Here is a 142,449-nt window from a genome sequence, read left to right as displayed (position 1 = left end):
CATTGGCTAACATACACCTAGAAAGAGATTAACTCCAAATATTTCTTATCAATTTCTCATGAAAACAGTATTTAGCAGAGCCTTAAAGTATTAGGTGTCCCAATATCTGAAACTCGGGACATACAGCCTCCATACAAGTGTGGGGTAACGACTGTCCCTTGAATTTGGGGACTTTGCCAAGTTTCCCCTCCATACATTTACCTTTAGCTGTTGGCCAAACTTTTCTTCAGTTTCCCTTTGATGCCTACATTGGTATGTAATTACACCAAGCGCCATGCACTTCGGGCTTACTACATGCCTGATACCGCAGGAGGTGCAATACCTTGTATTCTCTTTCACTTCCACAGCGCTGACAAGTGGGCATTATCCTCATTTTACAGGTGAGGACCCAAGCTCTGAGACATTAACATGTCCAAGGGTCAGAATTGGGATGGGAATGCATTTACACAACCCGGAGCAAATGGCAGTCTGTCTCAGCTGAAACGTAACTTCCTCAAAGACACTTTGCCTGAATCTCCAGACAGCTGAATTCTCCCCATGACACACTCTTACAGCATCCTGAACTTGCTAGAACTTACCACATTTGTTAGTATTGTATTGTTCCACGTTGGCCTCACCTCCTGGATTATAAACTCTGTGAAAGCAGAGATGGGGTTTGTCTTGTCTCGAAGCTCACAGCACCGTGCTTGGCACTTAGTAGGCATCCAGTCAATATTGAGTAAGCAAATGACACCAAAACCCTTAGATTTTTCTGCTTAGATTGTACCACCAATAAAGTAATAAATAAAAATGGATTGTTTTGAGATTTATGTCTAATTTTCATAGATCTGTCTATTCTTAAGCAATTTAAAAGATTTTCTCCCATGCTGCGTGGCTCGTGTGATCTTAGGTCCCCCAAAGTCCCCCAAAGTCCCTGACTAGAGATCGAACCCGGGTCCCGGCAGTGAAAGTGCTGAGTCCTAACCACTGCAGAATTCCAGAGAATTCCCATTAAAAGTTAAATGTATAGTTAATTGAGAAGGTTACAGTTTGGAGATTTTGTGTGTATGTATCCATTACTTAGCAACTGTGCAATCTGAATCAGGTTTCTAGCCTACAATTACACATAAGAAAAAAATTCATATATAAACACCAAGCTACCAGGGGATCATATGGCCACAGACATGAAGATGGAAAAGCAGGTGCCTGGGCTCCTTTTCTGCCTTTGTTCATACAACCTACCCCACTCCACCCATGCCCCTGTTGTCATGGGGCAAATCACACCAATTTCTTTGGAATATTTGGGCGATTTTGAAAACTGATATGGCAAGTTTTCTAAATAGTAAATCCTTGTGACATGGTGAGATGTGGGTCAGTGCGGTCCCCATGTGAGTTACTAATATGGAAACTGAGAAAACATAAATGAGGAAGTGAAGAAAAGCGACTTGCATAAATGATGGCTGAGATCAGATGAGTTCCCAGCTCCTGGATCTAAGCTGGTTTGATTCACTGCGCCAGATAAGAATATACAGGCACATAGAAGGGAGGCTATGTGGTAATATTAAAAGAACTTGTCATTTCAGAGAGACTTTATAATTAGATACCTTATATTTTTATGGCAAGTCCAGCTTACACACATCCTAGCTAGAGCCCTTTTACATGCATCTGAGGCCTGCAGCTTGGAAGGGTGTGGAAGCTTGGGCCAGTTTTTCAACTTCCCAGAGCCTCAGCTTCCTCATTTGGAAACTGGGTGTAATAATACATATTTCACAGTGCTTCTTTTAAGACTCATTTAACCTAATATATGTAACACATCTAGCTCCATATGCAGTATGAAGTACGTGTTCAACAGATGAGTTATTATTATTACTCATTTAATCTTCATAATAATCTTGTAAAGTAGATTTGGACCCAGCTTTCTGATTCTAGGTCCAGAGGTTTTCCACTATTATCTCCCAGATTTAGTGACTCACAAATTATGTGACGATAATGATTTAGAAGTAAAAACCTTTAAATGAACTATGACCAGTGCATGCGAATCATTTAATAGTTATGATGTAGCATCATTTCCATGTGGCCTTGGATTGACTTTCAGTAGTGGCATTGAACTAAAAGCCTAAAAGGGACTCACAGAAAGTTTACCAGGTCAACGACTACAAACACTTGTAAGACAACAGCTGACTGCAGGGCATCTTCAGAAAATAATAATCTTTTCACTTGTCTGTCTAGAAAATTAAGATTTTCCTAATGTAGAAATCCCTTAGTGATGGCAATCTCTCAGGCATTTGTGGCTCCCTTCAGACTGTGTAAATAGTACACAGATAATATGTTGTTTTCAGTTATTGGGTTAAGACTTACTAAAGTTTTACTTTTAATTTTTCGACGATCAAACTATACTCTAAAACAAGGGGAAACTAAAAGCAAATATATGCTAGAGACTGGAAAGAAGGAAGTTAACATGCACTGAGCATATGTTACTCTTCAAGGTGCTTTCACATATTTGTTTATTCATCTAATCATTCAAAAATGTATTGGGTGCCTATCATGTGTCAAGCAGTGGGCTGGGCAGCAGGAAGTAGCAAGCAGGAGGGGTCCCTGTACTTTGCAGCTCTCAGTCTCCCTGGGGAGGCAGATGGTATTAAAACATAAAAATCACACAGAAGTGAAATTGCAAGTGTGACAGATGTTTCAAAGATGATCATGGTGGTTTACACGGGTATGTTGGAAGATTTGAATTTGTGTGGGTGGGAGAGTTCCAATGGAGATAAAACAAGTCGAGAGCTGAAAGATGAGTAAACAACTTGGCAAAGTTGGGGGCTGGGAAGCATTCAAGGCCAAGGGGATGGCATGTGCAAGGATGAGGGAGCCAGGAAGGAAGAGGTTAAGAGAAGTCTAGGGAAGCTGGACAGAGAGAGCGAGGGGACTGGCATTGCAGGGTCTTGCAATATCCTTGCAGTGATGGGGTTGAAGCTCTGGAAGGGCTTCAAGCTTTCAGCAGGCAGAGAGGGGATGTGATATGATCAGATTTATATTTCATTTTATTTTTTTATTAAAAAATTTGTTTGGCCACGTTGGGTCTTCGTTGCTGCGTGTGGGCTTTCTCTAGTTGCAGCGAGTGGGGGCCACTCTTCGTTGTGGTGTGCGGGCTTATCATTGCGGTAGTTTCTCTTGTTGTGGAGCACGGGCTCTAGGCGCACGGGTTCAGTAGTTGTGGCTCGCGGGCTCTAGAGCGCAGGCTCAGTAGTTGTGGTGCACAGGCTTAGTTGCTCCATAGCATGTGAGATCTTCCCGGACCAGGGCTTGAACCCATGTCCCCTGCATTGGCAGGTGGATTCCCAACCACTGCACCACCAGGGAAGTCCCAGATTTATATTTTAAAAAGTAAACTATAGATGTTCTGTTTCCTCTCTTGTGTGTATGTCTGTTCATAGAACATGGATGTACATTTCTCTATAGCTCTAGACTGGGTTCCCAGTTTTTTTCTATTAAGTTTATGTCTATGTATACCTTATAAATATGTATTTCACTCTGTTTCTGTAGGAAAGTAGGTACTTGGGGCCAGGAAGTGAGCCTAGGGGTGTCAGAGAAAGCAGGAAGTGTCCCTAGAATAAGGATTTATAAGTCCCAATGGTCACACACAGTAACCAGGTAGGTTACTGTGGTGTAGGCTGAAGGATTATTCAAAGATCCCCAGAGGAAAGCTGACAGCCCAATTTTGGTCACCTGTCTCTGGGATGGTGAAGGCCCTGGAAGACCCTGTTAATTATACTTATGCCAAAAAAAGCACAATGAAGTGAGTGAAGTGGACATTATTTATTATTATCTCCAGGTTCTATAAACAGTATAAACAATACAAATATGGGCAAAGAAGGAAATTTCCAGCAAATGCATTGGAAATAAGTAAATGGTTGGGAGATAGGGAGGAAGTGTCCTACCCCCATACTATATGTAAGACAGACTCTCTACTATGTTCTTGACTTGGGTCCAGGCTTCAGGTAGTTTGGGGCCCTCTCAAGAAATAAGTGCTATGAAGTGGGGTGAAAGTATTTCCTGCTTTGTTGACTCCAGATAAACAGTTAATAAGGAAGGTGGCCTGTGTAGGAAACTGTCCTTGTGATGGAACTGATTTAGTGCTGGTGACTTAGGCATTGTAATGGCTACTGTTTGCGTCCAGATTGTGGCCAAAGTGCATGTTGGAATGCTCCATGAGCTGGGCGGGCAATGGCTTCTACAACTTCCATTGAATAGTTGGTTCGGGCATGATTGTGCAATTATTTGAATATTGCATTAGATTTTGTCATTATTTCATAAAAAGAATAGAAAATGGAAAATACTATTGCTGAGAAGCATGCATCTCATTAACTTACTTCATTTGCAACCAGGTGGGAAATCGTTAGGTGTGCTGATAGAGAAAAATCTTTTTTTTTTTTGCATTTTTTAAATTGAAGTATAGTTGATTTACAATGTTGTGTTAATTACTGATGTACAACAAAGTGATTCAGTAATGCATATATATTTATATAGTTTCTTTTTTTTAATATATTCTTTTCCATTATGGTTTATCATAGGATATTGGATATAGTTCTCTGTGCTATAGAGTAGGACCTTGTTATTTATCCATTCTGTATATAAAAGCTTACATCTGCTAACCCCACCCTCCTACTCCATCCCTCCCCCAACCCCCTCCCCTTTGGCAAGTACCAGTCTGTTCCCTATGTCCACAATTCTGTTTCTGTTTCTGTTTCTGTTTCATTTCTGTCATATTTTAGATTCCACATATGAGTGATATTATATGGTATTTGTCTTTCTCTTTCTGACTTACTTCACTTAGTATGATAATCTCTAGTTGTATCCATGTTGCTACAAATGGTATTACTTTGTTCTTTTTTATGGCTGAGTAGTGTTCCATTGTGTATATGTACCACATCTTCTTTATCCATGCATCTGTTGATGGACATTTAAGTTGTTTCCATGTTTTGGCTATTGTGAATAGTGCTGCTATGAACATAGGGGTGCATGTATCTTTTTGAATTATAGTTTTGTCTGGATATATGCCCAGGAGTGGGATTGCTGGATCATATGGTAATTCTATTTCTAGTTTTCTGAGGAATCCCCACACTGTGTCCCACAGGGGCTGCACCTAGATACAAATTTTTATCCTCAATCTGAAGCTCTTCAGACATCCTCAGGCCAAATGTGCATTCAGTTCTGAAGGAAAAATTTATCTTAAAGACTCTATTCAAAAAATGCTAGAAATAACCTGATTCCAATCCCAACTCAAACAAACAAACTTTGTTTTAAAAAATTTATGAGGCAACTAGGGAAACACAGACTGAATATTTAATGATACAAGACAAGTTATTGTTAATTTTTTTAAGGTGGGATAATGGCATTGTGGCTGTTTTTCAAGAATCTTTATGTTTTAGAGATATACACTGAAGGTGTTTATGGGTACAGTGATATGATGTTTGGGATTTGCTTCAAAATAAACTCAGCAGGAGGAGGGAAGTGGGTTTGGGTATGGATGAAACAAGAGTGATGGGACTTCCCTGGTGGTTCAGTGGGTAAGACTCTGCACTCCCAATGCAGGGGACCCAGGGTCAGGGATCTAGATCCCGCATGCATGCCACAACTAAGAGTTCGCATGTTGCAACTATGAACCTGCGTGCCACAATTAAGACCCAGCACAGGCAAAATAAATAAATAAATATTTTAAAAAATAAGATAAAATCAAGGACAAAGAATAATAAAAAAAAAAAAAGATTGACTGTGAGTGAATGATTATTGATGCTGGGTGATGGGTATGTGATTTTATTTTCTAAATATGGAAACAGTATTTCCCAAACCACATATCCTTCTGTAATTTGACCTATCCAACCTCCCATAGAAAGGTGGGGATCTATGTTTCTTCTCTTTGAAAATTAGGCAGGCTTATAATGACTTTGATCAATATGGCATAAGAGGAATGACACAAGGTGACTTCAAAGGCTAGGTCATAAAAGCCACATGGCTCCCACCTGATTCCCTTGGTACACTTGCTCTCCAGACACTCCCTCTCAGGATGTTCCATCTGGAAACCCAGTTGCCATATTATGAGGAGCCCAAGTCAAATGGAGAGGCCATGTACAGATGCTCCAGTCGACAACCTCACCTAAATTCAGCCTCGAAGTCACCCCAGCACCTGGACGGATCTGTGAGTGAAGAAACCTCCAGATGATTCCATCCTTGGTGATTCAAATCACACCAACCATTCTGTTCTTTTCACTTGAGGCACCAGACATTGTGAAGCAGAAATAAGCCATCTCTGCTCTGTGCTGTCCAAATTCCTGACCTTTAGAATCCATGAACATGGTAAAATGGTTCTTGATTTCTATCATAAAATTTGGGGTTATGCAGCAACAGAGAAATGAAATAGAGGGGCATTTTGTTCTTTATCTTTTGTATATATTTGAAATTGTCCATAATAAAAAGCTTTGAAAAGGTTTGTATGGACATTTAAAAAAAGAATGCTAGAAATACACCATCAGGTTGTCTAAAAGGTGAGGTGCAATGAAGGATTTTACAATGGTTTTAGCTCTCTGGGGACAGCATCCCCCTTATGGTACGGTAAACTCTCAGACCCCTTGATCATATACGTGCAGCCTGTGAGAAAGTCAGAGATGGTCTAGATGAGATTTCTTGTATTAAATTGGAGAGGAGAGAGTGTGGGGGAGATAGTGGGAAAGGTAGACTCCTGTATTCAGAGTGAAAGGTCAAATTAGAGTAAATTGCAGGTTCTAGGTAGATTTCTTTTTTTTTAAGATTTTCTTTTTTTGATGTGGACTATTTTTAAAGTCTTTATTGAATTTGTTACAATATTGTTTTTATGTTTTGGCTTTTTGGCAGCGAGGCATGTGGGATCTTAGTTCCTCGACCAGGGATCAAACCCACACCCCCTGCACTGGAAGGCGAAGTCTTAACCACTGGACAGCCTGGGAAATCCTAAGCTTCTAGGTAGATTTCTATATTTTATGTGTCAAGAAGCTGTCTAAGCCCTTATTTCTTCTTCATGAATATTGAGATTGTGAAGTAAAGTTCATATTTTATGGCAAGACAAGAAAAATTTAAATATAAAAAATGTTCTCTGCCCTTTGCCCTCTTCTCTCCCCGCACTGTGCACTGTGTATCTGCATTATGCAGTGAGCAAACCTCTCCCATAGGCAGAAATACCTGCTCAACCATAAAAGAGCAACATCCTCCCAGCACCAATAAGACAACACCTTAAAAGACAACATTCCTTCTTGATCATGTAAGGGGTCACGATGACGCTTAGATCTGGACTGTGTGAACTGTCAATAATATGTCATTTGATGTACAGCCCTTGGTCTCAAAAAATTAATGTAACTCTGCCTTGACTTCTAAAGTTCTCAGAGCTTTCTGAGATGTTTTTCCTGAGTTATAATCCTCAAATTTGGCTCAAATAAAATATTCCATTTCTTGCTTAGATCGACTGCTTAATTTTTCATTGACAAGATTATGGACAATCTTTTCTTTTCCTTCATAGTTGACTAAATTCCCAGGAGTCTTGCACAATAGGCTGATCAGCTAAGTTAAAGACCTTTATACCTCCCTTTCCTTCTCTTTGTTACCTGTGCTTTTTGAGGGAGAATGTGTTGTCTTTTTCCAAAATGGATATAGCCTTATTTTATTTCTATTTATAAAGTGAATTCATGTTCTTTAAAAAATTAGTATGTTTAGAAGCAACTCAAATGTCTATTAGTGAATAAATATGTAAACAAATGTGGTATATACATACAATAAAATGTTATTGTCTTAAAAAGGAAGGAAATCCTGTCACATGCTATAACATAGATGAACCTAAGTGATATTATGCTATGTAAAATAAGCCAATCACGCACACAAAAACCAAATATTCTATAATTCCACTTTTATGAGGTTCCTAAATTAGTCAGATTCATAGGAACAGGAAGTAGAATGGTGGTTGCCAGTGTCTGGGGGCTGGGGGGAACAGGGAGTTTTTGTTTATTGAGTATAGAGTTTCAGATTTGCAAGGTGTAAAATATCTAGAGGTCTGGTTCACAGCAATGTGAATATACTTAGCACCACTGGACTGTACACTTGAAGAGGTTGAAATGGTGAATTGTATGTTATGTGTTTTTTACCACAGTAAAATGTTTCAAATTAGTATATAAAGAAAAGGAATAAAGAAAATAAATATCTTCATAATCTTATAACCTAGAAATAATTAGCATTAATAGACATGTATCCTTCCATACATTTTTCCCTATGGGTATACACACACACACACACATTTATTTTAATTAAATATGGGATCACACCATACCCATTTAACAATAAAGAAGATATCTTTTCATTCAATAGATATGTTTCCATGCTCCATTTCAGTGGTTGCAGAGTTTTCTGCCATACTAGATGTGTGGCAGAATGAAACTTTGGAAGTGGTACTCAAAGTTTTTGCTCGTAGGAACCCTTTACACAATTATAAATTATTGGGGCCTCCCCGCCACGTCTGCCTCCCTCTCCCTCCTACGTGGGCATTGCTGTATCTCCCGTAGAACAATGAAGGGCTACCAAGTTTGCTAAGACTCCCAGGCACATTCTTTGGACTTCTGTGATAGTCTTCAAAATGTTTTGCCACTGACTTTTACAAGAAGCTGTTTTTTTAAAAGCCCTTCCCTTCATGGATTGCTTTGTCTGAAGATTACTCAGGGTGACCATGGCTCAGCACTTTATCCTCAGAAGGCAGCTAATCAGGAGTGTTTTTGTGTGTGTCTATCTGTTGAGACATAGGAAACTAGCCACAAATGTTGGTCTCAACAAATTCTCTTTGGGCAAAATTGAAAATCTGACTGAGGCTATTCAGTATCTAGTGCCCAAAATGCAGCATCTGGGAGCAAAATTTCACACTCGGAACTCTGGTCTGAAGTACCAGGTGGAGGCCTCTGCATACAGCACCCTATGAGCAAGTGAAACTAGATGAAGCACAAAGGAAAACAAACAAACAAACAAAAGATCTAAGGAAACCAGAGGCTGGAGATATGGAGTAATTGTCCCAGCTCTTAAGGTGATAGAGTGAACATAAGTGTTTGTATTTCCTGACTCATGCTCTTCTGGGTATTGTCAGAGCCTAAGAGCTGGACTTAGAAGAGGCAGCAGTTCAAACCCTAGTAACACCACTTCCAAGCTGGGAGACTGGTCTTTGTGCTCTGGCCCAGTGGCAGGCCTGAGCCTCTGAGGTGGGAAAGCCAAGTTCAGCACATTGGTCCACCAGAGATCTCCCAGCCCCTCATAATATCAATCAGTAAGAGCTCTCCCAGAGACCTCCATCTCAATGCTAACACCCAGCTCACTCAACGACCAGCGAGCACCAGTGGTGGACTCCCCATGCCGAACAACTACCAAGACAGGAACACAAACCCACCCACTAGCAGAGGCTGTCTAAAATCATAATAAGTTCACAGACACCCCAAAACACACCACCAGATGCGGTCCTGCCCACCAGAAAGACAAGATCCAGCCTCATCCACCAGAACACAGGCACCAGTCCCCTCCACCAGGAAGCCTACACAACACATGAACCAAACTTGTGCACTAGGGGCAGACACCAAAGAAAAAAAAGGAAACTATGAACCTGCAGCCTGTGAAAAGGAGACCCCAAACACAGTAAGTTAAGAAAAGTAAGAAGACAGAGAAATACACAGCAGATGAAGGAGCAAGGTAAAAACCCACCAGACCAAACAAATGAAGAGGAAATACGCAGTCTACCTGAAAAAGCATCCAGAGTAATGATAGTAAACATGATCCAAAATCTTGGAAATAGAATGGAGAAAATGCAAGAAATGTTTAACAAGGACCTAGAAGAATTAAAGAGCAAACAATGATGAAAAACGAAATAAATGAAATTAAAAATTCTCTGGAGGGGGGCTTCCCTTGTGGCGCAGTGGTTGAGAGTCTGCCTGCCGATGCAGGGAACATGGGTTCGTGCCCCAGTCTGGGAGGATCCCACATGCCGCGGAGCAGCTAGACCCGTGAGCCATGGCTGCTGAGCCTGCACATCCGGAGCCTGTGCTCTGCAATGGGAGAGGCCACAACAGTGAGAGGCCCGCAAACCACCACCAAAAAAAAAAAATTCTCTAGAGGGAATCAATAGTAGAATAACTGAGGCAGAAGAACGGATAAGTGACCTGGAAGACAAAATGGTGGAAATAACTACTGCAGAGCAGAATAAAGAAAACAGAATGAAAAGAATTGAGGACAGTCTCAGAGACCTCTGGGACAACATTAAATGCGCCAACATTCAAATTATAGGGGTCCCAGAAGAAGAGAAAAAGAAAGGAACTGAGAAAATATTTGAAGAGATTATAGTTGAAAAATTCCCTAACGTGGAAAAAGAAATAGTCAGTCAAGTCCAGGAAGTGCAGAGAGTCTCATACAGGATAAATCCAAGGAGAAACACACCAAGACATATATTAATCAAACTATCAAAAATTAAATTCAAAGAAAAAATATTAAAAGCAGCAAGGGAAAAGCAACAAATAATATACAACGGAATCCACATAAGGTAAACAGCTGACCTTTCAGCAGAAACTCTGCAAGCCAGAAGGGAGTGGCAGGATATATTTAAAGTGATGAAAGGGAAAAACCTAAAATCAAGATTACTCTACCCAGCAAGGATCTCATTCAGATTCAACAGAGAAATTAAAACTTTTACAGACAAGCAAAAGCTAAGAGAATTCAGCACCACCAAACCAGTTTTACAACAAATGCTAAAGGAAATTCTCTAGACAGAAAACACAAGAAAAGGAAAAGACCTATAATAACAAACCCTAATGATTAAGAAAATGGTAATAGGAACATACATATTGATAATTACCTTAAATGTAAATGGATTAAATGCTCCAACCAAAAGACATAGACTGGCTGAATAGATACAAAAACAAGACCCATATATATGCTGTCTAAAGAGATCCACTTCAGACCTAGGGACACATACAGATTGAAAGTGGGGGGATGAAAAAAGATATTCCATGCAAATGGAAATCTAAAGAAAGCTGGAGTAGCTATACTCATATCAGATAAAATAGACTTTAAAATAAAGACTATTACAAGAGACAAAGAAGGACACTACATAATGATCAAGGGATCAATCCAAGAAGAAGATATAACAATTATAAATATATATGCACCCAAATTAGGAGCACCTCAATACATAAGGCAAATGCTAACAGCCATAAAAGGGGAAATCAACAGTAACACAATCATAGTAGGGGACTTTTAACATCCCACTTTCACCAATGGACAGATCATCTAAAATGAAAATAAATAAGGAAACACAAGCTTTAAATGATACATTAAACAAGATGGACTTAATTGATATTTATAGGACATTCCACCCAAAAACAACAGAATACACTTTCTTCTTAAGTACTCATGGAACATTTTCCAGGATAGATCATATCTTGGGTCACAAATCAAGCCTTGGTAAATATAAGAAAACTGAAATTGTATCAAGTATCTTTTCTGACCACAACGCTATGAGACTAGATATCAATTACAGGAAAAAAACTGTAATAAATACAAACACATGGAGGCTAAACAATACGCTACTAAACAACCAAGAGATCACTGAAGAAATCAAAGAGAAAACCAAAAAATACCTAGAAACAAATGACAATGAAAACACGACCACCCAAAATCTATGGGATGCAGCAAAAGCAGTTCTAAGAAGAAAGTTTATAGCAATACAATCCTACCTCAAGAAACAAGAAACAGGGCTTCCCTGGTGGTGCAGTGGTTGAGAGTCCACCTGCCAATGCAGGGGACACGGGTTCGTGCCCTGGTCCAGGAGGTTCCCACACACCGCGGAGCGGCTGGGCCCGTGAGCCATGGCCGCTGAACCTGCGTATCAGGAGCCTGTGCTCTGCAACGGGAGAGGCCACAACAGTGAGAGGCCCATGTACCGCAAAAAAAAAAAAAAAAGAAAAAAGAAAAAAAGAAACAAGAAACATCTCAAATAAACAACCTAATCTTACACATAGAGCAATTCCAAATAAGAAAAGAAGTAAAACTGTCACTGTTTGCAGATGACATGATACTATACAAAGATAATCCTAAAGATTCTACCAGAAAACTACTAGAGCTAATCAATGAATTTGGTAAAGTAGCAGGATACAAACTTAATGCACAGAAATCTCTTGCATTCTTCTACACTAATGATGAAAAATCTGAAAGAGAAATTAAGGAAACACTCCCATTTACCACTGCAACAAAAAGAATAAAATACCTAGAAATAAACCTACCTTAGGAGACAAAAGTCCTGCATGCAGAAAACTGTAAGACACTGATGAAAGAAATTAAAGATGATAAAAACAGATGGAGAGATATACTATGTTCTTGGATTGGAAGAATAAACATTGTGAAAAGAACTATATTACCCAAAGCAATCTACAGATTTGGTGCAATCTCTATCAAACTACCAATGGCATTTTTCACAGAACTAGAACAAAATATTTCATAATTTGTATGGAAACACAAAAGATCCCGAATAGCCAAAGCAATCTTGAGAACGAAAAACAGAGCTGGAGGAATCAGGCTCCCTGACTTCAGACTATACTACAAGTCTACAGTAATCAAAACAGTATGGTATGGGCACAAAAACAGAAATAGAGATCAATAGAAGAGAATAGAAAGCCCAGGGATAAACCCACGCACCTATGGTCAACTAATCTATGACAAAGGAGGCAAGAATATATAATGGAGAAAAGACAGCCTCTTCAGTAAGTGGTGCCGGGAAAACTGAACAGCTACATGTAAAAGAATGAATTTAGAACACTCCTTAACACTGTACACAAAAATAAACTCAAAATAGATAAAAGACCTAAATATAAGGCCAGACATTATAAAACTCTTAGAGAAAAAAAAAGACAGAACATTCTATGACATAAATCACAGCAAGATCCTTTTTGACCCACCTCCTAGAGAAATGGAAATAAAAACAAAAATAAACAAATGGGACCTAATTAAACTTCAAAGCTTTTGCACAACAAAGGAAACCATAAACAAGACCAAAAGACAACCATCAGAATGGGAAAAAATATTTGCAAATGAAGCAACTGACAAAGGATTAATCTCCAAAATATACAAGCAGCTCATGCAGCTCAATATCAAAAAACAAACAACCCAATCCAAAAATGGGCAGAAGACCTAAATAGACATTTCTCCAAAGAAGATATACAGATTGCCAGCAAACACATGAAAAGATGCTCAACATCACTAATCATTAGAGAAATGCAAATCAAAACTACAATGAGGTATCACCTCACACTGATCAGAATGGCCATCATCAAAAAATCTATAAACAATAAATGCTGGAGAGGGTGTGGAGAAAAGGGAACCCTCTTGCACTGTTGGTGGGAATGTAAATTGATACAGCCACTATGGAGAACAGTATGGAGTTTCCTTAAAAAACTAAAAATAGAACTACCATATGACCCAGCAATCCCACTACTGGGCTCATACCCTGAGAAAACCATAATTCAAAAAGAGTCATGTACCACAATGTTCATTGCAGCACTATTTACAACAGCCAGGACATGGAAGCAACCTAAGTTTCCATTGACAGATGAATGGATAAAGAAGATGTGGCACATATATACAATGGAATATTACTCAGCCATAAAAAGAAACAAAATTGAGTTATTTGTAGTGAGGTGGATGGGCATGGAGTCCGTCATACAGAGTGAAATAAGTCAGAAGGAGAAAAACAAATACCGTATGGTAACACATATATATGGAATCTAAAAGAAAAAAATGTTTCTGAAGAACCTAGGGCTAGGACAGGAATAAAGACGCAGACGTAGAGAATGGGCTTGAGGATATGGGGAGGGGGAAGGGTAAGCTGGGACGAAGTGAGGGAGTGGCATGGACATATATACACTACCAAATGTAAAATATATAGCTAGTGGGAAGCAGCCACATAGCACAGAGAGATCAGCTCGGTGCTTTGTGTCCACATAGAGGGGTGGGATAGGGAGGGTGGGAGGAAGACACGAGAGGGAGGGGATATGGGGATATATGTATACATATAGGTGATTCACTTTGTTATGCAGCAGAAACTAATGCAACAGTGTAACGCAATTATACTCCAATAAAGATGTCAAAAAAAATTATTAGGATCCCAAATAATTTTTTTGTAGTTATATCTGTGATATATGATGTACTAGATATTAAAACTGAAGAAGTTAAAATATCTATTCATTTAAAAATAACTATAATAAACACATTTTAAATTAATATAAATAACATTATTGTGAAAAATAACTATATTTTCTAAAACAACAATTAGTGAAAAAGGTGGCATTGTTTTACATTTCTGCAAATCCCTTTCATGTCTGGCTTAATAGAAGATGCTGGATTCTCATATCAACTTCTGCAGTCAATCTGTTAGCATATCACATATGTAGCTTCTGGAAAACTGCACTGTTCTCTCATGAGAGAATGAAAATGAAAAGAGCAAATAACATTTTAGTATTGTTATGAAAAGTGCTTTGATCTCACAGACCCTCTGCATGGGTGCCTGAGACCCTTTATGGACTGTGGACTACATTTCAAGAACAGTCTTTTTATACAATAGATATTACCATATGTCCAGTTCAAAAATGTTTTGAAAATTTCAGCTTTATTGAAGTACTATTGCCAAAATTTTAAGACATTTAACGTGTACATGGGGACTTCCCTGGTGGCACAGTGGTAAAGAATCCACCTGCCAATGCAGGGGACACGGGTTCAAGCCCTGGTCGGGAAGATCCCACATGCCGCGGAGCAACTAAGCCCGTGTGCCACAACTACTGATCCTGTGCTCTAGAGCTCGCGAGCCACAACTACTGAGTCCCTGAGTGCCACAGCTATTGAGGCCTGCGTGCCTAGAGCCTGTGCTCTGCAACAAAAACAAGCCTCCACTATGAGAAGCCCGCGCACCGCAATGAAGAGTAACCTCCGGCTCACCGCAACTAGAGAAAGCCCATGCACAACAACAAAGACCCAACACAGCCAAAACAATAAATAAATAAATAAATAAATAAATAAATAAATAATATTAAAAAAAATAAAGTGTATGTCATGGGAATTCCTTGGTTGTCCAGTGGTTAGGATTCCGCGCTTTCACTGCCGAGGGTGTGGGTTCAATCCCTGGTTGGGGAACTAAGATCCCGCAAGTTGCGCAGCGTGGCCAGAAGTAAAGTGTACATCATAGTGATTTGATACATGTTTGCACTGTGAAAGGATTTCCCACTCTAGTTAATTAATACCTCTATCACCTCAGGTATTTATTTTGTGTGTGTGAGAGAGAAAACATTTAATTTCCACTCTCTAAGCAAATTTCAAGTATACCCTACAGTGTTATCAACTATAATCACCACTATAGATCCTCAGACTTTATTCATCTTATAGTTGAAAGTTTGTACCCTTTTACCACCCTCTATATGTTTTGTTTTGTTTTTTCTTTCTAGTCTTCCCTTTCGAACAAGTAACCAGGCAGGCTCTTTGTCCCATGGTAGGGATGTGACAAGGCAAAAAAAAAAAAAAAAGAAGAAAGAAAAAAAGCTTTCATTTCTAAAAGCATATGCCTAAATCCTCTAAGGAGCTTATATGATGTGCATCAGAGGTAACATGTCACCGTAGTGCAGCTGCCCAACCTCGTACTTGTTTTGACATACACAGGAAACTACAGCATTTGTAGGGCACTCTAGGGAAAGCTAGTGCTTTGGAGGGAGTCTATATATACTTGGTGAAAAATCATTCCATTTTGTATATTATATAATTATGATAAGAAAAGTAAAATACAGAGCATATGCTTCTTAAATATTTGATTTGTACACAACTTCCAAATACTGTCTCTTCCATTTTCTTAACAAAAGACTTGAGCTTGATTCCATGAACAGAAATTTTTAACATCCAATGTTGTGCTTGAAATGGCTGACCACCATCTTGGTCAAAAGCTTTAAATGATGATCTCTTCAAATTCTTGAGAAAAACTTTACTCACACAGTATATAATAAAAAAAAAATTTTTTTTACTAGTTGTAATTCTATTACGAGAATCTTACAGCAATTCCTTTTCTTTCATGACAAAGATAATGTTGAAATTTCCTGTGATAAAGTGAATAGATTTTTAGATATAATTTAACTTTTCATAGTAAGTATTTCAAAATACTGATGAACCTGTAATTGTCAGAAAGGGCTTGCTGATGACCAAGAGGCAGATGGGCCAGTAGACGTTCCAGCTGACACCAGAGTGGACGGATGCCCAGAACCTCAGTCCCATCCATCACTTGCCTGCTCCCTCCAAATACCACACCTTGGCACTGTGCAAGCATCCCCAAACTCAGAATAATCCTACAGAAGAGGGAAAATTCTTTTTTTATTTTTCTTTTCCATTATGGTTTATTACAAGATTTTGAATATAGTTCCCTCTGCTATACAATAGGACCTTGCTGTTTATCCATTCTCTATATAATAGTCTGCATCTGCTCACCCCAAACTCCCTCCCCCTCACCCCACCCCACCCTACCAACCTCAAGTCTGTTTCCTGTGTCTGTGAGTCTGTTTCTGTTTCATAGATATGTTCATTCATGTCATATTTTAGATTCCATGGATAAGTGATATCATATCGTATTTGTCTTCCTCTTTCTGACTTGCTTTGCTTAGTATGATGATCTCTAGGTCCATCCATGTAGCTGCAAATGGCATTATTTCATTCTTTTTATGGCTGAGTAATATTCCACTGTACCACATCTTTTTTAAAAAATGCCATTTATTCTATGAGTATTATTTTTTTGTTTTGTTTTTTGGCCGCGTGGCATGTGGGATATTAGTTCCCTACCAGGGATCAAACCTGCACTCCCTGCATTGGAAGCACGAGTCTTAACCACTGGACCACTTGGGATGTCCCACCACATCTTTATCCATTCATCTGTCAGTGGACATTTAGGTTGCTTCCACATCTTGGCTGTTGTAAATAGTGCTGCTATGAACATAGGGGTGCATGTATTTTTTGAATTATAGTTTTGTTTGGATATATGCACAGGAGTGGGATTGCTGGATCATATGGTAACTCTATTTTTAGTTTTTCGAGGAATCTCCATACTGTTCTCCATAGCTGCTGCACCAATTTACATTCCCACCAACAGTGTAGGAGGATTCTCTTTTCTCCACACCTGAAGAGGGAAAGTTCTTAATTGACTGAGATTGTGTCTACCCTTCCTATGGAATGGGCTCAAAACAAAAATTAAGTTGTCATAGAAAATGTGTTTAAAGTTTTTTGTGTTTTTTTTAAGGTGGAACTCTATTCTCCCATGTTCTTTTTTTTAAATCTTTATTGGGGTATAATTGCTTTACAATGTTGTGTTATTTTCTGATGTATAACAAAGTGAATCAACTATATGTATGCATATATCCCCATATCCCTCCCTCTTGAGCCTCCCTCCCACCCTCCCTATCCCACCCCTCTAGGTCATCACAAAGCATCGAGCTGATCTCCCTGTGCTATGCAGCAGCTTCCCACTAGCCATCCAGTTTACATTTGGTAGTGTATGTATGTCAGTACTATGTTTAAAGTTTTATACTTAAGGCACACCTCAGTTTGTGCTCTGAGATTCATTTGTCACAGTATTTGTTTAGTATATTTCCAAGTGTTTTGCTATGATAAACAACACTTTGGGAAACTTCTTTCCACATACATTTTTTTCAGTTAAGATATGATTATTTCCTTAGATTAAGTTGCTGAACAGACTTGCTGGGTCTAAGGTTTGTGGTATCTATCTATCACCTATCATCTATTTATACTCTGTTTTTTTATTTTTTAAAATGTCCTTGATATATGTTGGTAAAATCATCTTAAAAGTTGAATAAATTGATCATTCGGGGTTTTTTTCATCATTTTGTTATAAAAGCTGCAAATATAAAGAAAAGTTGAAAGAATCATACAGTGAACACTCATAGCCACCACCTAAATTCTACTATTAACATTTTGCTATGTTTGTTCTATCGCGTGTCTATCCATCTAACCATCCCTCTATCCCATCCATCAATCCATTTTATTTTTCTCACTGAGGTACAATTCTCATATTATAAATTCACCCTTTTAAAGTGTACAATTCAGTGGTTTTTAATATATTCACAATGTTGTGCAACCATCATCACTATCTAATTCCAAAACATTTTCATCACCCCTAAAAGAAATCTTATACCCATGACGCAGTCACTCTATGTTGCTATCTACTTCCTGTCTCTATGGATTTGCCTATTCTGGACATTTCATACAAAAGGAATCACAATCTGTGGCCTTTTGAGACTGGCTCCTTTCACTTAGCACGGTGTTTCCAAGGTTCTTCATTGTTGTTGCATGACTCAGTATGTTGTTCTTTTTATGGCTGAATGATATTCCATTGTATGGATATATACCACCTGTATTTATCCATTTATTGGTTGACAGACATTTATGTTTTTTCCATTTTTTAGCTATTATGTATAGTGCTCCTGTGAACATTCATGTACAAGTTTTTGTATGGACATATGTTTTCAATTTTCTTAAGTATATACCTTAGGAGTGGAATTGCTGAGTCGTATGATAACTCTGTGTTTAATATTTTGAAGAATGTTTTTCCATGGTGACTGTACCACATTACATTTCCAACAGCAATACATGAGGGTTCTAATTTTTCCACATACTTGCAAATACTTGTTATTGTCTGTCTTTTTTTTTTCATTATACTTATCCTAGGAGGTGTGAAGTGATATTTTATCGTGGTTTTCATTTGCATTTCCCTATTGAAAAATGATGCTGAACATCTTTTCATGTTCTTATTAGGCACTTGTATATTTTCTTTGAAGAAAAGTCTACTTAAATTCTTTGTCCGTCATCTTATTTTTTTGATATTGCAATGTAAGCTGCAGATAGTATACTTTAAAGACTTCAATATGCATATTATTACCTATAGTTCAATATTTGTTTATGGCTTTTTCATTTTTAGGAAAAATTTACATACAATATGTTAAAAACAACAGTCCTCAAATGGAGTCATTTAGGCTAAAACCCATGTCACTAAACCGAGATAGATATAGTTTCAGCATCTCCCAGAAATGGAATCTTCAACCAGTCAATCAGGAATCACTTGATAGCACTAGTTAGGTAATCGGCCTGCTAGACCCCTGCCATCCCCTAAAGAAAAGTGATCTTGCAGTAACCAACCTGCTTTTTTGCCTAGTATAACTTCCTTGTTCCCACTCCCTTCTGCCTATAAAAGTCTTTCATTTTGTACAGCTCCTCGGAGCTCCTTTCTGTCTGCTAGATTGGATGCTGCCTGATTCATGAATCATTGAATAAAGCCAATAAGATCTTTAAAATTTACTCAGTTGAATTTTGTTTTTTAACAGGTGAAATGCACTAATTCTAAGTGTAACATTTGATGAGTTTTGACAATGCATGAACCCAAATCTCTATCACTCCAGAAAGTTCCTTCAAACTCTTCCCCCGTAAATCCCTTCTCCCATCCCCAAAGGCAATCACTGCTCTGACTATATTCATCAAATATTAGTTTAGCCTGCTCTAGAACTAAAAAAAGAATCACTAGAATCATACATTATGTACTCTTGTGTAATACTCCTTTCACTCAGCATAATGTTTTTTAAATTAATTCAGGTTGTTGCATGTATCAGAATTTATTCATTTTTTTTTCTAAGCAGTTTCTTTTTTTTTTCTTCTTTTCTGTATGCGGGCATCTCAGTGTTGTGGCCTCTCCCATTGCGGAGCACAGGCTCCGGACGCGCAGGCTCAGCGGCCATGGCTCACGGGCCTAGCCGCTCCGCGGCATGAGGGATCCTCCCGGACCGGGGCACGAACCCACGTCCCCTGCATCGGCAGGCGAACTCTCAATTACTGCGCCACCAGGGAAGCCCTAAGCAGTTTCTACTGTGTGAATATACCACAGCTTGTTTATCCATTTTTCTATTGATGGGCATTTTAGGTTGTTGCCTATTTGGGGCTATTATGAGTAAAGCTGCTTAGGACATTATCTTAGTCTTTTTGTGGACATATATTTGCATTTCTCTAGGGTACATAGCCAGGAGTGAAATTGTTGGGTCATAGGGTCATTATGAAACTGCCAAAACTTTTTTCCCAAGAGACTGTACCATTTCACACTCCCTTAAACAATGTTTGGGAGTCCTGGTTGTTCCATGCCCTCACCAACATTTAGTGTTGTCAATTTAAAAAATTGTACCCATTATATGCCCATACAGGGCGTATAATCCTATCTCACTGTGGTTTCAATTTTCATTTCTCTGATGACTAATTATGTTATTTATGTGCTTATTTGCCATTTGAATAGCTTCCTTTATGAAATGATTGCCCAAAAGTTTGTTAACTGTATAGCGTTTTAATATATGTAAGGGTTGTATGCCCTTCAAGGTAGTAAAATTTTAAAAAGAACACAGAATTCTGAGAATTCAGACACATATATCTGAAGAGCCAAGGAAATGCAAAATGCATTTGGCATGAGGGGCCCATCTAGGTGGGATGTCAGAGTTCTGCAGATTGATTTAAGAATTAGGTCCTGATAGAACTCACACACAGGGAAGTGTGCTAAGTGACTAGAGTGCCATTATGACTTCATAGACTCTGGGCACTTTTGCCTTTATGGAAAAAAGGTATTAAAATTTGTATTTTACTACTGCATTGGAATAAAGATGAATATAATCCACGCTTGATTTGATATAGATTCATTACTGTTATACTAATATTTTTCTTCTGATTTTAAAAGATATTAAAATTAGAATATATTTGTGGGCACCTAAAAGTATTGTAGGTCCTAGACACTGTGCCACTCAGCTTAATGGATAATTCAGCCCTGTTGTTCATCGCCCCTTCCTTAAATTATGGCATAAAACACCACAGTGATTACAGATGGGAACTCAGCCTAGGCTGGGATTGTAAGAAAAGCTGGCCAGGTTGCAACTTCTGGTTGTTCTGCAACCTCTCAAGCATCTGAGAAGATAATTCCCTAAGAGTGTGGAATGACATCTTCTTTTCCTTGGTGGGTAAGCACCTCTCAAGCTCAGAAAGCATTAAGTATAGGAGTTTAGGAAAATCACACCTATACATGAATATCTTTGGGTTAAAGAAATTGTACATATTTGATATTTAAGTGTTTAAGGGAATTTGGCCTCTTTTCTTAGTATTTTAGCTTTGTAACTCCCAGTTAAATGTATAACTGAGCAACTGATTTAGCTCCTGATTTTAAGTTGAGGTGTTATATAAATTTAATTTATTAGATTTTAACTCACCTAAGAACATAGGAAGGTTTTGTTTGTTTAAACAGTACGTGAAAGGTAAATCCAATATGTTAAAAGTATAAATATAGTTGGAAATATTTAAGGGAATCTACTCCCTTTAAAAATCCATCTTTAAGGTGAGTGTTAAAATTGTCTAGAAATATAAAGAGAATTATATGTTTTAAAAAAACTGTGACTTCTTGTGTGGTGAATCGGGAGATTGGGATTGACATATATACGCTAATATGTATAAAATGGATAACTAATAAGAACCTGCTGTATAAATAAATAAATAAATAAAATTCAAAAACAAACTGTGACTTCTTAAAAGCTTAGGAAATAATCAGGTTTTAAATAAATGAGATACTAATTTTTTAAATGAAAATACCTTTCTGTGCACAGAAACTACCCGTGAGGACATTAAAAAAAAAAAACGTGTTGACAATATATATTGCCACAGTGGAGGAAACTTGCTTTAGATGAGTGGTGAGGAGAACAGGTTGTATAAAGCGGGGGATGCCGGGAACACAGTGAGAATAAGAGCCTGCTCCTTTTACCCAGATCTCAGACTTGCCATTCTGGGGGCTTAGTCCTAAGCTCAAATATGTATCTATGAAGGCATATGTGCTAGATAATGACACCCTAATATCAAAGCCTCGTATCAATCAATTTGTATGGTCACCCTCCCACAAAACACACTTTAAATCTTTCCATCATTACCCGATGTCTCAAATATGACTTCCACCTTGGCCCAGACTGTCTGCTTTTGCTTATTTTTCTGCTTATTAATCTAGCTATTTATTCTACCCAGATTCTTCTTTGTACTCCCTGGGTGCAAATTAGAGCTTTTGGAAGCAGCCTCAAATTTTTCAGTCACTAGGGTCCTATTTACCCTCACTTCTCAGAATAATAATTCCTCAGATGGTGCCCTGGTGGCCTGAATAAATGGAGGTCCCTTCCACATGGCCTAATTTGCATCCTGAGCATGATTTAGCCACCCAGCAACATCTAGGATTCTGTTTCTATTTATCTCATTAGTTAACTTTCTACTTACTTTGATAACTATTCTCAGAGTAGCCATACCACACTGCTTGGATAAGAGAAATATTAAAGCCACAGAGCTAATCTGGGTCATTTTAAGTTGCTGTATGTGAATACACATTCATATGCAAAGAGTATCATTTTTTAAAAGTGAAGCATGATATTCCTATATGCGGGCAGTTTAAGAGTTACATCAATTCCACATTAAAGCTACAAAGTCCTTGTTCCCTGGGACATTGTCATGTACATACGACAGTGTGTTTACCTGCTCTCCATCCTCCAAGAGCTTCTCCTCCCACCCATCCACAGCGTTGATTCTGTGCAGTAAATTTGTCCTGTGTGATGGCCACTGTTTCCCGCCACAGTTGATTGACCAAGGATGGGAATGTAAACTAAACGTGGTCATTCTGGGAAATTAAGACTTAGAGAGCCAGGAAAGTGTCTACTGGTCTGCAGACGAGAGGTCCTAGGAACGAGGTTCTGAAGCTATGGCTGTGGGGCAACCATCCTGCACCACACATCTGTAGAGACCAAGGACTCTGTCTGCAGAGTGAGAGAGAGAGAGAGATGCAGAAGTGCTGAGCAAAGCAAAGGTAGATATGCGCTAGGCAGCATGGGAGAGACACAGAGCAGCTGTCTGATAGCTTTCTAGCCCCTGGTTCCATCCCTTATGAACCTGAGGGCACATCCCGTCCTTGGAGTCTGTAAAGTGACCCTGCATTTTATAACAAATCCCCCCCCATTCACCCTACATTACTCTGCTTGGGTTTCTCTTACTTGTAACACAAAGAACTTTGACTAAGAAATAAAGGCCACTTACTGGGACTTCCTTGGTGGCACAGTGGTTAAGAGTCCATCTGCCAATGCAGGGGACACGGGTTCGAGCCCTAGTGCCAGAAGATCACACATGCCGCGGAGCAACTAAACCCGTGCACCACAGCTACTGAGCCTATGCTCTAGAGCCCATGAGCCACAACTACTGAGCCCATGAGCCACAACTACTGAGCCTGCGCTCTAGAGCCTGTGCTCCGGAACAAGAGAAGCCACCACAATGAGAAGCCCGTGCACCGCAATGAAGAGTAGTCCCCGCTTGCCGCAACCAAGACCCAACGCAGCCAAAAATAAATAAATAAATAAATAAATAAGTAAATAAATAAATAAAAAAGAAAGAAAGAAAAGTCACTTACTAAATAGTAGTCACAGAATCTGAATATCATTGTAAAATTAACTTATTTGGTTAATTCAATCTTAAATGAAAGAGGTGTCACGGTTTCACCAGTTTAATTAGGTTCTACTGTGTAAGGATTTCCATTCTTAGCTTAAAGTAAATATGTGTGAATTCTGTAATACACCCTGTTCAACAGCTCAGTTCAGACCTTTAACAGACATTTGATGAGCATATAATAGATTGTGCCAATATTAGGGATACAAGATGAATAAGAATGGTCTTTTGCTTCTAGAGGAGTGTCCAACACAGAGGGACTGTCAATAAACATAAGTTCCCTTCCTTCCCCTTCTCTGCTGTCGGCTCCATGGGGAGGTGGGGCGTGATCAGCAACCCACCTTGGATCAGCTCCAACCATCCTTGGAGTCTGATCCAGCAGAAAAGCATTGAGCAGGACACCGGGTTTCAGGCTGGGCTTTACCCAAACTAACACAGCTCTGTGACACCTTCTCCTAAGCCAGTTTTCCTGTTCATTTTCACAACTGTAAATGAGAAAAGGGAGACTGAGAAAGGGGCTCCCGTGGGTAGATCACTCAAGATTCAGTTGTGGGAAACAGATGCCACTCCATGTACACTACGCTGGGCCTCTGCAATGAATCTCAAAAGCATGTTGCAGAATTGGCCCACCAGGGAATCAGAGGCTGAAGCAGGACCCATTGACTTCAAGGACACACTTCCCCTGCCTTGATCCATGACCAACTGCCTCAGGACACCTAGGAAGCTAATGATGGACACCAGACCCAGGCTGTAGAAAACTCAGGGCAGTACTTGGCAGAGAAAGTCAGTTACATAGCAGGAAGGTGGCCTGCACTGCACTTCCACCTTCAAAATAACCACCACAACAAAGATGATAATAGAGCTAACATTTATTGATACTATGTGCCAGACTAAGCAGTTTATAGGATTTAATTCACTAGTTCTCATAACAAACCTAGAGGTAGATGCTGTTATTTCTATTTTACAGACAAGGAAGCTGAGGTAGAGAGAGTAAGCATCTCCTGGTCACGCAGGTAGTAGTAACAGTAGAGGTGCGCATGCATTTTATGGTGTAACCTCTTTCATGTCTAGGACCCTAGTTGCAAAGAAGTCTAGGAAGCAAAGCATGGTTTTTGTTTTCCCACCTCTGGAGCTTTCACGATCACACTACAAGGCAGTCAGGCTATGCTGCGTCGATGTCCACGACATCCATGCCTCTGAGACAGCTGCAGACCCAGGGCTGAACTTGGTAAAAATGCTGCAGCAACAGTAATTCAGTGCAAATTGATTCAATACACCTAATCTCTTTGTCATCTGTTACCCTAAAATTATCTCACCACAAAACCCTAGCAAAGCAATACAGACAGCTTCTAGATTGTATCTGACCTGCATTCCTGTTTGAATAAGGCTTAAATTAGTGTGTTGCTTGTGTTTATTTCACTGATACAAAATTACAGCCTTAAGTTTGGTGCTTCAGATTTACACATTTTTTTGGCAAAATATGAAGTGTTTTTCTTTAAAAACAAGCAGACCAACTCTGAATAATGATTACAAGCTCATTGGGTGTCAACAATTCCCCTTTATTTTTCAGAACCAAAGTCAAAAGTCATCTCTTTTGTGAGGATTTCCATTCTGGCTTTGCATACTTTTATTAATTGTATTATTTTCTGTAAAATACCTGTACGTGTATGCGTTAGTTTGCTAGGGCTGTTGTAAAAAAGTACAACAGACTGGGTGGCTTAAACAACAGAAGTATATTTTCTCACTATTCTGGAGGCTAGAAGCCCAAGATCAAGGTGTTGACAGTGATGGTTTCTATTGAGGCCTCTCTCCTTGGCTTGTAGACCGCTGGCTGTCTTCTCCCTGTGCCTTCAGGTGTCCTTCCCTTTGTATGTCTGTGTCCTAATCTCCTCTTCTTATAAAAACATCACTCATGTTGGATGAAGGTCCATCCTAATGGCCTCATTTTACCTTAATTACCTTTTCAAAGACTCTATCTCCAAATACAGTCATATTCTGAGGAGGAGTTAGGGCTTCAACATTTGAGTTTAGCCGGACACAATTCAGTCCATAACAAATCCTTTGCCAACTAAACTATTTTGCTCTCAGCATTTTTCATACCAAATACATTTTTTTCCAAATCTAATTTTATTCTTCCATGTAAGGGATAAAACATTTTATGTAGTCAAATATGCCCATCTTTCCTCCAATTCTTCAATTACAGTTTATTTTTTGTTCCGTTTATTTATATAACTTTAAAGTATCTTGAGCTTATTCAAGTGAGAACCTAGTTGTTATTCCTCTAAATTTTTAACTAATTATCCCACCATCACCTTCTGAATATGCCTTCCTTTACTCAGTTGAGTAATAATAACTAAATAAATAATAATAACAAATGAATAGTAAAATAAATAATAAATAAAGTTGTATTTTTATGTAACTCTGTTGTTTTGCACCCAAGACCTGTATATAGGTTCAAACCTTCACCAGAATGAATGGCAGAATGCTTCTTTATGTTTTCAGTCGGCACATCCCTCTGTCTGTCTGGAGGCAGCTGAGGATGGTCATTTGCAAGTGGCCCTACTTCCCTCCTTGCTCTGGTCTCCTCTGCTGCCCCCCTGGGGTCCAGACTCCACCTCACTTCACTGCTAGCTGCTGGGGTTGGTGAAACCATTTGCTCTTGGCATCTGAGACAGGTAGGATGGATTTTTTTCCCCATTGTCCTGGAGGGCGATGCATCCTTACAACCTTCAGAGATCTGATGGGTACGGAGGCTTGAAATAGCCGTTCTGTTGAGTGCAAGAGGGAGTTGATCAGAGAAATGCAGTGTGATTTCTGGGCAGGGCTGAGACCATTTGAGGTTGGTGATCATGAATTTAGAGTGGAAACCAGCAACTCCATCCTGTGCATCTCTTCAGTGGGGACTGGAGAGCTTTGAATTCTTTTGTGTGGGGATTGAAAACAAGCGGAGTGGAGAGGTTGAAATCAGAGGAGAGATGGAGACAGTGGACAAGAGAGAAAATACTTCACCCTCTTTGAGGAGGGAGGAGAGGAAAGGGAGTGTGCATGTACATGTGTGTACGTTTGTGTGTGTGTGTGTGTGTGTGTGTGTGTGTGTGTGTGTGTGTCGGGCAGGGGGCATGTGCAGAAACTGAGGGAGTCCCTGCCTGACATGTCACAGTGCCCTCCTTCTGACAGGGGCAGCTGAAATGGGAGGATACCTCTCTCCCATCCCTTTGCAACCAGGACCAGGTCATATGTTCCAGGCTCCCTCCATCTGATGCTGACCTGGGACTTTGAATCTGGAACAAGCAGCTGTTCTTTGCAACTGCAGTGATGTTCTGCTGAGGTGGCAACAGTGTCTGGTGTCACAGTGTCTCTCCCAATTGTTGCGGCTAAAAGATGACTTTATATACTTTCTTTTTTGTTCCCCAGAGCTGCCTTGGTTCCAGCTAATTTTCCAAGTCTGGTCCTCAGGCCTGAAGCCAATATCGTAACCCCCCACTATCCTTCTGTTATAATAGTCAGTGTCAGTTTCTGTTACCTGCAACCAAGAACCCTGACTGTTGCTTGGGGGTGGGCTTTGGAACTAAGCACAAGTTTTCATCTCAGCCCTGGTACTAGCTTTGCAGCCTTGAGCAAGACACTTAAGCATTCTAAGCCCCAATTTCTCTCATTTTGTAAAATAAGAATATGTATCTTACAGAGTTGTTGTTAGATCAAATGAAACAGTAAGTGTAAAATAGCCTCAAAAATACCTACATTTCGGTAAGGCCTTGATGAAGAACAGTTGTTTTTTCACAACGTGCTTTTATGTGTGTAATCTCACATGACCTTCATACAAGGCACGGTAGAAATCCCCATTTCACAGATTTGGAAACTGAGTTTCAGAGGGGCAAGGTGACACCCTCGAGCTCACACAAGGAGTGAGTGAATCTGAGGTTTGAGTCCAGGTTTTCTGATTTGTGGACCAGCTGTCTAAGAGCCCTGGCTGCAGGCTTGTAGATGGATAGGAGAGTTTCATTGGGTGTTCATGGAGACCTTTGGGCAAAGGTAATTTGGGGCTAGGAATTTGGAACTTAGGACCAGCAAGAGGCATTGTAATCCTACGATTATAGTGAAGAGGGGGAGAGTGAGTTCTATCTGGTGTGCACCAGCTCAGAGGGTAAAAAGTCACAAATAGAAGGTATGGAGTAGCGCACAGAGAAAAGAATCGGCATCTTTACAAAGCCTGAGAATAAATAAATAAGACAATGGGACTGCTTGACAGAATCAGGCATTTCAAAGAGGTCAAACAGAATGAGGACTGAGAACAGGCCATTTAACGCAGCTACCGAGACGTCACTGGTGTCCAAAGACTCCTCAATGTTCCCTAGTTTACTCACCAGACTTATCTATACCATCAGATCAACAAACGTTTTTTTAAATTGAAGTATAGGTGATTTACAATGTTTCCAGTGTACAGCAAAGTGATTCAGTCATACATGTATATTTACATATTCTTTTTAAACGGACATTTTAAAACATTTGTTTCATTCACAAAAGTAGACAGAAATAAATAGAATAACATCAGTGACATCTTTCATTAAATATACTGTATTATGGTTTTCATTAATTACCATTAATCTTCTAAATATTAATGTTCCCAGAAATGGAAGAATATAATAATAATAATTTCTAAAATCACTCCATTTGCTGATTTTCAGTACATTTTTCTATTGGTCCCTGGAAAAAAATGAATAGCTTTTCTGATACATGTAAGTGCACAATGAAAACATTTTAAAAAGCCAGCTATACAGGTAATGTAAATCTATCTCCTAGTATCTAGAAATAGGAAGTATGTAATACCAATGAGCAGTTTGGATTTTTTTTGCAAGGTTCAGGAATACAAATGAGCGCCGAGACTGACAGGTTCACTCAGCTCTAAAGTCATAAGTTAAAGACTGAGTGCAGTATTTGCAATTGAGTTTGGAGGTCAATCAACACAGACAAGCAAGAGGATGTTAAAAAAAAAACCCTTCTCTGGTGCTTCGCATTGTCTCCTCTATATCTTCTGGGGATAATAATGACACTGGTTTCTCTTTATCACTATGAAAAAGACATTATTTGGAGAATATAGTGTTATTCTATTTTCTTTTGCTAGTTTTTGAAAATCTATTTTCAAATATATTTTAATATAAAATATAAATATATTTTTACGAGAATGTATTACTCCCATGTTTGCATCATCAAAATTTACTATGTTTGGGCTTTGTTTAAGGCCAAAAGAGACATTGGCTACTTTGACAGCCTTAGACTCCAGGAAAGCCATCAACATCGCGGCCTTTGAGACCAAACACAGCAACCTAACTTCTTCGTTTTCTTCAATACAGTTCAAGCAGCCATCACTGTTAGGTCTGGTAGAATTTGGCTGTTTGGCTTCAACCCTACTTTTCCCAGCACCTCCAAAGGGCCTGGCTTTCAGGGCTGTGCCAGACGGTTTTCTTGTACTGTTTACCGTGCCACTTCTGCTCCTGTGGGTGGCTCAGAGCTTCCTAGCAGTGGGAAGACTGCAACACTGGCCCATCCTGCCAGCACTGCAGGCCTGAGCAAAAAGGCGAGGTAACGCAGGCTCTTTTGTGAATTTGAGGGTAAATATTATAAACACTCAGAAAGAACAGAGAGGGCTTCCCTAGTGGCGCAGTGGTTAAGAATCCGCCTGCCAATGCAGGGGGCACGGGTTCGAGCCCTGGTCTGGGAAGATCCCACATGCCACAAAGCAACTAAGCCCGTGTGTCATAATTACTGAGGCTGTGCTCTAGAGCCCGTGCACCACAACGAAGAGTAGCCCCCGCTCACCTCAACTAGAGAAAGCCCGCGTGCAGCAACAAAGACGCAATGCAGCCAAAAATAAATAAATAAATAAATAAATTTTAAAAGAAAAGGGATGGAGAAAAAGAAGAAAAGCCCAGGAAGGTTTAGTGTCCAAATGTGATCTTAGTGTGTGTGTGAGTTATCAATTTACTGCCCATCAGCTCGAAAGCTACAGTTATCTGTTCTGTGATAATGGGCTCGACCCTTGCATCACTTCTCGTTTGCAGAGTGCGCATTGTTAGGCTTTGTCAAGAAAAGACACACGGGAGGGATGCGCAGGAGGAAGGGGCTGCTCCTGGTTCTGGTTCTTCCATTTTATTTCCCCCAGTTACACATATTTGCTCACTCAGGCAGAAGCTGCCCGGACTGCAAAAGGCTTCCTGTGGTGGAGATGGCTGTGGGACCCAGATCCGCTTTGCCATCAGGTGCGCCCGCCCCCTGCTTGCTGGCAGTGGTGGCCGATAACACCCCACACTTGCTGCCTTCACCAGAGCATTGCCCTCGGCCACATAGGGCTGCCTCAGCCTGCCCAGGAGGCTCTGCTATCCTCTCACCTGCCCCTGAGCTGTCCAGTGACTGGCTGATGAAGGAGGGTACAAACGGCCTCAAAACGACGAATCCTGTGTTGCCATCTGTGCTCCCGAGCTGCTCTGTGGGATTAGACTGAGCTAGGCTCCAGTGGAGACCACATGCTTGCCTCGCTTTATTCCCCTTTCCTGCCCGGCTCCCCTCACTCTGCCTCTCCTGAGAGCGTTGCCCCCATACAGCAATTGTACGTGAATTCGCAACTGAGGTTCTGCTTCTGGAGAACCCTACAAAAGACCCACCTCCAAAGGGAGGTCAGCCCGATACCATTCACAGCCTGCAAGAGCTGAACAGGATGGAGGCTCCCTGAGGGCAGGATCATGCCAAAGAGGAAACTGAGAGAAGACAGATGTGGGATCCCAGCCCTGTTCCTTATGCCAAACTCAGCAAGGGGAAGAGTGAGTAAGGGATGGAGAAGGCAGGAGTATTCAGGAATGTTAGAATTTCAGTGCTCCCTCCTTCCACGGGAAGAGGAGACCAGGTGTGAGGAAGAAGCATCAACACCAACGTCATCAAACTATTATTTATTATTATTATTATTATTATTATTGGCCTCGCCAGGCGGTTTGTGAGATTTTAATTCCCTGACCAGGGATTGAACCGCAGCGTGGCATTGAAAGCGCCGAGCCCTAACTGCTGGACCGCCAGGGAATCCCCAAACTATTATTTTTTAAATGTTACACTGTTGTATTCGTTTCCTAGGGCTGCTGTAACTGAGTACCCCAGACTGCATGGCTTAAACCACCATAAATTTATTCTCACAATTCTGGAGGCTAGAAGTCAGAACTCAAGGTGTAGCAGGGCAATCCTTGGATTTCAGACGCATCACTCCAACGCCTCTGTCACAGCGTTCTCCCCCTGTGTCGTCACATCATCTTCTTATGAGGACATCAGTGATACTGGACTTAGGGCCCAGCCTTCTCCACTATGACCTCGTCTTAACTAGTTACTTCTGCAATAACCTATTTCCAGATGAGGTCACATTCTGAGGTACTGCAGTTAGGACTTTAGCATATCTTTTTGGAGGACACAGTTCAACCCGTAACAACTGTATAGATGCACATGAAGGCCAGATTCAGCCAGAAGGCTGATGCACATGAAGGCCAGATTCAGCCAGAAGGCTGTCAGCCAGCTGACAGGTACAGGTGTTCCTCCTCCGTGTTACTACAGCACCTGCCTGTGTGTGCAGGGTACCCGTCTCTAGCACAGCACCTGGTACACTGTACAATAATCTTCACTCTGCTTTGATTTCCTCTTACACTGCAATGCCTTGAAGGCAGGAATAATTTATTATTTGCATCCTCAGCACCAGTATGAAACCTGCCACATAGGATTCACTCACCAAATGTTTGTTGAATAGAAGAAGAATGGTTCTAAGACCCTCTAATATTACACTTTGGCTCAGATCATTGGGTCCATTACTTAACTTCTCTTAGTCTCTAGTTTGCTATTTTGTAAAATGGGATTAATCAAATCCAACTGGGTAGAACTTCTGTGAGTAAAGAACCAAGCCCAGTGCCATGATTCAGAAAGGGTTGGCGTACATCCTTTTGCTGCTTTTCCATTTCTGAAGGTGTGGGGACCCACTCAGAATGCTCAGAGTCGTTCTAAAGATTATTTTAGGCTGAAGACATTTGAGATTTAACAGATGTAGAAAGAAGCCTTCTCCAAGCTTCCCCTTATCTGACTAAAAGAAGAAACTTCTGAGAAATGAGGCTGCCCTAAAATCTTTCTTTGGCTGCATAAACAAACAGCACAAACTTTCTTATCTCCCATTTGATTTTTCTCCTAAAAATCCATTTGTCTGTCCTAAAGAAATATATTTGTTCTTCCCATAGAATCTGTTAGATATACAAGCCTCTAACTTTAACCACTTAACTAGCCAGCTGCTTCTTTTATTGGCTTCTGTGTGTATACCAATAAACCTTTTTTCTCCTGTTAATTGTCTGTCAGTTTAATTCACAAGCCCCAGGCACTAAACATAAGAGGGTAGTGAAAAAAACTTTTTCCTTCCCTATAAAGGCTTTGGAAAAGAGCTATTTTTTCATTTGTGGCTGTGTGGCTTGACTATGTATAAATGCAAACATCCCAGCATATTATCTTAACAAGGATGGACGATTCTGCCAAAATAAGTGTGATCATTATTACTCTCATCAGCTTCTAGCAACTGCTAGATAATGTCTTTTTTTTAACATCTTTATTGGAGTATAATTGCTTTAAAATGGTGCGTTCGTTTCTACTTTATAACAAAGTGAATCAGCTATACATATATGTATATCCCCATATCTCCTCCCTCTTGCATCTCCCTCCCACCCTCCCTATCCCACCCCTCTAAGTGGTCGCAAAGCACGGAACTGATCTCCCTGTGCTATGCGGCTGCTTCCCACTAGCTATCTGTTTTACATTTGGTAGTGTATATATGTCCATGCCACTCTCTCACTTCGTCCCAGCTTACCCTTCCCCCTCACCATGTCCTCAAGTCCATTCTCTACGTCTGCGTCTTTATTCCTGTCCTGCCCCTAGGTTCTTCAGAACCATTTTTTTTTTCTTTTTCTTTTAGATTCCATATATATGTGTTAGCATACGGCATTTGTTTTTCCCTTTCTGACTTACTTCACTCTGTATGACAGACACTAGGTCCATCCACCTCACTACAAATAACTCAATTTTGTTTCTTTTTATGGCTGAGTAATATTGCATTGTATATATGTGCCACATCTTCTTTATCCATTCATCTGTCGATGGACACTTAGGTTGCTTCCATGTCCTGGCCATTGTAAATAGAGCTGCAATGAACATTGTGGTACATGACTCTTTTTGCATTATGGTTTTTCTCAGGGTATATGCCCAGTAGTGGGATTGCTGGGTCGTATGGTAGTTCTATTTTTAGTTTTTTAAGGAAACTCCATACTGTTCTCCATAGTGGCTGTATCAATTTACATTCCCACCAACAGTGCAAAAGGGTTCCCTTTTCTCTACACCCTCTCCAGCATTTATTGTTTCTAGATTTTTTGATGATGGGCTGGACCATGTCTGAACAACAGATGTCCACAGTGACACCTCTCTCCTTTACACAGGACTAATAGGCAGCACATTCACTAACAGTGTTAAAATGTAGATGCTTGCAAGGGAAAAAGAAAAGAATACATACCAGCATGAGTTATTTCTGGATGAGACCATTTTTAAATTTCCTTTTTTGGGCTTTATTTTCTAAATTTTCAGCAATGAATATTAGTATTATAATTTTGAAAAGCTATTTTCTCCACAATAAATATTTAAAAAACAAAAGTAAGTGATCGGGACTTCCCTGGTGGGCCAGTGGTTAAGACTCCGTGATTCCACTGTAGGGGGCACGGGTTCGATCCCTGGTCAGGGAAATAAGATCCCACATGCTTCGTGATGCAGCCGGAAAAAAAAAAATGATAGTAAAATTTTATAAATAAATAAAAACAAAAATAAATGATTAAACATGTAAGATAGGCAATGTCCTCTAGATCACTCTTGTTTGCTGGTTTTTTGTTGTTGTTTTGTTTTGTTTTTGTTTTACCTTCTACCCAGATTTGACATTGTTTTTTAAGCATTTACTGCATATTCAGCACTCCTCACTCTTTGGATAGTTACATTAGTAGTAGAAGGTAAAGTCATTTCCTCTGGGATTTTGCAGTCTATGCAGAGGTTCAACATTTACCTCCCAAATCTGAAACTAGAGCTCATTTAACTTTATTTTATTTTTTTTTTGCAAAAAAATACGCCAGCTAATCACTACTTCTTTCTAGAGCTCAGCTATGGGAATTATCTTTATTAAGTATAGTTCCTATTAATAAAGAAAAGGAGAAATTTTAAAAAGAAATGAATAGAATGATTTCTTGGAAAGGAATATGAAACAGTAAAACTTCCTTTTGAAACAAAGGTGATTGTAAGACCACATATAAGTTATTTGAAAATAATACTAACATTATAATTCGGTTAAGGAAAGCTTATAAGAACATTTAAACAACAGAGAACTTAATCTTGAATTGAATCAAGATGAAAAGAAAATCACAATGAATTGGTGTGAAATATCCTTATTAGAAAACCACGGAGAAATGTGTACGTCCACATGTCTGAGTTTTAAATAGTTTGCCCTTTAATCTCACTAATCAATTGGCATTTATTGGGGAAATATAATTAAAAACAAAATATCTTCACAGCCCAGAAAATCCGTCTACAAAGAAAAGGAAGAAAACAATTGTCATTATTGAATAAGCATCAACCAGAATGCGATTCACATGTCGGGCCATCCGCTAAGAGATGGAGACCGAAAGTCACCTCACATTCACAGCAGAGAGGGTGCAGCCCAGGGTGTTAGGTTGGGTTTGCAATTTGCAGTCGGGGACAGCTGACGTTAGGCCCACCTCCTCCTGGGAAAGTGGGAGATGGGGTGATATCTTCCTTGATGCAACTTTCTTAGATATGGCTCCCAGGTTCTTGGGAAATACTCCCGAGTTGTGAGACCAAGAAGAGGTTTATCTTAGCCATTAAAAGGATTTACATACAAAGTGTAGTGGAAAAACTGAGGACATGGAAAGGAAACGTGACCAACAGACCAGAACCCCTCTGCAAGGCAAGGGGCTGGCACCCCTTGGCAAACCGAGGGCGGGCGAATAAGCCAGGACTGCAGGCAGTCCTGGATACTTTGGGCACTGATGCATGAAATGACCTCAGTATAATCAGAACACAAGGAAACGTCCGTGTGCTACTTTAGTATAATCAGAATGATGGGAACACAAGGAGATGTCCTTGTGCTGCTTATGAGCTCAAGGACGAAGCACGGCATGTCTTCAAGAAAGCCCATTGTTGCTTGTATAATAAATAAAAGCATATGTTGCTGCTTTGGCATTTCTGGAATGTTAAGAAAACTAAGTCTTAAGATGTAAACATAGATAATGCTTAAATAAAAGCTACCACTGCAGGACAGACGGCGCTGTTTTGCCTGAGCGAGCGGCAGCCCTCTACTGCTGTGCTTTGGCACAGTTCATCTCGAGTGATGAGCTTGCTTTCGGAAACCCTGTCATAAGATAAACTGCAACAACAAAGCAAGAAATTTTTAAAGAAAAGGGAAAAGTAGGGGGGTCTTTCCAGCAAGAATTAAGCCTCTTATTTGCCTTCACACATACTATGGGGTAATTTACCAACTCAATTTACATCCAGTAATGAGCAAAATTAAATAAATAAATAATTCAGTAATTCTGGTTTATAGTTTTTCCTTTCTTGGCGAAACAGAAGAAATACACTCTTTTCTGATTGCCCGGACCAGGGTTTTTAAAGTGTGGCACTATTAACATTTGGGGGGCCAGATAATTTTTTGTGGTAGGAACTGTCCTGTGCACTCTAGAATGTTTAGCAGCATCCATCCGTGGCCTCTACCCACTAGATGCCAGTAGGACATCCCCTCCCCCCAACCTATGACAACTAAAAATGTCTCCAGACAGTGGCAAATGTCCCAGGTGGCGTGGGGATGAAAACCATCCTCCATTGAAAAGTCCTGGCCTAGACAAATTATCAAGACACACAGCCCAGATAGTTGAGCCCAGACTGGGCTGGGATGCCAATTGAAGCCTTCTGCTCTCACTCCATGAGCCACACCTGTCTGATTCATGTTGCAGTAACGTTTGCTGTGGGCTGAGCACTGCAATTCTTAGAGGAACTTAGAGTCAGTCCTCTTAGTGGAAGACATCTCTGACCAGCCCAGAGTCAACCTCTTTTTTTTTTTTAATTAAAGTAAAAACAACACCTTAATTGTCTTTCTCAGTTAGTCCAGGGAGGGGGGTTATGACCCAAACCATTGTAGCTTTAGGGGTTGTCTCGTATCCAAGGCCTAGTCAATTGCTTATCCTTCTAGCCACCATGAAAAAGTGTGAAAGAGGAATTCTTTTTCTTAGCTGTGAGGATGAGCCTGACTGAGAATGGAAGCAATTCAGGGGAAAGCAGAATTAAGATAAAAGGAGACAGTATCCTGGGGAGAAATTTTGAGTCCTGGATCTAGCCATGCCTGAAGGCATCTTCTGAATTGTTTGTTTATGTGAGCCATCAAAGACATGGATTCAGTAAGCAGGTGGCACACAGCACTCACAGACTCTCCATGCTTTCCTCTTTTCCCAAATGAATCAGGGAGGTGGAGGTGGAAGAGCTTGGGTTCTTAACATCCTCTTCTAATCTAGCTCAGAATTGTGCTTCTATCTCTGCTCTGAAGTTCCTCTCCTAATCACTTTTGTAATAGTTATTTACACGGATGGCTTCTCTCTGCTACTGAGCTACATGTTTCTTAAGGACAAGATCCTATCAGATTCACCTTTACATCCCCTGCAGCACACAGCTGCCCCTCAGTAGAAAGTACAGATTGTGTAAAGCAACTTCAGCAGGTACCAAACTCTGTGATCGACATGTCTCTTAAATTGATGGCCTTCTGGTTTCCACAGTAAGATTAGAGGGAAATTTTCAGCAGTGTTCAGATTCCGGAAGCTGGGCCTGTTTATTCCCCCTTAGCCCTCTGGACTCCATCTTTCCTTTCTGTCTGTCTTCCTTACTCATAGTTATGGACAGACACAATGGCCAAACAGCTCAGTTGTCACTTTCTTTGCCAGCCAGTCCATGTTTCTTTGCATTTGAGAGACCTCCACCATGCATGAAAACTATCAATATAATTTTATGTTGGTTTATAAGTAACATCAAATTGACGTGCTTAAATAAAATACCCAAATAACACTTGGAAGCCTCTTAACTCACAGTATGGATGTGACAAGTGGCCCCAGAAAAAAGGAATAGAGCTCATTCTTTTCCAAACAATTTGAGTTACCTATGGCACTGTTACCAACCAGGGTTCTTGGCCTTCCCCAATCAATAGAAATTGATAAGAGGCTGGACAAGACATTCAGGCGAGGCTTTAGTGGGGCCCCTGCTGCAGCAGTGGGGAGCGAGAACAAACAACAGTTTCCCTTGCTTGCTAGCTCCCTGGGGGAGGGATGAGGCAAGCTTGTTTCTTATATGGGGTGTGAGTAGGGGTGTGTCCAGGGGTCAGGCCAGAGGGGTGGCTTAGGTGTTTTACCCACCCCTTAGGTGGTGTTGTGTGCAGGGGGCATGAGAAGTACCTTACTTTTGCTCCCAACACCCTGTTTTTGCTCCAGGCTCTTCAAAAGCGGCAGTTGGGTTTTTTGGTCTCTTTGCATTTTTTGGGTCCAGAATTTGGCATGCATGCAGTTGCTTTTAGTCCCATAGAGTTTCTTTGTATTTTGTTGCTCAAGGAGAGGTGTGTCCAGGTCCAAGCACTGCAGCACTGCAGCAAAGGGTCCCAGGTCCCAGGCTGTCTCAGAACAATTTCCCTACAGTTCCAGCAGAGGCCAGTCAGGGCACCTGTTTCCAGGAGTAGAATTCAAGCTTCTCATTCAACAGAGATAACTGAAGTTCACTGTGGAGGAGCAGAAATCTGGGATGGGATGCCTTGATCTTAGCCTGCTTGGTGGCCTGCCTCAGACACAGGAACCCAATTGACCACTGTGTATGAATGAAACCACTAGCCATTATGAATCAGGAACATGCCAAGTATGCATTTGGAATAAATAATGGGAAAGATGCTTTCTCTTTGCTGAATTGACAAGAAAGAGGTTTCAGCAGCATCTGCTAGAATCTGCTCATTTCGCAGGAAAAGATAACAAAAAGGTCACCACAAGTCAGCCTCCACCGGAAGTACGCAGTGCCCTTGGTAACAGAAGGGCAGACGCAGCCACAGCCGAGCTTGTTCTTCTGCATGTGGGACCATTTGGTGAGGCAGCACATCATGCTCACCTTTTTCTATGTGTGGATTCATGTCCTCCTTATGTGCTTCTCTCAAGAACTTTCAGCTTCTCCTGCAAGAACACGTGTTCCTCCAGTGAACATCTTGGCAAAGGTGAGTCTTTTTGGCAGCGGGGCCATTAACGATAGTAGGTGCTGGCGTAAATCTAGGAAGCCAGGGCACAGGGGAAGGCTATGACCCAATTACTGACAGCTGTTAGAGCCTTGTTTCTCTGCATTTTAGTTTCCCCAGCAGAGTGGCACAGACACCACCATCATTAACATTTAATTTTGATTTAGTACATCTGCACAGGCTGGAACAACTAAAGTGCAGCCTGTTGCCTATAAAAGTTCAAGCCCCCTTGAGGTCATTCTGGACCGCACCTGCTCAAACCCAAGTGGTTGGCAGACAAAGCTTTTCAAGGTCGCTCCAGTTTCTGAAGGCTTCCTTCTGCTGCAGGAGTTCTGAAAGGTGAACTTAAGAGCTATGTGAAGAGCTGGAATAACTCATGCAAAACCCCCTTCCTACTCCTCTGTGATCACGCTGAGAAAAAGAACCAAGAACTAATATTAAAGACCAAGGTCTAGGTTTCATAACGTAGATTGAAGGAAACCAAATATCAATCTTAGTGATGGCATGTTTTAAAGTGAGCTAAGTGGTGCATGTGGAACAAACCTTGGAAAGTGACAAAGATTCTCCTCTTGACCAAACTTTAAACAGGCTCATCTGAGCCCTCTTTTCGACCAGGCCTTAACTCTGGCCTAGAAAAACTGAAGCCTCTCAGCACAAATGATTCCGTCCCCCCACTCCCCGCCCAGTCCCAAGCCCCCACTAAAAGATTTGAACAAACACTAACATAGCTCCTAACAGCTCAAGGCTGCACCCCTAGGATGACTCTACTCCCCCCTTAAACTGTCTGCCTGAGAAAACTGCCAGGAGGATTACTGTTTGTTCCAGCCCAAACCTGGTAATAGACAGGCCTCTGCACAGCCCCCATTCCCGTTTAGTAGGCTCTGGGGGGCTTGCTCTGACTTACACCACTACCTCCTGTCATACAGATACTAGAAGCTTGCTTCTCCTCTGGATAAGCACCAATCAATAAACCCAGTCTCTGCTGGAGGGCCCGCTCTTTCCCCTCCTGTCCCCCATTCTTCCTTGAAAACGCCCATCACCTCTGCACTTAGTACTGAATAAAGTCTATCCTTAACGCTTTACCTAGTGTCCAGCTTATGTTTGACAAAGCTCAGATCTACATTTTCTATCTGTCCTCGGCAGCGAGGACTAGACAGACAGATCACAGTGCTAACAAGGCCAAGCTTATGAACTTGATCTCCATATGGCTCTGTCCATATTGTGGTCACACGTGTCCACCCGCCAGGTGTTTCACCAGGGCCTTTCATTGATCACAAGGTGAACCAGATGAGCACATAGAGATGGCTCAGCACAAATCATTTGCTGCTGCTTTTTTGGTTCCTCATTACTGCTTTAAGAGTGCAAATATACAGATGGTGCTTGCAGCCTTCACTCTGTATAGCTCAGCTAGAAGAGAACCTTCCTGTTGTCGATCATGTTCTCCCCTCTCCCACCCACCCTTCTCCCTCTGTCTCAGACATTCCCATCACCTCCCACTTCTGTCTCTAGTGCCTATAAGCATTTATCTTTTGTACACTGTGCTTCATGATGTAACCATCAGTGGCTCATGGTTCATGTATTTATGCTTTACTGCTCCTAAAAGCAACAAGAACCAAATATTCCCTCTTGTTTTCCACCAGCGTCTAGCATCAGGCTAAGCACATCAAAACTATTCACTAAAATGCATGTAAATATTTTCATTGAGCTTTCAGATGACTTTGACAAATTTCAGCAAAATGATATTGAATTCCTTCATCATTTCTAGGATGGGCAGTAGACTCTCAAAGTGCTTACACATTTATAAAGTAAACTAGTGTTATTGTACTTCATGTAGAGTGAGTAGGCTTGTCTGTAGATTTTTTTCCAATTTTCTGTGTGATCATACAGTAATACTATATTTAACTACAAAGAAGGATCGTTTAGCATGCAGCATTACAATAGCTAGTTCTTTATACTCACATTGCAGTTAGCCTACATTTTCCTAGTTTTATACATATCTCTTTATCATGATAACATACTTTTAGGCCCCTTTGAAGACAGAAAACAAGGTCTGGGGAAATATCATAGACTAGATGGCTCATAAAACTCCTCAGAAGTTAGGGATTCAAACTTCCAATCTCTGTGGTAATTGGATCTTTTTTGTTGTCATTTTGTTTTAGTCAACTAGGGATAGGACTTTTTTACTTAAGTTGTTGAAGGGAAAAATAAAAAGAAATCTTTTTACTGGAGAAAATGCAATGAATAAAAATGGTAGGGGTACTTCCCTGGTGGTGTAGTAGTTAAGAATCCACCTGCCAATGCAGGGGACACAGGTTCGAGCCCTGGTCCGGGAAGATCCCACATGCTGCGGAGCAGCTAAGCCCGTGCGCCACAACTACTGAGCCTGCACTCTAGAGCCCACGAGCCACAACTACTGAGCCTGAGCTCTAGAGCCTTCGTGCCACAACTACTGAAGCCTGCACACCTAGAGCCCGTGCTCTGCAACAAGAGAAGTCACCACAACGAGAAGCCCGTGCACCGCAACAAAGAGTAGCCCCTGCTCGCCGCAGCTAGAGAAAGCCTGCACACAGCACAGAAGACCCAACACAGCCAAAAATATACAACTAATATATTTATTAAAAAAAAATGTAGGCATTCACCACAGTTAATTTCTATAGTTTTCAGGAACACAAAATAATCCTGTCAATGGGCCTAACACATTTAACTGAGATTGCTCATATGCTAAGATCCAGAAGGGGTCCTGCAGAATGGTAGCTCCCCAATTGTGTTCCAGGCTATTTTCAGATGTGTTTGTTTCCTATTGCTGCTGTGACAAAGTACCACACATTCAGTGTTAAAAGCAACACAAATTTATGTTACAGTTCTGGAGATCAGAAGTCTCAAAGGGTCTCAACGCGCTAACAGCTGGTGTCAGCAGAGCTGAGTTCCTTTCTGGAGGCTCTAGGAGAGAATCTGTTCCCTTGCCTTTCTCAGGTTCTAGAGGCTGCCTGCATGCCTTGGCTTGAGGCCCCTTCCATCAGTGTATTAACTTGTGCCGCCAGGTTCACATGTTTTAGCGCAGCCCTTAGACTAAAGCTTCTACTGCCCTCTCTGTGCATATGGATCATTTTGGGGAGGTTTAATCATCTAATACGTTTGGTTCAGCTGGAGCAAAATCACTCATTTCCTCTAAAGTGGTAGTTTTAATTCTAATAGCAAATTTTTTATACATTACAAAAATCCTGAAAGAGATGTATGTAATTCTCCTGAAAGAGAATTATCACATCTTAAGTTTTACTCCAAGTGACCACATATCACTTGGGAAACCACTTACTGAAGAAAAGGATCAAAAGACTATTTTAAAAATGAAAAATGAAGCATGCTAATTCATCACAGCAAATTTGTATTTTTAATCACTTCACAGGATTTTAGGCAGGACGAGGGGCTATTATATTGATACATGCTGTCTGCCATCTTGATCAACTCCTTTCCAAACACACATAGGGTAGCTTATAATGCAAATAAACACAATCAGAGAAAGAATTATCAGCATGACCTAGGTGTGACCTAGGCTCTGTCTCTTATTAATGGAGTCATCCTGGGCAAGCCACACTTTCTTCATTTGTAACATAGGGTAAAAAACATGTATCTCAGATGGCTGTAAGGAAAACAGTGTGGAATTAAAAAGCTGTAGTGATTCTTGTGTGGGAAGGTTCTTACAAATGGAAGCAGAAAGCCCAGGAGAGTCTTACATTAGCCCTTCCTGAAAGGACTGAAGAAATATCAGTTTTGATATTTGTTGAGAGGATAGCTGGGTTTGAAACACTTAAACTTGACCCAAAATTTGATGTACCCAATAGAAAAAAAAAATCCTTTTTTCTTTTTTGGTGGTGGTTATTTAAGCTTATAATGCAAATCCAAAGAAGCCAGGACATTATAAAGATGTTGGTGAAATTAAACATTCTAGAAATGGGCAAGCTTGAAAAAAATACAAAAAGGAAAATTTTTTTCCTTTTTCCTGGACTTGCTGAAATTTTAATGTCTTGAAGCTTGATACAAAGGAACTGTGGGTACACTCCTTGATGCTTCATGCAGTCAGATGATACCATCAAAAAGTCCACATTCAAATCTTTTCATTTACCTAGAATTTAACTTGGTTTAGGAACATAGGTAGAGATTCAGCTTAATATTTTCCTAAAACATGAGATAGCCACTGTTTGAATTCCATTCACTGAGTTATCCATCTTCTCCACTGTGACTCAAGTGTCACCTGTAGTAGCTACTGATTTCTCTGCCTATCATCCCTCCCCTCCAGCTTCTGAAAAAACTAACACAAAACAAAAACTCTACACCCTGGCCACAGAGGTGGGCAAAGGACCAATTAGACCAATGAGAATCCCTCCCAGCAGCTTCTCTACCTGGAATGGCAGCAGAGAGCTCATTTTGCTTTGATCTTGAAGCTCTTGAGTCAGTCTAGAGTTGCCTGACAAAGAAGAGGTGGCAAGTCCTGAGGTGCTGAGTCTCTGGCTCCAGTTGCTCCAAGGCCAGTTCTATGACTGCTATGGTTTGAGAATGTGGCTACTAAATTTTCTTTTTTGTTTAAGCTAGATATACCTGAGTTTCTATCAATCAAAACTGAAAAACCATGTTTATTATATATTATATATAAGTTCTTAAATGTTTTTGAATCTATTTTTACTCTCCACTCTGTTCCCACTAATCTACTTTTCTCTTCTTCTCTACAGCTGAACTGTTTCAATTTCTTTACGTTTTAATATCTTTCAGGGCTAATCGCCCATCATTACCCTTGGTTACAGCCTTTCAGTTGGATTGACCTAGAGAGACACTGATTGGGGGAGGGGGAGATGGTCCCAGACTGCAGGTACAGGTTTTCTAGTTTCCGTAAAGGTACCCCTCCAACTTGCCATCTCGAATCTTAAACTAATAAGTTGGGATTATTGATCAGTCTCTTATAAACTGGTTAGCAAGAATCAGGGCTCACTTAGAGACTTGCTCACTTGAGCAAACTAACCATACTGGGGTTTCTAGATTTTAAAACACCGAAGGCTTAACTATGGACCTCTGGGGCACACCTCAGTGGCTGTACCCAAGCAGCCAGTAGGTGGGCCAGCTGCTCTTTTACAATCTTTTTAGTTGCAATAAATGGAATATGTGCAGTACAGCCCAGGATTCTACCAGGACATTAGGATGCCATACTGTGCCTCATATGGAGGGGTGAGGTGTGACAATGTGATGTAATGCTAGGGACAAAATCAAGCAAGGTGAAAGGGACATTCAGGAAGGACAAAATGGGAAAAATTATACGAAAACAATACTGTATATTGGTTAAGTAAAGAGACTTTAGATTGGGATTGGCTGGGTCTGAATCCCTGCTCTGCCACTAACAGTACGTGACCTTGGGCAAGTTACTCTAATTTTATCGGCACCACTTTTCCAACAGCATTTGCTCACTTTGTGTCTTTATGTCACATTTTGGTAATTCTAACAATATTTCAAACTTTTTCATTATTATTATATTTGTTATGATGATCTGTGATCAGTGATCTTTGATGTTACTACTGCAAAAAGATTACAACTCACTAAAGGCTCAGATGACGGTTAGCAGTTTTTAGCAATAAAGTATTTTTTATTAAGATATATACATTGTTTTATTTTAGACATAATGCTACTGCAGACCTAACAGACTACAGTAGAGTGTAAACATAACTTTATATGCATGGGAAAACCAAAAAATTCATGTGACTTGCTTTACTGCAATAATTGCTTTTTTGTGGTGGTCTGGAACCGAACCCACAGTATTTCTGAGGTGTGCCCATATCATAATGGTCTATAATGGTAAGGCACAAAGAACTTAGACTGTGGATCTATTTGCAAAGTTTCCAATGGATGTCTCTCAGATAGGTGAGGAAAACTTTAAACCAGTTCAGTACTTATAAATATTGCTAGTTATTACTTTTTTTCTAGTTTAACCAGTCATCTACATTTGAACTATTAATCTGAAAAGGGAGGGGGGAGAGCCAATATTTAAGTTGTGTTTAAAGAGAATCTTTAAATTATTAATTTGAGTAGAATTCCGTTTTCACAGAGGTTCTTACTTTGTGCGATAAACTGGGGTAGGTGCTGTGTGGATACAAAGATGGTAACAAAGGTCTTGGCCCTCCAGGAGATTTCAAACTAGTCACATTAAAAAAGACATGGGGAAGGAGGAACCAAGACGGTGGAGAAGGACGTGCTCTCACTCCCTCTTGCGAGAACACCAGAATCACAACTAGCTGCTGAACAATCATTGACAGGAAGACACTGGAACTCACCAGAAAAGATACCCCACATCCAAAGACAAAAGAGAAGCCACAATGAGACGGTAGGAGGGGTGCAATCACAGTAAAATCAAATCCCATAACTGGTGGGTGGGTGACCACAGACTGGAGAACACTTATACCACAGAAGTCCACACGCTGGAGTGAAGGTTCTGAGCCCCACGTCAGGCTTCCCAACCTGGGGGTCTGGCAATAGGAGGAGGAATTCCTAGAGAATCAGACTTTGAAGCCTAGTGGGAATTGATTGCAGGACTTCGACAGGACTGGGGGAAACAGAGACTCCACTCTTGGAGGGCACACACAAAGTAGTGTGCACATCAGGACCCGGGGGGAGGAGCAGTGACCCCAGGCGAGACTGAACCAGACCTACCTGCTAGTGTTGGAGGGTCTCTTGCAGAGGCAGGGGGTGGCTCTGTTTCACCGTGGGGACAAGGACACTGGCAGCAGAAGTTCTGGGAAGTACTCCTTGGTGTGAGCCCTCCCAGGGTCTGTCATTAGCCCCACCAAAGAGCCTAGGTAGGCTCCAGTGTTGGGTTGCCTCAGGCCAAACAACCAACAGGGAGAGAACCCAGCCCCACCCATCAACAGTAAAGTGGATTAAAGTTTTACTGAGCTCTGCCCACCAGAGCAACAGTCAACTCCACCCACCACCAGTCCCTCCCATCAGGAAACTTGCACAAGCCTCACAGATAGCCTCATCCCCCAGAGGGCACACAGCAGAAGCAAGAACTACAATCCTGCAGCCTGTGGAACAAAAACCACATTCACAGAAAGACAGACAAGATGAAAAGGCAGAGCTATGTACCAGATGAAGGAACAAGATAAAACCCCAGAGAAACAACTAAATGAAGTGGAGATAGGCAACCTTCCAGAAAAAGAATTCAGAATAATGAGGGTGAAGATGATCCAGGACCTTGGAAAAAGAATGGAGGCAAAGATCGAGAAGATGCAAGAAATGTTTAACAAAGACCTAGAAGAATTAAAGAATAAACAAACAGAGATGAGCAATACAATAACTGAAATAAAAACTACACTAGAAGGAATCAATAGCAGAATAACTGAGGCAGAAGAAAGGATAAGTGACCGGGAAGACAGAATGGTGGAATTCACTGCTGCAGAACAGACTAAAGAAAAAAGAATGAAAAGAAATGAAGACAGCCTAAGAGACCTCTGGGAAAACATTAAACACAACAACATTCGCATTACAGGGGTCCCAGAGTTGAAGAGAGAGAGAAAGGACCAGAGAAAATATTTGAAGAGATTATAGTTGAAAACTTAACTTAATGAAAACATGGGAAAGGAAATAGCCACCTAAGTCCAGGAAGAACAGCGAATCCCATACAGGATAAACCCAAGGAGAAACATGCCGAGACACACAGTAATCAAATTGGCAAAAATTAAAGACAAAGAAAAATTATTGAAAGCAGCAAGGGAAAAATGACAAATAACATACAAGGGAACTCCCATAAGGTTAACAGCTGATTTCTCAGCAGAAACTCTACAAGACAGAAGGGAGTGGCATGATATACTTAAAGTGATGAAATGGCAGAAACTACCACCAAGATTACTCTACCCAGCAAAGATCTCATTCAGATTTGATGGAGAAATCAAAAGCTTTACAGACAAGCAAAAGCTAAGAGAATTCAGCACCACCAAACCAGCTCTACAACAAATGCTAAAGGAACTTCTCTAAGTGGGAAACATAAGAGAAGAAAAGAACCTACAAAAACAACTCCAAGACAATTAAGAAAATGGTCACAGGAACATACATATCGATAATTACCTTAAATGTGAATGGATTAAATGCTCCAACCAAAAGATACAGGCTTGCTGAATGGACACAAAAACAAGACCCATATATATGCTGTCTACAAGAGACCCACTTCAGCCTTGGGGACACATACAGACTGAAAGTGAGGGGATGCAAAACGATATTCCATGCAAATGGAAATCAAAAGAAAGCTGGAGTAGCTATACTCATATCAGATAAAATAGACTTTTAAAAAAAAGAATGTTACAAGAAAAAAGGAAGGACACTACATAATGATCAAGGGATCATTCCAAGAAGATATAACAATTATAAATATATATGCACCCAACATAGGAGCACCTCAATACATAAGGCAACTGTTAACAGCTATAAAAGAGGAAATCTATAGTAACACAATAATAGTGGGGGACTTTAACACCTCACTTACACCAATGGACAGATCATCCAAAATGAAAATAAATAAGGAAACAGAAGCTTTAAATGACACAACAGACCAGATGGATTTAACTGATATTTATAGGACATTCCATCCCCAAACAGCAGATTACACTCCCTTCTCAAGTGCACACGGAACATTCTCCAGGATAGATTACATCTTGGGTCACAAATCAAGCCTCAGTAAATTTAAGAAAATTGAAATCATATCAAGCATCTTTTGTGACCACAACACTATGAGATTAGAAATGAATTACAGGGGAAAAAAACATAAAAAACACAAACATATGGCGGCTAAACCATATGTTACTAAATAACCAAGAGATCACTGAAGAAATCAAAGAGGAAATCAGAAAATACCTAGAGACAAATGAAAATGAAAACATGACAACACAAAACCTATGGGATGCAGCAAAAGCAGTTCTAAGAAGGAAGTTTATAGCTATACAAGCCTACCTCAAGAAACAAGAAGAATGTCAAATAAACCACCTAACCTTACACCTAAAGGAACTAGAGAAAGAAGAACAAACAAAACCCAAAGTTAGCAGAAGGAAAGAAATCATCAAGATCGGAGCAGAAATAAATGAAATAGAAACAAAGAAAACAATAGCAAAGAGCAATAAAACTAAAATCTGGTTCTTTGAGAAGATAAACAAAATTGATAAACCATTAGCCAGACTCATCAAGAAAAAGAGAGGACTCAAATCAATAAAATTAGAAATGAAAAAGAAGTTACAACAGACACAGAATACAAAATAGAAATACAAAGAAATACAAAGAAATACACAGAAATACAAAGCATCCTAAGAGACTACTACAAGCAGCTCTATGCCAATAAAATGGACAACCTGGAAGAAACGGACACATTCTTAGAAAGGTATAACCTTCTAAGACTGAACCAGGAAGAAATAGAAAATATGAACAGACCAATCACAAGTCATGAAATTGAAACTGTGATTAAAAATCTTCCAAGAAACAAGAGTCCAGGACCAGATGACTTCACAGGTGAATTCTATCAAACATTTAGAGAAGAGCTAACACCCATCCTTCTCAAACTCTTCCAAAAAATTGTAGAGGAAGGAACACTCCCAAACTCATTCTATGAGGCCACCATCACCCTGATACCAAAAGCAGACAAAGATACTACAAAAAAAGAAAATTACAGACCAATATCACTGATGAATATAAATGCAAAAATCCTCTACAAAATACTAGCAAACAGAATCCAATAACACATTAAAAGGATCATACACCACGATCAAGTGGGATTTATCCCAGGGATGCAAGAATTCTTCAATATATGCAAATCAATCAATGTGATACACCATATTAACAAACTGAAGAATAAAAACCATATGATGATCTCAATAGATGCAGAAAAAGCTTTTGACAAAATTAAACACCCATTTATGATAAAAACTCTCCAGAAAGTGGGCATAGAGGGAACCTACCTCAACAAAACAAAGGCCATATATGACAAACCCACAGCAAACATCATTCTCAATGCTGAAAAACTGAAAGTATTTCCTCTAAGATCAGGAACGAGACAAGGCTGTCCACTCTCACCACTATTATTCAACATAGTTTTGGAAGTCCTAGCCATGGCAATCAGAGAAGAAAAAGAAATACAAATTGGAAAAGAAGAAGTAAAACTGTCACTGTTTGCAGATGACATGATACTGTACACAGAGAATCCTAAAAATGCCACCAGAAAACTACTAGAGCTAATCAATGAATCTGGTAAAGTTGCAGGATACAAAATTAATGCACAGAAATCTCTTGCATTCCTATACATTAATGATGAAAAATATGAAAGAGAAATTATGGAAACACTCCCATTTACCATTACAACACAAGGAATAAAATACCTAGGAATAAATCTACCTAGGGAGACAAAAGACCTATATGCAGAAAACTATAAGATACTGATGAAAGAAATTAAAGATGATACCAACAGATGGAGAGATATACCATGTCCTTGGATTGGAAGAATCAATACTGTGAAAATGACTATACTACCCAAAGCAATCTACAGATTCAATGCAATCCATATCAAATTATCAATGGCATTTTTTACGGAACTAGAACAAAAAATCTTAAAATCTGTATGGAGACACAAAAGACCCCGATTAGCCAAAGCAGTCTTGAGGGAAAAAAAATGGAGCTGGAGGAATCAGATTCCCTGACTTCAGACTATAGTACAAAGGTACAATAATCAAGACAATATGGTACTGGCACAAAAACAGAAACATAGATCAGTGGAACAAGATAGAAAGCCCAGAGATAAACCCACGCACCTATGGTCAACTAATCTATGACAAAGGAGGCAAAGATATACAATGGAGAAAAGACAGTCTCTTCAATAAGTGGTGCTGGGAAAACTGTACAGCTACAGTTTTGTAAAAGAATGAAATTAGAACACTCCCTGTCACCATACACAAAAATAAACTCAGAATGGATTCGAGACCTAAATGTAAGACCAGACACCATAAAACTCTTAGAGGAAAACATAGGAAGAACACTCTTTGACATAAATCACAGCAAGATCTTTTTTGATCCACCTCCTAGAGTAATGGAAATAAAAACAAAAATAAACAAATGGGACCTAATGAAACTTCAAAGCTTTTGCACAGCAAAGGAAACCATAAACAAGACAAAAAGACAACCCTCAGAATGGGAGAAAATATTTGCAAATGAATCAACGGACAAAGAATTAATCTTCAAAATATATAAACAGCTCATGCAGCTCAATATTAAAGATACAAACAACCCAATCCAAAAATGGGCAGAAGACCTAAATAGACATTTCTCCAAAGAAGATATACAGATGGCCAAGAAGCACATGAAAAGCTGCTCAACGTCACTAATTATTAGAGAAATGCAAATTAAAACTACAATAAGGTATCACCTCACACCAGTTAGAATGGGCATCATCAGAAAATCTACAAACAACAAATGCTGGAGAGGGTGTGGAGAAAAGGGAACCCTCTGGTACTGTTGGTGGGAATGTAAATGGATACAGCCACTATGGAGAACAGTATGGAGTTCCTTAAAAATCTAAAAATAGAATTACCATATGATCCAGCAATCCCACTACTGGGCATATACCCAGGGAAAACCATAATTCAAAAAGACACATGCACCCCAATATTCACTGCAGCACTATTTACAATAGCCAGGTCACGGAAGCAACCTAAATGCCCATCGACAGATGAATGGATAAAGAAGTTGTGGTACATATATACAATGGAGTATTACTCAGCCATAAAAAGGAATGAAATTGAGTCATTTGTTGAGATGTGGATGGATCTAGAGACTGTCATACCTAGTGAAGTAAGTCAGAAAGAGAAAAATATCGTATATTAACGCATGTATGTGGAACCTAAAAAATGGTACAGATGAACTGATTTGCAGGGCAGAAGTTGATACACAGATGTAGAGAACAAACGTATGGACGCCAAGGGGGGAAAACCGCGGTGGGGTGGGGATGGTGGTGTGCTGAATTGGGCGATTGGGATTGACATGTATACACTGATGTGTATAAAACTGATGACTAATAAGAACCTGCACTATAAACAAACAAACAAAAAAACAACTAATACTAAACTTTTTTTGGGTTATTTGTATGGAAATATGTTAATATAAATGTTTCAGACAGTACATGAAATTTCTAAAAATCTTATATGTTCTGGTATCATAAGTCATAATTCTAGTTATTACTTTAAAATGTACATCTCAGAAATAACTAAATTTCCTTGTCAATTGCATTATCATGAACTTTCATCAAATCTTTAACCGTGGTCATTTTTAAGTCTTTTGTCATTTGCAGACAGTTCTGGGTGTACTCTGATGCTTTTGCAAATATATTCCTATAAAAGGGTTTCATGTTCAAGGAATTCATGGAAAAGACTCTAACAAGTACAGGTTTCTGGTAACTGACTATACTGCTGAGCTGAATGAATAAGCATTTTCAGAACTCTAATGGAAAGCTGATGAATTCATAAAAGTGCTAACAAAATATCAAGATGAAAAAAAATTAATTACATGGGACTGAGTGAACTGATGAGGATGATTATAATTTTTGTGACTTTCTGTTTGAATAAAAAAAATGGGGATTAAAAGAAAATAAAAATAAAAAAGACATGGGCATAAATGAGGGACTCACAATACTTATAGGAGGGTAAGAACCCATGATGTATGGGGTGGGGAGGAGGTTGAACTTGGACAATTTCTTAGAGGAGATAGTATTCTAGCATTCTTAGTTGAAACTTGAAGTATTTAGTACATTTTAAAGATAATTTCCCATGCATGGGGAATAGCATAAAGCAGTTAGGAAAGAGAGAGTTTGGAAATCCCAGGGAAAATTCTGGGATTTTAAATAGTCCAGTTTGATGAAAGAAATGGGTAAGAGGATAATGAAAGATCTGGCTACAAGGGTAGGCTGGGGATATGTTGAGAAAGTTGGATTTCATTTTGTGGTAAACCCCAGATTTTTGAGCAAAGAAATAATGCATAATTATGTATGCAATTATGGGTGACAGGAATATTCAAACATCATCCACAGTTCTTAATATATAATTAAAATATATTTTTTCACTCATAAATTACAGGGAATCTTTAATAAAACATATGTACAATAAATAATTCACACTTAAAAATGTTCATGTGACAGTTTCATGCCTTTTCAACAGAAGAGGCCACAATACCAGGGAAATCAGAAGGCAGTCTCAATAACTCTTCTACTTCTTCTTGCAAAGCCTCTGCTTTCTCATGCAACAGCAACTACAATAAAAAATCAAGACATGAGGCAAAAACACCGATTTCTAGAGAACTGCTAACATTTTACCACCATCTGTTTGACACCTGAATCCTTACATACCACCAAACTAGACATTAAAACTAATAATGAGATTGAAAAATGGCCACTTAAGAACAAGTGATTACAATTAATGAAGCTAAGACATTTAGTTAAAGCCATTTTAGCTGATCACTGCATTTGGTATACCAAAAATAAGGGAGCTTTAATACTCTCAAAGATTTGTTTTATTGAAGACTCAGCCACTTAAAAATTAACTTTTAATCTATAAAATTTAAGACAATTTTGCAAAAATTTAATTAGTTCTTGAAAATGTTATCCTTTATATATGGATTTTACTATTCCTCAAAGTTTAGTATGCTATCTTTTAAAAGCTTATCAGTGTTTCAAGGAAAAGTTTTATTCAAGCTCCTAAAATTAATATGGCTAATTTCAAAAGAAGCATAATGAGCAAAGAAAGTATTTCTAAACCCAGCGCATAGTGGATGTCAATGAATATTTGCTGAATAACGATTTCTCCCCTTTCTTTAAAAAAGCCAGAAATAAAATATTCGTATTTGTTGCATCTGGGTTTTGAGTATATTGGTGTGAAATATTTGCACTATTTCTCTTATAACATTTTTATGATAAAAAGGTCAGCAAAATCACACAGAGGAAGAAAACCACTCTCTACCAATTTGATATAAAGCATAGCATTATTTAGCACTATATAAAGGAGTCTAAAATGTAATTAGGATGTATATGTATAACTGACACTTTGCTGTACAGCAGAAATGAATACATTGTAAATCAACTATACTCCAATAAAAATTAATTAAAAAAAGGAAATTTCAAATATAAAAAAAAATAAAGCAATGAAGTCAAGGAAAAAAAAATGTAATTAGGTAAGCTTTCCAGTAACTGAGGTAATGGTGACCCTGCAAAATGAATCTGCCAACACATCCTGTAAGCACTCTACAGATCACAAAGGACAATAAGTAAACCATACAAAACTCACATGTCAACATTACTAGAATACAGAGAACACCACCAACATCAAATGACTTGAAGTGTTCTGTTTACCCCTCAGAGGCCAACTAGTAACCTCTGTTACTAATTCTTTTTTTTTTTAATTTATTTTATTTTTATTTTTGGCTGTGTTGAGTCTTCATTGCTGACTAATTCTTTATATTAAGCTTTCCTGTTCAAATTACTGTGTGGTTTCTGTTCCTAATGATTAGACCCTGACAGATACAACCAGAAAGTAAGAAAGTACACCAATAATGATGGGGACACGCCAAAAAGACACAGGAGCCAGTCTGCAGGGGCTCTTCCTGGCCAACTCTGAGACCATTTGAGTATCAAAATAAGTATGAACCCATCATTCACTCTGATATAAATAAATGAATTAAAAGATAAATGAGGAAGGAATAGCTTTTCCTCATAGTAAAATGCCAATAAAAAATATAGAGGGAACAATGGAGCTAGAAAATCACCACTTGACAAACATCATAGAAATAACTGAGGCAAAAATCATCAATGAATGCTAAAACAAGTGTGTGAAAGTTTAATGAAGAATAGGATATCTACATAGTCTCAAAGTATCCACTCCAAAAATACTAATAAAAAGGGAAAAATAATAATTTTACAGTGGAAAAGCTTGCCAGATGACACCTCCTTAACCAAATGATCAAAGTCATTATCAGTAATGTGATAAAGTGACATCCTGTGGCTCCTGATCTGATGTACTAAGGACACACAACTTTTTTGTGGCATTCCTGCAAAAACCTGTTTAACCTCAGTATAATCCTAACTGTTTTCCTTACTTCCATCCCCTATTTGCAACCTCTAACCCACCCTTCTACTCAAAATCCTGCAAGGAATATCCATTTTACTCTTTCAAGCTTACTGGAAAAGCAGAAGGGATGGTGGAAAGGAGAGCGTGTACCTCAGTCCATAAGATGGAAGCTATATATTAAGACTGGCTGAGCAATGAGACAGGGGCAGTATGGGTCCTTGGACACACAACTGATTCCTCATATCAGCTGTGAACACTAATAAACCTTTAACATTTAAAGTCACTTATTTTGGCCATCGTTACCGCAGCTCCATTTGTATCCTTAATAACATATAGTGTAACTCTATAGTCCTGCTCTACTACTTACTGACTAGCTGTGTTTCCTTGGGTAAATCAATTTCTTTAAATCTTATTTATTTATTAATAGATTTAATTAATTAATTTATTTATTTATTTTTGGTTGTGCTGGGTCTTCGTTGCTATGCACGGGCTTTCTCTAGTTGCTGAGAGCGGGCGCTACTCTTTGATGTGGTGCGAAGCCTTCTCATTGCGGTGGTTTCTCTTGTTGCCAAGCATGGGCACTAGGTATGCAGGCTTCAGTAGCTGTGGCTTGCAGGCTCAGTAGCTGTGGCTCGTGGGCTCTAGAGTGTAGGCTCAGTAGTTGTGGCGCACAGGCTTAGATGCTCTGCGGCATGCGGGATCTTCCCGGACCAGGGCTCAAACCCGTGTCCCCTGCATTGGCAGGCAGATTCTTAATGACTGCGCCACCAGGGAAGCCCCAATTTTATTTATTTATTTATTCAAATATTTGCTAAATATCTACTATAGGCTGAATACTGTGCTAGGTGCTACAGAAATGGAAATAACTATAACTTCATCCCTATCAACCCAAAGAACTCCTAATCTAATGGAACAAGTTTTAGTGTCTTCATTTGTAAATTGAATGTAACACCAACTCTGCCCACCTCAGAGGATTGTTGTAAAGATCAATCAAAGCAATACAAACAATGTGAGCACTATTCACAAAGTAAGATGGAAATTTACTTTTCAGCCATTTCTGATCTATATATGACAATAGTATAACGATGAAGTTAAAAAAACAAAAACAAAAAACTATGAGATTTCAGACCACAAGGACAGAATTATAGTTGAGATCAAGAAGGAAATAATCCCAAACTGTTGTGTAATGGATTTACCCACATGGAGCAGGAGGGTAATGACAAACTGGATTGCATCTAGCAAAGGGTAACCAGTATAGTGAATAGCCTAAAACTAGGTTATTTACTACAGGTGAAAGAAACAGAAAAGAGAAGCCCTTGGAGGCAAGAAGAGCCATTTTCAAGTATGTGAAAAGCTACCAAATGAACAAAGCAACAGTCTAGTTCCACAGGGTAGTACTCTATGATGCCATGGTAGACATTTTAACACAGCCTCATTATATTGGGATGCTCTTTGTAACACTAGGGGTCCAAAAATAGAACTACTTAATTTTTGAGGTTGTAGGCTCCTTGTCAGTGAAGGTGTTGGGGATGCTGAGGAAAGGACTTCTGTGTCAAGAGTAGCGGGAGGCAGAGTTCAGCGAGTTCCAGAGTTCCTCGTACTTCAATGAACTCTTGAAAGCGTCTTTATTTTTTAGGAGATCCTTTTCCTCCTTTTAGCAAATCTTGTATCATAACACGTGTATTATTTTTATCCAAATATTGTGAGTATAAACTTTTGCATATATAGTTAAACGTTTTTCCTTTTATATCTAAAGTATAAGGAGATTACACTACAAAATATCATAAAGATTGGGCTTCCCTGATGGCACAGTCGTTAAGAATCCGCCTGCCAATGCAGGCGACGCGGGTTTGAGCCCTGGTCCGTGAAGATCCCACATGCTGTGGGGCAACTAAGCCTGTGCGCCACAACTACTGAGCCTGCGCTCTAGAGCCCGCGAGCCACAACTACTGAAGCCCAGCGCCTAGACCCCGTGCTCCACAACAAGAGAAGCCACCGCAATGAGAAGCCCGCGCACCGCAAAGAAGAGTAGCTCCCACTCGCCACAACTAGAGAAAGCCTGCGCACAGCAACAAAGACCCAACACAGCCAAAAATTAATTAATTACTTTAAAAAATATATATATATCATAAAGATTAAAAAATAGTTTGCTTACCTTGGCTGATGAAACAATTTGCTTGGCCTGGCGTCTTGATAAATGATCAATTGTTTTTATCAGCACTTCAGGATTTGCATTAGCTAAGTGCATTAGACTTTTATAACCTGCATTGTATAACTGTCTTGCTCGACCCTGAAAAGTATTACAAAAATCATTAGGATCAGAATTTGGGATTAGGAAAAAGTAATTAAGTGTCTTACTGAAGGGAAAAAATTCACTTGCAGAGACAGGAATAAACTAAGATAATAAATATGAAGAGATAACACATCAGAATCCCAAGGAATTTTAAAAGACGCATTTGGGTCGTTCCAATCTGACTGCAAGATAGCTAGTTTTCTGTGTAGCTTAAGTGAGCTGATGTATGCTGCAATCAGAAATAAGAAACCCATTAGGGCACTTAGGCTAGGGGCATCCCCAATCAAATGTTTTAGTCCAGTACCCCTAAAATGTTCTTACCATCTACTCAGGGGACCTGAGGTAGGGGTGTGTGTCTGCATTCCCAAACAGAACTCCTCTGATTTAAGAACTGAATAACAGAGGATAAACTGAAATCAAGGGTTGGTGAAAAATAGAAAGCTAAGAAACCAGCTGAGGATACTTTCTCCTCACTCCCTTAGAAAACGTAAATGACCCTCACTGCCACCAAGTCACCACCACCTTCAACAAGCACTGTTTAAACTGACAGAAGGTGATTCTTCACTGGAGTAGAGTAAGGAAGGGATGTTAAGAATGACACATATACTTGGGAAGAGTCACCCCATCCCTACTGTTATTTTTTCCCATGAATGTGATTTTTCATCAGAACTTTTTCCAGATTAACAGGGATTTCTGGGAGACCATGGCAGCAATTAATTAAAAAAAAAAGATTCCCATGATAAATGAACAATAAGGCTATTGTCACTTACCCTGTGACATGACAGTAAAACCTGATTTTTCTGTTAGTTGAAATCATCTCAGGTGGGAAACTGGGAGGCTACTAACCTCTAAAACTCCAGTCACTTCCATGAGAGGGATTAGCTCTGCCTTTACACAGTAAGTCAACTTCTTGGTAAGTTCTACCAAAAGGGCTCTATAAACCCAGAACTCCTCAAGTTCCTGCAGAACACAAAGAAATATGCAGAATTTAAATCTGGTAAGTTATTTCAAAATCTAGTTTGCATGGTAGAGGGCTCAGAGAGGATGCTCCCTTCTGTAAATTCTGGAAGTTGGGTTAAGCCAGAGATGAACAATGACTCCAAGCAAAATTGTTACAAGGAAACATGGCAGAGACTGAGGAATTTGATGGAATGGTTTTAGGATGAGGAAAAAGATTGAAAATTGAAAAATAAACAACTATACCCCAATTAAAAAAGAAAAAGAAGTCAATAAGGAGAGTTCTATTCATTTTTATCAAAACATCAGCAAGTGATTGCATAGTTTTTCTTTCCCAAATGATTGAAAACAATTCCTACCTCTGGAAATTTATCCTGAAGACAAAATACTGAATATGGAAGGATTCAAATACAAGATGATGCTCAGTGCAGCAATATTTAAAATAGTATTAGAAACCATGAGGTGGTAATTCTTAAAGCTGGGTGGGTAAATGGGTATTCATTACATTACCTTGTCTTTTTAAATATAGGGTTGAAATTTTCTGTAATAGTAGTTTGGTTTTTTCTTTTTCTTTTTTTTTAAGTTTCCTTTCTAACCTTTGGGTATCACTGTGAGCATTTGTGACGCATGGAACAACATTAGCTAGCTACTTTGTGACCTACTACTTTCCTACTAGTAGGAAAGTAGTCAATGCACTAGTATGGCAGCAAAAAAAGAAGAAAAGAAAACCTTGAATAGAACTACTGAATCAATCAATCCTAAACCGCCTTAGCTCTGGCTTTACTGCTACATAAGATATTCATTTTTCCTTATTGTTTAAATTTCTATGGAATTTTTCTGTTACTTGCAGTTAAAAGTATCTTAACTAATACGATCGGTGTACTATTTTATTCCACTTACATAACTTTTTTTGTTTTTATTTATTTATTTAATTAATTTATTTTTGGCTATGTTGGGTCTTTGTTGCTACACATGGGTTTTCTCTAGTTGCAGCGAGCAGGGGCTACTCTTCACTACAGTGCATGGGCTTCTCAGTGTGGTGGCTTCTACTGTTGCACAGCACAGGCTCTAGGCGCACGGGCTTCAGTATTTGCAGCACGCAGGCTCAGGAGTTGTGGCTTGTGGGCTCTAGAGCACAGGCTCAGTAGTTGTGGTACACAGGCTTAGTTGCTCCATGGCATGTGGGATCTTCCCAGACCAGGGATTGAACCCATGTCCCCTGCATTGGCAGGCAGATTCTCAACCACTGAGCCACCAGGGAAGTCCTACATAACTTTTTATAAAGAAAAAAATGCTTTAAAATATTGAAAATACATTCATGAGAGTTGTCGGGTAGACTGACCCTAGGATCAACCATCAAATTATAGTTGCTTTTGAAGTTCAACCTATAGATTCTTTCACTTGAACAATTGTGTAAGGCTCACATCCTTATAGTTCTAAGTAAAACAAAGGGATAGAATTATCATGGAACACCTTTTTAAATATGAAGAACAAACACAGTAAACTTAAGAAAATACATTTTAAAGGCCAGCTTCTCCTTATTATCCATAATGTTTGTGTACTGATTAGCTACCATGTAATTAGGGAATATACGCTAAAATTTAAAAATCAGCATAAATAAAAGGTATTTAAAAGGTAAATTTGCTAAAATAATTATCATTCAATCCAAAGCCAAGTAGTTTTGGATTATTTACTCCATTAGCATATATGATAGAACTAATTGCCCTATACACACACAGAATATGGAGGCTTAAGATAGGGCAAATGAAGTAGATTTTAAGTTTAAAAGTAGAATTCATTGTGGAAAAAATTAAAAAAAAATAAGTACAGAAAAAAAAAGTACAGAAACAAATATTACTATGCCACCCCAAAACAATAAATTTCAATGCAACAAAAATGGCTTATCTTATAAACTCATCAAAAACTGGGTAGAAAACTCTGGTAAGCTTTGTTGTGTTATTTAAGGAAATTCTGAAAGCTTCTTTTAGTAAAGTCTTAAATAAATCGATCTCAAATGCATATGGCCAAAATTAAGTTTTCTTCTTTATTTTATAAAACACACATTTGATGTAGAAACTGACGTAGCTGCTTGACACTGGAAGCAAAAATGGGAAATTACTGTGGTAATCAAAAGAACATGGTACTGAGTAGTCAGGTATCTGCTGGATATTGGTAACATACCAATCAAACACTTTACATAGTTACCACTCAGGAGAAAGACACTCACACAGAATCTACATCAATGGAGAAAAGTTATTTTAAGAGTTGATTCCAGGGACTTCCCTGGTGGTCCAGTGGTTGGGAATCCACCTTTCAATGCAGGCAACGCGGGTTTGATCCCTGATTGAAGAACTAAGATCTCACATGCCACAGGGCAACTAAGCCCTCATGCCGCAACTACTGAGTCCTCATGCCACAACTAGAGAGAAGCCTGTGTGCCACAACAAAGAGCCCACGTACTGAAATGAAAGATCCCTCATGGTGCAACTAAGACCCAATGCAACCAAAAATAAAGAAAGAAAGAAAAGAAAAAACAACAACAACAAAAAGGAAGAGTAGAAAAAAAAAGAGTTGATTCCAAATACTTGAAACTATTAATGATAGCTCTAAAAGTAGGGATAACTAAGGACTTCCTACTTGTTCATTATGTTTTAGTTGATTCTGTCATTCTGTAATACCTTTATTACATGCATGTATATAGTATTTTTGTAAGTGGATAAAAACAAAGATATATTTTAAACAAATTTTGAGTGCTTTGTAATAACAGAAGAAACAAGAGAACATATTGACTAACTGGCTTTTGAGTTCAGTAACGGTTAAAACAGAAGATGCACACAGCATATATCATCTATTTAATGGAATTACCTCACAGAAGTGTAACACACAAGAGGAGAATGCGGCAGCTCCAGAGAGAAGGTTTTGTATATATCCTCGAGGCATATTGAATTTTTCAGACACACTCCAAATGTTGGTCTCTTTGAGCAAGGTATAAAGAACGAAAGACAGGTATAGTCTGTTGACAATATTCTTGTCCACCTTCTAGAAAGACACAAATAAGTTTATGTACTGGACCTGCTAAAAAATGTACATTACATTCAAAATGGACAAAAGGTAAAGAGCATGAAGTTGTACCACAGGAGAGCAAGGATAGAATGGTTCCACAGAAATAAATCTAAGTTCTAACAAACGTACTTTAGATGAGTTCAAATTACCGTTTTTCTGAGTGTAAAAAGAGATATGCCAAATTGTTCCCAATTTAAAGTTCCTTCTATAGGGAGTGTAGTGAGTTGAATTGTTCCCCAAAAAAGATATGCTCAAGTCTTAACCCCTGGTACCTTTGAATGTGACCTTGTTTGGAAATAGGATCTCTGCAGATGTAATTAGTTAAGGATCTTGAGATGAAATCATCCTGGATATACAGGGGGCCCTTAAGGGCCCATTATTCAATGACTGTCATCCCTTACAAGAGAGACGACACAGAATGACACAGAGTAGGCAATGTGAAAATGGAGGCAGACTTTGGAGGGATACATCTACAAGGATTGCCTGCAACCACCAAAAGCTAGGAGAGAGGCAAGATGGTTTCTTCCTCAGAGTCTCCAGAAGGAACAGCCCTGCCAGCATCTTGATTTCAGATCTCTGGCCTCCTGAACTGTGCCAGAATACATTTCTGTTGTTTTAAGACACCTGGTTTGTGCTAATTTGTTATGGTAGCCTTAGGAAAGAATACAGGAAGGAAAGGAATTGGGGAAACCTTTACATTTACTGTAGTATTTATAGGTGGTATATATATGTGTGACTGTGATTATAAATTAGACAAACGCATTTGTTTAGATAAATATGTTAATAAGTCTAAAAAGTAAACACTAGATTCTATGATTTCCACATGGTCATGGTAAATAATTAATGTTTCCAAAGTTAAAACACTGAAAGAAAAATGCTTCCTGTAGTTGACTATTTCTATTCTGTTATGTGCTTTTGCCTGTGCTGCCTAGTGATTATTTTTTGGGTAAAGCATTTCATAGCTAATATTAAGCTAACTCAGAAACTGAGTAACTCATGCTTAAAATCAGAGGAAAAAAAGATGAATTTTAAAGAGAAAAAGTAGGTTTAAAATATAAAATTATATCCTTTACTACAGTAAAAGAATGTTTAAGATGAGAACTTAGGGTGGCACATTGAAGGATATAAGAATTACAGATTCTGCATGTTGTACTGGATCACCCTTTTAAAAAGCATTAAGCTGAAAAGCATGATAGCTGAAAAACAAGTAGGAAAAGTTTACCTTTTAATTTCCCAATTTTAGTGCATCTTCATTATTAACTATAAATTGAGTCAATGTAGATTTTGCTTAGAATGTATTTTCTAAGCCAAGAAAAACGATGTGATTATATTACATGGCAAGATAAGCCACATCATGCCAATTTCAAGATTTTTACAAAAAATGTTTAAAGGTCTTTTTCAATGTGAAGACATCAATTAGATTCTAAGTAAACATCATGTTCTGCAGAAGTTTTTTAAAAAGATACTTCTAAAGCACTGAACTAGTAACTAACCCATTTGTAATTAAGATAAATCCATGCCCATACTATTTTAAATATTTAATTATCAATTGAACAAACATTTATTGACTATATTTCATAAAGTGTAACAAAAATAAATTTTGATTCGTTTTAAAAGATACATTATTCTAATAAGGTTTTATAAATGTTTATTATTTGGTAATGAGTTGCAAACTAATATGATTTTGTTTTTATTTTATATTTTAGAGTTTGATACAAAAGGCTTGTTTTAAGAAATATCTTTAGTCAACATTTTGAAGGCCTAAACAACATAGCCATTTCTGAGGTAAAAGACCCAATTTAAATATTGACAACATGAATACTGAAGTGATATATATTTATAATTTTATGATACATCAATACAGGGGACAGCTGCACAATTCAATTCAAATATAAGTAAACACCACCTTCCATTTTTCAAAATGAAATCAGTAAAATCTATATAAATTTTAAAGATATAGGGGAAATGGTAGGTAAGATAATTACGTTTCAAGGAAGATTAGATTACCAAAGAAAATGAAAAATGAAAAAAAGTGTATTATGAGGTGGAAGATTATATGAACTTAAGGATTCTGAATGCATGTTTGCCACAGAATTATTTCCACTTCTCTTAAGGTTAGTGTGTACATTCAACACTTGCTTCATGTTTGTTGACTAAACTTTAAAACACAAAAATATAAGATATCACACAAGAGTATTGGCTTTTCCACTTCAACCTTCTAAAATGCTTTATGTACTTCAAGTACATTGGGAGTTCTTTGGGACAACAGCAACAACAAAAACAAAAATCCCAAACTCGTCCTATCTTAGAATCCCTGATACCAAGTAGAATGCTTAATAAAAGGTTTCTAGAAGATTTTTTTCTCCCTTTAACTGCACTTATTTCAGGATTCCATAATACTGTGAAAACATTTTACAAATATTTTACAATTTATATAATTTAAGCCATAATAAGTAGCCTAAGAAAAACAGATAAAATAAGGTTTACCTTTTCCTATGATACTTACATGTGCATGACTATTTTAGAAATACAAAGGTACACAAAAAAAGGGCCATCACACCACCCAGAAATAAATACTGTTTAAAAAAAATACCTAAATTTCTGGTCCTCAGATGTTTTAAATAGTAAAATGGGAATTATATTAAAGAGAAAAAAAGTGAACCAAAAGGATCAAGTCAACAAAGGAGATGATACAACAGCATTAATTTTGTTTTATGAACTTAAGTTATTTAGGAAGGAAAAAAAGACTATGGTACCTTCCTGATAGCTTGACCTGATGCTTTCTTCCCAATAAAGTTCTCAGAGACTCCAACCAGAACAGCCACATTTTGTTCTGCTGGGCTGAGCTGGCTGAACTACAGAGAAAAAGAGCATAAATATATTGAAAAATTAAATTGTAACTTTAAAAAGTCTGCCATTAATCAAATCCAGTATTTAGTCATATCACACTTTCATTATTATAAAAGATATGAAAAAACCCACATATTTTGTTTACAAATATTACAAGCTTAAAAGATACAGTATTAAAATATTTGGGTTGGCCAAAAAGTTCGTTCGGGTTTTCCCATAAGCTGTTACAGAAAAACCCGAACGAACTTTTGGGCCAACCCAATATAACAAACTTTAGTAGAATGACTTAAAGACATGGCCACAAATACTGTGACCATGGACTATGATTTCCATGGACTATGGGCTCATGTTTAATATGGGAGATGTCTGTGGGAAGAGAGAAGAGGGAAAGCTTTTGAAAGTAACTGCATTGTATAATACCACTTAGAAAAACTTAGAGTAACAATTTTAAAAAACGACATTAAAAAGACAGTTAATTTCCTGCAATTAAAAGCTGCATATTGCTTCTGCCTAATATGTGTTCATGCATCTAGCCTGTTCACAGTAAAATCATAACAGACTGTACTCTACCACTTGGTTTTGTAACAAGTATGGCCAGTTCCACCTTGCTACTGTTGATAAAGATGATATTCCTTCTCAGGTATTAACATCACCGGGTTTGGTGTGACATGATGTGACATCACGTGTGACTGTAATAGAGCTTTCATGTAATTAAACTATCAATCATCAGGGATGGCTTTCATGGTTTTCTTTATATTCCAGGCATTATAAAATGTAGTGGTCACCAAATCATACGAGTAAACTACCTTTGGGGAAATGGGACCAGGGATGACCTTTTTTTCTTTTCTGCACCTTTCTTTATTTTTTTGATAATGAACATGTTTATATTTAACAGAAAATATTTAAGTGAAACAAACAAAAAATGTTATTGCCATATTACTACTTTAAAAACTCAAAAACAAAGGGCCCAATTTCAAATATATTTTAATAAAGAAAAAATGTGAATAATCACTTGACAAAAATCAAATCCTGATCCATTATTGTAGCCTGTATTGCAGAATCTTATTGTCTCACCTGCCTGAAGTATATCATCCAATCAGGGTGACACTGAGAAGCCATATCATAGGGAGTTGTTAAGTAAATTAGATGAAGAAGGCTTTCAAGCACAAGTCCTTCAAGACCTTTCTTCAAGTCTCTGTAGAGACTGTCACAATAAGCCAAATCTATAGCTCCTAAAAGAAAGACACAAATAGTTCATCTTTCATCATCACCAAAGGGGGAAAGAGGTGACTTTAAAGTAAGTCTAGTTTAGGAGTTAACTACAAAAGTCTTTAAAATCTCTTACTATGTAACTTAACACAACTATTTTGGAGGTCATTTTGATAGTATCCATCAGCATTTAATAAGTACATACCTTCTGACCCAACCCCTCTAATCTTGGGAATCTAACCCAGAGAAACATTTCCACACAATTCCAAAAATACATGAGCAGAGATGCCCAAGCAGCCTTGTTTATAATGGAGAAAAATCAGGAACACAGTAAATGTCCATCAATAGGGGAGTGGTGAAATAAATTATGGTATCCATACTATGGATGACTATTGTAGTAAAAGAAAAATGAGGTAGATTTAAAGGGATTAACATGTGAAGATGCTCATGGTATTTTATAAGTGAGAAAAGCAAGCTCTGTGTGTGTGTGTGTGTGTGTGTGTGTGTGTATATACATATATATGTATATGTATATATATATACACATATACACGTACACATAAAAATGTTTGGAAGGATATATGTATCAAATTGTTATGAAATTTACAGATAATGTCTGCAAAAATATATACCAAATTGTTATTCTTGGTAAGATATTATGATTTTATCACTGCTGAGGGAGGGGAGCATGAAGGAGGGATGACCACCCTTTTCTCCATATACCTCTACAGTACTCTAAATTACTTGTTTCAAAACACTTTTCAACTTTTTAAAGTTGAAGTAGTCCAACAGTTTGTAAGATAAGATTAATATTATTAATATGAAATTACAAATCCAACTTAACATTACATAATAATTTCTATTTTTTCCAATGCATTTTCTCAGATTAGTAATGAGATTTAGGTAAACTCTTACCCTTAAAAGAAGCTCGTCCCAACTTTGTAATGTGAAAACTATATTGGAACTCTTCTTCCGACCCATGAATAGTGTCTTTTTGTAGAAGTCCTTTTTCTGTCAAAATAGTATCGTTTTGTAGGAGTCCTTTTTCTGTCAAGTATCTAAGTGATTCGACAGTTATTTCCCAGAGACTTCTTTCTTTCAACAAAATCTTCTGCTGAACACCAAAAAATGTACCACTCATAAAGTGATATATGTCACCGAGATTTGTTGCAATCTGAAACAATTCAGGACATCATTAGAGCATCTTCCCTAATTCAAGGTAACATTTTGAATGAATAATTAATCAAGATGATGACTCATTTCCATACCGCAAAGCTATTTAAATAAAAAACTATTATAAAATCTACATAGTTGCATAAAGGTAATTTTATAACAACATTTTAAAATCAAAAGAAGAAAACAATTTAAGGGAAAAGATAGTTATCATATTCCTACTTTTTTTTTTTTTTTTTTTTTAATTTGCGGTACGCGGGCCTCTCACTGCTGTGGCCTCTCCCGTTGCGGAGCACAGGCTCCGGACGCGCAGGCGCAGCGGCCATGGCTCACGGGCCCAGCCGCTCCGCGGCATGTGGGATCTTCCCGGACCGGGGCACAAACCCGTGTCCCCTGCATCGGCAGGTGGACTCTCAACCACTGCGCCACCAGGGAAGCCCCATATTCATACTTTTAATGAAAACATCTACACATTTCTCATTCAAAAACCCCTTAGGTTTTTGAATAATTTTTCACAATACCTCCAAAGCTGTGCTCTCTGTTTACTCCTCAATTATCACTAATTCCCACTTAGCCTCCTTCAGAAATCCTTCCTCCACCCCTTTCCAGCCACATGTGAAAACATTCTTTAGCTTTAAAAATTGTATTAAAAAAACAAACAAACATGGAAAACACAACTGAAAGCCTCCACTAAAACAGGATCAGGCAATACTTTCCCTGACATATTACTTAAAAATAGACAGCAGTTTTTTACTGCTTTTTGTCTCTCTCATTCCCATCTCCTTTTCCTGTTCTTTTGCTGCCTTTTTTTCTCCCCACTTACTCACTATTTAAAACTTATAATGGCAATCGTAAGTAATACTTAACTCACCACTTGGTATTCAGATGTAGAGCTGTCTCTGAATTAGAATAATTTATATTAGCCAATTTCAATGAAATCAACAAGTTATACTAAAATATAGTCAATCAATAAGCATATTTTTCTCTCTCACAACTCTGACGATATTTCAACTGGAAAACTTAACTAGTAATTTCATATTAAACCATTATAAGCGATAACAGAAAATAAAATGGAGCACAGACATTTCCTATTGTTTCTCCTTTTAATAAAAATCATTCTTAATATAGTATTCATTCAGGCCAAATTGTACTTTTAAGATACTCAGTTTGTAGATTATCAGCATACTTAGTTTCTATATTGTTTTTTGGTTGGCCGATTACAGTTAACCGTGGGAGTAAACAAACAAACAAAATCCTTTACTTGATCCTTCTGGCGACCAACAGGTTACCTTTCTAGCCCTCTGAAAACTTATAGACATAGTGGTTTAAACCCACTGGTAGAGACTCTGCTTCTGGCTTCTCAAAGCTGGGTTCTTCACTGTTGCCCCAACCTGCAAGTTCAGCCATGACCAACTCCAAAGTCAACCCATTCATTAATTCAAGTGTTTACCAAGTGCCAACCACATGCCAGGCACTGTGCTAGTCACTGGGATTCAGTGATAAATGACAATACATGTGGATCCTGCTGTCACAGGGCTTACATTCCACTGGGGTAAAGTTATTAGCCAAATAATGGCACTAACAAGAATACGACTACAAACTGATAGGTGCTATTAAAGGAAAGAATGTGTTTCTACAAAGCATACAATAGACTGACTGGACTCAGTGGCAAAGAAAGGCTTCCCTGAGGAAGTGGTGGTGAAGTGAAAGTCTGACCGTTAAGTGGGAGTGGGTGAGGGTGAAACTGGAGACGGGGAGGTAAGAAGGGCGAGTCCCAGGCTTACAGAACACTGCAGTAGGAGCAAGTATAGAATGTTTGAGAAATGTAATAGAAGGCCAGTATGTCTGGAGTACAGAGTATACGAAGGCTGGTGGGAGATGAGGATGAAAAGACAGGCAGAGGCCAAATCTACCACAGTAGACCATGATAAGGAATTTGGGCTCAATCCTAACAGCAACAGGAAACAACCAGTGACAAATTTTAAGCAGAAGGGGGTGATACATTCGGATTTTATATTTTGTGAAGATCAGTCTATTGAAGAATTACTTGGAGGGGATGTGGGAAGGCAGGGCAGACAGAGTGAATGCAAAGAGACCAACTGGGAGACCATTACAGTGATCCAGGCAAGACCGCAGTAGTATGCACCAGCGTGTGCAAGCAGCCTACGTAACCTACCTTTTTGCCTTGGATTCTTTTTTTGTGAAAGCACAGTTATATTACTTTATTCAAAGGTATGCAAAGATCAGAGATAAAACATATAAAGTGTCTAGCAGAGCATCTGAAACATAGTTGTGAGAAACAATAATTGGAGGCTCCCTGTATCCCATGGCCCAACAACTGTTATGATCTCTTATTAATGCCTGGAGTTTCCATCTCTTCCACCAAACCCTGGACCTAGTCTCTCCAGGGATGCCCACCTCTACCTTCTGCCTCCTGACCTCACACTGCCCTTCTTGCCTCTCACCCCTATCCCACCTGGTTGTTCCTGTCCAGAGGACTTGACTTCTGCTTCAGTTCTAACTCTAAAGATTTTCCCACTTCTCCACCCGGTCTGTAATTCCGGCCTCTTTCCACAACTAGAGCCCTGTTGTGAAGCCTTACCCCAAGGAGTAGGAGGAACCCTGATGGCCTGTCCTCCTCAGGACGGGGCCCCGTAGTCTCCTATGGGCAGGCTTGAAACAACAGCTGCCTATAGGCTAATCTCCTGAGCTGACTCTGCCTGGACTTCTTGCTGCTGTACTTCAATTGTTAAAACAGAAAACAACGGTTGCATTGCCAGGCCCATAAAACCAGACTTTTGTGGCCAAGTCAGTTCCCCCAGGAGTCCTGTACCTGAGAGCACTGGTCTCAGTGCACAGGGAGTGCACTGAAGTCCCAACTCCCTCCTAATTCCACTGCCTTTTGTGGAGTCCTCACTCATGACATACTCATATTTGTCAGATGTATAAACATTTTCCTCCGCCTTTTCATTTGTTAAGCAGGGTCCTTTGAAGAGAATTTTAAAATAATGATGAAGCCTATTAAATTGATTTTTTTCTTTCATGGTTTATGGTTTTTGTTTCCCACGTAAGAACTCTTTGCCTACCCCAAGGTAACAAAAATTTTTTCCTAGATTTTCTTCTAGAAGTTTTATTTTAGCTTTTAGGTCTAGGTCTATGATCCATTTTGAGTTAATTTTTTTGGACAGTGGGAGGTAAGAGTTGGGGTTAATTTGTCTGTGGTTGTTCCATATTGGTATCTACTTGTTTCAGCACCATTTATTGAAAAAAAAATCCTTTCTCCATTTAAATACCTTGGCACCTTTGTTGAAAATGAATTGATCATATATGGGCCTAATTCTGGACTTACTGATCTATTGGTCTATATGTCAATCTTTGCACCAATATCACACTGTTTTTAATTATTGAAGCTTTGCAGTAAGTCTTGAAGTCAAGTTCTTTTACAAAACTATTTTTGGCTATTCTATTCCTTTGCATTACCAAATAAATTCTAGTATCAGTGTGAAATTTCTACAAAAAAACCTGTTGAGATTTTGATTGGGATTGCACTGAATTTATAGGCCAATTTGGGAAGAAGTAACATCTGAACAAAAGTGAGTGTCCCAATTCATGAACATGCTATCTCTCTCCATTTATGTAGGCCTTCTTTAATTTCTCTAAGCAGTGTTTCATAGTTTTCAGTGTATAGGTCTGACACATATTAGTTAAATTTACCCCTAAGTATTTCATGTTTTTTTTGAATTTACTGTAAATGGAATTGTTTTTCCAATTATTTGCAGTAAGTATATAAAAATATAATTGAGTTTTGTACATTGACCTTGTATCCTGTGACACCACTAATTACACTCTGGTTTTTTGGACATTCCTTTGGATTTTTCTTGAATTCAATGCCATCAGCAAATAAGACAGTTTTACTCTTCCTTTCTAAACTGTTTGCTTTATTTTTTCTTCCTGTCTTATTGTATTGGGTACAAGTTCTGATATATGTTGATTAGTAGAGTGAGAGCAGATTTCTTTTCCTGATCTTAGGGGAAAAAACATTTAGTTTTTCACCATTAAGTGTGATGTTACCTGTAGTTTCTTTTTTTTTTAAATAAACAACCTTTATCAGATTGAAGAAGTTCTTTTCTACTCCTAGTATGTTGAGCTTTTATCATGAATGTTGAGTTCTGTCAAATGGATAATTATCAATATACTGATGAACTTTGAATGTTAAACCAACTTTGCATTATTGGAGTAAATTCTGATTGATCATGGTATATTGTTCTAATAATGTATTGTTGTATTACTAGTACTTTGATATGGTTTTTTTTTTTTTTTTTTTTTGCAGCACGTGGGCCTCTCACTGCTGTGGCCTCTCCTGCCGTGGAGCACAGGCTCCGGATGCGCAGGCCCAGCGGCCACGGCCCACGGGCCCAGCCACTCCGCGGCATGTGGGATCCTCCCGGACCGAGGCACGAACCCGCGCCCCCTGCATCGGCAGGCGGACTCTCAACCACTGCGCCACTAGGTAAGCCCTGATATGGGTTTTTATATGTATGTTTACCAGAGACATTGGCTTGTAGTTTTCTCTTCTTGTAATATCTTCGTCTGGTTTTGGTATCAGCATAATGCTGGTCTCATAAGATAAGATGAGCAGTGTTCCATCTTCCTCTACTTTCTGAAAGAATGTGTGTATGACTGATATTATTTCTCCTTTAAATGTTTGTTAGAACTCACCAGTGAAGTCAGTTGGGCCTAGGGTTTTCTTTGTGGGAAAGTTCTAAATTATAAATTCAATTTCTTTAATAAATATAGGACTATTCAGATTTTTTATTTCTTCAGTCAATTTCGGGAATTGTGTCTTTCAAGAATTTTCCCCATTGGACTTCCCTGGTGTTGCAGTGGTTAAGAATCTGCCTGCCAATGCAGGGGACGTGGGTTCAAGCCCTGGTTCTGGGAAGATCCCACATGCTGTAGAGCAACTAAGCCCGTGCACCACAACTACTGAGCCTGTGCTCTAGAGCCCGCCAGACACAACTACTGAACCCACATGCCACAAATACTGAAGCACGCATGCCTAGAGCCCGTGCTCCACAAGAGAAGCCACAGCAATTAGAAGCCTGAGCACCTCAATGAAGAGTAGCCTCTGCTCGCCGCAACTAGAGAAAGCCCACGCACAGGAACGAAGACCCAACACAGCCAAAATTAAATAAATAAAATAAGTAAATTAAAAAAAAAAGAATTTCCCCCATTTCATCCAAGTTGTTGAATTCATTTTTCAGTATTCAAGGATACAGCTATTCAAGGGTAATTCCTTACTACCTTTACTATCTCTGGGATATCCAGTGATGACCTTCCTTTCATTCCTGATATTGGTAATTTATGCGACTCTCTTTTCCTTCTGATCAATTCAATCAATAATCTTACTGATCTTTTCAAAGAACTAGCTTATGGTTTCATTAATATTTTCTCTTGTCTATTTTTTGTCATTGATTTCTGCTTTTATCTGTTATCATTTCCTTCCTTCTACTTACTTTGGGGCTTTTTGTTTTGTTTTGTTTTAGCTTCCTAAGGTGAAACTTAGATCACTGACTTTGGATCTTCCTTGAATTTTAATAAGCATTTAAAGCTATAAATGTCCCCTTAAGCACTTCTTTAGCTGCCTGCCACTAATTCTGATATATGTTTTCATCTTCATTCCATTCAAGATATTTTCTAATTTCCCTTGTGATTTCTACTTTGACCATAAAAGTATGCTGTTTAATTTCCAAATATTTGGGTATTTTCCTGATACCTTTCTATTATTTATTCATTTTTAAATACTTATTTATTTATTTGGCTGCATTGGGTCTCAGTTGCAGCGTGAGGGCTTAGCTGCCCCGAGGCATGTGGGATCTTAGTTTCCCGACCAGGGATCGAACCTGTGTCCCTTGCACTGGAAGGTGGATTCTTAACCACTGGACCACCAGAGAAATCCCTACCTTTCTATTATTGATGTATACTATAATTTTGTTGTCATTAGATACCATTCTTTATATGATTTCAATCCTTTAACTTTACTGATACTTATTTTATGGCCCAGAATATGGCCTATTTTGGTGAGTTTTCAAGTGCACTTAGTGAATGTTCCACATTCACAACGGCATACTGGAAAGAGTACAGGCCAGCAAGGCAGGAACCTGAATTATAATCTCATCTAAACAGAACACATTGAATGACCTTAAACCAATCACGAATTCTCTGTTACCTTATTCAATATATAAATGTAATAAGACTCAATGATCTTCATGATCTCTTTCCCTTCTTTATTAATTCCTTGGCAACCCTCCAATTGCAGGTCTTTATTACATTATACATGGATTACTACAGTTGCTTCCAAACTAGCCTTGCAATACTTCTGCATACTATTATTCCCATTTTACAGATAAGACAACTGAGTGAGGTTTAAGAGAGCGTTAGTAATTTACACAGGATAACAAGAGACAGAGCTGTGACCCAGACACAGATATGTGTGATATCAGAGCCCCTGCTCGAAACGACCACAGAACACTTTGACTATTACTCCACTGATAAGTGACTGTGTCACAACTCTTGAGTCTATATTTAAGCACTCTCTCCTGTCTTCCCCAATCTACAGCACACACTCTGCCCCAACTTTTTCCACCCAACCTTCTACTCTTTGGTATCTTCAGCCCTACTCTACAGCTATAATATCTATTGACTGTTACCCCACATCATCTTAAAGTTTCTCATCTTTCATTCTATTTTAAGTACCTGGAATGGCTCATTCCTTCCCTCTGCTTATCTAAAACCTCTATCTCCTTCAATACCCAGCATTAATTCCTTTTCTTTCTTGTAGCCTTTCACTCTTGTAAATGGCCAGGGGATACTGCAACGTTACACCATTCATCCGCAAGGTAATCAAAACCTGTCTCATATCTTTTATTTATCAATTAAATTTTGGATTTTCCCTTAAACCATTCAGGTTGATGAAGAGAGACTACATGATAGGTTAAGAACATTGGTTTTATCATTAAAGAAAGCTGAATTCAAACCCTGGCTTTGCCACTTTCGGGCTGAGTGATTTGGGCACAAAGTTAAAATTTACTTAAGGATAACCCTAAAAAAAAGGTTTAGCTCAAGAGATATCCTAAAAAAGAGCGCCAATTTCTAATCTTAGGAAAAAAAGAGTGTTTTCCCATTATGCCCCACCCAACTATTTTTTTTATTTTAATTTTCTGCCTGATAAAGGCTATACTGATCTGACAAATGTTTATGGTCACAGGACTACAATGAACCTTATTCTTAACAGTGGCAGAGATGCAGGATTATCCCACATCAGGACCCATGTCTTTAGAGCTCCTTCTATCCCCCATAGTATACACCAAAGTTTCTTACTTGTAATGGATGCCCAGTTATGATTTGTTGATTTTTCACATTCTTTATAATTCAAAGGATTAAAAATGCACATATAAATCCAGACTCAGATTTATCATGTCACAGACTGTTCTTTTCCACATTAGATTAGAAGTTAACATTTTTTTTATACCTTGTAGTTTTCAAAACTTTTTAACTTCCATTATCTCAGGTAACAGCAATAAGATATAAAAATATTAAAAAATACCTTCAAACCAATCAAAGAGAGAAACAAAGTATGGATTCCCTTGGTGAATTCTTGAACAAGTTGGCTATAACAGTTTTCCAATGGTCTGCTTATTAACTCCAATACCTACAAGAGTTAAAGCATTATTATAAAAAATAAATTTATGTTTTGCATTACTATAAAAAATAAATGGTGTTCCATATAAATTTTATATTTTGCATAGATTGTGTGAAGGCTGGGGGAGATAAAAAACATAAAGACAAAAAGATAAGAATTTAGCAGGTGTTCTCATGAAAATGGAAGAAGATAAATAAGGAAAATACTTTTCATTGTTTGCCTGAAATAGAAAAGTATTTGAACTACTCTTTCTAATTCTTAATCATGGGAGAGAAGGAAACATTAGTTAAAGGAATATTAATAATTAATTTTTAAAAGACAATCTCATAAAAAGGCTAGACCAAAGTCCAAGAAAAGACAACAAAATGACCAACCATCCACCAGATTATTACCTGTTGCTTGTCTTTTTCTTGCAATATAAGAATACTCTCCCCAGTAGAATCTATTCCAGCACGGCCAGCCCTGCCAATCATCTGTTTATATTGATTCTTCTTTAAAAATTCTTTAGCAACATAGGGGGCTCTTAAAATAACTCTATGGAATTGATAAAATTAATTAAAAGTGGTATTCCATCTATAGCAATAGCTTCTATTTTTTAAAGTTTTCATTATATTTATGTGATATTAAATTTAGTAACATATTAACTCAAAATAATAGGCAACTACTGTTTACCAAGAATCTATGATGTCCTAGGCTCTTTATGTACATTATTTATAATCTTACAAAACTCTTGGTGATAACATTCTTTCTTACTTATTTATAAAGGAGTTAACTAAAGCATATATATACGTTAAGTCATTTAGCAAAACTCACAAAATTAGTAATTACCAGAACCATAACTTGAACTTAAGTCTGCTTAGCTGTAAAACATATGGTCAATCCACTAGAGCAATAATCTCAAAATAGTTTTGATTTGATACTCCATAAATGAAAAATCTGACCATGGACCACCAACATATGCATATTCATTTATGAGCTTACAATACTGTCAACATAAAATTGTAGATTTCATCTGATTTTGACCTACAAATATGGTGATTTCAATCCTGTTCACATATACAGAAGTTTGTAGCCAGCTTTCCTATTCAAAGGTGAGAGAAAACCTGTCATTTACCTAAAACAATCAGCCTACCTCTTTATTTATAAATCTCAATGGACAGCCAAGATTACCAAATACATGAAGAAAACCAATGACATAAAAGAAAAACAATGAGAGCATACAGAAAAAATGTCTGACAGAAGCAGATAATATGCAGAACAGAAAAGAACTTTAAAAAATTCTAATTAGTATCCACAGAAAATTCTAAAGGGTACTGTATTCACACTATGAGAGCAGACTCTTATAAAGAAAGGACAATAAAAGAGAGTTCTTAGAAATTAAAAAGAATTAATTAATTTAAACAATTTAATAGAACAACTGAATAATGAATGAAACACAGTTAACGGAATACAATTAAAAACTTATTTTGTTATATAGAAAGTAAAGATGGGCTTCCCTGGTGACGCAGTGGTTGGGAGTCCACCTGCCGATGCAGGGGACGCGGGTTTGTGTCCCGGTCCGGGAGGATCCCACATGCCGCGGAGCGGCTCGGCCCGTGGGCCATGGCCACTGGGCCTGTGCGTCCAGAGCCTGTGCTCTGCAGCGGGAGGGGCCGCAGCGGTGAGGGGCCCGCATACCGCAAAAAAAAAAAAAAAAAGAAAGTAAAGGTGAAGAAATCACATAGCTCATATAGATTGAAAAATGTGTAAGAACAATTAAGAGATGCAAGCTCAATTTAAGAGGTTTCAACTGTCTAACTGAAGTTACAAAAGCAGACAACAGAGAAAACAGAAGAAAAGAAATAATAAAATAACTGAAAAAAATTACTCTAAGATGAATAAAGGCATAAAACTTTAGACTGAAAGCATGTACCAAAGGGCTAAGCCCTATGAATAAGAAGTAGCTAAACTGGGAGAGTTAGGATTGCAGAATTAGATTTCTCAGTTTCTTCAGTTTCAAACCTTGGCTTTGAAACTCATTTGTTGGCCGTGAAGTTGGGTAAGTTACTTCATTATTCAGTGCCTCAGTTTTCCCTTCTATAAAATGTGGATAATAAAATACGACCTTTCTCACAGAGCTGTTGTAAGGATCTATTAAGTCAACGCATGTAAAGCTGTTATGACATGAGTGAGGGCATGTAATAACTGTAATTATTATTATACACTAGGACAAAATGTTAAGGTTAAAGAGAAAAGTCTAAAAGCTTCTGGAAAGGGAAAAACAGCACGCCTATGCAAAAACAAAAATGACCAACACTAGCACCTAAAAGACATGGAAGAATACTACAAGGGCCCCAAAGAAAAAAAACTGAACCTAGAATTCTGCTCCTAGCAAGGTGTTCAAGTGTGAGGCTAAAATAAAGACATCTTCAGCTACGCAAAGATTCAAAAATTTTTACTCCCAATGCAGCATTTAAAAAATAATTACCCAAGGATGGCAAAATAAAAAATGGATCATAGAAGGAAGATGTGAGACACAAGAGGCAGTGGTAGGCACACACACACAAAAAGTATAATTTACAGGTAAGTTTAAAGAACTATTGATTATAAGATGAAAGAAAATTTAAAATCTAGAACTAAAATTCCAGGTAAATGCAACAATACATGAGGCAGTGTAGAAAAACACACAAATGCTAAGACTCTTGTTATGTTCAAGCAGAGGATATAGTTATTGATTAATTCTAAAATGACAGAAAAACACAGTTGCGTTTTTTAACAGTTTTACAACTGTTAAAAAATTTAAGAGTAACCATTGAAACAAGAGAAATAGAATACATAACTTCCTTTTTTATTTCAACAATTGTCTGAAAAAATAGAAAACTTAACCAGTGACAGAGTTTGAAAATAAAAGAATAGAAAAAAATATACTTGGCAAAAAATGTAGTCCCAGCATTCAAAATAAAATCACTAAATGAGGAAAACAAGGATGTATTCTATTCATAAAAGGTATAATTCAGCAATAAGATATTTGCAGTAAACCTTTATATACCTAGTTTTGAAATACAAAGCAAGAACTTTTAAAAATGTAAAAAGGAGAAGTTGACAACTCCATCATTACAGTGGGAGACTCTGAAACTGACAAATCAAAGAATCACAAAGAAAAGGGAGGAGCTGATAACTAATAACTGTTATACATTGAGCTATATGAAACTACATACTCAACAGAAAATACATATTTTTTTAAATCTCATGGATGATTTATAAAAACTGACCATTTATTTGAAAAAATGTCACAAATGACAAAGAGTAGAAATCAATTATACTGGTAATAACCAAAAAGATAATCAAGGATCTACTCTTTAAAAAAAGATACTAGACTCAAAAGTCTTTCTGGATGAGTTCTCTAAAGTTTCAAGGAAATCTGTTAAATAAACTCTTTCAGATCATAAAACATGGTCAAAAGCTTGCCAACTGTTTCTACACAACCAGGATAATAAACCATAACATCAAAACCAGATAGGGAGAGTAACAAAGAAAGAAGGAATTCTAACAGCAAGAAATCTACTAGTGTTATTTTTCATTAAAATATTAAAGTAAATAAACCGAACAATCAACTAAGCAAATGCTGAAAAAAACATTTGATAAATTCTCACCCACTACTGAGAAAGAATAAAACAACAAAAAAAACTGTTGGCAAGCTAGGAACTGGAAAGTTTTGAGACCGGCCAACAATGACTTATATCTTACCTTCGAGCTGGTAGGTTAACACCTGCTGCTAGGGTGGATGTGCAGGTAAAAAGGCAGAGAACTCCTGCGGAGTAGGCCTCTTCCAAGAGCTTCCTTTCATCACTCGTTAAACCACCATGGTGATAAGCAACTCCAAATGGGATGGTGTGCTTTAAAACAGGACACAGGTTGCCATTGCTGATATTCTTCAAGTTCTTAATCACCTCATGTTTTTCTTTCTCTTTGTGTTTCAGATATTCCCTGGGAAAAAGACGTTAGACGTGAACCCTTGATCTTATAGTGACAAAGTACCTAAAATTTTAATTTCAGTAGGTGCATGTAAACATTCTTTTTTTAAAAGAACTTATTACTTTTATTGATATAAATACATAGAATGTTCTTAGAATTTTGATTTGACTTCATTAGCTATTAGGCAGTTTCTCTGAACCTTTTTGTGGATCACAGAGCCCTGTGAAAATCTGCTTAAAACTAAGGAAAAAAATATTCACATAAACACAACACTTTGCATATAATTTCAAGGATTCATGGACTTCCTGAAGTTCAATCCTGTACCTCCTATGAATACATGAACTCCAGGTGTAGACCCCTGCTCTAGATGTTACAATTATTTTTTCACAAGAACATATATCTTTAGTGAAGATGATTTGTTTTAAGTCATAAATTTTCTTCTCTGAAGATGAAAACATATATTATTAAATCATATGAATTATATGTAAAACTGTCTAAACTCTAGCATTTTAGAAGCCTCAGTAATATCCTACAATGTCTTCTTACCTAGAAGCACCTATTATTTTAAATTACCTTCTAGAAAAGAAAAAAAGGAAAGAAAGACTAAGTACAACTAACTACTAACTGACTACAAAGCAACAACTTCTGAATACCAGTAGCAAACAAATATAGTCCAAGATATAAATATAATACACACAGCCCTATGTTGTTTTAGCATGCTTCATGGAAAGCATAGAGAGCTCTGGCTGGTGCTAACTGCACAAGGACAGTCATTTCACACGAAGTTGAGAAATGGGAGGCCAGGAGACAGTGAAGAATTGGGAAGAAAGTGGTCAAGATTCATCAGTGCAAGAACTAGAAGTGGCCGCTGAGTAGGGAGCAGCAGACTTTATGTTACTACTTTCCGGCCAGTGTTTGAGGTCCTGAAAGGGACAAATCCTTCTCAAGGAATTAAGACTTATGGATAATCACCTTATAATTTTAGAGAAGGGAGACATTATTTGTAACTGACCAGATAAGACATAATTATATGGAGAAGGGTTTTGTGGGAGAAGTTGAGATGTGAGCTGGGCCTTGAAGACCAGGTGTTAGAGAGGCAGCAATGAGGGGGCAGGAAAGTGCAGTGTTGGCAGAAGGTAAAGCAGGATTGTAGGCATGGAAATGGGAAGTTCAAGAATAAACAAAGAAGACAAGTAGTTCAGTCTGGATGAAGTGCAGGGTGGATAAAGAAAGGAAGAAATAAGGATGGAAAAGTAAGTTGAGTCATTATCTTAGCATGAATTCTAGGCTAAGAAGCACTGTGGTATCATTTTCAGGGACATTTTTAGGGAAAGTGATATGACCAGAGCTCTGGCAGTTGTCAGCAAATAGTGTTTAAAAGACATCCTTAACTTAGAAGTCAAAGGTGGTAATAGCTATAAAAAAGATAATTTTCCTTGAGATTGAGACAATCACTTGGGAAAAAATCTGCTTCAGTCTTTGCACTTAGACATACAAGCATATTCTAGGTGATTTTACTATACCTGCTTCACATGAAATGTCTGATTAGGAGGCAAATCATTAAGACATAGGCTGATATTCCAGGACTCTCATGAAATTACGTTCTAAGGACAATACTGAGATCAGAAACCATTTAGCCCCAGATTTTACTTCATCTACATGTAAACTATAGAATAATATGAAAAAGTATGCTCTAAACATGACATTTTAGCCAACAGCCACCAAAAAAGGGGGCTAAGCTATACTCAGAACATTCACCTTATGAAAGCAGCAAGTAATATGGAAAATGTATTTTAGAGGAAGTTTTCCTTCAGAAAGAGTTTAAGAAAGTATCAAGTGTCCATAATAATTCATTAACTAAGGGTTCTGGAGAACCAAATTTTTAAGTAATTCAATATTAAACATCAACATTTATGACCCAAATAAACTGTTATCACCAAAAAGCAAAATAAGTCAAGGATATAACTTGACTAATAATAAACCTCACATCTCCCAGTCAAAAGTTTGTCTCTAAATTTCCCCATCACTTAGTGCTACACTACCTTATTCTAAGAAAACAACTGATTTACTGAGAATATCTCAATGATAATTTAATTTCCTTAGGTTTTTATAGTCTACATCACCACTGTAAAGGCAGACTCTGTTACTGAAATCGGAAACTCCTGAGCTTTATCCCGAACATCTGCATCTCTGTACTAGTCAATGAATTTAACTCTATATTAGATCAATCCATGATGACAGCAGGATTGGAAGGGGAGGCGGAGGATGGCTAGATTAGAATCCATAGTACTGGTCTGTGAACAGTGAGATAGCACTGGCTCAGGGGCCAAAAAGAAGTCTGAAAAATATGATAAAAGTACACATGGGACAAAAAGGTACAGAAAAAACTAAACTGTTCATACTTAAGTTCATTTTATACTTATCTCTATGACATAACAGAACCAACATTAACATTTTATAGTATAAAATTACAAACTAATACATTTCTTAATTATTTAGGAAATTCAATTCAAATGTCCACACAACCTAAGTGTGAAGTTTACTAAGAAAACAAAGGCAACAGTACTTAATTAAAAAGAAAGTTAAGCTGAAGATATGATTCATCCACACAGTGATTAGTGATCAGTCCTCTGATCATGTAGGCCAGCAGCTGACCTTGGCTGCATGCTGGACTCTGCCTAGGAACTTTACAAAATAATGGTGCCTGGGTCCCACTCCCATATATTCTGATTTGTCTTGGATGTAGCTTGGGCACTGAAATTTTAAAAAGGCTCCAAGATGATTCACTGTGCAGCCAAGCCATTATATTAGTCAGCGTTCTCTTACAGGTAGAATTTTTCTCTGGCCATTTCACATATGTGAATTTCACAGTTCAACTTGCTTCAAGGTCAGGGCCTTTAGAATCTATTATAACAACTTAGTATAATGTTCTGCAAGAAGTATTTAGTGCTTGCTGAATAAACAGAACATACAGCATGTAAATCATAATAAAAATGAAACAATATTTTTTAAAAGAGTAACATACTTGCTTAAAATTTTGCATATCATTTCTGCTACATTTTCACAGTTCTTCTTAGTGGGACAAAAAACTAAGCAGGAATAATTGGGAATAACTTCTGTCACCAATGCTACCAAGTGATCAGGATCCATCTTTTTCAGAGTATCAGAATACTGCACAACAAGATTTAGGAACAAAGTAGTTAGCAACCATGAAAGCCTTTCATTTTACCAGTGTAAAAGGTAAGTAAAAAGGTAAGCTTTGAAAGGTAAGTAAACCAACCATAATTTTGAACTTCTCATTTAAAATATGATCATTTAAAAGAAAAGATACAACCTATATTAAACAGCAAAATGTTAAGTCCCACTTTTCTCTTGGGTTATTAGGGTTTCGTTAGGTGTATTTAGTTTTAAATAAAGGAAGTGAAAATAGTTAATGTTATTAATAACCCCACTGCACACCCGTCTCCACTGAAGCAGAAAAAGTCCACAGAGAGAAACACAGATTGATCCTAATAATAGTCAAAGAACTGCATAAATAAGCTAAACCTCCTGCTTTACTAACAGTTTTCAAAAACATAGATTCAATCATACTACAGGACATATTTTCAGAAATAAAAAATATATTTATCAAGCAGATGCAAAGAACTCAAAGAACATGAAGAAAAATGTAAAGTTATTTAAAATCTCCTCACTTCCTTCGACTTTACTGAAAACTAATTAAGATACAAATTTAGAATAATATACCTTTATAGAATTCTAAAACTGTTGTAAAATCCCTTTCTTCCTTTTAATGTCCTTCACATAAATCACAGAACATTAACATAGTATACATTAACATTTTCATACACCAGTATCTGAGCTATACAGCCCACAAATATTTCTTCTTGTTTTGCTGTTGTTGCTGAATGAATAAACATTTATGGGAGAGGTCTCCAAACGTTCTTGGTTCCTGGAGCCCCAAGGTCAAAAGAAATAACTAACAGTTCTGATTCTTAGGTAGTTAGGTTCAAACAACTTAATAAGTATGTATTTCCTCACAAATTAGTAGCCATCTAAATAAATAATACACGTCAACTGAATAAAATTTTTTTTATTTCATTCTTAAATAACCATCAGAGCCCACTAACAGGATGTGCACACAACTGGGCCCTGCAGTCTTTCAAATCTTAGAAATCCTCATTTCCTGTCCCACATTGATTTTCACATGGTATTTGCTTACAGTAAGTGCAAAAACAACCCCCAACTTCACAAAGATACAATATCGTAGAAAGTAATGTAGTGTGATCTAATGTTGACATAGGAAACTGCCTATCTTGAACCAGTAGTTTGTGTGGTGTCCAAGAGTTGTCAAGCATCAGCTGTTTCTCTGAAACAACTAAACTACCCCATGGTACCCATGCAACTCTTTTGTGGTGCCCCAGGGAAGCCGGGCACAAAGTCTGGGAACCTTACCTTTAGGGATTATCAAGGTTACCTTATAGTTAAGGAGACGTGAAAAAGTCATGCCATTCTCAGCTTTGCTGTCAACCTCATATATTGTGTCCTTTATTTTCAGATATTCTTTTAATTCAACCTCGAATTAAAAGGACATTTGCAATTAATATCACATGTAAATTCCTTTTTCCAGAGTATCAAATTTTGTAAAATATGTTGTAAAAAGGAAAGATATACAAAAATTTTAGCTTTTCTAAGGTATGTAGAATGCTTCAACTTAAAAGTTACTTCTTTCCCATTTAAGTTTATTTTTCCCTTTAAATCAAAACAGGGATTAATATCCTTGAAGAAATACTTATGAATTGAATAGCCACATACCTAAAAGAAAATCAGATACTTGTATGTGTCACAAGAGGAAGTATAAATGAGTCAAGTGTTCAGACTCTATCTTTTATTAAGGAGTTATTTATGGTATTCCTCAAGATTTATAGCTTCATTAGTCATCAGTTTTAATCTAAAACTGACCAAATTATTAATTTAACTATTTGTAGACAAAAAAAGCTTGTAAATACAGCTCATTGAATTTTTAAAAGAACAGCATCTAATTTGACAATTAAGGTCAGAAAATGTCTCTTGAAAATTCTCATATTTGGTGCAAATGTAAAAACACTAAATTTCAAATTAAAATTTGGTGATTCTAAAAAAATTATTTTCTGAAAACCTATTTAGACACAGAAACTTCAAACAGAGTATATGTACATTATAAGTTACTTTCGAATAACTATGAACTACATTTATTTACTTTCTTTCTTTTAGGAATACTATTATTGGGGAGTTTAAATTTAAATCCATGTGAAGTCTTAACTTATTTTAAAAAAGCATTAAAACTACCAAAGCATAAATATTTGAAAATATTTTAACTTTTAAGATAATTTTTTTTATGTGCCAATAACTTGAAACATGAGTCACTAAATTCTCACTGAATGAAAAAGTTTACCTTACAGAATATAAAGTAGAAAAGCAGAATGGGTCTGAAAAATTCCATTCAATAAATATTCATTGAAGGCCCATGGGTCACGCACTGTTCCAGGTGTTCCCCATACAGTACTGACCCAAGCCAAGATCCCTGACCTCTACACACAAACTTGCTACCATTTAGCCATGGTGAGTGGCATTATGTTCCTTCACTACTCTTAGAATTTTTATACAGTACATTTGCTACTTTTCTTTCTAAATAGAAGATGATACATAACAAACCAAACCTTAGGTACATACTGGTCTAAACTGACTCGTGTAATATTCCGCTTGCAGGAACTCTTGTAGGTCTTCAACATTGTTTAATGTTGCACTCATACCGATAATTTGAGTTGTTTCTAAAAAAAAAAAACCCAAAGTATTGATGAAAATGTGTTACTTAGTATATCATAACAATAATTTTAGCAACCTTTTAGTGTTCTTATTCTTCCTGAGTGATTTGAGAAAGAGGGGACAGGTAAGAAAAATACCAACACAGTTGACCCTTGAACAACACGAGGGTTAGGGGTACCAACCTGCTTCGCAGTCGAAAATCCGTGTAAAACTTATAGTCGGTCCTCCATATCCTCAGTTCTGCATCCCTGGATTCAACCAACCACAGATCATGTGGTACTGTAGTACTTACTATTGAAAAAAATCCACATATAAGTGGACCCATGCAGTTCAAACCTGTGTTGTTCAACGGTCAACTGTATAATACCAGAGTGTTAATCTGGCAGATGATATTACTCAGAAGAGAGGTATAAGCTGGTAACACAGATTGGGAGCCATCAAACACAAGGAGCCCTTGAAGTCATGAGTATGGATGAGAATTAGCAGAAATTGTATGAAGTAAGAAACAAGAGAAGAGTCTAAGATGAATCTATGGTAACACCAATGTACATGATGAATACGCTTAGAAAGCAGTGTCACAAAGGAGAACAAAAGGAGAAACTAAAGAGATTCCTTTCATTCAAATATCTATTAAGTGTAAGGCACTGGTGACAAAAGGACAAATAAGTATACAGCAGTAGCAAACACATGTCCATTATGTATAGGTACTATGCTAGATGCTGTACAAAGACTGACTCGTGCTATCTTCACAGCAATTCAGTGAGGAAGGTTCTATTACTATCATCCATTTTTGATGCATAAGGAAAAAGAGACACAGTTACTATAACTTGCCCAAGGTCACAGACAAAGTTAAAAGTGAGCTAGGATTTGAATCCAGCTCCAGAGTCTGCCCTTAGCCATTATGCTATGCTATCTCTCAATGCTAACACATGATCAGTCTTACAGACAGATAGTAGGGAAACCAAGACAGAATGATGTTTAAGCATCCAAAGGAAAAATGAATGATAAATAATCAAATGCTGAAGAGAAATTAAGACAAGGACAGTCAGTGTACACTGGATTTGACAAGTAGATGATCATTTTCCCCTCTTCCTCTGTTTTATATTTTTCCATAGAATTTGTCACCATCTGACACACTGTATGTTTTCTTGTTTATCTGCTTATTATCTGTTCACTTTCACTAAAATATAGGTTTGATAAAGGCAGGGCCTGATGCACAGGGGGTACTAAATAAATTTTTTTTAATAAATGATTATAAAGTGCTACAACCTGCCTAAATACCACTGTTATCAAAATTTTAAAAATAATTCTTAAGATCTGATCTTTATGATTAATAATTTTCCGTATATAAACTATTAACAATATACAACTAATAAGCTATTGCAATAGTATATCAAAAAATAATAGAGAAGATATTTAGAATATTTCATATACATTTAAAGACTATCTGATGTTGTAAAATAGCTCCTTAAAGTGACTATTTATATACAATGTTTTCTTGGTATGATGATCATACTGATGGTGGCAACAACAGCAAACCCTTATTGTGCTACGTGCTAGGCATGGCTGAATGCGTCCGTTACATGTGTTAACTCATATAATCCTCACAATAATCCCATCTGGTTGGTACCATTATTATCCCCATTTTACAGATGAAGAAAGAAAGGTTGAGTCACATGCCTAAGCACACATAGCTAGTAAGTGGAGGATACTGATAGGGGACATCCTCAAATGTTAACTTCATTTATCTTCACAATTCTACTCACTCATCCATTCTTCCAACAAAAATTTATAAGCTTACTTTAGACATAAAAAACTAAGGCAGAAAGCTTAAGTACCTTACTCTAGGTTACATAATCTAGCTAGTGACAGAATTAAGTCTTTTATAGGTCTCTTGATTATAAATCAATTAGTGACCACATTTGAAAGAATACTTACTGCTAGTGTAGAGGATTTTTGCTAGAGTCATTTCCAGTATAGCCCCACGGCTTCCTTCACCAATCATGTGCAACTTCGAGATTTAAAAAAAAAAAGGGAGAAAAGTAAATCTGCATAAAATACCTAAATAAAACAAGCATACATTGGATGAAATGAAGAAGCCATCTTTGCTTTATAACTCAAACATTTTCGTTATGGCAACTAGAGTACATATACATTATTTCACTGGTATTTTAAGTTAATGAGGTTGTCCCGAGTACAACATTCTGGCATCTGGAATTCATAAATACTATTATAAAACTGAACATATATACATATATTCACTCTTCAAGAAACACTTGACACAAAACTGAATTTAAGACTACCATGCATGGGGGCTTCCCCGGTGGCGCAGTAGTTAAGAATCCGCCTGCCAATGCAGGGGACACAGGTTCGAGCCCTGGTCCAGGAAGATCCCACATGCCGCGGAGCAACCATGCCTGTGCACCACAACTACTGACCCTGCGCTCTAGAGCCCACGAGCCACAACTACTGAGCCCGTGAGCCACAACTACTGAGTCCACGAGCCACAACTACTGAGCCCACATGCCACAACTACTGAAACCCATGCACCTAGAGCCCGTGCTCCACAACAAGCGAAACCACAGCAATGAGAAGCCCGTGCACCACAATGAAGAGTAGCCCCTACTCGCCGCAAATAGAGAAAGTCCGCGCGCAGCAACGAAGACCCAATGCAGCCAAAAATAAATAAAACAGGTACAACATTAAAGAAATAAAAAATGTTTTAAAAAGAAGATTACCATGCATGAAATGTCTTTATCTGTGTTATCTATATATTAAAATAAATTACTTATTTTCATAAAGGTATTAAGCAGATCCACATAATAAATGTTAGTATAATAAAAATGTTGATAAATTAATAAATGGAGTAACCAACCTCATCTACAACAACCAGACCCAGACTGTTAATCCTTTCGGTTTCAATCAAAGAGTTCACCAGACTATGTCCTTTTTCAATAGTGGCAATATATAGTGATTTCTTTTCCCTTCTTTTAATTGGAGGAAATTTTCCTTTGCTTCCAGCATATTCTTCAACAAAGAAACCCAGTTCTACACCAAAACTTGACAAACCTGAAATCTAGAATATTAGTTAAAATAAACAAAAAATATCAGATAAGAACCCTAATTGTTAAGTGTTCACAGGGATTTAAAAAATCTAAAATAATGTTTAATACTGACAATGGGAACAAGGTCACAGATAATACATACCTACATATATATAAGAAATGTCATAATTACTGTATTAATCTTTGCAAATAAATGCCACTTTTAAACTAGATAATATAAATATAAATTTTAAGTGTCTCCTCTGATGTTAAAAAAATCAGAATAACTCATTTATTTTGATAAAATAATTGGTTAGTTTCTGCTTGAAAAAGCAGGCTAAATATCAATACAACATGTAAAATGGAGTTTAATCCACAGGTTTAGAAAAAAATAAAACCCCTTCTGAAACAGAAGAGATTTTCGATTAAGTACTCCACACTGTATTTGCACATCCTAAAAATAATAATTCTCCATCATTAATAGAGATACCTTTTCTCAGTCAATAAAAAGTTGTTACATTTATGCTAGTTTTTATATCTGAATGTCGAAATTACATTAGCAAATACCACTTGTTAAAAAAAAATCACACCTTTTCTTGAACAATTGCCACATATGGTAGGATCATTAAAACATCTTTTCGCCGGCAAAGCAGTTCTTGCAGCATTAAAATCTCAGCCACGAGGGTTTTTCCACCACTTGTTGGCAAGGAATATATTAAATTTTTTCTTTCTTGCACAGAATTCAATGTTAAGCAAGCATGTTGCCATTCTGTGGAATTGAAAAAAAAAAGCCTTATTTTCCCCTTCTACAATCTCAAAAGTTTTCTAAGAAGATAGAATCAAATCTTACCCTGTGTAGCATCTTCTCATAGTGATAAATGTAACTATATATCAATGTTAATTGTCAAAATCCCCAACGCATGGTGTGCATTCTAGTTCAGGCCTGGTCAGTGAAGTGGGCAACTAGCCCACCTATTTGCCCACTGCAGGCTGAGGTCTAAGATTCCACAGGGCAGACAGCACCTGCTGGACAAGAGATGTCACCTGGGACATGGAGGGGCTAACGGGCACTTCAAGGATCTGTGTGAATTCTAAGGCCTTCCTCTTATGTTCTGCAAGGATACTGTGTGAGCTTCCCTTGCTCATTCACCCAAATACCATCTTAGAGAGAAACAGGGCGAGGAGGAATAAAATTTATGAGGTTTTACACAAAGTAAGAAAGACTATTCAACCAGCTCTCACAGGGAGCTGAAGTTTGAATGGCCTGAATACCACCTTAAACTGATTGATGAGACTGTTTAAACCATAAAAGACTAGGATCATTAACTAGGACATCCAGGATTTCTACAACTTAGCAAGGTGGAATGTATGAAAAGGATCACATCAGATCCGAAACAATGTGAAAACTAGTATAACTACTCTGTAGGAAAATCTGACAATGTGGATCATCAAAAGTCTTCAAACTATGCATCATTTTTATCCCTAGAAAAATGGGCAAAAGATATGACAAGACATTCACACCAGGGAGAAATGCAAATGGCTAATAAATACACGAAAAGATGCTCTATTGTTACCTATTAGGTTGGCAAAATAAAAAATGTTAAACAGCTACCAAAAAAAAAGCCCCCACACATAAAATCCAGAGTTTACTAGACTGGACATGAACAGGCATTTCTGTGTGTGGCTGACGAAAGCATAAACTGCTACAATTTTTTGGAAAGCAATCTAGCAGCATCAAAAATAAAACTGCACACTGCCTTTGATCTAGCAGTATTGCTTGTAGAACTCTACACCTACAGAAATAAAAGCAAGGGTATATGTGCAAGATGTTCACCATAGCATTGTTTATATATAACAAAGAGCCATCAAGGGGTAAAGACTGAATTATTGCACAATCATATGATGTAATTCTTTGCAGCCTGAAATATTTGCAGATGACTATGTATTTTTACTTTAAAAGTATCTCAATATTTTACAGGCCAAGAAAATACAGCCATTATATTGTAATAACTTTATTTACTTATTTTTTTATCTTTTGGTTGTGCTGTGCTGCATGTGGGATCTTAGTTCCCTGACCAGGGATCGAACCTGTGCCCCCTACAGTGGAAGCATGGAGTCTTAACTACTGGACTGCCAGGGAAGTCCCCTGTAATAACTTTAAATGGAGTATAATCTATAAAAATACTGAATCACTATGTTGTACACCTGAAACTAATATTGTAAATCAACTATGCTTAAATAAAAAAATTTCAAAAATATTTAAATAAATTGAATGTTTAATACTTAAATATTAAAAAATACTTCAGACTAGTATCACCCACTAGTTATCAAACTGCAGATGTTTGTGTGAAAACACAACTTGACCATATCCACATTTTATCCAACTCAGACTTTTAAAGTATAAAATGACCAAAATAATGAATATTTAGGAATAACATCTATCTTCACACACTAAAAAAAAAAAAAAAAAATTACATTAACTTAGTTCCCAACATTTCTATAAAACAAATTAAGCATAATTCTACACTTAGGAGGCAAAAATAAGTTTAAGGTTGAAGTTCTCTAGCTCAGTAGCTCTCAAACGTCCCACACATCAGAATAACCTGGAGGACTTACTAAAGCAGATTGTTAGGTCCCACCCCAAGGTTCTGATTCAGGAGGGCTAGGGTGGAGCCTGGGAATGTGCATTTCAACAAATTTCCAGGTGATGCTGCAGTAGGAACTGCACTTTGAGAAGCATTGTTCTAGCTCAATGAAAAGTAGCACATATATTTATGCTTTAACTTGGTCATCCTTAAGCCAGATTTACAAATAAAAAGAGATTTTAAAAAGTTATTTACTGGGACTTCCCTGGTGGTCCAGTGGTTAAGAATCCGCCTTCCAATGCAGGGGACGCGGGTTCGATCCCCGGTCCGGAACTAAGATTCCACATGCCACAGGGCAAACTAGGCCAGCGTGCTGCAACTAGAGAGAAGCCCACATGCCACAACGAAAGATCCCGCATGCTGCAACGAAGATCCTGAGTGCCGCAGATTAAGACCCAACGCAGCCAAAAAAAAATAGTTATTTACTGAAGTTCTTACTTAGAAGCAATCAATATAACTACTGACAGTCATTACCAACGTCTAACTTGGCATGTCCTTGACACAGAACTGGAAAAACAACTATTATTATTATCCCTTTTTAACAGAGCAGGAACTAAGGCTCAGAGTGCAAAACCTGTGTTTAAGTGACATGGCCAGAATTCATAACTAGGCTGACAAACCCCAGCAGTTGAGAACCTACCAGAGTGTACCAGGCACAGTGCCAGTCACATAAGAAAAAGATGAGTTAGATAGAGCCCTGTCCTCAGGGTACTCATTCTGGCAGGAGATGCAGATTAGACAAAAAACAAGGTGCTAGGAGAAAAGCAGAGGGAAAAAAGTTAACATCTACTTCAAGGGCAATATACACCTGTAGCTCTTAAATTGCAAACCTTGCAATTTAGAATTTGTTAGACTCTTGTAGAGCCTTATATTAGACTTTGTTTCCTGTAGACCTATTTCTCCAACCTGATTGTCTTCTCCCGAGATGCAAACTCGAGATGTTTTCATGTGGTTCATAAGATACTAACTTAGGAGTTTCAGAAATAATTTTGAAGTAATTGGATGATAGGCTGCTCTTCAGGGATGGAAGCAAGTGTCCTTTCTGTCTAAAATGACACATATTTGAAATATATGCAAGGACCCAGGATTTTTGAAAAACGTTACAAGACAAATGAATTATTATCACTATTTCTTTGCACTTAAATCCTAACGTTAGTTGTCCTTAAAAATGTTTAGTTTTCATCAAACTGAACAGTTCAGTCAGTTTTACAAATACTGACTTCTTTCACTCAAGACATATTAGTAGTCAATGTAATTTCAGCAACTAAGTTTTGGTAGTAAAGTAAGAGCCAGCTAAGGAAGCATTAGCTAAGAAAACTGAGCAGCAGCTAGACAACCAGAGGAAAAAAACCAAGAGTGGAATGCCAAGAAGTCAATAAATGGGTGTTTCAAGAAGAGTTTGGGCAATTTTGTCAGGTAAGCAACTGTCAAAGAAGGTAAGAACTAAAAGTATCACTGAGTTGCGACACCCTAGTCATTATATCTTAAGTGACAGCACAGAACCCAGAGTTGGAGTGGACTGGGAATTATCTGAAGTGAGGAAAGGGAGGCAGCAAGGATAACACGTTGGAGAAGTGTGACCACGAAGGGAAGGAAAGAAGTTCAATAGTAGCAGGATAGGAATGGAACGCTCAGAGAGGACTGATGTTTTGATTTGTTTTAAGGGGAGAAATATGACGATGGAAGCATCGGTTTTCTTTTGATTTGCATCAATATTACAGTGATGATGGTAAATTTTTTTCATTCCAGGAAAAAGCATTACCATATAATTTTTCAATTCCCTTGAACTGAACATAAAGGTCTCTCACTTTGCTGGGTAATGAATAAAAAGGACCAAGGTCATCTAATGATGACTCAATTGTTTTCTTAGCAACATTAATTTCTTCAGATAGAAGAGTCTCTTTGAGCTGTTTAGTCCTAGAAAATACTGGTGTTTGAGCCTTGGCATTTCCAGTCATGGTATTTTTTAGATGATCTTTAAGACTTTTTCTCCTATTCGCATCTGAACTAGTTCTGACTTTGGAAGAGGATTCATCAGTTTGCTGTGGTTGCTCTACGTTATTAATGGGCAATTCCTCGTTCACAGTCTTGTGAGAGGATGAGTTCCAATCCCTCTCTTCAGTAGATGGATCACCCAAATCATTTGAAGAGTTATATAAATTTTCAAAGAATAAAACCTGTGAAGAAGGTATATCATACAAAACATCAGCTTCAGGATCAATAGGGACATCTTCATGCCCACTCTGGTTCTTCGTGTGCTCATCTATTTTTAATTCAGTACAGTCGCCTACAGTAGTAATGCTGAGTGTGTTGTGTTTAATGCTTTCTGAACAAAGATCTTCAGTGGCATGGTCTGTAGCATGTTTCCTATGTTCAGGAAGTTGCAAATATTTTTGTTCCAGGTCATCAACTTGAGCTAAAAAAGAGTTTTCAGCAAAGCTATCATAGTCACCAAACATGTCCTCTTCACTGTCAATATTCTGGAAAGAAGACAAAAAGATTTATGGTCAATTCTAGCTTCATTAAGAATAAAAGTTCCAGCTGAGGGCTCTATCAAGCATATAATTATATGGTCACTTATGGATCACAGACCTAAATGTAAATCAGCCTATAAAATAGATACTATCATCCCATTTTACAGATCAAGAAATGGAGGCCTAGAGAGGTTAAGTGACTGGCATAAACCGTCCTCCTAGTGATGCTGGGATCCTAATTCTTAAGCTAGTGCTAAATCCTTTAAAATGGCAGCAAGACCGATAACCATCTACTGGAAGGGGAGAAGTTTCTGATAACCGCAGTGCTGTTTCACCTCCGATACTCCATTCTGCAGAGACTGGCCTGTAATAAAATCATGCTTGTACCACTGGACACTCCAAGGAGACTGTTCTTAGAAATCTGGAATTGAAAGGGAGTGTCTGACTTGGTATGGTCTATAAACAGAAGAGATGGAATTTGGAGGTAGCAATATAGGGGAGTGATTAAGAACCCAAGATTTGGAGTAGTAAATGTAGTTTCTTAACTTCTCAGGGCCAGATTTCTGTTGTAAAATCTAGATAACGTAAATAGTTTAACAAAGTACCCAGCACATAATAGGTCTGCAATAAATGGTAGATTTTTAGTACAAGGAGCAGCAGAAACTTGGAAGTCTAGGTTTGCGTCTGGTCATGCCACTTACTTGCTGCATGTACAACTTCTGTCTCGGGGTTTCATATCTATATAATAATGGGGCTAACAGTGCAACACCTCACAGGTGAGGATTAACAGCGATAACAAAGACGAGGTAAGCCCACGAAGGCTAGTAGATAATTGGTCAATTGTTTGCACCTGGGAAGGGAACTGCCAAACTTCTTGGCGTTCCAACCACGCCTTCTTCAGCTGGTCTCCCGCGCCTCTTTCAGTGAGTATGCGCAGTGGGAGACCTGGCTTTGTATCATCAACCCACAGGTAGGAAATGGAACGTGGAACTCAGGGGAATTTGAGAGGTGACGGGGCTGTACCTCGACCGGCTGCACGTCCATGGTTTTTCGCCGCCGGCTCCCAGCCACCGTCTCCTCGTCCTCGTCCTCCTTCTCCTCATCGCCGGGCTTAAGCTCGGCCGCGGTGAGGGCGGCAAAAACGCTCTCCAAGCTACGACGGTTCCTTTTGCGGACCGACACCCGCCGGCGGATGCGGGAACAACCTTCATCCATGGCAGGGGCTGGGGGCCCTGCCCGGATGTCGTTCTGCGTGACCCAGCTGCCAAACCCCAGTGAAGGGCTGCGCGCAGCAACAGGGGGAGGGTAGCAACAGGCGGAAACTGCGCTCGCCTTTCCATCCACCTTTGGTAAGGATCACAAACCAATTGTCAGGGCTTTGGGACCGGAAGCGGAAGCACAGACGTAGGAGCCCGCCCTCTCTTCGTCCAATCTTGCGGCGCGGCAAGAGGGAGAGGAGGCGAACGGGAAGGTACTGCGCAGGTGTATAGAAATCCCCACCTGCTCTTTCCTTGGATTCCCAGCGCTCGCCTTCGGAACCTTTGAACCGAGTGCTTGGGCTAACAGGGGAAGCATACCGGAAGTGGCTTGTCCAGACGATTTGGAAAAAGGAAAGGAAGAGGAGGAGCAACGAACCATGGCAGCTATGGTAGCCCTTTGCAGTGGGCTAGGAAGGAGAGCGTTAAAGCACTTCGTAACGGCTGCTGTCTGCCTCACAGATTCTGGGGCTCATGCAGGTAAAGTCTCCATATCCTAGGTTCGTTTATAGCATTGCAGCCGTTTGGCTTAGCCCTAATTAGGTCGGTGGAGTCGTCACTGTTAGCTAAAGGACTCCGGTGTCTAGGCAGTTTTCTCCAAGGTAAATGGGAATCTGTAGTGGCCCGTGACTAGTATTTTAAAGCCGAAGAGGGCGTGAAATATAGCCCAGTACTTTTTTTTTTTAAACGTACGAGGAGAGTGATGGGGTGATTCTTAAAAACAGGCAGGGACTTGCCCAAGATCTTCGGGTAGACTTGGTAAGGAAGGAGCATTTTCAGTCACCTAAAAGCAAATTCCAGATGTCTGAGGGCCCAGATCTGGGCGAAATTGTGACATGGGCCCTGGAATCTATCATTTCTGCACTTTTATCTACTTTGTGCTTGTCTGTAAAAATCTTTTCACTTTCCTTTGGTATGACAATGCCTTTCAGTTTGCATTAAAATCTGTCTCTTCCCATGGAGAGAAGGGAATATAAATTTCCGGAACAGGGAGGTTATATGGGTGGAGATATATATGCCCTTTTCCCAAAGCCCCAGAAAGCACATTTATCCTAAGTCTACCTCTGCCTCAAATCTGAAGACTTTTAACCTTCATTTAACCTTGTTAGTATAATGAACATAAAACCTTTCTTTTCTGTTAGGTCCCTTAATTCATCTCGCCTCCACAGAAGCAAAATCTTTCCTTAGCTGCTCAGCTAACAAAAATAATTAGTTCGTTGCTGTTTCTGTTTAATTGCAGTGCTGTGGAGAAGTTGTTCACAATATAAACAGGTAACCAGCAATGAGGACCTGGTAAGAATTTTTTTCTTACTTGTAATAAAGCATTTGCAAATACGACCAAGTTCTTATGTCTTTGCTATTTGAATAGAGTTCAGCTGAAGGACAAAAACAATTAAGATGATAATCATTAGTCTGTGTTGGAAAATTATAATTTATTGAGTAGTTACTTAAGTGAATTTTGAAGTAAGAGAATCCCTAGATTCCTAGCAAGAAGCATGGCTTCTGTAACACCATATTTTGCTTCCTAGATATGTGCTTTGGGAATTTAAAAAGGTAGTTTTGGTGCATGCAGTAATTGCAGAAAACCTAACAAAGGGATTGTACAAAGTTTACATATACCTTGGCTCTCTTCCTCATTTCAAATTCAATTCTGTCTTTCTCCTATTCATCACTTTGGCTGGGTGGCGGCTGCTTTAATCAATGCGGGATCAAAATTAAAGTTTTATACCAGGACATTAAGTACAGTCTCTTCTAAACTGTAGATGTATTTTTATGGGTTTCAAGTACTATCATTGGGCTTGGGCAGTATAGGTTTTCTTGCTACATGCAAAGATAATTTGACACTAATCAGACCATATAAAGCACTTTGCACAGTGTAGAGAAGGAACACAGTCATTACAGGTAAGCTGAATGTAAATTGGATTAAGAACATTTGAGGAGTTGGAAAAAAACAGAAGAACCCCTCTAGTCCCTCTGAGCGTCCATCTCGGTCATCTAATTCACACCATAGTCAAGAGAGTAAAGGAAATTACTAGAGCTCCTCTTTAGGTCATTAAACCCACTAAGACTAATGAAAGCTATGGGCTCTCCTAGAAAAAGGCACACAGTCCCATTTATTTGAAAATTTGCATACAACTACAGCGGTTCAGGGACTTCCATAGCCATTTCTACATTAAGAATCTATACTGGAGACACCTAAACTGATTTTAGGAGGGAGGCCTTTGTGATAGAAGCATTAGAGGCAGTAGTGAACAAAGAAAAACGAAAAATGCTGACAGAAACTTACAAAACAGTCTGGGGCCATAAAATTGTAGTCAAAGAACCTGATAGTATTACGCTAAGCCTTGTCTTTTTTTATCTTAATTTATTTATTATTTTTGGCTGCGTTGGCTTTTTTTGTTGTTGCACGCAGGCTTTCTGTAGTTGCTGCAAGCGGGGTCTACTCTTTGTTGCGGTGTGCGGGCTTCTCATTGCGGTGGCTTCTCTTGTTGCGGAGCACGGGCACGCGGGCTCAGTAGTTGTGGCTCGCAGGCTCAGTAGTTGTGGCGCACAGGGTAGTTGCTCCACGGCATGTGGGCTCTTTCCTGGACCAGGGCTCGAATCCGTGTCCCCTGCATTGGCAGGCAGATTCTTAACCACTGTGCCACCAGGGAAGTCCTGCATTGTCTTTTTACAAGAGAAATAGTGATAAAACATCTGAAGAAATATGGGGATGGATTTAGGGATTATAGTTTAAGAATTGCATATGGTATCTGTTGTGCTTAAGTTTTTCTTGATTTAAATCTGAGAGTTTTTAGTCACCTACAGTCTGGACAAAGCATTTGAGGAGAGAATCATTTATCGAAGATTTGAATTTTTTTCCCCCTCCCATAAGCCCTTTTTTCTCCAAAGATTGTATTTTATCCCAGAATCCTCCTCCATGACTTAATTCCTCCTTAGCCAAACTTAAACAAGACACTTGCACAAAATATGTTTGAGTACACTGAAACCTTTAAAATAGTGAATCTTTTTCTGAAATACTCGATTTTTCCTTTACAAGCCTAGCTGTTGTATTCTCTTTCACAGTAAAAAGGTACAACTAATCCCTTGGAGAGATTTAAATGTGGTAACCTAAAATTTTAAGTTTTTTCGATTCAAAGTTAATACAAACTATATTATCATATATTTTTTTCCTTTAGCCTGTTCCAATGGAAAATCCTTATAAGGAGCCTCTGAAAAAATGTATCTTGTGTGGAAAACGTGTAGATTATAAGAATGTACAGGTGAGATCTGGTTTTACTTCACTATGATACTTGATTTTGGGATTTTGGCTCCTTTATTAATACAATAGAGAAGCAAGTCAGTTTTTATAACAGGCTTTGTGTAGGGTGACTGTTTTAGCGACTTCATAATTTCAGATCTCATTATACTTCTACGTATTGATACAAGGCATCTCTTTTATTCAAATAAGAGCCCCTTGGCTGTCCCTCATTTACTGTTAATTCAGCTTAGCATTCCTCTTTTTTCTTTGCCCAAAATGTCTTTACAGTAGCTCGCTGTGGCAGTGATTCTCAGTTGGTGGAGTTCAGTAGTTTGGGAAAAGCTCCTCTGGTGAAGTTGATCTCTGTACCTCACCACCAATATCGCTATTTCAAATGTAATTTTATCTGTTGTCGAGCACTCAGCAAATTAAAAGTGGGAAATTTAGGGGAGAGAATGGTGCTGGAGCTAAGTATACTGACAGTAGTATAAAGTGATAGCTGCCTTGGTGGGAGAAAAGCCAAGGAATTTTAAAATGCAACGTATTAGGATTATGCATAGTGCCTAGAATGATGCCTGGTACATAGAAAGTGCTAAAGAATTTAAATTAATAAAACCTAAATAACAGCAAACGGCCTGATGTACCTGTGCATCTTGAAGACCTCATTGTAGTCTGATATTATGTGATAGCCTATCATGACAGATGAAGTGTTTTGTACCTTGTTATAAAAGCAACAGTATTTGAGAAAAGTTATCTGTGGAAAAGTCAAGAGAACAGCTTTAGCACTGAAAGAATACGCTCATTAATCCGTTGTATAGACTTTTTGACACACTGGATAAGAGATGTCAACTTTAGTGATTACTTTAGTTATTTAAAAAGATGACCTGTTAATAGAATGAACATAATTCAGTGTTTTTATTCATATTTTTGAAGTTTGTCTGAAATGTATTAATAAACCTTTACATAACTTGAAGGTGTGGCATAAGGTTTTTTTTTAATTTACCATTCAAGATTGAATAACAAGTGTATTAATGTAAATTTTTTTCCTTTTCAAATATAACTCAAAACAGCTTTTATCCCAGTTTATTTCTCCATTTACTGGATGCATTTATGGAAGGCACATAACAGGTATTTTGTTTTCTATATATTATAGCAACTTAAATGTAGGTAAGAACTTATATAAAGCTACTTCTGTTATTTAAGGAAACTGGCAGATTTTCAAATAGTGCTACAAATTACTATGACACCAGTTACTATGGCTAGTTTGAGAAAGCCTCTTCTTAGGCCAAAGGATAATTATTTTGCATGTCTTCTTATACTCAGTTAACTATAGGCTGACAATATGTAGAAAACTTGGGCTTAAAAAAAATTGCTTTGCTGTTTGGGAGTATACTATAATCATCCCCAGGCTATTATTTAAACCAGGGGCCTGTTGCCTATAGGCCAAATCGGATCTGCCACTTGTTTTTGTAGATAGCTTAGTTTCCATAGTGTCTGAGCTACAACAGCAGAATTGAGTAATGATGATAGAGACTGTATGGCCCACAAAGCCTAAGATAGTTACTATCTGGCTGTTTACAGGTTTTCCAATCCTTCCATGACATAGACGTTTGTTATGCATTTTGATTACTGGCATTTTTTACGAATAAGAAAGCAATTTCTTTTATAGGTCTTTGTGGGAAGAAACAAAAAGAAATCACAAAAGCAATTAAGAGAGCTCAAATAATGGGTAAGAGCATCTGAAAAACTGAATTATGCTAACCAAAATTTTGCTCATTATCTTTTGTGAAGAACTTTCATTATCTCTTTACAGGGTTTATGCCAGTTACATACAAGGATCCTGCATATCTCAAAGACCCTAAAGTTTGTAACATCAAATACAGGGAATAAATTCTATAAAGTTATCATCAATAAATTTATTTTATAGTTGTGTGGTATTAATACTGGCTCAAACTGTAAGATTTAATAACCTTTGAGTAGAGAACTGATAGGCTAAATCTTATCAAACTATAAAGTATTATGTTTTTAATTCTTAATAATTTGAAATTATATGAGGAAAAAGTGTTTCAAGTGTGAAGTTTCCTCTCCATATCAGAATGTTCATTAAGTAAATCAGATTATTTAAAATGTTAATACTTGTTATATTTTACATACATATGAATTAAAAAAAGGTACTATGGGATTTTCACTTATATCTGGCCCCCAAATAGCTCATACAGCATACCACTGATAATGAGATGTTAAACATGGAAGGGATGACGTGTATTGGGATTTTACTTTAGGCCCAGATTCTGTGTTGTAAATAGTATTGTAGGGATATGGGTGCGGGAAAGTGGAATGCTTATATAATGTACAAATCCCACATGATAGGGTGTGGATTTGAAATTGCTAAGGAAGATTTTCTAACACGTAAATAATTATGCCTGGCTAGGACTATGGGTCTTCCCTCTGTAGAGATGTTATGTGGGGATGAACAGTGGTGCTGTCTGTCACAGGACCTAACACTTACTCCTGGACTAGTCTATCATGAACTGGTAGTGTCCTGTAAATAAACCGATCCATAGGCAATCTGTTGTATCATCTTCTCTTACTCCAGTGATACAAACTGATCGCCAAAAGATGGAGAATAACTGAGAAAAAATGTCCTACAAGGATTCTTTTCCTCCTTTTCATTTAGTACCCTGAAAGTTGGGACATCAAACTTAATTATTTTAACATTAGGGTTCAGAATGAACCCCATTTCCTCTCCTGCCCTGTGCTTCTTATGTAACTAGTAAAGCAATCCCAACAGCAACTCATTATTTGCACAAATCATCCCTGGTATTATGTGGGCTTCATAAACACCCCATGGTAACTAATGCATGTTAACACATAGATAAAAGATGATAGTTTTTGATACTAGCTATGAATTTGCTCTATCATTTAGGAAATAAGTGATGGAAGAGCAGTGGTCAACATGTGGGTTCAGCATTTCACCCAGTGAGTAAAGCATGAAGGCGTCATGTGATGTGTATGCTTTATGGGAAATTCTGTTATGGAAAGGATAAATAGAAAAAACAAACAGTAAAAGCTCTCTTAACCAACCTCCACTTAACCAACTCACTGGATTAAACAGGGGCTTTACATCCTCCTTAAAAATCACACGGAAGCCCATGACTCTTAACCTGTTGAGTTCTACATTACCAAGAGTCATCTATTTTGTTCCCAGACCTTATCAGTTGTATTTTTGTAGTGATGAATATGAGCATTAAAAATAAAGTTTCAGTTGCAGTGAAAACCAAGTAAAGGCTCTGAGAAGACTTGATAAAGATAACTAGCTTTTAAAAAAAAATAGTTGTCAAATTAGGTGTGGTTAGGACAAATAAGATTGGGAATGGAAAATGAAAAAACCTAGTAGCATTTTGTACTTAGGTTGCTTTGCAAATTTCTTTAAAGAAACTAAAATTGGGGATTATATAGGGTAAGTAATGGGTTTGATTTACATAGGAACTCCAACACATTCGTAAAAAAGTTCCTGGCCCTGCAACAAAAGTTTGACGAATGTACACTTCTGCTTTATGTTAAAGTGAAATCTCTGATAGACACCTTATTTATGTATCATTTGAGTCCCACTTAACTGGCCTTTTCACCTAACTAACCAACTGCTGATCCCAAACATTGCATTACCAGGCTTTGTTCTGTACTCAAATTCTGAACTGACTCAATTTAAAGTACTTTATAAAATAAATGAACTAGAACTTACCTATGTGTTATTGCAAAGAGCTGAACATAGTAAAAACAATAGGCATGTTTGGCTTTACCCTTCTTCTGATGAAAAATCTCCTTTCGGCCTAAAAGAATCAAAAGGTAGGAGACTGTGGGTATTCACCAGAACCGTTCATTTTCTCAATCTCTTCATCTGTTTCTGGGCTGCTCACTGTGGATGCCTTTTCTTGGTTACTACTATCAGTATCTGTTTTAGATGGTTGGTTCTGTATCTCTAACAGCCGTGACTTCTTGAATTGCCATCCACCATCTGTACCTGAAGCTTTACGCTTAATCATTTGCAGCGCACTACCAGCTGGACTAGCTTCAGGACTGTCAGTATATTCCACCATTAGGGTCAGGTTGTCTACCACATTGAGATGGTGGTTGGTATTACAGCTACTTTTAGAAATATGTCTATTTTTCAAGGAGATAACACATGAATGAAGAAATTCACAATCGGGAAAAAAGGTCTGTAAAGCTTGACAAAGAAAAATGTTCTCCTGAGGGTCTTTCTGGACATTCTTCTCTCCTAAAGAAACAAACAAATATTTCAACATACAGTATTTATACTACAAAGGTTTTATAGTTATCTATTTGTTAGTAAAGTCAGAGACTTTAAAGAATCATATTGAATTATCTAAATTAAGAGAAATGATAATCCCAAATTTATATGCCACAATATCCTCAGAGAAAATTAAAGTTGTTATATTTTTTAAAATCAAGGTAGTATATCTATAGTAGTACCATGTTCTCTGTTCAGTGGGATTTAAGAGTATTAATGAAAGTTATTTTTAATCCTAAAGTGAACAAATTGATCAGTTAGTGCAAGCAGCTCATCCATAATTCCAATCAGTGAGAATTTTTCTTCAAAGCACAGAAAGTAGTGATATGTGAACTTTTTACTTACGTGTTGCTTGAATCTGTGCTTGCTTTCTTTTTTTAATTTCTCGTTTTAATCTGTTTATATCCTTTAGTAGTTTCTCTACTGCTCTCTCACTGTGTTCTACCTTACTGCATGTACTCTGGAAAATAAAGTAATTTAACAGCATAGATAAAGTTCCAAATTGTAATACTACAATCTACGTTCACAAATAATATAAAATCCTTCATGGTGTATAACATCAAATATTTTCCTTTATAAAAATTTTATTTTATTTTGCTATTTTCTGGAGGAACTCACCAACAAGCATTTGTATGGTGCTTCATAGGTTACAAAATGCTTTCCAGATGTATTAACTTCCTATTTATAACAAAGTTTTATCATTCAAGTTATTTCCTAGATAATACACAGAAATAAAAAACAAAAATATTTAACTGCTTCAAAACAAAAAATACTGTACTATTTTGAGATGCATACTTATTGCAAACATTTAAGAAACTGCCAATAACAAAGTGACTTTCACTATTACAAAAGAAAACTACTGAAGATTTTAATTCCCGTAAAACTACTTTTGAAAAGCAGAATGGCCTTATGTGTCATCAGTTTTTAAGTACTAATACCCTTTGACTCAGTGATTTCATTTTGGGAATATATCTTGGATCAGTAACAAAAATTTATATAACATGATGTTTCTTAGAATAGTGTCAAATCAGAAGTAACTAATTTCCAATTATAGTGTAATGGGTTGTTAGAGCCAGTTTTAGTGGATACTTCATGGAACATCTGCCCAGCCTATTTCTCATGAACTTGTTCATCCTGCCGTAAGAGTTCACCAGTAACCCTTTCACCAACTTTCACCCTAGCTGACCCAAGCAGAGATAATTACAATAGCCAATTGGCAAATCCTAATCTCTTGAATAGAAGAGATTAAATGCAGAAGCTATAGGTTAGCTCTTTGGTCAGCCAGTGGGTGAATAAACAGCAAGATCTGTAAATACTATGAAGGAAACAAACAGGCAGACACAAAGGGAGAGAGTTAGTTTTTTTGTTTGTTTGTTTTTTGGCCACTCAGTGCGGCTTGTGGGATCTCAGTTCCCTGACCAGGGATTGAACCCTGGCCATGGCAGTGAAAGCGCCAAATCCTAACCACCACCAGGGAACTCCCAGGAGTTAAAGTTCTGATGGCATTCAAGCTCCTGGTTCCAGTTCCTTCCTAGAGCTCAGTGGCCTTCTGCCCACAGTTCCTCTCACATACCTCTACATTCCCTAATTTAGCCCAAGTTGGTACTTTTTTTTTTAAGTTAATTTATTTATTTTTGGCTGCGTTGGGTTTTCATTACTGCGTGCAGGCTTTCTCTAGTTGCAGCGAGCAGGGGCTACTCTTTGTTGCAGAGCACGGGCTCTAGGTGCGCAGGCTTCAGTAGTTGTGACACGCAGGCGAACTAGTTTTGGCTCGCGGGCTCTAGAGCGCAGGCTCAGTAGTTGTGGTTCACAGGCTTATCTGCTCTGCGGCATGTGGGATCTTCCTGGACCAGGACTCGAACCCATGTCCCCTCCACTGGCAGTCAGATTCTTAACCACTGTGCCACCAGGAAAGTCCCCAAGTTGGTACTTTTCACATTAGAGTTCTAATATACTGCTCTAAGAAATATACTGCTATTAAAAAGAACTAAAATGTGGAAAGTGTTTAATTGTACATCAAATAAAAATCATGACACAAATTTCTATGTCCCCATCATTGTCAACAATGTAAAAGCATGTATACATTAGGGGGAAACTGGAGAAAACTGGAAAGTGCAAAGAGTTAAGTTACAATGGTAGGATTCTGGATGTTTTCCTATTTTCTAAAATTCCTGTATTATATTAAAAAACAATGTGCAATATTATCAGTGTGTAAAATGCATTAACCCCATTTCTCTTAGTGTGCTCTATTGGTGAGTATGGTGGCCATGGAATATACTACTCAGATCTCCATTTGCAGGAAGCAGAGTTGACTGACAGTTCCAGGTGCCATCTTTTTGGGTCCACTACTGTGCTTGTGCTTAGGTCATGCTTCCCCTAGGTTGCTCTTAGCCACCGACTGAGCACAGTGAGGATATCAGTATAATTCTATTCCTGTAGGATGCCTTTGCTCAAAGACTCTCCATCAGCCTGGCTGAAATTTTTCAGGCCTTGCAGTCTAAAGCTCTTCCTACCCAATCATTCTCCTTTCCCTGTCTCCTTCCTCAGGTGTCAAACTTACATTGCAAGTCTCCCTGCCACTCCTGCTCCCTCCCCTCAAGGGACCTGAATGGACACAATGAGGTAGAACTTAGTACTGTTGTAGACTTTTTTGTTCCCAAATATTTGCTCCCTTTTTTATCCTGTAAAAGGGTTATATCTCCCTGCCTATTGCCATGACATCCTCTGGCCAATGAAATGTGAGTGGAAGTGACAGGCCAGCTCTGAGCAGAAATTCTAAGAGCTGTTGTGAATTTACACCAGCTTTCCTGCTCTTTTCCCTTTGTCATGAGAAGAGCATGTCCCACAGATGGGCTGGATCCTAGAATGAACATGACATTTAGAACAGGAGCAGAGCTGCAGCCAAGATATAATGTGAGTGAGACAAAACTTTTGTTTTCGTAGCCCACCAAGATGGAGGCCTTTGTTACTGAAGCTAAACTAATAAAAAATTTATGTCTAATCAACTGTCAGGTTATCCATAAACATATATTCAGTGAGCAATGTGATATGAACTCTATAGGTGATCTTTAAATGTTTTTTTAACTTACCTTTAATTCTTCTTGTAAAGAAGCATACAGTTCATTTATCTTATGTACCTCCTTTAAAGATCCATCTTCTTTAAAAAATTTAGAGCTGTAAAATATTATCATTTCCTCAGGCAAATGTACAGAACTCATTTAATGATAAAATGAAAAATTTATTTGTAGTTGAGGAACAATAGATGATTCTTTTTACTGGCTTTGTAGGGACCATGATTTTGTCAACCTACTTATTTACAGAATAAGTAAAACCAACCAGAAAACCTAGTTATCTATCTTCACCTCAGCAAACTTTTTAGCCTCCTAAGTACTATTTCCAGGACTCAGAAAAGAGGTTCAATGAAAACAGATAAAGACTGAAGGGGGGGTGGTTCTTTCTTGGCAATAGGATCAGTCAATTATTTTACTGAGTTTAAGTCATCATTGATTGAAAGAGGCAACATTATTTTATATACCACGAAGAAAAAAGAAAAACAATTCTAAGGCATGTTTTGTAAAAATCCCAATTTGAGATAAATGTAAAACTGTGTCTTAGTATCAATGAAATGTGGTATTCAATTTCTATAAGACACTGTTAAGCACTGTGGGAACACAAAAATAAATGAAATCTAGTCCATTATTCTCATAAAGTTTACACTTAGTAAGTATCCTGTAGTACCAGTGTTGTTATTTCTGACATTAATTATTCCCTTATTGCCCACAAAAAAGTTATAGCTCAGCAGTCTACAGTGTGAGTAAGTCTTGGCTAAAGCCTCATTTTTTGTCTTTATTTCATATCCAATCTAATTTCTTGCCTTTAATCTGAACTGCTGCCTTAGAAAATTACTATTTTGAGGCTAGCTCCTTATTTTTAGAATAAATATGTTAAAATATGTAGGCTATACAACAATGCCCCTCTCTTTTGTATTTTATAAATGGACAGGTGCTAGAAGGAAATACTGAGAAATTAAAAGTCTGGTTTACTTGAGTAATGTCATTAGTCAGTTTTCCTTTCATTTTTATTCTTGTGTAATAAAAAAAATTAACTTCAAAAAATGAATAGGAGTTAAGTTTAGTGGGGAAGCAGTTGAGAAATCTCACCTGTGTGTTTTTACTGCTCGACTAAAACCAGTGGACATACAGGAATCAGATACAGTTTTATAACCCAGTTGTTCAGACATGCCCAAATTGGCCACCACTAAAGGTATCCTATGAAAAAGCCTGAAGAAATAAAATTTTTAAAAATAAATTTAAAATAAAGTGAAAGATTAGCATCTACTTATTAGTATATAGACTACCTTTCCCCTACAAGATTAAAAAACAAAACCCCATTCCTTACTACTTATCCATGACAGAATTTACTGACTTGAGGCAAATAGCTTTTAAAAACTGTGAAATGTGCATAGTGTAAGATAACTGTGAAAAAATACTTTAATGGTTATTTTAACTGATCACCACATGTAAAAATAAAGGCAGTATTGTTGCGATTCATCCTGTTTTTCGTGAATGATAAAACTACTCTTCCTTGGTACTCTTTTTTTTTTTTTTTTTTTTTTGCTGTACGTGGGCCTCTCACTGTTGTGGCCCAGCCGCTCCACGGCATGTGGGATCTTCCTGGACCGGGGCACGAACCCGTGTCCCCTGCATCGGCAGGCAGACTCTCAACCACTGTGCCACCAGGGAAGCCCCCTTGGTACTCTTTTAACTTCATTCTCATACTCCATGAAAATGTTGTCTATATAACCTGTGGGGAGTCCTATTAACTCATTTTGGTGGATCCTCAAGAACCACCCTGCTTCCTGGCAGAGGTTAGAGAAAAGCTGCTCAGGTATGCAGGCTTCAGTTCTACATTATATTCCTTAGCAACCAATACCTAAAGCATGCATATTTTTTCCACCTTATGGTAAATAAGAGCAAATCCTCAGTGCCAGAAACACAAGTCATCATTCCATACTGGGCTTCTAATTTCCTTATCTGACCTTCATTCTCCCATATAAAGAACCGATGGTAAGAAAGGCTAAAAAGGGTTATTGTGACAATCTAATGCAACAAGATACGAAAATAGTTGGTAAGCCATAAAAAGTACAATAAAAATATTGAGTACATTTTTCTGTTAGCTGAAAACAGCCAGTGACTGGCCAACATTTACCCTTTCTGAGGTTTGTATAAGGCATGCTCCAGCCGATGAGTAGAGCAGCTTTCTGTTATTATACTCGGTGTTAATAACAGAAAAACAAGTTCCTGGCTTGAAAGATGCTGCTGTAAGTTTTTGTGAAGCAGTCTCTCTCTGAATGTCATGATCTGGTCTGAATGACGTCGGAATTTATACCAACCAACCACATCCTGAAAGAAAATATAGAAAAACATCAGGCGAATACCTTAATGGTTACAGTTATTATGTATCTTACTGTCATAATCAAGCAGTAAAACTGGAAACCTTAAAAGTGACTTTCTTGGGCTTCCCTAGTGGCGCAGTGGTTGAGAGTCCGCCTGCAAAGCAGGGGACACGGGTTTGTGCCCCGGTCCGGGAAGATCCCACATGCCGCGGAGCGGCTGGGCCCGTGAGCCATGGCCGCTGAGCCTGCACGTCCAGAGCCTGTGCTCCGCAATGGGAGAGGCCACAACAGTGAGAGGCCCGCGTACCGCAAAAAAAATAATAATAATAAAATAAATAAACTTTTTAAAAAATGGCTTTCTTGGGACTTCCCTGGTGGTGCAGTGGTTGGGAATCTGCCTGCCAGTGCAAATGCAGGGGACGGGTTCGAGCCCTGGTCCGGGAAGATCCCACATGCCGCGGAGCAGCTAAGCCCGTGCGCCACAACTACTGAGCCTGTGCTCTAGAGCCCGGGAGCCACAACTACTGAGCCCACGTGCCACAAACACTGAAGCCTACGCACCTAGAGCCCACGCTCCTCAACAAGAGAAGCCACCGCAATGAGAAGCCTGCGCACTGCAATGAAGGGTAGCCTCTGCTCGCATCAACTAGAGAAAGCCCCCGCGCAGCGATGAAGACCCAAACAGCCAAAAATAAATAAATAATAAAATTTTTTTAAAAATTAAAAAAAATGGCTTTCTTAATATTTACCAAGATTTGGGGCCTATATTAAACAAAACGTACACTTAAGAATACACTTTACCTTTTATAAAGCATGCAAACTGACTTGCAGTTAAATTACTTTCCATTTACTTACCAGGCTACAATTTTATTCAATACAGATTAAAGAAAATAAATTCTTAACTTCCTCTAGTTTCTCTTAATGGCATTTACTGTCTTAACATTTTTAACCCTTAGTCAAAATTTAAATGAAGAAAACACCAATGAAAACTAGTTAACTTCCTGTATGGATACTTGGTTTGCTAAGTAAGTAAACTGAACCCAATAGCTTTTAATTGAAATTTATATGGGAATGTTATCACCTACCCCACAGAGCTGGTTCCAAGATTAAGATCATATTAAAGGGTTTTGTAAACTATAACACGCTAAACAAATGTGTTGTTAGTATTTTTTATTTATCTTTGGCTGCATTGGGTTTTTGTTGCTGCGCGTGGGCTTTCTCTAGTTGCGGCAAGCGGGGGCTACTCTTCGTTAGGGTGCGCGGGCTTCTCATTGCAGTGGCTTCTCTTGTTGCAGAGCACGGGCTCTAGGCACGTGGGCTTTAGTAGTTGCAGCACACGGGCTCAGTAGTTGTGGCTCACGGGCTCTACAGCGCAGGCTCAGTAGTTGTGGCGCATGGGCTTAGTTGCCCTGCGGCATGTGGGATCTTCCCGGGCCAGGGCTCGAACCCGTGTCCCCTGCATTGGCAGGCAGATTCTTAACCACTGCGCCACCAGGGAAGTCCCTCAAAAAGTTTTAAGAGGAAAAAAGTACCAAGAAAAAATGTATTTGGAAAAAAAAAACTATTTTGATCATTCAGCAAGTTTTAACTGAACACCAAGTGGGCTACAGAGGATCCAGATTAGGTGCTGTATAGGAAATCATCCCTGCACTAGGAAAAATAGTAACTTGTAGCTAAGTAAAAGAACAGCAATGGATTAAGTCCTAGAGTACGTGAGATCAATGTAAATCAGAGTAGTCAAGAGGATGAGAACAAGATGAAGATTTTTAATGACTAGCTTTGCTTTCAGGGAAACCCCTTTGAGTTTCTGGAAAGAACAAGCCTTTCCTCACCTGCTTTACATAGGACATTGTGAAGACAAATGCTGCTTTAAAGTTCTGTCAAAGTATTACATGTTTTTACGAGCTGAAAATAATACATATAATACGAAAAAAAGAAAGGTAAATCAGGGAATACCTTTTTGACACTTGATAATATTTTCTTCAGCGCTCGCTCATTTACTTCACCAGAAGAATTATAAAAGCTGTAAAAGCCAAAATTAAAGGCATTTCAAATAAGCTAAAAATATGAATGATTTTATTAGCACTTTTAATTGTAGTTACTCCTAGCCTAACTACCCAACCAAAATCCATATACTTATTGCCTGTTAGATGAAGTTCTAAATTAAATAGGAGAGAAAGTTCTCAAATTAACAGACTTAAAGTGCTAGAAATATGCGGTCCATAAGCAATGAAAAAGGAAAAGGAGTGGAGGAACTTTAAAGGATAAGTTTGTGTAACACTTTTTTTTTAACGTAAGACAAAACAAACTCTCCATTAAATACAGGTATTTGTTAAGTTCACATAGCTAGTTCACAATTTATTCATTAAAACTTTTTTTACAATAATGATACATACAAAAGAATGTAATGTGAGTAATGAAGCAGCACAATACCATAAAGACAATTTATTCATTGCTAATTCCAAAAGCTATCCTTTTCTTTTATAAATTTATTCTATGATTTTATTTATTGTTTCTGGCTGCATTGAGTCTTCATTGCTGCACGCGGTCTTTCTCTAGTTGCGGCGAGTGGGGGCTACTCTTCGTTGCAGTGCGCAGGCTTCTCATTGTGGTGGCTTCTCTTGTTGTGGAGCATGGGCTCTAGGCGCGTGGGCTTCAGTAGCTGTGGCATGTGGGCTCAGTACTTGTGGTTCGTGGGCTCTAGAGCGCAGGCTCAGTAGTTGTGGCTCATGGGCTTAGCTGCTCCGTGGCATGTGGGATCTTCCCGGACCAGGGCTCGAACCCGTGTCCCCTGCATTGGCAGGCGGATTCTCAACCACTGCGCCACCAGGGAAGCCCTCCAAAAGCTATTCTTAAATTAAGAGAAGTGCTTTAGGAGTTGGGTTTTTTTTGTTTTGGGGGGCTGGGGGGGTGGAGGATAGGTATTGGTTTAGTTTAGTGACTTCTGTTCTGTAGTTGGAATGTCAAAGATTTAGGGAGAATTGAAAAATAATTCTAAAAGATTCTAAAGCATTTACTTTCAGCTTTCTTTCCCCTCCAGGGATTACAAATAATATTCTCTTTTTTAACATTCATCAAGATCAACAATATTCTTTTCTATGATGTAATATCTATTATGCAAAATCTCTGACAAATACTATTCATTATAATAGGTTTTTACTGGTAATTCTAATCTACACACTGAAAAAATTTAGTTACATAAAACTGGAAAAAACATATCCTAATAGGCAATATATTTTTTCTTTTTAACTTACAAAGTGTTCCACCTACCAAAGGGGGATAATTCAGCTCATCGAACAGATCCTTCCATCTTACCTATTTATTCCAACATGAAAAATCTAAATACAAGAGTTTATTCCTGTGTTTCTCTAGGATGGTCCACTCCTGAGCTCCTCAAACTGGGAGATAATGCAATACACCAGGGTATATAAAACAACAGGATAAAAGTGTATGTCTTCTGTGCAAGCACTGATTTTTATGTGAAGCTTCTGGGAAGGGGGGCAGTTTTTTTTTTTGTAGAAATAGATATACTGTACAGTAGAATTCATGTTAAACTGCGCAATTTTTTTAAAGTGACTTTAAGTTTTAGGCTTCAATGGGCTGTTTTCCAAATTCCCCCTAGATTTCTGAGATAAGGGAAACAGTGTATTTCAGTGGCAAACTTTGCAACCAATGTATCAGAGCAGGATTGACAAACTTTTTCTATAAAGGGCCAGATAGTAAATACCTTAGGCTTTGCTGGACAGTCTCTGTTACATATTCCTCCATTGTTCTTTTTTTTTTTTTTAACTCTTAAAAAATATATTAACTATTCATAGAGGTCCATATAAAAACAGGCCATGGGGCTGTACTCTGCCACCCTCTGTATCAGAAACATAAACCTGGTTATTAAAGCTTATCCAGCTCGGATTCCATGAAGTATGGTATCAGAAGACTTTGTTTTTAACATGTTCCATCTACATCATTTAAAAGAGTTGCCCCCAACCTTTTTGGCACCAGGGACGGGTTTCGTGGAAGATGGTTTTTCCATGGATGGGGGTGGGGGGTGATGGTTCAGGTGGTAATGCGAGCGATGGGGAGCGGCAGATGAAGCTCTGTTCACTCACCCACCGCACACCGGTACCAGTCCAGGGCCCAGGGGTTGGGGACCCCTGATTTAAAACAAGAAAGAAACAGCATAGTATGCTGTTGGATTAGAGCTCAAGAAATCCGGATTCTACTAATTTTACCCTACCACTAACCAGTTCTTCCCCCCATCCCCTAATTTTGTAAAGCTAAAAGGCTGAGGGACTTCCCTCAGCAGTGCAGTAGTTAAGAATCCACCTGCCAGTGCAGGGGACACAGGTTCGATCCCTGGTCCGGGAAGATCCCACATGCCGTGGAGCAACTAAGCCCGTGCGCCACACTACTGAGCCTGCGTTCTAGAGCCCGCGAGCCACAACTGCTGAAGCCTGCGTGCCACAACTACTGAGCCTGTGCACCCTAGAGGCCGCTCACCACAACTACTGAGCCCATGTGCCACAACTACTGAAGCCCGTGTGCCTAGAGCCCGTGCTCTGCAACAAGAGAAGCTGCTGCAGTGAGAAGCTCACGCACTACAATGAAGAGTAGCCCCCACTCACCGCAACTAGAGAAAGCCCATGTGCAGCAACGAAGACCCAACGCAGCCAATAAATAAATAAATAAATAAAAGGCCTAGGTATGGGTTTCTCATCACTGGATCAGATGGCTTCCTCGGCTCTAAGACTCATATTAAGTTGGTCTAATTATTTAAGGTAGTTGCCAGAAGGTATTGAATCACCTTTTTTTTTTTTTACTTTCCCTCCTTAATCCATTGCTGGCCCAGAGTCCCTCAAGAAAGTACTATTTATGAGTCTCCACCAAGAGTCCCTCATTCAAAAGATATTTTTTATACGCATTGTCTATTAGGCAATATAGGAGCTGTGCCCCTTTCTGGTACAGCAGTTTAAGACCACACTAAGCCTTCTGTCACACCTACCAATGGTGTTTCTCACCTTAACACTATGTTCCATGGCAACTCTTACACAACCTTAGAAATGGTACATACAGTGTGACTGTAAGACAGTAATGCTGATTTTTCATGTATGGTTTATATAAATCATAAAGCTATTTCACCAAAACTACACTGTGTTGTTTATGGTTACAGTTGTTTGCTTTATGAAACATCATCGATTTATATACTTTTCTATGTAAATACCTCAATTAAAAGTTTTTAACAATATCATAGCCTATCAGGGCTAAGAGTACTACTACTATCTGTAGGACTATGAGTACAAGTTTCCACCCTGGAAAAGTAATAGGAAGCGGGTTAGATAAAGAACCTAACCAGTTAATAGACAAAAGATAACATTAAAAAATATAAGTGAAGAAACAGATGATAAAATAAACTGGAATAAAAAGAAAAAAGGGCTGCTGTTAATGTATGAGAACGTGTTGCTGAGTTTATAATATGCGATGAAGTGACTGGGTGGGAGAAGGAAAAGCAATCCTCAAGGTAAACTGGTACCTGGGAGAGGCAGTGAAGACCAGCTAAAGGAAGCAGATAAATACAGAGAAAGAACTATTAGGGTTGAAATGAACAGGTGAATTTCAGGTACTTAAAAAGAGTCTTTACATTTTAATCTGTACCACCAGGTATAACTAAGATACTTTGTTAGTTTCAAAAATTCACTTGCAGAGAATAATTTTCACAATGGATCATTTACTTGCTCTTACTACTCACCTAAAAAGCTGATAACATGAAACGTACTTCTGAATGTCTGGAAAAAAAGAATTTTTAGTTATGATTACATTAAGTATCATTTGAATAACATATATTGAGCACTTCATGCCAGGATGTACTTTACCATTATCTCGTTTATTCCTCACAACAAACCTATGAGACAGATGTTATCACTCCTTCCACTTTAAAGATGAGGTAACAGGCAGAGAGATTAAGTTGGTGGAGGCAAAATTCAAACCCTGAACCTCACTCATAACTACTGATAGAATGCTGTACTCCTTCTAAATAGGTTTAGTAATGGCCACACAAAAGATTAAGTCACACTTGCTATAGTCATTGAGTTCTGAAATTGTGATGCTGTAATTTTACCCAACTGATAAAAAACAGCTGCTAAAGGAATTCTTTTGTTATTCCAACTGGTTCTTTCATAAAGGATATGTCAATGTTAATTGTAGACTAAAGAAAAAAAGTCCAACATCTCTGAAGAGGTGAGTTTTATTCTCCTGTCAATAGAAATAATACATCTAAATACATCTAACTTCTGGTTGCTGCAGGTGCTGTGCAAACAGATTAAATTCTATCACAAGACATCATTACAAATCATGAAAGTATCAAGATGAATATAATGTTTCCTCTATCATCCCAAACTTTCAGATCCCTCAAGATTCAGTAGGGACGGCTTCCCTGGTGGCGCAGTGGTTGAGAGTCCGCCTGCCGATGCAGGGGACACGGCTTCGTGCCCCAGTCCCGGAGGATCCCACATGCCGCGGAGCAGCTGGGCCCGTGAGCCACGGCCGCTGGGCCTGCACGTCTGGAGCCTGTGGTCTGCAACGGGAGAGGCCACGGCAGTGAGAGGCCCGCGTACCGCCAAAAAAAAAAAAAAAAAGTCATTTATGGGCTTCCCTGGTGGCGCAGTGGTTGAAAGTCCGCCTGCCAATGCAGGGGATGCAGGTTCGTGCCCCGGTCCGGGAAGATCCCACATGCCGCGGAGCGGCTGGGCCCATGAGCCATGGCCGCTGAGCCTGCACGTCCGGAGCCTGTGCTCTGCAACGGGAGAGGCCACAACAGTGAGAGGCCCGCGTATTGCAAAAAAAAAAGATTCAGTAGGGAACAGTGAAAGGAGTGAGACATTCACACAGAAAGTCATCAAGACAATACATATTCTTTTAGGCAGCCCATCTTTATGTGTCCCTGTGTCAACAATCAAATTTTGTCAGATACCATTTACAGGATCACTCTAGCAGTAATCACCTATTTCAGATAATTCCTGTGACTATGATGTTCTCTTTCTTGGGGAGATCCTACCCAGAGTACTAGCAATTTCATTTGTCACCTAAATCAAAGACATCAGTTTGATTATGGAGAATCTGTGAATCTTCATCTAGGTGAGGAAACCCAATATCAAACTGCTGTTGAAGAATCTTTTCAAGTAAACATCTGAAGAATGCAGACATCTTTGCATCTTTGTACATGCAAAGGCTATCTTTAAGGAGAAAACTACATGAAGTCACCATTTCAATAACTTGATATGTATATAAAGTTATTGGTATTATACTACTATATATATATATATATATATATATACTACTATAAAAGTAATTCAGCCTATTAAAAAAAATGGAAAAGTTATCATCCTCTTCAGATATTTTCCTTCCAGCAAACATATGTTACCCTCAGATAAATCTCTCTGAACAGAAACAGTCTGTAACTGATAACTGGCCAAACATAATCTGGTGTAGATAAGGCACAGTATAATAAAATGATGAAAATCTCATTAACCAAAGCAATGTAGTAATTTGTAGATCTTGCCACCTGTTTTAAAGTAATCCAACATTTTAAAATAATTTAAGCAAATACTTGAGTGCAACTACAGCACTTGCCAGATACCTTGAAGCTTAGCACTGCTCCTAGCACAGTGGAGTTGCTCGATAAATGGTTGCTTATTTAAACTCCTAAAATATGTCAGATACTTTGGGCAGCACACCAATTACAATTGGGGAAAAAAGACTTCCTAAGGGCTTGCTTTTTACGCTCGTGTGAACAGAAAGAAAAACATTAAGAAAATAAAATTATAAACAATATAAACGTGTAACGCATGACAAAAGGCCAATTTCCTTAAGTTATGATATAGCATTACAAATCAATAAGAAAAAGCAAAACAGCCTAGCAGAAATATAGTCAAAGCATGGAACAGGTGTGTTCTTTTCAAATAAAAAGGTCTCCCCAAAAGTCAAACACATAACCTCATTTGTAATTTAAAAATGCAAATTAGAAAGGGGGAGGGGCAAGATGGGGCAGGGGATTAAAAGGTACAAACTACTATACATAAAGGAAATAAGCTACAAGGATATATTGTACAGCACAGGGAATATAGTCAATATTTTATAACTTTAAATGAAGTATAATCTATAAAGATATTGAATCACTATGCTGTATACTTGAAACTAATGTAATACTGTAAATCAACTATACTTCAAAAAAAAAAGAAATGCAAATTAAAATTTTTTTTTCTTCACTTATCAAGTTGGCAAAGATTAAAAGATTTGATAATACCCAATGGTGATAAGGGTAGGGGGACCCTTGTACTTTCACATATTGTAGAGGAGTCTAAGATGACATGACTCTTCCAAAAGGTAATGGCCTACCTCTAGGAATTTTGCTTTCAGATATACTCAAAGGCACAAAGATATATGCACCATAAAATGTGCATTGTTACATTGTTTTGTATTAATAAAAAAATAAAAAGTCATCCATAGCTGGTTAAGTACGTTGTGGTACATTCATACAACGGGAATACGAAGACATCAGAAAGAATGACAAACTATACACATTCATACTACTCTGCACTAACGAGATCTTGGAGATATTTATACATGTATATAGTATGATCCCACTTAGAATATAAAAATACACATACATTTATATGTGTGTATTATGTGTAGTATTAATGAGTGAAAAAATACTCATGAAACCAAGTCATTGCCACAGAGGTGACTTTAATGGGTGAGTTTAAATTTATATGTTTACTTTATACATATGTACTAAATTTACATATATACTTCAATTTTTACCTTTTTAAAGTAGCAAACAAAAAGTACAGTATGAGTATAAACTGATATAATCTTTCTGGAAAGCAATTTGCTAATACAGATCAAGAACCTTAAAAATGTTCACACCCTTTGACACTGTAACACCATTTCCAGAAATATACCTATAATAGGTGTAGAATATTTATGTACCAAAATGTTCCCTGTAGTATAATTTATGATAATGAAAAACTGGAAACTCTGATTATAATTTATTTATTTAAAGGACAACTAAAATCACATACAGTCATAAGAGTAAGACCATAGAGAATAGAATGCAGTTATAAGAAATAATATTTAGAGGATTATTTACTATAAGAAATTGATCATGACACCAAATTTTTTATAAAGTATACCACCAATTTTGTTTTAAAAAATATATATATATATATGCTTAGAAAAAAAATGCATATGTTAGAGAATCAGAAAACTCCCTATGTATTTTAAAGCTCCGTTTCCCTTTTTCTCTGAAAGAACAGCTGTCACCAGCTGCAGTTGCTTCACCACCCACTTCTCAAACCCTCTGCAGTCTGGCTTTTTCCCCATTACACTTCTGAAATTATGTAAGGTTTCCAATTATTTAATCACTGAGTTTTTTCAGTTCTCATCTTCCAACTTTTCTGCAGCATTTTACATTTCTGTTGAACCTGTTTTATCTTTTTTCTTGGCCTTGCTTATTATTGGTTCTTTCTTTTGCTGGATCACCTTTCTGCCACTCACATATACACAGGAGCTATTTCATCCTTCTTTCCCCCCAGTAATCTTAATCTGCTTCCTATGTCTCATATTGTTTCTTGCTTTAGACTAGGGCATAGCCATAACTTTAACTGAGAAATGAGTGCAATATATTCCTTTAAAATTTGATTTCTGGGACTTCCCTTGTGGCGCAATGGTTAAGAATCCGTCTGCCAATGCAGGGGACATGGGTTCGAGCCCTGGTCCGGGAAGATCCCACGTGCCGCAGAGCAACTAAGCCCACGTGCCACAGCTACTGAAGCCGGCGCGCCTAGAGCCCGTGCTCCACAACAAGAGAAGCCACCGCAATGAGAGGGCCATGCACACCAACGAAGAGTAGCCCCTGCTGGCTGCAACTAGAGAAAGCCCACACGCAGCCACGAAGACCCAATGCAGCCAAAAATAAATAAATAAATAAAATTAAAAATTTGATTTTAAAAATTCATACCTATTTCTGGTGTTTTTGTTTCTTTGTTTGTTTTAGTTTTTGGCCGCACCACGCGGCACGTGGGATCCTTAGTTCCCTGACCAGGGATGGAACCCGCACCCCCTGCAGTGGAAGCGCAGAGTCTTAACGCTGGACCCAGGGAAGTCCTGATATCTATTTCTTAATCATTTAAAAAGTAACTTATACTGACCCCTTTCAGCATAAACTATCAAAATAGAAGACACAGAAATAAGTGACTCACCAATTGTATAAATAACTTCAAAATCATCCATTTGAGAATCAGTTATGTTGTTCTTCGCTTCACCTTTCACTTCCCCAAGGAGAAAACCTTCCTATAAGGATAAAAATAAGCAGTATATGGAATACACGGATAGAATTTCCAAGTTCAGTCACTTAACTAACCAGTATTTCCCAAGAATTTTACAACACGTACAAGCGTGTGTTACCAGCTGGAGCACACACAAAAGAAAGACTAGGTGCATTCCAGTTTACCTGGGCAACATAACCAGGTTAAAAAACACGAGTAGAAGAGATTGTAAATACCACTGTGACTTTAGCACTCTTGGAAGTATAAAAGGCTTAAAGGCAGAAATGAGAACACAATGTTCAAGGAACAAGGAGTAGAGCAGTTAGCCTGAGAATAGAAGCCTCCCATCTGTAACGAAATCTTAGGTTGCTATGAACAGCACCAATAATGGACCATCCTGAATGACTGGCCAAGGAGTCTGGATTAATGGCACATGCTTCTGGGAGTCAGTGGAGGCTTCTGAGCTATGAAATGACACAGGATGGGCTTTTAGATTAAGCATGTGCACAATATCAAAGACCTGTAATTCAATATTACAGTCTGCTGTATAAAAGAGGAGCTGTGAGCCCCGGTTCTTTTTAAAATGCAGGCATTTTGCCACCATAGCAGTGATCTCTTTGAGTTTCAGAGAATTCACTTATTTCTCTTGGCACATTTAGAAACCCAATGAGCTTGACAATGAATTTTTTACAGTCTTTGTAACTTCTTTAGTTAAAAATGCTTTAAGAAATGTTTTTTTTTTCATTAAAAGAAAAACACAAAAGTAATGTTTCCACAATGTGAGTCTTTGCTGGAATCAAAGGGGAACAATACAGAACTCTACTCTCTAGCGTTCTATACAAACCCCTGGAAAAGAGACAATGCAAGTACAGCTCTCCATCAAACCACCTTTTAAGGACTTTAGGAAAAAGATCTAAGGAACAGAGTCCTCTCTAACACTACGGTACTTTGCAAGTGCTAATCCTTTAAGCTACAGAGGACTTACAGTCCCACTCTGGTTATGTTTACACTAAGGTATTCCACAGTAATTTCTACAGCCACACACATTTTAAATCATCATATATTTGCTCTTTGCTACGTGTTAATCTACAAGCGTATTTAAAATTGCATACATGAAAGATAGCAATTCCAGCCTTATTAGGACTACGCCAAAAAACTGTTTTGGATAAGGCAAGCCTTTATTATAAAGTGAAGGGCACAAAATTTAGCAGAAATCACTAGGTTTTATTCAGTATGATATTCTCTAAACCGTATTAGCAAGTTACTACACACTTACTCTAGGACACTACTTCTCAGACTCAAAGTTTTACAGTGTTTTTTAATTTCATAAAAATGAAAGTTTTTAAAAATAGGTACTGTATTTTTTTTTAAAAAAAAACTACTTCACCTAGAGGTTTTGAACCTAGGCGAAAGTGTGAAATAAGCATTTAAATATCTAATATTTCAGGATAAACTTAAATGTTTAAATTACAACCGAAAGTATACGACAAGGAACTAGCTCAGGCCTTACAAGCTAATAAATTTGATACCAATGCAAACAAAAGTCAGCTATCCAATATACGAAATTAATCTTCTTCATCTACTAAGATTCCCCCCAAAATAGCCACTGGATGCATCATTTCTCATTCCTTTACAAGTCTTCCATTTCAACAAACGTGCACAGTAGCTGCTCTGAAGGGGAAAATTGAATTCTTTGCGAAAACCGCTGTCGGTAGTTAGGAGAAAGTTAACCGGCAACCTTCCCAGCGAGCGGTAGCGGGAGAGCGCTATGTGAACCTTCTATTTCTTCACAACCAAAATGAACCAGAAAAGGGGGACTACTGAAAAAGAGAAATGAAGGTGTGCGAGACACTCCGAGCAGGGCGCGGAAATAAACACTGGTTGCGAGAGGGAGGGCTAACTCTGGAAAAGGCTCACCACCGGAGGCACCTCCGGGGCCGCCCGGGAGCGGGAGAAGGCAGCCCCGACTGCACAGAGCCGGCGCGGCGGCGGCGTCGGGAGCCCGCGTGCGGGACCCGGGCAGCGGCGGCCGGGACGGCGCCCGCGCGCGCGCGCGCGCGCGCGGGTCCTTTTCTGAGGTGACGCCAGAGCCCGCCCCGATCCTCGGCTCACCGTGTCCGAGTCGGTGTTGAGGTGCTGGAAGACGAGCGCGCCCAGCACAAAGCCAGAGAGCACCGCCGACGTGCTCTCACCCTCCATGCTTCCGCCGCCGCCGCCCCCGCGCTGCTCGAGCTGACAGGGCTCGGCGCAGGCCGCACCGGGCGGGGTCCTCGGCAGCGCGTCGGCGAGGCGGCGAGGCGGGGCCGAGCGAGGAGGCGGGATGTGCGCCGGCGCATTGGCCGCGGCTCGCTCCCCCGAGAGGCGGGGTTGGTGGGGAGTCGCTGGGGCTCTCTGGTGCGGAGCTGGCAGCTCTGACGAGGGCTCTGGTTCGTCCCTCTCGGTGTTGGGCACCTCTGCCCAGCGCCAGGCCACGGACAGCGCTTTTGGTGGCTAGCTGCTACTGAGGGACCCTGGCATATGTGCAAAAGTGGAATAAATGAACACTTCTGACAGAATAGAGGCATTGCCTAGTGGCATAATATCACAATGGAAATGCCACGTTTGGAGTTTTCAGAGTGTCAGATGCTGCCCATTACTCATTGAAACTTCTGGAATACTAACGACCGTTTCAGAGAATGTCTTTTCTAGATCTCTCCAGCGATGTCCCGTCCCATGCAGTGGGGAGGAGGGGAACGGGTTTCTTTGAGAGTTTGCTTGCTTTTAGAAAATTGAGGACTCAGTTCAAAGAATATACAGACTTTTTAACATTGTTCTGACAATTTAATGATAGGTGTAAACGTACTGTGATGGATCATTTGATATAAACGTAAGGGGAATAGGAAGACCAGGGCTTGCCAATTTTCCACACACTGTATATAAAGCTATGGTTTTTAAATGAAAGCCAGCAAAATATCAGACTGAATTGAATTGATATTACATATTTCTGGGTTTTGTTGTGTAGCAGCCATATTTCACTAACACACTGAAGACATGTGTAGAATTAAAGATTATGTGTTTATTACCTAAAATTGTTTCGTGCTGTCATTTCAGCATAATCACTGTTAATATGAAGAGATTTTCACGTAATTTGTGTTTTATGGATAGTAATGATCTAAAGGATTAAAAAATAAAAAACGTTAGTCCAAGAGAGTGGAAGTAAACCCTCACATGTAAGGTCAAAAGTTTTTTGTTTTTTTGTTTTTGCGGTACGTGGGCCTCTCACTGTTGTGTTCTCTCCCTTTGAGGAGCACAGGCTCCGGACGCGCAGGCCGAGCGGCCATGGCTCATCAGACCAGCCGCTCCGCGGCATGTGGGATCTTCCCGGACCGGGGCACGAACCTGTGTCCCCTGCATCGGCAGGCGGACCCTCAACCACTGCGCCACCAGGGAAGCCCAGGTCAAAAGATTTTTGACATGGTTGCCAAGACAATTCACTGGGGAAGGACAGGCTTTTCAACAAATGCAAAAGAATGAAGTTAGATCCTTAACTTATGCCATATATAACAATCAGCTCAAAATGGATAAAAGAGCTAAATGTAAGACCTAAAACGATAACATTCTTAGAAGAAAACACTGGGGAAAACTTCATGACACTGGATTTGGCAATGATTTCTTGCATGTGACACCAAAAGCAAAGACAAAGGAAAAAATAGACAAATTCTACTTCATCAAATTAAAAACTTTTGTCCATCACAGGACACTATCAAGAGAGTGAAAAGGCAACCTACAGAATGGGAGAAATATTTGCAAACCATATCCAAAATATATATAAAGAGCTACAACTCAACGACAACAGAAAAAAAAACAGTTAAAAAATGAACAAACATCTTCTTGAATATACATTTCTCTAAAGAAGCTATACAGAAGGCCAATAAGTACATGAAAAGATATCAATACTTAACATCACTAATCATTAGGGAAATGCAAATCAAACCATAATGGCATACCACTTCACACCCATTAGGATAGCAATGGTATAATAAAAAATATATTTGGTCTCTGTCCCTGCATCCAGGAACAGAGTTCCTAAAACCCTTAGAGTCTCCAGAGCGATAATTATGTCTTCTGTATGCTAACGTGACTGTTGGGGAAGGAGGGTGGTGGACTAGATAGCTTAAGGATGGGAGTTAGTTTCCAGAAAGACCAAGTCTTGATCAGAGGATTGAAACTTTTAGCCCCACTCCTGACCTCTTAGGTGAGAGGGGCTGGAGATTGAGTTTAAATTGTTGCCAAAATCTCAGCTTCTCTGTGTACCGATGGGGAACAGAAATACGGAGACAGAGGTTTTGGAGGAAGAGAGAGATGGCTTTATTTTTCTGCCAGGCAGAAGGGAAGACACAGCAGGCTAGAGCCTCAAGAACTGTGCCCCCCACCTTAGGGAATTGGAGAAGATTTGTATATGTGGGGCTCACAGTCCAGGGTATATGATAAGGATCAAAGTAGTGAAGGTCTTACATTCTTCTTCTTCCTGCATTATTTCAGAACAGTTGCAAATGGCTTCAGGCAGCCTGGTAATTGGTAATTGGGTCCGTTTGTCTCTGGGTTATAAAGACCTGCTACCTTTTTTCTGAAATGCAAATGCTACAAGGGGTGATTTGCTACAAGGGAGTGCAGGATGTAATTCACATAGTGTTAAAGAGTAATAGGTTAGTTTTGTGAAGTACAAATCTAGTTACAGACACTACAGATTAGTGACAGTTAAAAAAAAAAACAAACAGCAAACCTAGGAGTGATTAACTCTTTCAGGCCAGGTTATGTTTCTTCTCTAGCCTGTTCACTGTTCCCTTTATTTTCCTTGTTCTCAGGAGAGGGAAAACTTCATTTCTATATTTGCTGCAACAAAATCACTGATGGTCAGTGATTTAATCAACCATGCCTAAGCAATGAAACCTCCATTAAAACCACTAAAGAATAGGGTTCCAGATTAAAGACTTGAATGTAAGACCTGAAATCATTAAACTCATAGAAGAAAACATAAGCAGTGCACTCTTTGACATCAATCTTAGCAATATTTTTCTAGATGGTCTCCTTTGGCAAGGGAAACAAGAGCAAAAATAAACAAATGGGACTACGTCAAACTAAAAAGTCCTGCACAGCAAAAGAAAGCATCAACAAAATGAAAAGACAGCCTATCAAATGGGAAAAAAATATTTGCAAATGATATATCTAATAAGGGGTTAATATCCAAAATATATAAAGAACTCACACAACTCAACAACAAAAAGACCCAAACCATCCAATTAAAAAATGGGCAAAGGAGCTAAATAGAAAAATTTCCAAAGAAGACATACAGACAGCTAACAGGCACATGAAAAGATGTTCAACATCACTAATTAATAGGGAAATGCAAATCAAAACCACAATGAGATACCACCTCACACCTGTTAGAATGTTTATTATCAAAAACGCAAGAAATGGGGACTTCCCTCGTGGCACAGTGGTTAAGAAACCGCCTGCCAGTGCAGGGGACACGGGTTCGAGCCCTAGTCCGGGAAGATCCCACACGCCGCGGAGCAACTAAGCCTGTGTGCCACAACTACTGAGCCTGTGCTCTAGAGCCCCCAAGCCACAAATACTGAGCCCTAGTACCACAACTACTGAAGCCCACGTACCTAGAGCCCGAGCTCCACAACAAAGAGAAGCCACCGCAATGAGAAGCCTGCACACCGCAACGAAGAGTAGCCCCTGCTCGCCGTAACTAGAGGAAGCCCGCGCACAGCAACAAAGACCCAACGCAGCCAAAAATATAAATAAATAAATAAAATTTAAAAAATAATAAAATAAAATGCACCAAACAAGTCTGCTCTATTTACCCCAGTTTGGAAGAATTTTTTAAAAGCTGGAAAGCAAAGAATACAATGAGAAACCTGAACTGGCATGGCCTGGGGCAAGAGTCAAGCACACAAATCAAGATGAAGATTGACTAAACGGGGCCCCTTGACTGAGGACCCAAAATCTAACGCACAAGAGGAGGTAAAACGTGTCTGGGGATGAGGAAGTCTCTGAGATACCTTGACACAGGAGCCTCATGCACTGTGGCACCAACACCACTTGGTGAAGCTCTAACATGGGCTGCAATTAGATTGAGAGAATACTGTATAGAAATGGAAGAGTTGATATCTTCTTGTTTATATCTTACTGACTTAAAAGTACTTATATGTTAAAGATATTGACCTTATGTCTGTCAAATATTGAAAGTGTTTGCTTTTCCCCGGATGGCTTTTAAATGTTACATGCATTTAAGGTAAATTACTTTTAATACAGAAGCTTTAAAATTTTGTATTTAAAGCTTCTATTCATGCCCTTAATCTTTCTAATGTATCGTGTTTAGGAAGACTTCCCTGTCTTATGATTAGTAACAATTATTTTTGAATTAGCAGGGGACATGAGTTTGAGCCTTGGTCCGGGAAGATCCCACATGCTGCGGAGCAACTAAGCCCGTGCGCCACAACTACTGAGCCTGTGCTCTAGAGCCCGTGAGCCACAACTACTGAGCCCACAAGCCACAGCTACTGAAGCCCATGCGCCTAGAGCCCGTGCTCCGCAGCAAGAGAAGCCACTGCAATGAGAAGCCCGCGCACCGCAACTAAGAGTAGCCCCCGCTCGCCACAACTAGAGAAAGCCTGCGCGCGGCCACGGAGACCCAAAGCAGCCAAAAATAAATAAATAATTTTTTTTTAAAAAAGAGGCAATTCTAATTAAGACTAATGCCATTTGCGGAATGGAACCTTAACGGAGATCATTTACCAAAAGTCTAAACACCGGATCCATAAAAACAATAGAATTGCTTTAAAACTGTTTTTTTAATGGTAATTTGTTTCTTTCTTCACTAAAAGGAACTAGTACTCCTTAGAGAAAAGGCTGATTTTGAAAGCTGGAGCAAGAGAAAATACAAGATGAGCCTGAAATATTTATTTGGTGTTGGAAAATAAAGATGGACTCAAAAAATGAGGTAAACATGTCAACCTGACATAAGAGTCAGGTGGAAAGGGCTGATACTGATGAAATCTGAGGCAAAATATCAAAATAAATAACAATAGTAATAAATTATGTCCCATTAAATAGAGTAAAAATCTTTGAGTCCATAGAGATACAAATGAGAGGATGAATAAATAAATGGGGTAAAAGAAAGCTCTTCCTTACAGTTGAATACCAACTAGTAAATGTAGAAGGGATCACAAAATTAGAAATTCCCTTTTGGCAACTGTCATCATCATCATCATAATTGATACGGGCAACAGGTACTAAAACTAAAGGGGAAAGTTTGAGCAACAGCCTATTTATGTAGTGTCCAAGTATTTCCACCAAAGATATTTATGAATGACAGGAGGAAAGGTAACTTTACAAACCCCACCTTAATGAAATAATGAAAGTTAACATCACCAGTAAAGAGGCAAATCAACATCAGATGGCTCCTGGTATGAAGCTCTGAGAAGACAACATCAGTTCAGCCATATTCTTGCTAAAAGTGAATTTTCTCATGAGGAAACACCAAACTCAAACCGAAGAACATTTTATAAAATAACTGACCTGTACTTTTTATAAATGTCAATGGCATGAAACACAAAGGATGAGAAAATGTTCTAGATTAAAGAAAACCAGGGGACTTCCGTGGTGGGCAGTTGTTAAGAATCAGCCTGCCAATGCAGGGGACATAGGTTTGATCCCTGGTCTGGGAAGATCCCACATGCCGCGGAGCAACTAAGCCCGTGCGCTACAACTGAGCCTGCGCTCTAGAGCCCACGAGCCACAACTACTGAGCCCACACACCACAACTACTGAAGCCCGCACGCCTAGAGCCCATGCTTTGCAACAAGAGAAGCCACTGCAATGACAAGCCCTCACACCGCAACAAAGAGTAGCCCCCGCTCACAGCAACTAGAGAAAGCCCACACGCAGCAATGAAGACCCAACACAGCCATAAATAAATAAATTTATAAAAAATAAAAAAATAAAGAAAACCAAAGAAACAGGTAACCAAATGCTGCAAGGAATAACCCAAAATGACAGGGACAAATTGGATCAATTGGTGAAAATAATTTTACTAGATTTTATTTTGCCTTCTCTATAATTAACATATGATAACTCAGGAAAACCTGAGTAATAGAGCACCTCTGAAATCTTCACTTCAAGAACTATTTTTAAAAGTTACAAATAGATTTCCTCCAGTTACCCAAATTGCTTAGCTTTGAATACGTTTGAATAAGAGTTTGTAAATTTTCTGGCCAGACTGAAACTTTCCCTGCCATACCCGAAATTTTGCTAAAAAAAAAAAAAAAAAAAAAAAAGCATGGATTTTATTTTTCCAATCTGGGGATTCCTTTAATACATTCTATTAATTTAAAAAAAACACCTCATTTTACAGGTGAAATACTTAAAGAACTATACAAGATACTTTCATGAATCAGTGATGTCATTATCCATGTCATTCTGAGTCCCCAAACTCAGAAGATAAGGTGAGATAATCTATTATAAAATCCGAATAGTTTAAAATTTCTAGAAAGCATAATCTCCCTTCAGCCCAAGTTTTACCCCAACATAATGATAATACAATCTTTACCTCAAAATCCCCATAAAGTCCCACCATACGAAATTCTTATAGGAAGGCTCATAAAGCTTGGCATGACTCCTACTGTGATTGATTCCTCCTACAATATTCCAATCTTACCAAGAATTTTCAAATTATCATTTCCACAGTAGATGTCCAACAGGTACAAGATATGTTTCCAAAAAGAACATTATCAGACATACCCTTCCTTGATGTACCACCAGGAGATCTAAGAAAACACACCAAGAGAAGTCAGCCTTAGAACATACTAGAAAAGAACATTTTAGATCCTAATTATGTTTCCTAGCACCAATGCATACTCTTGTGGGAATATGCTTCCCAACTGTATTAGTTTGCTAGGGCTACCATAACAAAATACCACAGACTGGGGGCTTAAACAACAGAAATTATTTCCGGTTCTGGAGGCTAACAGTCCAAGATCAAGGTGCCAGCAGGATTATTTTTTTTTTCTGAGGTCTCTCTCCTTAGCTTCCAGATGGAGGCCTTCTTGCTGTGTCTTATCATGGTCCTTCTTCAGTGCACAAACATCTCTCGTGTATCCAAACTTTCTCTTCTTTTCTAAATACATGTTTTTAAATTTATTTATTAATTAATTAATTATTTATTTTTGGCTGTGTTGGGTCTTCATTGCTGCACACGGGCTTTCTCTAGTTGCAGCGAGCGGGGGCTACTCTTCATTACAGCAAGTGGGCTTCTCATTGTGGTGGCTTCTCTTGTTGCGGAGCATGGGCTCTAGGCCCGTGGGTTTCAGTAGTTGTGGCGCGTGGGCTCAGCAGTTGTGGCTTGCGGGCTCTAGAGCTCAGGCTCAGTAGTTGTGGCGTACGGGCTTAGTTGCTCCGCTGCATGTGGGATCTTCCCGGACTAGGGCTCGAACCCGTGTCCCTTGCATTGGCAGGCGGATTCTTAATCACTGCGCCACCAGGGAAGTCCAAACTTTCTCTTCTTGTAAGGACATCAGTCATTTAGATTAGGGCTCACTCTAATGAACTCATTTTAACTTAATTATCTCTTTAAAGACCCTACCTCCAAATAAGGTCACAGTTTGAGGTTAGGGCTTCAACATAAGCATTTGGGGGGACACAATTCAATCCATACCGCTAGCCTAATGCAGTTAGAGTTCCAGATATCTAGTTCACTGGAGATCTGATCCTGACGTTCATTAAATGGTCTCCATAAACAGATGACTTCCAGAAGTAGAAAGCTTTCTCCTGTAAAAAATTAGTAAACAGAAACCTCAATTAAATAAAATTGGGAGACCAGAAGGGGGCGCTCTCACACCCTGAGCCGGCAGCAGAGCTCAGCAAGAAGAAAGACCATTCTTTGCTGGCAAGGACTCAGCAAATGAAAAGCCATGGATGCTTTGTTTACTATCGTCCTCCCAATTTCCATTTCCTCTCTATAAAAGTGTGCTCCTTCTCTTGTTGTTTTGGAACTTGCATGTGGCTTGCCATGGCTGCAGACCACCAAATTGTATTTCTCTGCCGATCCCGAATAAACCCATCTTTGCTGGAGAAATACCTGGCAGTCTGTTTCAGGTCTACATGCCAAACATTTTATGTATCAAGAAGATGGCATCGGATATTGTCAAAGCTAAACAAAGTTGGATATTAGTTAAAGTGGTAAAAAAAAAGATTTTATTTAGTAACTACTACCATAGGAGAAAGAGCTGAGCTCCACTCCAATTTGTGCAGAGGTGACTGGGCATTTTCAAGGAAGAATGAGGGAGTAGGAAGGGGGAGTGAGTGGAGGCTTGAGCAGAAGCAGGGAGGTGAAAAATTACCAGAAAAGAGTAAGAGAGTTGGTCAATGTAAATATGATTAAACCTAGACTGTCTGTGCCTGCTAATTGGCATTCTAGGCTTCTACCCTTCCAAAGAGACTGGGAGACAGAGACACTACCCCTCCCAATGATTACATTTCAAAGGAATAGTTTTCAGGTCCTTGAGAAAGACACCCTTGGAAAAGGGACAAAGGAAGGATTTATAATTGTAAGTACTTTTTAGTAAATGTTCTAAGAAAGGGAAGTCAGGGGCCTATCATCCGGTATTGGCTGGAACAAACAGCAAATTCTTTTGGCAGTCTTCAGCTTTTCAAGACAGAAATTCAACGGGCAGCAGGGTCATCCCAGGGACATGACCTTAATCTGCTAGAAGCCATTTAGTTTGATCAAGTCTCTTAGTGCATGGGTTTGGATGGAGTCTTTTGTGCCAAGAGTTTTTGCAGTTCTCAGTACAAACATCTTTCTCCCACAACCTTTGGATCAAGATCTATGATCTAATGATGGACTTTAAAATCCCTAAATATGATTTTCAAACAATCAAAGTGACTGCAAATCTTTCTAAGGATTGGACTTTCCAACCATTGGACTTTGCAACTATTGGATTAACTGACCCTGGAACCCTCTGGAATATTATCGACTGCAACATATCTACATGGTCAAGTGTACTCTAGGCCTCCAATAATTAGCTGCTATTACTATTATCTTCCAGAGCCTTAAAGAAACCCAAGAGACATCAAGAATAGAAAGAGACAAGGGAGTAATAATGGAAGCTGTTATCTAATTATTTTCTCACCAAGGCATATAGAAACGATTATGTGACTTATTTAATACAATTCAGGGCATTTGTTCTCCACAATCAGACCAACGAAATTCAGACACCAACTGATACTTTAAACTGTACATTTTTGTCTCCTGAATGAGAGAATCCCTGGGACAGTTCTTCCTGTGATTACCTCATCAAAATGCAACTTGTAATTTAGACATGATTCTGGTGAACAAGATTTACTGTTTCAGCTGCCAAGGTTTCTCTTAGCTCCAGGAAGCTACCTTGTCCAAGGACCTGCCCTTTCTAGAGTGGCTGACATCTAACTGATCATGCAGGGGTATAAAGGCCTGGCCATTTTGGCCCAATGAGGGACAACTCTTGTGAGTCATATATGTCCCAGAGCTTCCTATGGATTTGGTTTGGCTGAGGCTTTGCCAGGCTTGCATGACTCTTGGATTTCACCTTCTGCCTAATCCTATTCCCCCACACCACTCCCCAGCCTCCCAGGTGTTGGTGTTACTGAACCAAACTTGAGTCCCCTTACCTGACATGCAGTAAATTTAATCTACTGACACTGGCTTATGGTGAAGGAAGGTGCAGCATTTTTTGCAGGGCACCAAGCAGGGATAATGGAAAGCCAGTGTTCAAAAGACCCAAGCTCCCCGATGGCTTTTAGGAAAGATTGGTTTTTTTTAAATTTATTTGTTTATTTTTGACTGTGTCAGGTCTTAGTTGCGGCACGTGGGATATTTCCTTGTGGAGTTCAGGCTTCTCTCTAGCTGTGGCGTGAGGGCTCAGTAGTTGCGGTGCACGGACTTAGTTGCCCCGTGGCACGTGGGACCTTAGTTCCCCCGACCAGGGATCGAACCCACGTCCCCTGCATTAGAAGGCAGATTCTTAACCACTGGACCACCAGGGAAGTCCCAGGAAAGGATTTTTAAAGGCAACAATGGGTCACAGGGTATCTGATCAGCTTGTGGGCATTCTTCTGATTAATTTGTGGTGAAGTAACAGGGTGATGTTTTGGGAATCTTAACCATTAGTCTTCTGCTTTCCACCGGTCTGTGGTCTACGTGCTTGTGGTCAGCTTGTAGTCACCATCCTCCACAGGGTGGGGGGTCTTATTTTCTGCAGAACAACTCAAAGATATGCCTCAGATTATTATGTCTGTCCCTTCAGGAGGAACTAGGAGTCCTGTGACTCTGCTTTATGACTGAATTGTTGTTTCTTGACTGCTTTTCCTTTGTTTCTGTATTTCCTTGCTTCTCTAATTATTAACTGCTTGAGTCTGCTCTTTGGAACTTGGGGAAGTGCTAGGAGGCTAAAAGTTTTCTACAAACAAGAAGTGGGGCACATGGAGGGGCTTTTGTACCCAAGAAGGCCCCGCAGGGTCCTGCTCGGTTTCATTGGTCCTTAATAAATGCCCTACAGGCAAAATTCCATCTCAGCGGCGGCTTTCAAAGAACACAACATGCACCAGTGGTCAGTTGTACTTTCCAAATATTCAAAATAAACCCATCAGTTGCTCATATTTTATTAAGATGATAAATTACCAGGGGAGGTCTAAGACGCTGCATGTCACTGGTTTGTGCAAGGATTTTTGACCTGACTACAAGTTCTTGAACAAAAATCTGTGATACATAATTTAACCCTGACTATGATCCAAATTGGCTAGTCCTAGGCTGGCTAAAGAATTGGATATAAAAATAGGTTCAGAATATTTCTTATGATATTGGTGATTGTCACTGCACTTTTTGCCTTTCTCCATTGTTTGACATTCAGGCACTTAATGTTGCTATGAAGTCGTTACCCCAAGGCAATTCCAATTAAAAATACTGTGTCAAAAAAGCAGACCTGGGCTTCGCTGGTGGCGCAGTGGTTGGGAGTCCGCCTGCCGATGCAGGGGACGCGGGTTCGTGCCCCGGTCCGAGGGTCCCACAGGCTGCGGAGCGGCTGGGCCCGTGAGCCATGGCCGCTGAGCCTGCGCGTCCGGAGCCTGTGCTCCGCAACGGGAGAGGCCACAGCAATGAGAGGCCCACGTACAGAAAAAAAAAAAAAAAGCAGCCCTGGGACTTCCCTGGAGGTCCAGTGGTTAAGAATCTGCCTTCCAATGCAGGGGATGCAGGTTATATCCCTGGTCGGGGAACTAAGATCCCACATGCCACGGGGCAACTAAGCCAGTGCACTGCAACTACTGAGCACGTGAGCCACAACTAGAGCCTGCGTGCCGCAACTACAGAGCCCACACGCTCTGGAGTCCGCTTGCCACAGCTACTGAGCCCGCGCCACAACGAAGAGCCCGTGCACCGCGAAGAAGATCCCACGGGCCGCAACTAAGACCGACGCAGCCAAAAATAAAATAAGTAAATAAATATTAAAAAAAAAAAAAAAAGCAGCCCTTATGGACAACTTGGTTCCTTTAGGAGCCGACATTGACCAAAAGGGTGGAACTGAGAATCTCTGGTGAGGAAAGGGGTATAATCCTGGTTTAACAAAGATAGAGGTGCCAACAGAAGAACAAAGGCAGACATTACACACTACAGATAACGCTCTCACGACTTTTCAGAGCAATCATTCTCCTAACGTGATTCCTGGAGCAGCAGCATCTGGGAAGCTGTTAGATATGCAAATTCTCCAGCCCCACCCCAAACCTAAGAAATCAGAAATTCAGGTGGTGGAGCACAGCACTCAGTGTCTCAACAACCTCTCCAAGTGCCTGCCCTAACATTTGAGAGCTGCTATTCAAGACAATCTGCAAGTAACTGAAATTGTTTTCCCTCAGGACTCAGTCAGCATGCCCCAGGGTGGACTCCTAGACAGGTCCTCAAGGATGCTTTCCAGTCAATCAGATGACTTAAGCAAAAAAAATAGAGCCCACTATTCCTAGACTATCTTTTTTCCTCCCATCTTGTCTCCTCCTTTATATATTCTCTTTTTACCTTTGTTTAATTGTAACCAAGAGTAAACTCCTAATATGCTACCTAAGTGAAAGGTCTCTGAATTAGTCCCAAGAAAAGCCAATTATTTCTTAATTTTTCTGAAAGTACCATTTTGAGTCTGAGAGAGCTAAACTGGGATTGCCAGGCTGATGATATAATCTGGACCAGCATGCAAACTCCCAATGGTGAGTCTAGTGTAATTGACATCTGGAGCAAGTATGTTGTTTTTTTTTTTAACATTCCTTCCTCTATACAACAAAATTATTTTCAGTAATAATCACAAAATGAAGTAAATAATGATAAAGTCCAGAAAAGAATTGCAAACATTGAAACTTTTTAAAAAATTGAACTGTATGTATAATTATTCTAGGAAAAATAAGTAAACATCAAATTAATAATAAAATAAATATTAGAGTACAGAAAAAGACAAAATAGTAGATTAATACTTTTTAATTCCACTGATGTATTATTTTTTTTTTTGCAATGGGAGAAACTCATATCTACACATTGGTCTATGTAATAATCAATAGTAATATTACAGTTTTTCCACCAGGGACATAAGTAATGAGGATAAGTCTCATTCTGTTTGGAATTCCTATGAAACCCAGGGATTTATGTTCACTACAATATAACAATTTTAGGAACAATGTAAGTTATTGACCTAGTAGTCAAATAAAACCAGCACAAAGAATAACAATAAAAATAGGGAGACACTTTAGCTGTGTTATTAGAATCATGTTAGTTATAGGTTTGATGCTTCAGAGGTATGTGCTTGCTTGCTTAAATTGGGATCCAATAGTATTCATCTCTGTTAAATATCTGTGGCATTTTAAATAGATGAGTTAATGAAAACTCAAATCATTTCAAGGAAAGACTGCATTTTTTTACCTTTCTATTTGCATTTTTAGACATCTATTTTTCTCATAAAAAGGACATAGCAGGAATATGGAAAGCAATGATTGCACTTGTGACATCAAATTTTGAACAAATATGCATAGAGATAAATGAATATCATAAAGGAAAAAATAAGTTATCTTAACAGCATATCATTATTTATATAGTTTCTTCAAAATGAATGGAGTGTGTGATGGCCATAGACGTGCTCCAGTCAGGTCTTCTTCAAGAGAACCCACTGCGGGAGCACAGTTGGTGGAAAGCCTCCACCTGCAGCCCCTGTGGATTCTGTGGCCATCCTGCCCCCACCCCCATCCTGACTGCTTCGAATCAATCCATGAGATGTTGGAGGAACTAATGTAGGCCCATTCTTAAGAGATACCAGAATCCTTCAACAGGGGATTGTGGCTCAAGGACTCCCCGTCAGCCTGGTAAAGATTTTCTTAGCTTGCCCTGCAGCCTGAGACTCCTCCTCCACTGTCTTCCTATCTTCCGTTTCTCTTTCCCAGGTGTCAGAGAGCTGGCATTCTGAAGCCTCTGCCCGCTTACTCTCACTCTCTCTCCCCATTTATCTTTCACGGGCATTTTCCCCAATGTGTCTCTTGCACATTTAATCCTATCTTTGTGTCTGCTTCTCAGCAGAAGGACCCACAAGGACAGAGTACCTGTGTTTTCATACACCTATGAAGGTTTTTCTGAGCCATAAAGATCACAGTTTCAAATTTGTGCCAGTTTAAAAAATAATCTCCAATCACTGATCCAACATGAATATTCATGCTGATCATTTTACAGGTCGAAACAAAATCATTCTCGGGTTTTTTTTTTCCAGCTTTATTGAAGTATAATTTAAAAACAAAATTATATAAATTTAAGGTGTACAATGTGATGATTTCATATATATATATATATATATATATATATATATATATATATATAGTGAAATGATTACCACAATAAAGTTAGTTAATACGTCCATCACCTCACATAGTTGTCATTTTGTGTGTGTGGGGTGAGAACATTTAAGGTTTTCTCTCCTACCAATTTCAAGTATACAACACAGTATTATTAACTATAGTTACCATGTTGTACATTAGATCCCCACACTTATTCATCTTGTAACTCAAAATTTGTACCCTTTGACAAACATCTCCCCATTTTCTCCACCCCTCAACCCTTGAAAACCACCATTCTACTCTCTGTTTCTCTGAGTTCAACTTGTTTAGATTCTACATATAAGATTCTATATATAAGATCATATGGTATTTGTCTTTCTCTGGAACAAACAGTAAATCTTTTGGCAGCCTTGAACTTTTTTATATAGTAACTCAGTAGGGGCCTGGATGGCCTCAGGGAGTGGGCTTAGGCTGCTAGAAGCCGTGTAAAAGTTTGGTGGAGTTTCCTACTGCAGGGGATTGAATGGCGTATTCAAGCCAAGAGTTTTTTCAGTTCTCAAAAGTTTTAGTCAACCAAGTCCTTATTTCCTAGAGACGCAATGTTGTAAATTGGAATTTCATTCCTGGGAACCCATTTCATACTACAAATATATCAGAACTGAGGAAGAAATGAAGTAGGGAGAAAACAAATGTAAATCTTTGCTTTTATCAACATGAATTAACTAAATACAAAATATGATTCATAACCACAGAAAATGTTTTGAAGCACTTATGAGTGAGGTGTACTGCTAATAGGTTCCCACATCAGTGGCTCTCAAATCACTTAAGAATCACCTAAGATTTATATTTATTGTCAAAAGAATGTCATGTAAAGAGACAGATATGCACACAGGGAGTATGCCCTGTGAACATGAAGGCAGGAATGGGGTGATGCAAATACAGGCCAAATAATGTCAGGTTGCAGGCAAACCACTGTTACAGGAATGGGAACCCCTTCCAGGGCCCGAGAGTGGGCTCTTGTCTAACACTCAGAAATAAATTGTCCGAGGAGACACGCGTACTGACAAAGCAAGAGACGTTATTGGGAAGGGGACCCCAGGCGGAGAGCAGCAGGGTAAGGGAACCCAGGAGAACTGCACTGCCACGTGGCTCACAGTCTCGGGTTTTATGGGAATGGGATTAGTTTCTGGGTTGTCTCTGGCCAATCATTCTGAGTCAGGGTCCTTCCTGGTGGTGCACGCATGGCTCAGCCAACATGGATCCCAGCGGGGAGGATTCTGGGAGGTTGGTAGGACATATGGACTGGCGCCTCCTCTCTCCTTTTGGCCTTTTCCGAATTCTTCTGGCTGGTGGTAGCTTGTTAGCTCCGCGTTCCTTACCAGGACCTCCTGTTCTAAGAGAACTCACGTAAGTGGTTACTATTGGGCCTGGCCAGGGCGGGCAGTTTCCGTCAGCGTTTCCCCTGACACCACCAGAAGCCAGGAAAGGGGCACAGGACAGAGTCTCCCTCCTGGCTCTCAGAAGGAACCAGCCCTGCCCTGCTGAGTTTGCACTTTTAGCCTCCAGAACTGTGAGACAGTGAGTTTCTGTTATCTAAGCCAACTGGTTTGAGGTAATTTGTTAAGGCAGTCCTAGCATATTAATTCATTTCCTAAAGCAGAAGATTATCCTGCTGTTTAAAAGCCTCATTGTGTAATACACCTAATCTTCTACCACCCTAAACCACAACCTCTTCTCCACTCTCCACCAAGATCATGCCCTTTCTCTATAACATTATTTTCTTATATCCCTGCTTTAGTCTGTTTAGGCTGCTATAACAAAAATACAATAAACTAGGGAGTTTATTAACAACATTTATTTCTCACAGTTCCAGAGGCTGGGAAGTCCAAGATTATAGCGCCAGCAGATTTGGTGTCTGATGAGAGCTTCTTCTCACTGTACCCTCCCATGGCAGAAGAGATGTGTTGGCTTTCTGGGGTCTCTTTTGTAAGGACACTAATCTCAGTCTTGAGGGCTCTGCTCTCCTGACTCAATCAGCTCCCAAAGACCCCAATTCTAGTACCATCACCTGGGGGTTAGGACTAAAACTATGAGTGGTGGGGGGACACACACACAAACATTCAGGCCACAGCAATCCCTTTCATGTCTTCTCGCTTTTCTATAAATCTACGTTCCACCTATTGGCGTTCTAGTTTTTCCATTGTAGAAAGTTATTTTTGCTCCTATAGATTTTTTTTATCAATATCAACCATTTTTCTAAAATGTGAACGTCATACAAATAGAGATTATTTATCTCTCCCCAAACTCCCACTTTATTTTCAATCCCTAGAATAGGCCCAGATCAAAGTTGACACTAAATAAATATTTGAGGAATGAGTACAATTTGGTTCTTAATTATTGACTGTTGGGCTAGTTAGGTGTTTCTTGGATTTTTTTCTTCCTTCAGAAAGATTCTAAGTTCTTGGAGGGCAAGAATCTTGCCTTATACTTTCCTTGTATTCATGAATTCACTCCTAATGAATACCTGCTTTAAATCAGGTACCCTGCTAGCTACTGAAGGTACATTGAATAATAAAAACAGATATGGTGTCGGCTCCAATGTAATTTATAATCTAGCTGGAGACAGAAACATTATAGACATAATCTTATATGATGACATAATTACAATTCTGATCAACGCTTTGTAGGAAAAATATAGAAAGCTAGAGGCAAGGATAGCTAAGGTACCTACTCCCCCTAGTGTTGGGATCAGGAAAAGTCTTCTCAAGGACCTAGAAGATTGGAAGGAAAGGGGTCGGGGAAAGAACCAGTGCTCAGGCAAAGGAACGTCAGGGGTGTGGAAGTCCTGACCAAAACTTGGTGAAAGGGTTACCTGAGTTGAGAGAGAAAACTAATATATATTTTGGAATCTTATTTTGACTCAACTGTGAAATGTTTCTTTATTCTGGGATATCACCTGAATGAACCCTTTGATTACACAAATGTAAAGCAAGTACTTACCCTTTGCTTTTAGGAGAGAACTGAAAGAAAAACAAGGATGTAGATGTTTTAGACGGAAGTCTTAGTCAGTGCTTGGACTCTAAATAGTTGTAGATAGTTGAATCATTACTGCATACTGAGACTCATCTGCTTCTGTGGTGAGAAATGTTTCTTGATTTTATTTATACCTAGAGTTGATGGTTACAGCAAAGGGGGCTTACCCTTGAGGAGGTGGGTGTGGGCTTATTCAAGAATTGCTTGCAGAAGATCCAGAGCTTTTGTCCCAGGGCCAAAGAGCCAGAACCTTCACCTTATGCTAGAGGAGACAGTAATGGGGAAGAGGCCTGGACTTAGTACAACCTTATCTGTGCTGGAATGCTGATACCATACACACGACTCTAAGACTGCATAACCCCAAATATGCTGATGACTGCTTTCAAAATGACTGCTCCAATAGCAGAGCGGAGAACGGATCGGGAGGGACAAAAGTGGATTCATTCTCGCTTATTCTGTACTTATGGACCTTGATAGTTAATTTCTTCGCATGCACTGGACTATTTTATTCCCCCTCAAACTTCCAAGATTTATCATACTATCTGGCATATACATAGTATGCCCTCCATATTTGCTTATTGAATGAATGGACTTTTTCATTAGGAAATTATTTTAAAGGTCATTATGTAGAGTATGGAGTAAGACATCCTCAGATCACCAGAATTTGGAAATAAGAACATCCTTTGAGAATGAAAATAATGTGTATATATATATATATATATATATATATGTATGTATGTATTTCTTTGCTCATCATTTTTTTTCTTGATTTCTTATTCTCACTGTTTTCCAAAAATGATTTGAGGGGATGAATGAAACCATGCATAGTGAGCCATTGGTAGCGGGGAAAAAAAAAGATAAATCAGAAAAAAAGAAAAAAAAAAAAACAGTCAACGTGTTGCCAAAGAGATGTGGGGAACATCCATGAAGGTGACTAGAGTAAACGTCCTAGAAGAATGACCAGAAAATGACTAATGTGAAAAGAATCTGTGACCTCACTGACTATTGAGAAACAGGTTTAAAGAAGGAAGGCAAGGAGTCCAGGTGAAATCAGGAAAAGAAAAGAAACCAGAGAGGCTGACTTGGGTGTCATCACGTAGCTATCATGCAGCTTGACCAGAGGGGGTACTGGATGGTGGTCACTCATCTTTCAGCTCCACAGTAGTGATTCTGCTTCAGGTTTCTCTTGGCCCTGGATGAAAAAATTTTCTACGCTATACTGCTCTCTTGCTCTCATTTCTTTTGATTGTGAGTTTGGCCTTCCATCCCTTTGACACATTGAAGCAAGAGGCACTATATTTTGAAAATGTTCTGGTTACTAGAAAAAAATATATAGGATCATACATGGCACTTGGCATTCAGATTTGTACCTCAGTCTCCTGTGAATCTGATTATTATGAACTGGCCACAAAAGCCCAACCAAATCAAGCTTTTGACTTTAAAACCAAAGGCCATTTTAGCTGTCTCAAAAGGAGATGATCACACTAAGGTCGTGGTGGGTCCCCATTTTTGATATTCTGTCTCATCCTCTCTAACCCCATCGGAGTGCTATGGGAAGAGCCTGCCTCCTCAGGGTAGCTCATTCCCAGACTCTCTTGTTGAATCTCTGCTGTGGAGTCATTGGCGTGGCTTTGGCTTTAGGAAGTCTGGGGAGACTGGGTCATGGTATTTTCCAGGTAGGAGTCATGGAAAAAATCCCCACCAGATGTACTTTTGTAAAGACAGGTCAATAGGAAAATCTAAGAGGCTGAAGCTTCAGTCAAAAGTAAGCAAGATGATGTTCTCTTTAACTCATTCAACACACGTGTGTAGGTGAACCATCTGCTTTTTAAGGTCTTTAGTGACAGACTCATAGGCTGGGCTTTCCCTGGTTCCAAAGAATACTTCCTCTGGTTTTAAGTTCATCAGACTCAGAACCATATCACCATCTTCTTGGGGTACTCAAACCAGAGAATTCTCAGATCTCTAACATGTTTGTTTAGGCTAATTTAAGAAACGTTGAATAAAAGAGTGGATGGAGGGCTTCCCTGGTGGTGCAGTGGTTAAGAATCCACCTGCCAATGCAGAGGACACGGGTTCGATCCCTGGTCCGGGAAGATCCCACATGCCGTGGAGCAACTAAGCCCGTTTGCCACAACTACTGAGCCCACATGCCACAGCTACTGAAACCTGCATGCCTAGGGCCCATGCTCTGCAAGGACAAGCCACCGTAATGAGAAGCCCGTGCACCACAACAAAGAGTAGCCCCCGCTCACCGCAACTAAAGAAAGCCCGCAGCAACGAAGACCCAACGCTGCCAAAAATAAATACATAAATAAATTAATTAAAAAAAAAAGTGGATGGCCACTACTTACTCACAGAGGACTTATGAACCCCTGAGAATATGTCTGTGTCCCCTGTGGGTTCCAGGGACTCCATCTGAGAAGCACTGGGGAGACGATGGTTTTCACCTGATTGTTTACTCATGGACAAAGTTGAGTGACCAGTTTTCTTTGCATTTAGGTTGAAGTTCTGCCCAATGTGTTGTTAGTCTTTTAATGAGAGCAATGTGTGACAGACTAAAATGTAAATAAAACAAAAACGTTTTGGTTTGTTAAAATAACAATAAGAATTGTGGAGATTATTGAAGCCTAGAAATCAATCAGAAAGTGCTTGGCACCATTATCTCTATCAAGCTTTGCTCAACTAAACTCTGATTTGATAAGGGTCGTGTTTTTCTTCAGGACTCCAGGGAGGGGACAGATAAAGAGTAGTGGGTGAAGCATTATAAATAATCGGACTGTGTTATAACAGTCATCATGGTAGTTGAAAAGATTTTATTTTTAACAGAGGCCAGAGTGCATTGAAGCTATTAGTTAGTCAGCAGGTTGTTTTCTTTTTTATTGTCTTTGTCAGCCAGTTGCTCTCTGCTCAAAATGCAGAGGTGAACTTTAGCACTATATATTACAGGGTGGTGACAGCCATTCATTAAGTAAAGGAAACGTTCCTGATTTGAAAAGGTTTTAACTTATGAACATGCAGAATGGAAGACTCCAAGACTAATTCTGGGATAAGATTGACAGTTTAACTACTAACCTACTTATTTTTATTCTGCCTTAGTGAAGGGAAGGTATGTTCCCGAATAATATTTAAAATACTAGTTTCCATTTATTACCACTTGCCCAAATATATAATTCAGAGCTGCCTTTGGTCTTTTAAATTTTTTATTTTTAAAAGTTTTAAAAATTTTCCCTGACATGTGAATACTTTAAGGAAAGAGACAGAAAATCAATCTCTATGACAAGTTTTCCAGTCATGAATGAATTTCAGTGTGGGATTGATTAGACCATTAGAGAATTATACATCATGAAACCATGCCTGGAATCACCAAACAAGCAAGACCTATGTACATGCATATATGTGTGTGCATGTAGATACGGTGCAATACTTTCACCAGAGAGATGAGTACTTTACCCACTCTCTCTAGAGAGTAGCTAGATGATGTATCAGCATCTGAGCAAAATGTTGTTATTATCCAGAAAATTCAAATATAAAGTCAATTTAAAAAATCTGTTAAAGGTTTTAGTGGTTATTATAATAATATAATGATCCTTACAAAATTGGAGCCATATTTTGGGAAGATTGATAAGTTATGGATACTACTGGGGATAAAAGTGATTACAACTGTCTGAGGAAGAAGACCCTCCCTAAGTGAACCATTTCTTAATGGAAAATTTTGCCAACATTCTTATTATCCTCCACTTTTATTTTCCTTTGTTATCATCTCTCTCCCCTTCCCCAGAGGTGCCAAATTCTATGGTGAGATCTTCTGTCTTAATATTGTTTTGGAGACACAGGGCACTTGGCCATCAAACTCCTTCTCTAATCTTTCTAACAAAAAATAAAATAAGAAAGAAAGGAAGAAAGAAAAGAAAAGAAAAAAAATAATGAAATCTAAATAATGATGAATAATGAAATCTAAATAATGATGAATACTGAAATCTAAATAATGGAATCTAAAGCTTTGGTGGTGATGGGGTAATAGAATTCCTGGTGGAAGAAATTCTGACTAATCAGGAATAGCTGAAATTTAACTATATTCAAATTTAAATAACTACTGAAAGAAGCTGGGCAGGTAATGAAAATGAGGAAGTAGGCTGGGATTAAGAAAAATTTTGATAAGTACTTAAGTAAAAAGTACATGTCATTTTCTTCTTAAGTCCACTCTACTATAAGAAATACATCAGTGCCATGGTGATGACAAAAGACCACAAGGGGGATGGACATAGAGTACACAGGAGAGGTTATGTCCTATAGGAATGGCTCAGTGCTGCCTGATTCTAAGAGAATCCAGAAATTCTAATCTTAGTGTGAATATTTTAATATGTGGGCAATCAATTCAAATTTTCTAAAAAACATTGTATGGATCATTGTAAAGGCCCTCTGATTTCTGACTGCTGATTTACACATAACCAGTGAATAAATGGATTGGGAAGAGGAGAGCCTGGGCTTTCTTGTCAGAGACTTTTTTCCGTCAGTGTACATAATCCTTGAAGCCACACTCTTGTCCTTTTGGGGCATCCTGTTCAATTTAGCAAGTGTGCATTGAATATATCACTATATCATAACAGTGTGCCCTGGGATGAAACATTTTTGTCATTGGTTCTTACTTTGGAGACTTGATCTGAACATTTGTAAGTTCAGATATCACGTCCTATCACAGTGGTTCCCAATCAAACTGTAGATTAGAATTCAGAGGGTCACATCCTGGATCCAAGAATTAGGTTCTAAGGCCATCCATAAAGAAAAAGTTGGGTATGTCAAAATTATCCCTGAAAAGTTACCTGGGAATGCTCCATCATGGAGACTGATAGACTCTATCACCGTGTCAGTTTTTCCTTCAGTATTGGAATAGGTTCATTGTTTCCTGGACTGAGCACAGATGAACTAGTTGCTTGACTTTCAGGGCTAAGCTCTTAAAAACATGCACTCTAGCAGAATCACAGTCAGTGGAGGAAATGTTCACACTTTTAGAGACCTCCCAGGAACTGAGAACTTCAGAAGGAAAAGCAGATTTATGTTCCTCATCTGAACATGTTACCTACTATTCAATTTTGGCTCTTCTCATTATTTTAGTCATAAAATTTAATTCAAATAAATTAAATGAGACATAAAGTACGGCATGAGGTATTAGGCAGCTTCACTTTAAGTAATGTGCCTCCATGCACTGTCATGTTTTTGTTGGAGAAATACTTTTATGTAGGTCAGTAATTCTCAAAGGATAGCTCAGGGACTCCAGAAGTCCTTGAATCCCTACAGGGCATGAAGTCACAACTGCTTTTATAGTAATATTTAGAGGTTATTTTACTTTTTTACTCTTATTTTCTCACATGTGTGATTGACGGTCTTTTTGATGTGTACACCTGGTCAGGCTCCTCAGTTACTTAATCAAACACTAATCAAGGTGCTGCTGTGACATTATTTTTTATAAGTGATTAAAGTACATAGTTGACTTTAAGTAGGCGAGATTATTCTAGATAACCTGGGTGGGTCTGGTTAAAGAAGAACAGAATCTCAAGAATGAGTTTTCTGGAGTTCATTTTCTAATTCAACTAGACTTAAAGACACTAATGCCTCTATTTTCAGTGCTAGAAAGGGCACTGGTAGTCCATTTCATAATATGTAAGAGATACCCAAAATATGGCCATTGGATACTTCTAATCAATAGCAGGAGAAGGCAAAGTTCTGGGTGATCATGTATTAGCTATTTTAGAACATTTTAGTCAAACTGAGGAATATAATGAAATTGGCTAGTTGCTCCTAACTGCCCTCCAGCAGGGAAGAGAAAAAGCCTTCAAATTCTCAGGTTGAACTTCACATAAATGGTCTGAAAGCTTCTTATCTGCCCAGAAGGAAATTCTTATCTCCTATAGACATTGGCCAAGATTTCTGAAAACCAAACCTAGAGTCTCATCCTTCAGTGGCTGAACTACAACACAAAAGTGAGGGCATTGATTGGGAAGAAACAGGATCCTGAAAATTGGCATGGGGACATCTATGGGCAGATCCTGATGAAGCTAGGAACACTGAACTCCTCCCCTAAATTCTGCTGAGTCATCTTTGCCAGTAGAAGCAGCTTTCTACCTCTGTCCAAAGAACCTGTAATGGCCTCCCCTGAAGTACTTGCCCTGCAAGACACTGCTGATCCTCCTCAGGACCTAACTCTGTCACTCTTTGCTTCTAGAACTGTAATTAAACTCAAGTCCCGGCAGGCCCTGAAAGGTGAGGTACAAAGTATGAGGTACCTCCATGAGAAGGTGAGCTATGCTCCAAAAGAACTGAATGATTTTTCCAGTTTATACAGGCAGAAATCTAGGGACTCTGCATGGAAATGGATATTAAGGGTGTGAGAGCATGGTGGGAGGAATAGAAAGTTGGATCAGGTGGAATTTATTGAGATGGACCCACTAAGCAGAAATTCTAGATTTCGCGTTTTAGCTCAAGGGGTTAGAAAGAACTCTAACAGTTTGATTTGTTATTGAAACATGGATCCATAAGTGGTCTACACTGAATAAGTTCAAATGCCAGAATTGTGTTGGTATACTGTAGAGGAAGCATCCAAAGGCTTAGGGAGGTGGAATGTTAGAGTGGGTTTATCATGTAAGACCTGATCATTCACCCTGGGAAGGTCCAAAGACATACCTTTTACCTCAGCTTTGAGAAACGTGTTTGTGAGAGGAGCCCCAGAATCTTTGAAGAGCTCGGTGGTTGCTCTTCTCTGTAGGTCAGAATTTACAGTGGGAACTGCTACTATTCAACTAGTGTCCCTAAATGCAATGAGGATAACAGGACTCCAAGAAGCCAGGTACCAAGTGGCTGTATTTGATTACCAAAGACAAAGTGAGTACGATTGTAATGGGCAGCAGAGTCAAAGTATAGAGTAATCAGAATAGTCCGACTCAAAGAAACCTGTGGCGTTGAATAACTGATCAAAAGAAATAGATGGCAATCAACTAAATTCTCAGTTGTATAAGTGGAAAAGTTCTAGGTTAGTCAACAGATGTCTAAATCAAATCCCCAAAGAGTCACAATCTCTTGATTAATTCACAAACTTTAGCCAGTTTACAGACCCAGAACCACTTGAAAGAAGGGGAAGCCGGGTCCCCTTGAAGACTGCCAAAGTTTTATAATGTTATTCTTTTTCCCAGTCTTCTACAAAGGGACCTAAGGCCATTTATCAGGGTGACTGCTCTTTGAAGAAAGGGAAATAATCAGACTTTTCAGGGATTACTGGACACTATTTCTGAAGTGACACTAACTGCTAGAGACCCAAAATGTCACTCTGGTCTATCAGTGAAAATAGGAGCTTGTGGATGTCAGGTGAACAATGGTGTTTTAGCTCAGGTGCATCTAACACTGGGCCCAATGAATTCCCGAATCCATCCTGTGGCTATTTCCCCAGTTCTGGGTTGCATAATTGGAATAGACATACTCAGTAACAGGCAGGATCCCCATGTTGGATCCCAAACTTGTGGAGTGAGAGATTTGGATGAGAGGTCAGGAGACTGGTGTGCAAAGGGCAGGGTGTGGGAGGATGAGAGTGGGGCTGGGGCACTGTGATGTGATCAAGCAACCAGATAAGAAGCTCTGCAGAAACCAGGGGAAGGTGAGAAAGGTTTTGCCGGAATGTCAGGGAGTTAAAGTTGGAGTGCTTTAAGATCCAGCCTAAGATATTTGATATATTTGGACTTTAATTTGTGACCATTAGGGAGTCACTGCTGGCTTTGAACAAGAGTGTGGCATGAAGTAAAACTCTGTGCAGGTGGAAGGGGCAGAAGAGTGGGAAGGAGCTACAGATAAATGACACAGTTCCTGGTATTAAGCAGTTTACAGTGGGATGATGAAGCAAATACACAAATCAAGGTGGGGTATGATGAAGGCCCAAGAAAGGTGTGAAATGAGAGAAAAGAGAGGTCTCACACAGAGACTGCAGACAAGAAATGCAAGACTTGTCTGTTCAAAAAATGCTTCAGCAATCTGCTACACCCCCAGATTTCTCCTTTGCCAGTGTGGATTCCTCCTTCTTAAATTAAATCAATATCTGCCATTTGGCTCCAACTATGACATCTTATTTGCCATAGGCATCTATTCATGAGAGTATTGACATTCGCTCAAAGCTCTGTAGCCTAAACTCCTCTGTTCACAATTGCTGTCAAAGCAGGGGTATGGAAAAAGATGCAGATAATACAACAAGTCCTCAGGTAAGGAGGAGCTCTTCAGACTCAATTCTTCTTGCGTTGGCTCCTGGAGAATTACCTGGACTCCCACGGTCTTTTCCTGTTTATTTATTTATTTAGTTTTATTCATGAAGTAACTAACAATGTTGTGTTAGTTTCAGGTGTAGAGCAAAGTGTTTCAGTAATATATATATATTTTTTCATATTCTATTTTCATATTCTTTTCCATTATAGGTTATTACAAGACATTGAATATAGTTCCCTGTGGTATACAGTAGGTCCTTGTTGTTTATCTATTTTATATATAGTAGTGTGTATCTGTTAATCCCAAACTCCTAATATATCCCTCCTCCCACCTTTCTCCTTTGGTAACCGTAGGTTTGTTTTTCCCATGGCCTTTTGTCATTAGTTAAATATAAAACTCCCCTCTTGTCTGAACTCTAAGGGCTTGCTACTCAAGGTGTGTCTGTACATCAACGACATCAGAATCACCTGGGAGCTCTTAGAAAGGCAGAATCTCAGGCCCCATCCCAGCCCTAGGAAGAATCTTCAATCCCAGGAGCCCCAGGGA

At 38.8% G+C, this 142,449-nt stretch overlaps 3 protein-coding genes across 6 annotated transcripts; 1 reads left to right on the top strand and 2 right to left on the bottom strand.

The window, feature by feature from the left end:
- Window positions 1–51,044: 51,044 nt before the first annotated feature.
- Window positions 51,045–91,494, bottom strand: HELQ (helicase, POLQ like). The gene is given in 19 exon segments (XM_082653508.1): window positions 51,045–51,253; window positions 55,220–55,354; window positions 56,204–56,317; window positions 59,180–59,353; window positions 62,134–62,232; window positions 63,302–63,459; window positions 64,352–64,610; window positions 72,216–72,320; window positions 72,704–72,845; window positions 76,038–76,277; window positions 79,291–79,436; window positions 80,740–80,838; window positions 81,975–82,072; window positions 84,006–84,078; window positions 84,943–85,143; window positions 85,702–85,880; window positions 89,519–90,225; window positions 91,121–91,193; window positions 91,196–91,494. Coding segments are annotated over 19 exon segments (3,360 nt in total). The 5' UTR covers window positions 91,446–91,494; the 3' UTR covers window positions 51,045–51,145.
- Window positions 91,495–91,666: 172 nt separating this feature from the next.
- MRPS18C (mitochondrial ribosomal protein S18C) lies at window positions 91,667–96,657 on the top strand. 2 transcript variants are annotated; one of them, XM_082653043.1, is made up of 6 exons: window positions 91,667–91,966; window positions 92,727–92,779; window positions 94,666–94,749; window positions 95,798–95,855; window positions 96,397–96,456; window positions 96,541–96,657. In XM_082653043.1, exons 1-6 carry the CDS (start codon window positions 91,867–91,869, stop codon window positions 96,615–96,617), a joined length of 432 nt encoding a protein of 143 aa, XP_082509169.1. In that variant the 5' UTR covers window positions 91,667–91,866; the 3' UTR covers window positions 96,618–96,657. The 2 variants fall into 2 exon arrangements, with proteins under 2 accessions (XP_082509169.1, XP_082509170.1); XM_082653044.1 differs by lacking the exon at window positions 95,798–95,855 and having other exon boundaries at window positions 91,724–91,966; window positions 96,397–96,657.
- On the bottom strand, window positions 93,652–117,044 carry ABRAXAS1 (abraxas 1, BRCA1 A complex subunit). 3 transcript variants are annotated; one of them, XR_014296636.1, is made up of 10 exons: window positions 116,863–117,044; window positions 114,685–114,775; window positions 110,175–110,211; window positions 106,388–106,454; window positions 104,245–104,438; window positions 103,197–103,316; window positions 102,126–102,210; window positions 99,382–99,496; window positions 98,470–99,003; window positions 93,652–94,153 (listed from the first exon to the last, which is right to left on the bottom strand). XR_014296636.1 is itself a non-coding variant. In XM_082653042.1 (9 exons), the coding sequence occupies exons 1-9, from the start codon at window positions 116,947–116,949 to the stop codon at window positions 98,567–98,569; spliced, it is 1,233 nt and encodes a 410-aa protein (XP_082509168.1). In that variant the 5' UTR covers window positions 116,950–117,044; the 3' UTR covers window positions 96,799–98,566. The 3 variants fall into 3 exon arrangements, 1 of the variants encoding a protein (XP_082509168.1); XR_014296637.1 differs by lacking the exon at window positions 110,175–110,211 and having other exon boundaries at window positions 116,863–116,891; XM_082653042.1 differs by lacking the exon at window positions 93,652–94,153 and having other exon boundaries at window positions 96,799–99,003.
- Window positions 117,045–142,449: the final 25,405 nt, after the last annotated feature.

Source organism: Grampus griseus (assembly GCF_964374135.1).
Source record: "Grampus griseus genome assembly, chromosome: 4".
Taxonomy (NCBI): Eukaryota; Metazoa; Chordata; class Mammalia; order Artiodactyla; family Delphinidae; genus Grampus; species Grampus griseus.
The sequence above is the reverse complement of the archived record's forward strand: the minus strand, read 5'-3'. Positions and strand labels throughout refer to the sequence as shown.

Coding starts and splice junctions, on each gene's coding strand:
- MRPS18C (XM_082653043.1), top strand. CDS start 91,867: ATGGCAGCTATGGTAGCCCTTTGCAGTGGGCTAGGAAGGAGAGCGTTA. Junction 95,856..96,396: donor TTATGGAAGGCACATAACAG/GTATTTTGTTTT, acceptor TTTCTTTTATAG/GTCTTTGTGGGAAGAAACAA. Junction 96,457..96,540: donor TAAGAGAGCTCAAATAATGG/GTAAGAGCATCT, acceptor ATCTCTTTACAG/GGTTTATGCCAGTTACATAC.
- ABRAXAS1 (XM_082653042.1), bottom strand. CDS start 116,949: ATGGAGGGTGAGAGCACGTCGGCGGTGCTCTCTGGCTTTGTGCTGGGC. Junction 99,497..102,125: donor CTTTACAAGAAGAATTAAAG/GTAAGTTAAAAA, acceptor TTTATTTTCCAG/AGTACATGCAGTAAGGTAGA. Junction 99,004..99,381: donor AGCACAGATTCAAGCAACAC/GTAAGTAAAAAG, acceptor TTGTTTCTTTAG/GAGAGAAGAATGTCCAGAAA.